Source organism: Hydra vulgaris, chromosome 05 (assembly GCF_038396675.1).
Source record: "Hydra vulgaris chromosome 05, alternate assembly HydraT2T_AEP".
Classification (NCBI taxonomy): domain Eukaryota; kingdom Metazoa; phylum Cnidaria; class Hydrozoa; order Anthoathecata; family Hydridae; genus Hydra; species Hydra vulgaris.
Window position 1 is genome coordinate 8,804,619 of NC_088924.1, and position 144,179 is coordinate 8,948,797.

The 144,179-nt window shown below is 28.4% G+C and overlaps 4 protein-coding genes and 1 long non-coding RNA gene across 8 annotated transcripts in view; 2 read left to right on the plus strand and 3 right to left on the minus strand.

Moving 5' to 3' along the window:
- Nucleotides 1-3,634: 3,634 nt before the first annotated feature.
- Nucleotides 3,635-49,683, minus strand: LOC136071834 (nucleolar complex protein 3 homolog). The gene is made up of 19 exons (XM_065797294.1): nt 49,634-49,683; nt 48,477-48,791; nt 47,851-48,029; nt 36,381-36,541; nt 31,731-31,840; nt 31,324-31,366; nt 30,845-30,938; nt 30,576-30,763; nt 30,424-30,495; nt 25,723-25,776; nt 25,399-25,530; nt 19,758-19,838; nt 19,500-19,673; nt 15,409-15,472; nt 14,966-15,037; nt 11,773-11,843; nt 11,005-11,115; nt 5,358-5,584; nt 3,635-3,840 (listed from the first exon to the last, which is right to left on the minus strand). Exons 2-19 carry the CDS (start codon nt 48,773-48,775, stop codon nt 3,666-3,668), a joined length of 2,307 nt encoding a protein of 768 aa, XP_065653366.1. The 5' UTR covers nt 48,776-48,791; nt 49,634-49,683; the 3' UTR covers nt 3,635-3,665.
- Nucleotides 49,684-49,963: 280 nt separating this feature from the next.
- LOC136080519 (transcription initiation factor TFIID subunit 11-like) lies at nt 49,964-68,210 on the minus strand. Its single transcript, XM_065797295.1, has 4 exons — nt 68,013-68,210; nt 56,009-56,096; nt 52,147-52,246; nt 49,964-50,296 (listed from the first exon to the last, which is right to left on the minus strand). The coding sequence occupies exons 1-4, from the start codon at nt 68,165-68,167 to the stop codon at nt 50,169-50,171; spliced, it is 471 nt and encodes a 156-aa protein (XP_065653367.1). The 5' UTR covers nt 68,168-68,210; the 3' UTR covers nt 49,964-50,168.
- Nucleotides 68,211-89,561: 21,351 nt separating this feature from the next.
- Nucleotides 89,562-104,780, plus strand: LOC136080520 (uncharacterized). The gene is made up of 3 exons (XR_010638502.1): nt 89,562-89,882; nt 90,294-90,459; nt 100,580-104,780. It is a non-coding gene; the product is annotated as an uncharacterized LOC136080520 (long non-coding RNA).
- An 8,232-nt stretch (nt 104,781-113,012) lies between these two features.
- On the plus strand, nt 113,013-126,713 carry LOC136080521 (uncharacterized). The gene is made up of 3 exons (XM_065797296.1): nt 113,013-113,420; nt 124,835-125,686; nt 125,847-126,713. The coding sequence occupies exons 1-3, from the start codon at nt 113,231-113,233 to the stop codon at nt 126,134-126,136; spliced, it is 1,332 nt and encodes a 443-aa protein (XP_065653368.1). The 5' UTR covers nt 113,013-113,230; the 3' UTR covers nt 126,137-126,713.
- Nucleotides 126,714-143,842: 17,129 nt separating this feature from the next.
- The window catches only part of LOC136080522 (uncharacterized), a 7,527-nt gene continuing 7,190 nt past the window's right edge, over nt 143,843-144,179 (minus strand). For all 4 annotated transcript variants that reach the window (XM_065797297.1, XM_065797298.1, XM_065797299.1 and 1 more), the window contains one exon: nt 143,843-144,179. This exon is cut by the window's right edge and continues 186 nt beyond it. In XM_065797297.1, coding sequence (XP_065653369.1) covers nt 144,076-144,179 — 104 coding nt within the window. In that variant the 3' untranslated portion in view covers nt 143,843-144,075.

Genomic DNA, 144,179 nt, shown 5'->3' on the forward strand with positions numbered 1-144,179 from the left:
GAACCCGTTTTCTTTTGAATATAATTATTGGTGGAACATAATGTGTTCCACCAGCATTTACGCAACAGACAACTGTTGTGTTAACACTCCTTTCTGCACTGGCTATGCTACCTATCTGTTTTTTGCCTTTTAGGCCAAGCACGCGCTGGCATTTCTTATGCACGGTTGAAATACCAGATTCATCAATATTGTAAATGTTATTGGCCTTGAGGCAATGATCTTTTATTAAATTTTCTAGTAAATTAAAAAACCTGTCAACATCCCCCAGGTTGAAGCCGCTGGCTCGCGACATGGAAGTAGCTTCTGGTTGGCGGAGACAGAGGTCAGGGAACCTGGTTAAAAATTTGTAATACCACTTTTTCCCAGCTTGACCTTTATCCTTATTGAATGGGTGATTTAAACCCTTGTGTTCTGCAACTTCAAATGCCAGAGTCATTAAATCTTTCCTCGACATTCCGAAAAACATGGCCTCCAATTTTAAAACTAGGTTGTGTATTTCTAGCTCAACATCCGCAGGAAGGATAGTACTTCTGCCTAGCTTTTTAAAGCCGTTAGCAAACTTGTTAGCATTATCAAAATGCCTCTTTAGAGTTGCTTTGGGGATGCCGTATGTGGCTGCACATTTGTTCAAGCCAATATCACCATTTCTGTACGCCTCAATAGCACGTTGAAGATCATCATTAGTCCAGCAGCCCCTGATTAAAAAAAAAGATTGAAATAAATTGTAGGACAGGGCAAAATTTTAAAAATAAAAATTTGTCTAAATTTACCCACTACAATCTACCACAACAAATATAATACTTAATAAATATTTATCATTATTTATTATTATTAATAGGCTATTATTATTATTATTATTAATTTAATTTTAATCATTAGGCCTATAGCCTATAACTATAATAATACTATAATATTAATAATGATTCTTAATTATTTTTAGACCCTTAGCCTTATAATTGTATCTTAACTTTTATTATTATATAATTATCTAATTTAAACTTAAAAGGTCAATTATAGTAATAGTAAATACTTAGTAGATCTATAATTACTATAATTAAATAATTATAATCTATTATAGATTCTATAGTCTGGCTATAGTCTAGTCAAATTTCAAATACTAATAATAATCAAAGATTAAAATAAAACATAAGATTAAGATAATTTAATTTATTAATAGCCTATGATAAAATAATAACATCCAAGAGAATAAGAACTTATGTTCCCCAATATGGACTACAGTTTCCCATCTTGAACCACTGGTCCATTTTAGGGACAGCAGTTGGTCCATATTGGGAGAACCACATGGGCATCTAATTTTACTAATAAAAACCAAAACGATGTCATTTGGAGCAACACGCTTGTATTTAGTAAGAAATGAAATGAAAAAGCTTTCCATTTAGCATAGAAGCATTGTCCTGGTTCATTTATTTGTAAAATGACACACAAAAAAAAGCGAGTGTACTTTTAGAAAAAAATAACCAAATGAAATACTAACTTACGTTTTTGAAGTAATCTTGCTGACCGCCATCATTGAAATGCGATTTAACTGAACGGAAGTCACTCTTTAATGCTACGTTTCCAAAATTTAAAAATAAAATCGCATTTATTTGTTTCATCGGTGGTCCATAAAAGGGGACGGTCCATAATGGGCGACTCTCCCCTATAATTGCGTTTGAAAACTTGTCGTTTTTAAAATTTTGTTATTTTGTATACTTGTTATCTGTATATCTTAAGCAAGGATTGTGTTATTATAAATATATATGTATATATATATATATATATATATATATATATATATATATATATATATATATATATATATATATATATATATATATATATATATTTATTTATTGAAACAATTGTAAATTATCATGACATTTTTATTTTATTAAAGTAATTGTAATTTTTTATGAAATTTATGTGTGTGTACTGTCTATAAAATTAAATGTGTGCGTACTGTGTATAAAATTAAATCTTAATTTAAATTAGTTTTAATGCTAAAACTATCTCGTAAAAATCAACTTGAAATAGTTTTTTTTTTTTTTTTTTAAATTAAATAAAACAAGAAATTAAAATTCGAACATCTTTAGGAGACAGCAGCAAGTCAGATAGCGAGGCAGATACTAGATTATGTACTACAATTCCGCAGTTTATAATTTCAGTTTCCGCAATTATAAGTTTCTATATAGTTTCTGTTGGGAAGAGCAACGTGAAGTGGGAGCCGCTGATAGAACCTCATAAAGTGCTTATGCCACCGCGGTGGCATAAGCACATTATATGCCACAGTGGTGCACATTATATGCCACAGTTGTTCAGGGCTTTCTAAATAATCACAAAGCCGAATACTATGTGAAGTTGGTGCAGACTTTCATAAAGAATTACGCCAAAATGGGATGCAGTATGTTTCTGAAAGTCCATATCCGTGATTTGCTTTTTGACAGATTCAAGGTAAACATTGATGCATACTCCGAGGAGCAAAGCGAGCGCTTTCATCAAGATATATTGGAATTTGAACGTCGTTTATAAAGACAGTATAACGAAAACATGGCGGAGAACTAAATTTGGGGGCTATTTCGAGAGAGTGACTCAACAAGGTTTAGATTTATGATTGTACAATCTTAAATCTAAACTTTGTTGAATGGTTTCCGACTGTGTTTGTCTATTCCTTGTGTAGTTTTTGTTTTTACCTGATCATAATGACGAAAATGAAAAAAAATCGTTCTATTTGACAAAAACGAGTTTTCTTCGTGCTGATGTCGTGTAAGCAAAAGTTGTGCTTAATAAAATCATTTTTTCACATACTTGAGATATAAACAATTGAAATATAACACTTAGAAACCAGGAACAATAAATTGTGTTACATAGTGTATTAGTAAAAATAAATAATAACTTATAATTTTATATAATTTGTTAACTTTTATCATATTATTACTTTTTTTATTGCAGCTATAAAAATGATTATTATAATTATTACTAATATTACCATTTCGCACTCCATCTTACGCTTTTAGTTAATATAATGGTTTATTTAGTCACACTTAGGTCGTTTTTGTAATTAGTCGGTTGATTAGTTACGATTCAATCCAAATACATATTTCTAATTAAATATACCTGAACACGCTTTGTCAATATATACAATAATAAATTAATTCATTAACTAATTTATATAATAATTTTATTATATTTTCATTTTTTTAATATATTATTTTTATTTAAATAAAACTTAACATACAATAGATAAACTTAAGATACAGGAGATTTTTTTATTTCTTGTATGTCAAGTTACGCTTTGACAAAAGTTAACTTTCATCTCAACCTAACCTCAGAAGCGCGATTACCCCAAATTACTAAAATTTAAGCTTAAGAATAATTTTTTAGACCTGTTTCTCAAAACCTAATATTGCGTACGTCATTTGATCTTTTTTCGAGTAAATTTCTTATTCTGTAAATGAACATTTATATCCTGTACCCAACCGAATATGTATAAATATCCAATACATCTTTAATACAACTTAACCTATTGCTATTCTTAACCTTAACTTAACCTTAAGCTATTCTTTTTGAAAAGATTAGATTTTTTTTTTTTAAATTCAGAATTATATTTAATTACAACCATTTATTACGCATAATCTGCAAGGATTTATATATTTTTTGTATATCTTTTATTGGTGAGTTTGTATAAAAGAGATAGTTTGCTTTTCAGCTGTCGATAAAACTTGATCAAATGAAGAGTTTATGAACACAAAACGGTCTTTTAGATTATTCAAAGTAGAAAGTTTCTTTTGAACTAAGTATTCGGGAAAGTATTGATGTTCTTTACCAGGTTGGCTGTTAAATCTAAAAATAAAAACATTTTTCAGTATTAGTAACAGAAATGTAGTATCCAGTTTTTGAACAAATATAAAGTTAAATAAAAAAAATATAATTTTGATTTGATTTCTTAAGCACTTTTGAAATACTAAAAAAAATTTGAAACACGATTAATAGAGATTATAAGATTATAGGATTATAGATTTTAAAACATGGATTTTTGAAATTTCGATAGAATTCAGAAATTTTAATTCTGTAAAATAGCTAAAGAAGTTTTTCTTATATATATGGTATATAAAAAAAAACTTTATTGGAAGCATAGAAATTATTAATAAAAATGAAAAATTAATAATAATAATAAATGTTTAATATATTAAACATCCGCAGATATTGATAACATTTTAGGATAATGATGTTACCCCTACTAAAGTATAACTTTTACAAAAATAAAGCCACAACAAATGATAATACAAATCAATTATCTAAAAAATTTTTTTTTTATGTCAATAACTTCGATCGGTCTAAGTTATTATTCAATTGATTTACGTATTTTTGAAGGAAGAACAAAAATGATAACAAAAGAAATAATTAAAAACATGTGATTAACATTTATGCACAAAGTATTACTATATGCGGAAACCTGCAGATGTCAAAATGCTACACTAAGAACGCAAGTCTTAGAAAAGGTAAAAAACGTAAAAAAGTTTCAAAGAATTTAATGGATGACAAAACAAACGTAAAAGCTGACTTTCAATCTTATTTACAAGTTATGTCATGTTCAATGAACACTTCCATTGCTATTTTGCAAATATGAAAGGATTGGCGCCAGATAATTGTAATCGCCCAAATAATAGTAAGCGCCAAATAATTGTAAACGCCCAGCCAATCTTGCTAAAATATAAATGGTACTGCGGGTCATCTGTATTTGTGGCCAACGCACAAACTTTTGTGTTAGTTTTACCTGTAAATCATTTTGTTGAAAAAACAAAAACAACAAAATAATTGTGGAAACAATGACCAATAAGTTTAAGTAGAAAGCAATTATTTTAGATTTGCAAAATAATTTAAAAAAAATTGCTTTTGGTAAATGGAAAGTAAAAAAATTAGATAAAAAATATTTAAGAAAAAAGAAAAAAAATTCATCATAACAACTTCAAGTGAAGTACGAGAAAATACAGGTACAAATGAAGCACGAAAAAATACAGGTACAAATGAAGCACGAAAAAATACAGGTACAAATGAAGCACGAAAAAATACAGGTACAAATGAAGCACGAAAAAATACAGGTACAAATGAAGAACAAGTGAAGCGCAAAAAATAGAGATGAAGCAGAAGTGAAGTACAAGTGAAAGATCTAGTACACGTATAGTACACCGTACAAGTGAAAGATCTAGTACACGTATAGTACACCTATTTTAGTAAAAACTTTAAGAAATGTTAAAAGGAAACTTATATAAGAATTGCTCAACCTATAAAACTAAAAAATGTTTTTCTTATTTATATAAAGATAAAACAAATCATAAAAATAAAACATAAAGTAATACCTCTGTAAAACTTTACTTGGTAAAGAGCAAGGCCCTTGGGATGGAGCTCCATTCATTATATGGTTAGCAATAAGACGAACATCTTGATGAAAATGATGACACGCCAAAGTTAACTCCCATAAGCACGAACTTTCTGCATTACTGTGTTCTGGATCAGAAATATCTGGTTGAAACGAACCGCTGCCAAAAGATTCATTATCCAAAAGAAAATCGCACTTTGTGTGTAACTATGGTAAGTTAGTAAGATAAAATGTTAGTTGACAAAGATATTTATTATATAAACATTATACACAGATGTTATATTTATTGTATTTAAAAGATAAGAACAATACAAACAACAATGTTTTATTAAACTTGTCAAGATAACTAGCCTAAAATGAGAATGTATGTAAATATGTATGTATGCATGATATACATGTATATATATATATATATATGTATATATATATATACATATATATATATATATATATATATATATATAAATATGTATATATATATATATATATATATATATAAATATGTATATGTATATATATATATATATATATATATATATATATATATATATATATATATATATATATATATATATATATATATATATATATATATATATATATATATATATATATATATATACAGTGGGCAAAATAATTGTCCGTACATTAATGAAAAGTATCTATATTTGATCAAAACAACATTTAAAAGTATTTAGATAGTTGTAATTAAGAGTTTTTAAAGAAATATTATAATATTAAAGTAATTTTAAGTGTGTTAGTTAAAAATATATTAATATATGAAAAGTTATATAAGTTTATTTGAAAAGAATTAAAAGTTTAAACAAAAAAATTGTCCGAACACTATGTTAATTTTTAAATTAAAATTAGTTAAAATTAAATTAATAACTTGTTGGACCACCACCACCTTCAATAACTGCTCTACAACGATTTTTCATTGATGAGACGAGTTTAGACATAATTTCTTGAATAATTGATGACCAAATATCTAAAACCAATTCTTTGAGCTCGTTTTTATTCTTTGGAGCTCGATCTTTCATTCTTTTTTCCACCACCGACCATAAATGTTCTATAGGGTTCAAATCAGGCGATTGTGCAACCCAATCCAACACATTAATGCCATTTGCAGCAAGATATCTGGTTACAGATCCAGCTTTGTGCTTTGGATCGTTGTCATGTTGGAATATAAATTCCATTCCAAGTCCTAATTTTCCTGCCGAAGCCACCAAATTCCGTTCTAATATGGATCTATATAAGTGTTGATCCATTTTCTCATCAATAAATTCAATTTTGCCAACACCGGACGCACTCATGCAGCCCCAGACCATAACATTTCCACCACAAAACTTAAATGTTGCCTTCAAACACTTCACATTATATTCTTCTCCGACTCTTCTATAAACTTTTGCACCACCATTATTTGTCTGACCAAATAATCATATTCCAGAATGTACCATCCTTCAGAACATGTTCCTTTGCCCACTGCAACCATTTTCTCTTGTTCACTATGCTGATGAATGGTTTTCTCCGAGGCGTCCGTGCAAAAATATTGGCTTCATGCAGTCTGTTCCTAATTGTTTGTGGCGATAATTTAATATTTAATTCATTTTCCAGCTCTTTTGATACTTCTACGACATTTTTTCTTCTATTCTGCTCAATTTTCCCAACTATGCACCTGTCAACTCTTGGCGTTGTTGATCTTTTTCTGCCTCGTACACCATTATTTGCCACTGATTTTGTTTTTAAATACTTTTCCCATATATATTGAACAGAGCTTGGTGGTATTTTCAACATTTTTGCAACTTTTCTAATTGATAATCCATTTTCCAGTATCAAAAATTACTCATTTACGTAAGTCAATACTATATTCTTTTCTTTTCTTTTTTAAAAGTACAAGATATTAATATAAAAATCATTTATAAACAAAACTTTACCTTTTAAATCAAATGTACGGACAATTTTTTGGTTTTAAAATTTTTAAAACTTTTAAATAATTTAATTATAATTTAAATTTTTGGGAGAAAATTAAAGATGGTGTATCGTTTTTATTTGTTTTCTTGTGCGCTTTCTATTGGTTTAATTTATTTTTTTCTATCATTTAAAGTTTTAGAGCTTTTTTCAAAAAGCCTTATTTTTCATTAATGTACGGACAATTATTTTGCCCACTGTATATATATATATATATATATATATATATATATATATATATATATATATATATATATATATATATATATATATATACACATACTATAAATCATAGTATATATATATATATATATATATATATATATATATATATATATATATATATATATATATATATATATATATATATATATATATATATATATATAAGTATTTTCCACATTTAACTTACGTTACACATGCAACTGCTTTATCAAATATTATCCTATTTAAACTGTTTAATTGATTTTTAGCAATAATGTCTAGTAGCTGTCTGAAGAATAAAATAAAAAGTTTTGTGTCTGACTAAAGGATAACAAACTTAGGACCAAAAATACCCTTCAACTTAAATAGTAAAAAAATGTTTCAAATTTTAGGTCAGATTTCTGCAAACCGGTATTATAAACCACATAACCCTTTAACATGATGTTGTAAATTCAATACTCATCACAAAAAATCAAAAAGTTCCATTAGAAGTAACCTTCTTAGGAAAAAAAAACGTGTCATTTTGACACTATTTAACTTATGTTACATCACTTTTATTACCATGCAATTATTAAATTTCCACCGAAATCAGCTTAATTTTCTGCAACAAATAATATCAGTGAGTTGATAATTCACAAAAAATCAGTTAATTACTTGTGGCAGATAAAAAAGTAGCAAAACTTATATAAGGTCATTACTCAATTAAACCATGTGAAGCTATCCCATATTATATACCAGCTGAAGGGTTAGCATATTGTTTGCCTTTATATTAAATGCCATGTGCTTTTCTTATTTATGGCGTAAAAGGTAATTTTAAGGTAATTTTAGCCAATTTCCAAGGCCAAATTTTTTTAAAGAAAGTAAAACAGTTTTTTATTACTTGCTAAACTTTAAGTAAAACTTTTAATGAAAAATATTTTCCTTTTTTTTCCCAATGCACAACTAACGTTTAGAATAGAAAAAGCTGGCTTAAGATGGTATCATTTTGCTTTTGATCAAGACTTAAAAATAAAAAAAAGAGGCCTAAATCAAATCCTAGCTAGAAGGTTGTGTCAAAGCATTTATAAAAATGTTAATTACTTTTTAAAATTTGGTTCTCAAAGAGTGCCAGTAAAAAGTGCCAGTATGCAATTTTTTCTAAAAGTAACTAAGGTGAGATATAATAGATTAAGAAATGATTATTTAAGAAATTAGATGCAGAAATGTTTCTTTGCAAAATATTGCAAAGAAACATTTTAAAGGTAAAGAATAGCGGAGATAGAAAAAAAAATAAGAATAGAGGAGATAGAAAAAAACAAGAATAGCGGAGATAGAAAAAATCATTTGAGTTGTACTAATTGTATAACTAAAATAAAGTAATTTTTTTGACATTTATTTATTTATTTTTTTATAGTTTAAACATACTCAATAACACCAAATAATCTAAGACATAAAAGCATCCTTAGAAATATGTTCAAGTTTTAAATGTAAAATTGTGTTAATTCAAAATATGTTTTGTCCATTTGGTTCATGCAAAACGTGTTTTGCTCATTTTGGAATAAAAAAAAGAAAAGAAAAAAAAATACAGGCCCAGTATATTTTGATGAGCATCATGATTTTATTCACTAAAACTAGTTTTATCTTTTAACTATATAATTCATTAACATTCTTTTAAATTTGTTAAAATCATGAATATTTATTTTTCTTAATTCCATATTAATGTGACATCATGTCTTCAATATTTGTTCATAAATTGTAATGCAGATGCTAGGTCAAATATTATGGCATTAGCTATATAGGTCTAACTGTTTTATTTGCTAATTTACTGATATCAGCAGAAGCACAAATAAATAGAGAAAGAAACAGATTGTTTCTAATCTCTTAAAATGAAATTTTTAAATGCTGTGAAATTTTTTTATTTTTTTTTCTAAATAGAAAAATATAACAAATCAATAACTAAAAATATTATTCAAATTTTTTCAACAAATTTGAAACAAAGCTGAACAATTTTTTTTATTTGTGATTCCTATACCTTAGCAAAACAAAAAACATTATTGAAAGTGAAGTAGAGAAGAAACATTGAAAGTGAAAGAGATAAAGAAAAAAAGGGTGGCAGATGGCATTTGAAATACTAATAATTTAAAGGAAGTAAAAAGTTCAAGTCACAGATTATTATTTTTATTTGGTTAGCATCTAAATTTTGAATACAAAGAAAAAAAAAAAAAAAAAACTAATTATCTAAATTTGCCATCCATCAAGACTAGAACATAAAAATAAAATAATGAAGGAATGATATCAGAGATGTTAGGATAAAATAAAATAATGAAGGAATGATATCAGAGATGTTAGGATAAAATAAAATAATGAAGGAATGATATCAGAGATGTTAGGATAAAATAAAATAATGAAGGAATGGTATCAGAGATGTTAGGATAAAATAAAATAATGAAGGAATGGTATCAGAGATGTTAGGATAAAATAAAATAATGAAGGAATGATATCAGAGATGCTAGGATAAAATAAAATAATGAAGGAATGATATCAGAGATGTTAGGATAAGAACACAATAGCTATTTTTTTGATAGCGTTTCACAAAAAATTGCTTTAGTCCTTTTCTCCATAGAAAATCAAACAAAATTTATTTACCATGAATATTTAATCCTATATTATTTATTGATTTTTTAATGTCAACAAGTTCTTATTGACATTATGTTTGTGCAGAATTGAAGAAAAAAAAAACACTTTAATTTACAGACTTATATTAAATTTAGATTCTGTAAGTTTTCTTAGCTAAAAAGTATTTTATGTATAATCTGCATTTTATGATATTGAAGTGATATTTGACGCAAACCAACTTTTTATTAAAGTTAATTTGGAGAAGATTTTTCATCATCAAATTATAATAGTTATGTTAATTATGTTAAAACTCTCACATAACAAGACTCATATAAGAAGACTTTTTGTTGTTGTTGTGATATTATGCAAAAAGCTATTTTTATTGTATAACATTTGTTATACATTAAATTCTTTTTAAAGTACCTTATCTCCATACTATCTATGTTTAATATCATGAATATATACATCACATCACAAATGAAATTTATACACATGTGTATATATATACTTTTTTGTTGTTGTTGTTGTTATTCACTTCCTCAAGACTGAGGAGGCCACTACAGATGAGGAGGCTACTTAATTGTGGTTATAACCCTCTCTCAACTCTATAACTCCGAAACACGAACCTTGATGAACAAGGCCACTGCGCGGAAAAACAAGTTGAGCAAGGTACTACCAGGGACGTGGTGGGGATTGAACTCGGAACCTCTCGCTTATGACGCGAGCGCTTTACCACTACACCACTACCGCATATATCATAAATATATATGTATACTGCACAAACCAACAAATAAAAATTATATAAACAAATAAGACTTTCTTAAGCACAAGACTAGCAAACAATTAGTTTTACATGTTACCTGTAATATATTTCGAACAAGAGCTAAGTACTCAAACATTTGTTCTACATTTAAATGAAGCAGCATGGTTGACAAACGCTTGAAAAAACCAAGAACTTGTGGCAATGAAACCTGTAAAATGTAAAAATTTATCTATAAAAAGAGTAAATAAAACAAATAAATTATATTTCATATTTGTTATAGTAATTCATTATATATTTATTATAGTAATTTATTATATATTTACTATAGTAATTTATTATATATTTATTTTTTTTATAACTTTAATTTTAATATTATTGTTGCTCAAGTGACATTATAAATCAAGTGACAAATACTATCAATTTTTTTCAACTTTACAATTCATAAAAAAAAGAGTATTTTTGTGTATTAAAATGTGTCCTTAGAATGTGTAACATAAAATGTGTCTAGAGAATAAAAAAATAAAAAGTCATTGTAATAAAATCTTACAATTTATAAAGTTTAAAATTAAAAAATAGGAAAAAAAAAACTAAAATAACAATTACACATTTTTATTCTTTTATTATTAAAATTTTAAAGTCTATAGTTTTTATAAAAGTTTTTTTTTTGTGCATGTGCAGTTATTTTATATGTGCTTGATGACACAAGTATGACACAAAAGACAACTGCATATCTCGGCCATATGATTGTGAAACATAAAAAAAAGTAACTATGTATTATCAAAAACTTAAGTATAATTATTTTAATCAATATTATCAAATAGTAAAAAAAAAACAAAAAACTTTTATGTTAGGTATTATAGTATACCTGCTTCCTTCTTTTGAGTAGCATCATATCTAGACATTCTAGTGCTAAGTGAACATTCTTTTCATCCATATCTAAATAAAAAATAAATTAATAACAATAATATAAAAAAATTAAACAAATGAATTAAAAAATAAATATAAAACCATAGTGTAACATAAGTGCGTCACTGATGTGTAAAAATAGCAATAAACATTAGTATTAGAAAAAAGAGAAACTAACAATAAAAACAGATAAAAGTAAAAAATAAATAAAACTATTAAATGAGAATAAGCAAAATAATACTATATTACATACAAATATTAATATTACGTACAAATGTATATTACATACAAGGAAGTTTATATAATAAATTATGATCAAAAGTTTCAACCTAAAAATAAAAATAATTTTAAAAACAAATGCAAAAGGTTGTTACTAGCAACAAAAAAAAAGATGTAAAAAACACATCAAATGTTGATGATTGAAAACAAGTTGATGAAAAATCAAATGTAACTTGAACTTTTTTATTTTCATATAACTTAAATCTAAAAATTGAATAAAAATATAGTCTAAAATGTCAGAAATATCAATATACAACAGTATACACCATTCAAATGTTAACCCAAGGCAAAATTTATAAAATTTACCAGTTCCTGCTTAATGAAACAGAAATCAGATTTGTCTATTATTAGCTCTTTAATAACTTTATGTAAAATCAGGAAATTTTATTGAGTTGTATGTGACTGAATGATATTCATTAACGATTATTATGAATGAATAATTTTGAAGTTATATATGTATACTCTATAAATATTTACCAAACTGTTAAGATTAACTTAGAAATTAGTGATGCCAAGTTATTTTATGATCACAGATTGATCATTTGCAAGTTATTTTATGATCACAGATTGCCAACTGTCAGGTTATTTTACAATCACAGATCAGCCACTGTTAAGTTAGTTTATGATCACAGATCGACCACTATCAAGTTATTTCATGATAACAAGCCTTCCCAAGATACACGTGTGGTTTTTCATCTTGTATGTCCACACATGAGTATTTTTTTTTAGACGACTTGGTCACAGTCATTTGCAAGTTTTTTTTATATTAGGGATTGCAGAAAAAATAAGTTTCAAAAACAAAAAAAGCAAGACTAACAAATTTAGGAAATTAAAATAACTTTAAATAGAAAAAAAAAATTAATAATTAAAATAATTTGTGTACTGTTTCTATGATTTATTATCCTCTTTTTTTTGTATATATAAAATCTTTTTGTTGTATACTTGAATGATACACATCTTTCCACATTCAGTTTTCTTATACTATTCAAGCCTTTCAGTATATTTTCTAAGGCGCACACACATTTATACATAGTTAAGTATGCGACATGAAATTTTAAAACTAATCAAATACTAGATTGTTATATATATCATTAGAAAGAGCGTCATTGCAGAACTTTAAAGGTGAAAAATTTATTAAATCAGACAATTCTACAAAAAGTTATAGCATTTTAAGTGTCAAGTTTTTAATATATGAATTTGTTGAAGAAACGGTTTTTCTAAATTTAAATGTCATAACTTTGTGAATTCTTGTTAAAATTTATAAAACTTGTTATCAAAAGAAAGCTCTTAAAAATAAGAATAAGGATTATTAGGAGAAAAAGGCGTTTGCGGGGTGTCAGAAGAGCACCTATAACACCCTTTAAAATATTCAAAATCTAAGTTGTAGAAAATTTGAATTTATTATTGAAAATTTGAATTTTTTAAAGTATTTTTTATATTTTTTATCTTTTATATATACTTTTCAAAATTATCATATATCATAATAAACATTTAAACATTATTAATGTTTAAATGTTTATTATAATATGCCCTCCCCCAAGTACAATCTGGAAAGATTGTAGGGTGTCTGGGCGAGCTTTTTTATTCATGAAATTGTGCAAGCAAGGTAGCAAGCAAAAAGGTTTTTGCAGAATTCTGAACATATTAGAAAAAAGACTCAGCATTCCTTCAATACATTCCTGATGCACAAACAAAAAGGAAGTTTTAAACAACAGTAAAATCATTATAAACAAAATTTTACAAAATAGATTTCCACACAGAATTAAAATATTTTACTACTCAAAAGAAACCTATGTAGATACAAATTTCTAAAAAAATAACACAACAAAACATGTTTATACCATATCACTCTTAAAAATGCTGAAAAAAGTGTGGCACAAAATTTGGGCGAAGAAAACGGTTCTATTAAGGTGGGATTTATGCATATCTACATTGTTTTTAAGCTTTAATTTGGCCATGCCGTCTACACATTTTTCACATAGCCTTAATTGTTTCAAATTACATTTCTATTTCTGTAGATTTTTTATCTCGAACCTTTTAGCACTTTGTAATTTTGAATACCTGTTGCTTTTTAACGTTTGACTCTGTGCGTTTAGTTCTACCCGTCCCCTCTCTTTTGGTCTAATATGTTATTGGTGAACAATTATTAAAAATAATTATCATTAATTGTTATGCAATTATTAATAATAATTGTTAATAACTTTTTATGTATATTTCACCAACAACATAGCAAACCAAAAGGGAGGGGGTGGGTAGAAAAACAAAAAAAATTTGGGAAAATTTAGTGCATAAAATATCTAAACATTTATAAATATAAATATATCTATATATATAAATATATATAAAAATATATATAAATATATTATAATAAATAAATTAACTAAATGTGAGTATACAGAGTAACAAATATATATATATATATATATATATATATATATATATATATATATATATATATATATAATATATATATATATATATATACGAAATATAACTAGAAAATACCAAAAATCTTTGAAATATAACTAGAGAGTATAACATACTGAATATCTTTGAAATATAACTAGAGAGTATAACATACTGAATATCTTTGAAATATGTGAATTTTCTATTGTAAAACTATTTATCAATCAAAATTGTAAAAAATAGAAATTTAGTCATAATAGTTTGACACATTATTTAGTCATAGTAGACACGATTTTTAACTTATTGTAGTAACGTGTGTACCCATTTAACATTGAAAGAGAAACAAGTATATTTCAAAATTTTATTTTCATTTTTCAGTCATTATATTTTAGTTTCAATTTAACACAAGTGTCAATTGCTGACAGATAAAATAATAAGTACAAAAAAAGAAAAAGATAATATCATACCTGCCCCAATAAATGGCAAAAGATTATACAGTTCTGTATAAAAATTTCGTGGATCAATCACAAGAACATCTCCTAAACAAATATAAATAGACATTAAATAAATACAGTGTAAAGTTTACAATCATCTACATATAGCAGTAGTGATACAGAAGTACTTTTGATAAAAAATACAAAAGTGGTGTGGCGATGCAGAAGTGATAGGTTTGTTAAAAAAAGATAAAAAGTTTGCACAAACGCAAAATGTGTCCTATATAAAATCACTTGAGTTTAGAAGACACAGTTGAGTTAGGTTTTATGTATAAAATGAAGTATATAAAGATTATTTACACACTGATTGAAAGATCACTTGATTTGACTGACTGAAGGATCAAGATCACATTTCAAATTCAAAATTTTCTAGCATATATTATTAAAAACAAAAAATTAAAAAGAAGTTTACAAACCTTGGCCAGACAGTATTTTAAAAGCAGTTGAAATACAATGCAAACGCCCACTTATTCCTAAATTCTAAAGAAAAGAATAGAGTAAATAATATTTTAGAAACAAATAACTATATAATCATTTATTTATTAACATTCAATCTATTCTCACTGAAACTGTCCTAACCGTAACCCATCACATTCAGGCAGGGATCCTAATTTACCAATTAGCATCTCTGTCTGAGTGTAAGAGCATACATAATAGTAGTTATGTATGCTCTTACACTCGGGATTTTATTATTAAAAAAGCTTACATATGCAAAATTTTACCATGTATGTTTGATGTAAAGGTCTATACATGTCCGGCACTTGTCCGGTAATAAACGACATCTATCTGTCATTTTGTCCTACCTAAATTTTATGTGCATTTATTTTATAATTATTTTAGTTGTTTCAAAATTATTAATAAATTTTAGTACTGTATATAAACTTCATTTTATGAATTTTTTATTTTTTATACAAAACGAAATAAAGTTACGTTAATGAAATACATCATTTTTTTGAGCTAATTCATTTTTTAAAAGACGCCTAAGCATTAAATTTTTTTGAATTAAACAGCCCGGTTTTTATCATTTATATAAAAACGTTGCAATTAATTATTAGTTTAAACTTATATTTCAGTATTTGTTTTATTTTTTGTCTGAGGGTTTTTACAAATTTCAAAAAATCAGGTTAATTAAAATGGGGGTTAAAGCGTGGTTTAAAATGGGGTTTGATATTATAATTATCATAAACAATTTTAAAATGTATTCTACAAAATAGGGTGCTCAATGTTCTTAAAAGAATAGAGCAATTATATAGTAGTAGAAAATCACTTGACAAAATTTTTTTTTATTCAACACTGTGTTTCATCAATAAAGACTCCTCAGAAATGAATCAGAGATTTTGAACACAATAGCTGTCTAAAAATTTAACTGCAACCTGTTTTTCTTGTTCAATATTATCTGCAATGTCAATCAGTTTAAGTCTGGATTTAAACTTTTTGACTGATATAGACTCCACTACCGATTCCGGTAAATTATTCCATCCAAAGACCCTGTTTGTATAGAAGTGTTGTCTACTTTTTTTTTTTGTTTTTTTGTTATTCACCTCCTTGAGGCCGATAAAGCCACTACAAATGAGGAGGCTACTTAATAGTGGTTATAACCCTCTCTCAACTCTATAACCCCGAAACACGAACCTTGACGAACAAGACCGATGCGCGGAGAAACAAGTTGAGCGCAGTACTACCAGGGACGTGGTGGGGATCGAACTCGGAACCTCTCGCTTATGAAGCGAGCGCTTTACCACTATACCACTACCGCATGACTTAACTTTACCACTAAGTGGTAAAGCGAGCGCTTTACGACTACACCACTACCGCATAACTTACTTAAGCAATTTTTAACAAACTCTGATTTAACACAATTTTTATAACCTCTAATATCGGATGCTGGACCTGGTGTATTAATTGAATGCATTTGTATCTGGACTATCTTCATATCAATAGATTCAAAACCTTTATGTAATTTACATTGTTGTATAAGGTCACCTCTCAGTCTTCGAACTTCTAAAGTTGTTAAACTAATATTTTTAGTCTTTGATAATATCATAGATGTCTTAATTCTGGTTTCAATTTAGTTGCTCTTTTTTGAACTTTTTCTTTGATATCTTTTATATAATAGGGAGTCCAAGCTTGAAGCGCAAACTCTAAATGAGGTCTTACATACATGCAATAAATTTATTTTCATGAGATATTTATCTTTTTACCTAAAGGTATTATTAAATATTGCAAGCATAATGTTTGCTTTACTGGCAGCATTTCTTACATTTCTTTCCCATTTCAAATCCTTAGTTATATATATCCTTTTCGAGAGTAGATTTTTCAACTTCTTTTAGTTCACCATCATTTTTCATGTAAAAAGAATAACTTTTATTACTTGCACCAAAATGCATTATTTTACACTTCTCAAAATTCAAACCTAGTTTCCATTCAACAGACCATTCATCAAGTATTTTTATGTCATTTTGAAATAATTTTCAATCAACCTCTGTATAAATAGAAGCGATTATTTTATTGTCATCGGCATACAAACAACATTTATTAAGAAGTCTGCTTGGTAAATTGTTTGTGAATATCAAGAAAAGTACAGAACCCTATGGTACTCCACTTAATACATCAACCCAATTTGCCTTGCATTTTCTCATCACTACTCATTGTTTTCTATTCTATAAGAATGATTCAATCCATTTAAAAGGCATACTAACAATACCGGAAGCATAAACCTTAGCACATAATTTTATGCGTGATACTCTGTCAAATGCTTTTTGACAGTATAGTCAGTATACAAAACGTCAATTGGAATACCATTTAATAATGCGCTTGTATATATATATACATGCCTAAAATATCACCAAAAATCTGACTATATTCAAATATGTCATTTATACACACCAATAAGTTAAAGTTTATAATACAAACCAATAAGTTGAGATTTGTAATACTTCAAAACTAAAAAATGGTAACACTGCGCTGTAGAGTTTTTGTTTTGATTTCCTTAAAATAAATCTTTGCCGTCAAGTTATTTTAACCAAATACAACTTTTATTGTTTGAAGAGGAACACAAAATTAAAAATCAAAGATTTTAGTTTTATTATGTACTGTTACTTTTTTAATATAAATATTTTTTTTATATAAATTGCATTAAACTGCATGTTAAATTTTAATTTAATATATAATTTAATACAATTTATAATCAAAATTTGAAAAAAAAAAAAATTTTCTTCAAAAATGAGAAAGTGTTTTTATAGATAGTTGACGCTTTTGTTTAATTCTGCATTTTAACTAGCATTTTTGCAAAGCATAAACACGCCACAACACTCATACCTTGAATATAAAATGTTTTTATATTGTAGTTTTATTTAGCAGTTACTTAATTGAAAAGTATTTCAAATTTTTCTGAAAATGCTTTTTAAAGAATGTCAAAAAAAGTAAAAAGTGCTAAAAGGCTCATATTTAAATAAAAAAGTGAAAAGCCCATGCGGGAATCATGCATGGCCTCTGGGACCACCGCACCCCTGCAATTCATCAAACCGTCAAAAGTATCTTAAATATTTTCTGCAACCTATTTGAAATTTGTTTAACTGAAATCATTGAACACTTGCCCAGTATTTTTCTGCATGCTTTGATTGCTGCGGTTTTTTTAAAAACCTTTACAAACAAAGCTGAATACAAGTAAAAAAAGTTAAACACCAGAGAGGTGGTGTGGATAAAACTTGGCACTTCTAAACAGCGCTTATAAATTAAAAAATATATTAGTTTTATGCTTTTATTTTCTCTGGTTTAACCTTTATCTATTTTACTATTTGTTAAGTTAATTTCTCTTTTCAGTTTATGGTATATTTATTTTTCATTTTCTCTTTAAGTTAGTTTGGTTTTTTCAGCGCATATGCTAATTATCAATATATGCAAAAACCATGACCAAGTTGTCAAAAAAAAAAATGCATGCGTAGTCATATAAGACGCGGGACTGCACACGCCTCCTGAAAAGGCTTGATATATGCGCATATATATATATATATATATATATATATATATATATATATATATATATATATATATACACACGCATATATATATATATATATATACTTTTGTTGATGTTGGCTCTCAACCCTTAAATAAAATAATACTGGATATAAAAAACTTTTTGAATACAAAGTATTTTTAGTGGTCGCTCAAGACACTAAAACATCAGACAGACCCCAGTTTGATGTTCTTTTTTAATTGATCCATCTGATGTTGTTGGGTCCCAAATACTTTTGAAGAACTTTTTAGTTAATATTAGTGACATATTTTTCATACATAAATATATATATATATATATATATATATATATATATATATATATATATATATATATATATAAAATATATTACATATGCATTTCATTTGGAAAAAGTTCCTTCACAATACTGTCCTCATGGTCAACCCATAGACATAACTTTAATAAACAAGTCAAGTTTAAAACTTTCTAAATAAATAAAACTAGTCAATTTACATATAAACAACTTACCTCTTTTAATAGTAAACTCTGTAAGCAATTCATGAGATCATCAAAAAACTCAATATTAATAAGATGGGCAAATTTTGACAAGCCTCGCAGCACAACGTTCAGAAGATTCAAGTTATTCCCATGTTTTAATATGCGAAAGTATGTAACAAAAACAAACTTGATAAGTTCTGTTTGCTGAAAATAGAGAGATCAATTATCATTATATTTATAAACAATTTCTAATGTGTAGTGGACTACACAATAAAATTTAAAACATACAGCTTTTTGTACTTTGTCTTCACTCTCTACTGCTTCAGCTTCTTGTAATTCTTTATTTAACTTATCTTCCACTTTTTTCCTCTAATATATATATATATACATATATATATATATATATATATATATATATATATATATATATATATATATATATATATATATATATATATATATATATATATACACACACACATATATATACACACATATATAATATAATACATAATATATATATATATATATATATATATATATATATATATATATATATATATATATATATATATATATATATATATATACACACACACATATATATACACACATATATAATATAATACATAATATATATATATATATATATATATATATATATATATATATATATATATATTACAAATAAATAAATAAATACATATATATATATATTACAAATATATATACATATACATATATATCGTACACCCAAATCAAGGGTGCCACAAGTCAAAAAGTGTCAAACTGAGAAAACCAGGGTTGAAGTTTTTAGTTTTTAATACTTTTTCCAACTAAGAGTGCCATTTTTATGTGTCATTTTGTAAATATTTGTTTTAGACTTGAGGTATTTTGTCACCATGTACAACAATAAACATACTATCAAATGACATTCATAACTCAATATTCATAATTTTTAACTTGTGGCACCCTTGATCTGGGTGTACAATATATATATATATATATATATATATATATATATATATATATATATATATATATATATATATATATATATATATATAGATATATATATATATACACTGCAGGCCAAAAGTTTCCAGACACTTGGATTTTGTTTAATTTTTTAATTAAAACTCCCATAACTATTTCAAAAAAATTCAAACGCACTACAATTTGGCGTGTTGTAAAGCAGGTTATCCCCCTGTCTCCTAAAAAAAGGTCTGGACATCCTAGAGTCACTTCACAGCGTACTGACCTCAGGATGGTTACAATGGTCAAGATGAATCCTTCAATAACCTCTGGTGACCTACAGAACAGCATACCAACACTTTCTAATGTCTCAAAGCGCACAATCTGTCACAGACTTTCTGCGGAATTAAACTTACCTGCACAAAGGCCATTTAAGAAGCCATTAGTAACTGAAAAGATGAGAAAAAAGTGCATTGAGTTCTGCAAGAAACATCAAGATTGAACAGAAGAGCAGTGGACACAGGTGATGTTCAGTGATGAGTCCATGTTTCGTCAGTTCTCTGATGTTAAGCTTTTTGTTTGTCGACCTACTAGTTCTAATCCTACCAATCCTAAATACACATGCAAAACTGTGAAGCATTCACTTTCTGTAATGGTGTGGGGTTGTTTTTCTGCTCATGGCCTCGGAGATTTATACTTTTTGCCCAAAGGAGAAACTATGAATGCAAAAAAGTACCTCAATGTTTTGGATTAATCTCTAATCAATTTCATGATTATTCATCAGTGCAAAATTTTTCAACATGATTCAGCACCATGCCACACTGGGAAGTCTGTGAAGCAGTGGCTTGGATCAAAAAACATACAGTTGCTTGATTGGCCTGGAAATTATCCAGAACTCAACCCAATTGAAAATCTTTGGATGTTAATCAAGAAGCGTGTATCTGCTAAGAACTGCAGTTCATTAGATGGTTTAAAAAATGCTATTCGCCATGTATGGTGTACAGAAATTACATCAGGACTATGTAAAAATCTTGCCAAATCCATGCCCAAATGAATTAGTGCTGTGTTAAAAAACAAAGGATATCCTACCAAGTATTATTAGTACATCTGTTTAAAATGATTATACAATGTAATAAAAATAATTGAACTTGTTTTTGGTGAAAATATAATATATTTGGAAGTATTATTGTTTTTGGAAGTAATTATGAAAAGTAATTATGATGTTGCAAGACTTTTTGCATTTGTGAACACATTGCAAACATTGATTTGTTTAAAATTATGCCTTGTTGCAAGACTTTTTGCCAGCACTGTACATACATTGAATGAGGATTTTAGTTTGGGCTAGATATAAACAACTTATCTAATTAAAAAAGTATTTTGGAAAAAAAGCTGTTATTTCTTATTTTTATAGATTTAAAAAAAGTTATTTCTTTTTGTTGTTCTTTTGATGTTATTTTTATTTTTGTGTTATATATCTCTTAGTAACATATACACTCTTAAGTTTAAAAATACTTACCTGGATTTAGGTAAGTATTTCTAAACTTAAGAGTGCAAATAACATTAGAACAGGGCTGATTTTATTTCATTTCTCAGCATTATTAAACTTTTATTTGACTTGCTCATAAAAACTTGTTAATTCTACAACATGTATATTTTGAGCTAAATGTCAAAATTAAAATTTATAAGTTTTTTTTGCAAGCGCTGTTTTTGGCAACAAAAATTTATAGTTTCCAAGTTACCACATATAATAATTACATTTTAAATTTGTTCAACTTTTAATGGTGATGCATCAGTTCAAAATATATTAGCTGCGCAAGCACAAAGTTTTTTCAAGCAAGAAAATTGAACTCTAGTAAACTATAAAATTACAATGAAAAGAAATTTAAAAAGAAAATCTTTTTTTTAACTGAAAATTGAGGGGATCATTAAAGCCAAAGAGGTAAATTTTTTAATTTTTAAATTGCTGTTACAACCCTTGCTCAATCCTCTGGAACAAGAACCTTGACAAACAAGGTCGCTATGCAAAGAAACTAACTGAGCATAGAACGTCCGAAATGTAACTTAGTTATAATTATACCTTTTACATTACAATGAATAAGATATAATTATATTAAAAGTTGTAAATAGAACCTAAATTTGTTTTAAAAATTCCATAAATTTATTTAAGCTTTTATACTTGGTTAGTTATAAGCGTTTTTATAATGAAATAAATTTTCTTAATATACATTAATAAACAAACAATTGTTGAGCATAAAATGAATATAAAATGAACATGAACATTAACATTAAATTAAATAAAACAAAATTAAATTTGAAACAAATTTAACAAAAAGCACAATTTTTTATTCCTCAACTCAGTTTGAGAAATTTTTAAGTAAAAGAAAAGTTATTTTTAATGATAATATATAATAGACTTTTCAAATATATAATAGTAGACTTTTAATATATATAGAATATAATAATAGACTTTTCAAACAAAAACAATTGTAATTTTTATAATGATGGGTTTTGAAGTGCTAGCTGTTTTGTACAATGAGAGACCATTAAGTATTCAAAACTTTGGTAGACAATGGAGATTAAAAAATGCAAAGATAAGCTGACTTTAAGAAATGGTAAAAAAATCAAGTGAAATAAGTCAACAGAATGCAAAATATACAAAGAAGATATGACTATATGATGGTAACTTGAGCCATGGATCTTATTAAATAAATTTTGTCTTAATGTTTTAAATTCATTTTCTCCTTAGATTTTGTATTAGATGAAGAGAAAATTAGCTCAACTTATAAAGTTATAAAACTTAACAACTATAATAAAGCACAAACTTATAACTAACTTATAACTAACTTAAAACTAACTTATAACTAACTTATAACTAACTTATAACTAACTTATTAGGCACAAAATATTAACAAATAGCTTAACTAACTTTTAAAGCCTAAAATAAATTAACAAATAATAATAACAAATATGAAATTAATATCTGAAAACTTCAAAAGGTCAATTCATAGGTAGAGCAAGGTAGGCGAGGTAGAGCAAGGTAGAGCTAGGTAGGTAGAGAGTTATTTGCATTCTGCAAAAAAATGAATAATTATAGATAGTAAACTTGGTAACAAAAATGAACATGACATTATTATCAGGATAAATAAAGGAAAAAATGAAAAAATAATTTTCTCTGGACTAGGGATGGCAAAAATCCCTGACATTTTCAATCCCAAGATTTCGAGATTGAGAAATTTGTCTGCGGGAAATCCTAGGAATCAAAAGAAAAAAACACAAATATAGGAAGTGAAGCTTGATCAGAACAAACTTTTAAGTACTGATCAAACACTTAAAAATGATTAATTTAATGATAATATAACTAAAATATTTCATTCATTGATCAACCTAAGTAATTTAAACTATAAAACAATACCTTAAAATGATAAAACATTTATCTTTATCTTAATTTATCAGATTTTTCAAAATTTTTTGAAAAACCTGATAAATATGGGAAAGAAACAAAACTTTTTACTATTATCAAAGTCTACAAGAATATATGAGAGAAATAAAACTTTTTACTACTATCAAAGTCTACAAGAATATATGAAAGAAATAAAACTTTTTACTACTATCAAAGTCTACAAGAATATATGAAAGAAATAAAACTTTTTACTACTATCAAAGTCTACAAGAATATATGAAAGAAATAAAACTTTTTACTACTATCAAAGTCTACAAGAATATATGAAAGAAACAAAACTTTTTACTATTATCAAAGTCTACAAGAATATATGAAAGAAACAAAACTTTTTACTATTATCAAAGCCTACAAGAATATATGAAAGAAATAAAACTTTTTACTACTATCAAAGTCTACAAGAATATATGAAAGAAATAAAACTTTTTACTACTATCAAAGTCTACAAGAATATATGAAAGAAATAAAACTTTTTACTACTATCAAAGTCTACAAGAATATGGAAAAGAAAAAAAACTTTAGTTTTGTCGATTTTTAGCTATTTTATTTGCAAAATAGTGAATAAAATAGCTAAAGAAAAAATAGTGAAAGATAAAAAGTTTGTTCATTCTAAATTAAATTAGTGCAAATACTACATTGTATTAAGATTAAAATTTTTTACTTTTGTTCATTTATTATTAAAAATAGTTATTTAAACTAATTGCCAACAAACAAAAGTTAAGTTTACTCTGAATGGATATTTAAAACTTTCAGCATTTATGTAGTCCCAATGAAATGGATGTTAAAATTGTTTTTAGAGAAGACAACACCAGGGAGGCCAGGGAAAATGCTCTGAAATGAGCTCTGAAAAGATATCCACTTGTGTAATGACAATGCATGTTAAAATTGATTCCAGGGACAATACTAATAATAGGGAGGTGAAACCTGCCCTCCACCTCCCCTAACTGAAAAAACAGCCTTTTTTTTCTTGGAAAGAGATTTTTGCTTTTTTTATTTTTTGATATTTAATTATTAATTATGATATTACATAATTATAAACTATGATATTTGATGTTTAATGATAAATTATGAACCATTTTAAAATTTGCTATGAAGATTATTTACAATTTTCTACGTTAGAAGTTGCCACTAGTTATAGTAAAAAATGCAATAAGTTTGAACTGCATTTAGCAGTTGAACGTACATAATATAACAATTTAGCAGTTGAACATTTAGCAGTTGAACATTTAGCAGTTGAAACGTACATAATATAACAAAAAATGCAGGATATGAACAAAATACTATTTGTAACAATAACACAAGTTTTAAAACACCCAGAAATTAGGTTACTTAATTTTTTAAACATTTGCTTTTAAAAAAATAATTTTCCAGTTGTATTGAAATAATCATGTATTGAAATAATCAAAATATATTGTATGTATTGAAATAATCAAAATATATAAAAATGCATGAAATTTTATCTGGTATATTTAATAAACAACTTTTCAGTAAATTTACCTTTTTTTCCTTACGAGACATCTTCTTCATAGCCTCATGCTTTTGTTTTAGTCTTTCAATCTTGTTACCTTTCACAGCTGCCATTTTAAGAGCATCTGCATTAATACGTAAATATAAAAAAGATTCTAAAACCTAATAGAACAAAAAAAAATTTTTTTAGCATTTTTTACAAAAATTTTTGTTTCATTAATTTTTAAATTTTTACAAAAAAAATTAAATAGTTAAACAAATAAAATAAAATTGAACGAAAAAGAAATCTATTCAAATTCATTAGGATTTGAAAAATCAACTACAAAAATAAAATAAATATACAAAAGTTGAAACCTGTGATTTCACATTTGGCTTAGATTTGACAAGTTTATTAATAAACTTTACAACCTAATTTTTAAAAAGAAAAAATACTTTTGTGTTAAACTAATTTCTATAATTAATATTTACATATATATATATATATATATATACATATATATATATATATATATATATATATATATATATATATATATATATATATATATATATATATATATATATATATATATATATATCGGGTGATAACTAAATAATGAGAATAATTCTAACCCTCTGAAATCAAACTGCAAAAGTCAAAAAAAGAAAATTACTCCTATGTGAAACTATACGCTCTCTGTTTAAAAACCTATCATATGTTTTGTTTTGCATCAGCTAATTCAGTTGCATTTAAAATGCCATCAAAACAAGATATACTACGCAAGCGCATTAAAAAGTTCTATCAAATCCACAAAAATCTAGGAAAAAAGTTTACTGTGAATCATTTTAAAACCGAAAATGTTCCGGTTTCAACTATTTACCGTATTTTGGCATCCTTAACAACCGATCGTAAAAGTGGTAGTGGAAGACCAGCTAAAATAATGAACAAGAATGGATTTTGTTTGTTTCACGGTGCTTTCAACAACAATGATTCAATAATTCAATGAGATGCTGCAGAAAAGTTCAAGTGTACACAGCCTTATATCTGCAAATCGTTGAAAAAATAAGGAATAAGGTGCCAAAATAAAACAAGAGCACTGGAATACACTGAGCAACAAATTTCAACCGTGAAATCTCAATGCCGCTAGATGACCCAAAATTACTCTGGAAAATATTTTGTTTTGGATGCAAAAGATTACTTCCCCCTCTCCTAAACGCAAGTTCCAGGATATGATCAATATTATGCAGACAAAAGTTCTACAACACCTACAAAAGTAAAATATAAACATAAACACAAGTTTGAGCTGGAAGTAATGCTGTACATTGCCATGTCTGAGAGGGAAATTTCCAAGCCATTGTTTAAGCCAAGTGGTTTGGCTATTAATCAAGAAGTATACTAAAATCAATGTTTGAAGAAAATATTGATTCCATTTCTTCACAAATATAATTCAGATGGCAATTACTTGATTTGCCCGGATAAAGCACGATTGCATTATGCTAAAAAAACACAAGTCTTCTTGGAAAGGCAAAACATCCCATATGTACCAAAAAACCGCAATCCAACAAACTTGCCTCAGTGTTGCCCAATTGAAAATTTCTTTGGATATTTGAGTTCGTTAGTATACAAAAACAACTGGAGAGCTAAGAATTGCAAACAATTGATTACCTGAATCAAAAGATGCATTCGTCAAATGCTGTACAATGCTCCTGTTCCAACATCATGATAAAACTACGTCAAACTGATGATGATAGACCATATTCGAATGTTCATTAATTTTATACTAAAGATAAGTGATGTACCTTCAATTAAAGTAAATATAATTTTCATTTTCTAAACATTTGTTTTTATTATAGCCCTATATGAAAACTCTCATTTTTTAGTTATCACAGTACCACATAAACTTTTCAATGAATCAATTTTACTAATGGCTGCATAAAATATTGTTCCTTTTACAATAAAAATCATTTTTTGTTATGAAAGTGTTTATGTAGCTCATCTCTAAGTTCTGCCGAATTTTATTTTTAGTCTGAATTAATTAAATAAAACTAAAACAAAACTTCCATTGCATCTGTTCTGTTTTTAAATTTGTTTGGTTTAATACTTACTAATAATTGCATATTTCTATTGTTCTTCGTGTAAACAAACAAACAAATGACATGCATGTCACAATACAAGATTTTTTTTTTAATAAGCATAGGATACTTTTAATACAATTTATGTTTTATGTAAATACCACCAGCTTAGATTGAAAACAATATTTTACAACTCTACTTAAAAGGTTATACTAAGATAATAATAAAAATAATTCAAACTTTACCATAAAGAAGTTTGTTTTGCAATGACCTCCCAATGCAGCGTGTTTTTTTCAAAAAACATGTTTAAAATGCTGAGTAAAAGACTAAATATTATGCTTATTTTTTAACAAATTGTTTTTAACAAAATCTACTTTCACCAATCTAATTGTAGGGAAGGGTTGAATAGCTAGGGGGAGTAGATTCAATGATAAAAATTAATTGATTGAGTTGTTGTAGTTATAGGGATAGGTGAAGATACATTGGAGCTAGCTTAGATTGGGGGAATGGTTATTAGATTGGGGGTGGGGCGGTAATTTTTTTTTTAAGATTTAATTCTTATATAATCATTATTTTTAAACACATTTTTATATCCTGTTTTTATATCCTAGAAAACTGGAATACAAATTTACTGCATAGTGTTTACTGTATTTTGTTTTTTACTGTACTGTACTTTTTAATTTTATTCCTACTGTTTTTTCATCAAACAATAGACATATTAAATGCTTAAAACCAGTACTCCAAGTAAGACAGGATGGGGTGACCTTTGAAAGTGTGTATATATATATATATATATATATATATATATATATATATATATAACAATGATAAGAATGGACATACTGGGTTGGAACTCAGAACTTCTTGTGTACAAGGCAAGCCCTAACTATATACTACTGCACTGGTAGTGGTTTATATTAGTCATATATATTGTTAACATAAATTCAAACTATTTTTACAATGGCATCTCTTATGTAACAGTGAAAGTATGAATGAATAAAAAAACAATTTTAAAAATGAAATTTACTTGTTCAAATAATCCAAGGATAATATTTTTCATATTCATTTTCCAAATAAGAAATATTATGTTAGAGCCAGACTGACTAAGAATAAGACATTGTTTGCAGCTCTCAAAAGTTGAAACTAGATGAATAGGCAGGATAGAGTTCAAACTAGTTATAAATAGGCGGAATAAATAATTTGTAAAAATTCATTTTCACTTTTTGCATTCCAACTGTTCATAGATTTTGAATCTCAGAGATTCAAAATCTATGAACAGTTGCAATGCAAATTTATAAAAACTGCTCTCTGGCTATCAAGGCTCCATCATATTTTTTAATTATTCTTTGAGTCATTTTGGAAAACTTTATTTTGAAAACAGACAGCAACTGATGTTATTATACATTTTACAATTATCAAAATCAAAATGCTTTATCAGGGAAACATTCCTTATGTAATTTGCATTAGGTCCCTTGATATTGAAAAAATTTTTTTTAAATAACTGCAAATAAAAATTGCATATAATTTAAAAAAGAACAATTTAAAGTAGCTTGCATATAAACTTATAAGATGTTGCAGAATTATCAATTTTTCTAGTGGCAGTGATGTGTTTCTATAATTTAGAAGAATATGGAAAAATGTTTCAAAATTCATTCGTAGGAATGGGACGAAAATCTAGTTTATTTAAAATGAAGCTGTTTTCGAACCTTTAAAGTAACTATCAATACATAAAAATTAGTTAAGAAGATAGTTCAAATATATACATAAAAATAAACATACAGAACAAATTCAAAAAAATTTTTTTATCTTCAGGGCGAGCTAAACAAAACAAAGTTTTTAAACCAGTCAAAGATCCATAATCAAAAAAGAGCGGCAATTATTTGCTGATTTAACACAATACAAACAATTTATAACCCTCTTTTATGAGTATCAAGACAGCTATTTTACTGAAAAAAATATTGTTTATAGCAAATATTTACTATTATATAAAAGTCCTAATCATTTTAGACTTTCCTACAAAAATCCTAATTTTGACATATTTTAGGCTAAAAACAAAAATAATCATATCAATGTTTTTTTCGATTCTTTTTTTAATAGTATTATCATGTGCAAAGGATAATATTTTTTTGTAGATGTAAACTTTCAAAATTGTTTTTTGGCCTGCCCTAATTTTTTCAAAACTTTTTTTGCTTTTTGGCCTGCTCAGTTAAAACTTGTTGATATTCTTAATAAAAAGCAACTTTTTTCGTATATGGCTCAATCCAAAAGCCAATTTTTAAAAGTAAAATATACTTTTGATGATTAAAAAGCATCTTAAACGTTTAGAGTTGATGCAAAATATTTACCATCCCCCTCTTACTTCCTTATGTTCGATTTTTTTAGGGCAACACTTAAGCATAAAAACACAAATCTTTATATAAATTTGGCAGAACAGAATCATCCTATTACGTTTTTTTTTTCAATTAATACTTTTATTATGTTGAGGAACAAGATTTCATGTAGCCAATTTTTTGATTTTGGCTAACCCTAATATATATATATATATATATATATATATATATATATATATATATATATATATATATATATATATATATATATATATATATATATATATATATATACATATATATATAGTTATGAGTTATAAATACCTTCACATTATTTTATTCAAAATATTTACAAAATGATTATAAAAATATTTAAACTTATTATATTTAATTTATATATATAATTTAAAAACAATTTTCAAATTGTATACACAAATATATGACTGTGTAAAACTTTTAAAAAGATAAGTGCTTTGATTTAAACTACTTTTTATTTATTTAATAATAAAATTATTTAATCTGATTTGATTAAATTTTTGTAAATAACTTAAAAATACTTAAACAACCTTTAATTTACATTGTACTACTTACAACTTATGTTGAATTTATGTTAAATATTATATTTTTAATATTTATATTTTAAACTATGATATAAAACATCAGAAAGACTTACTTCTAATGAAATATCACCAACTGAATCATTGCAAAAAATATTCTTTATTGTACTGAAACAATTTATTCCAGCCTTTAAATTGGAAACAGGATAAAAAAAAAATTAACATATAAGAAAAAAAAAGTACAAAGAATGCAACATGGGAAACAAACCTCTAAAAGATCACCGGATAACTCCATTTTAGGTACAATTATAGCTATGATGTTAGTTCGAAAATTAAAATGTGATGCACTTTCAAGGAGCTCACAGAAGCATTTCGTACACAAAGCAGCAAGCTTAGAAAGCTTTTTTTTGATAGATAAAGATATTTTACTATTTTTTTTCAATATTTTTAAACAGTCTAAAGTAACCAAAACAAATAATTAAAAGAAATGGAAAAAAATTATTTTAATCATTTTACCTTAGAATAAAATAAAATAACCTTTTAAAGTGTCCTCTAAACTTTGCAAATATGACTGATAACTTGTAATTAAACATTCCTCAAATTCACGAACTTTTTTAACATCCCAACTAATCTGAAAATAAAAAAAAATAAGTTTAAATAGGAGTAGATTATGATATTATCTACTTCTATCTTTTTTAAAAATATACATCATTTTATTACCTACTCTCACTTTTTCAAATAAACATAGATACTATTATCTACTTTAATGACATGCTTTTTTCAAAATAAAATTTTAAGTATTATTATTTTTATATATTTTTCGATTAGTGTTCTTTTAAAAAAAAAAATTTCCTGTTATTAAATGACCATCATAAATAAAGTCTAAATAAAGTTACAAAAAGTTATTAAAAAGATGCAAAATGCAAAAATGTATTCATTTTTTATGCAAAAACTTGCATAAAACTACAAATTTATGGTGTTATTAAATAATAATTAGAAAATACAAAGTTCATTACTTTTGCAGTTTTTTCTTCTTCACTTAGTTCTCTAATTCTATAGCTATACAATAAAAAATAAACTTTAAAATTTTTACAAATTTATTACAACAATAAAATTGAAACAAAATCAAGCAACTTTAAAATAAATTATCTGCAACATTAGAAAACATTTTTTCTGATATTTATAAATATGTATAACTAGTGCATGAAATTTGCTTGTTTTAAACCACAACTCATGAAACAAATTTCTTTATTTTGAAAAAATCACAAATGGTTAACAAATGTTGCAGTATATTTAAAATATTTTAGTTTTTTAAATTGTTCAGGAACCATATAAACCATATTAATTACAAATTAAATTTACTATTTTAGTTTAAAATATATTTTAACATAATATATTTTAAGTATTAAATAAAAGAAAAAACCTGGGAATAATATCTTTAAATACTTCAAGCAATGATAAAAATGATAGTTTTCGTATCACAGAAGGATTTTCTTTTTTACAATAAGTAATAAGCACTTTTAACTTGGCAATCTAAAATTACAAACATGCTTTATTCATCTTTTTAATATATATATATATATATATATATATATATATATATATATATATATATATATATATATATATATATATATATATATATATATATATATATATATATATATACACTGAGGCATATTCGTTTAGACGCATCAATTTTTTTCTCTTTATCTTAACTTTTTTCTATGTATTGTCAACTGATATGCATGCAAGTTATTATCAAAATAATTGTTGTGTTGTGGGCTAATAAAAATCACAAAAAATTTTTTTCTATGTGTCTTTATTAACATGAAAGTATATTTGATATACAAAAGTACATTTTTTAATTGGAATATATCTATAGACGCAGTCATATTTTTGACATTAAAAGATGGAAATTAGTAATGCGTATGTCCTCCATTACACTGGATCACCTCAAAAATTCTGCCTTTCATTGATTCCATTAGTCGTTGAAGTGTAGCTTGATCCAACTCGGACCATGCTTCAAGGATTTTACACTTTAACTCAGTAACAGTTTTAAATTGGTGTCCGGCTGCTTTAGCGTCATAAACTTTTCTTGATAGCATTCCCCACACGATATAAATTAATTTGTATTTTTCAGCATCTGTCAAATACTTTCCTTTAGGCATTTTGTAAAATAAAAATGATACTGGCAGAGCAAAAGATCAAATTACACTAAAATTTATCAATTTATTTGTGTAAAAGTGATTAAAAATCAATAATTACCGTTATTAACCTGATCGCGTCTATAAATATATTTCAATTAAAAAATGTGCTTTTGTATATCAAACATACTCTCATGTTAATAAAGACACATAGAAAAATTTTTGTTGTGGTTTTTATAAGCCCACAACACAACAATTATTTTGATAATTACTTGCATGCATATCAGTTGACAATACATAGAAAAAAATTAAGATAAAGAGAAAAAAATTGATGCCTCTAAACGAATATGCCTCAGTGTGTGTGTGTATATATATATATATATATATATATATAAATATATATATATATATATATATATATATATATATATATATATATATATATATATATATATATATATATATATATATATATATATACACACACAACTACAAATGCTTGTTTAGATGTGTGATTAGACACTTTGACATCAGACTAAAATTAGCCTGTTGATGGGGCTTAACTACATACATCAATGTTTACATGAGTGTTTGGGATGGGGCAGCAATCTTTTCTTTCATTTTTTTCTTTTTTTTCTGAAAAAGTGGTATACGATAAAGATAACCCGAACTAGTAATTTGTACAAGTTGCAGTAAATTTTAATAACATTTTATTAAATTTTTCTTAGCGACTTTGTTATACATTTTATAGTATATATTTTATTTCTTAGTAATTAAAGTAGTATATAATTAATAAAAAGCAAATCATACATGGCAGCATTTCATACTTGCAGTAATACTGATAACTTAACATCTGGGCAAGGTTCTAAATTTCCAACAGCAATCATACTAACAAAAAGAGATGTTGTAAAACATTGCTTTTATGTATGCAGAAATAAAAATTCCAAAGGCAAAAGGTCTGAAATTGAAAGCTTTTGACAATATATTTGATATATGTTTGTGCAATTGATATGATGCAGGAGTAGAAAGAGAGAAATGCAGATGTACTACAAATGAAAGTACGGAATGGATTGTTAGACAATAGCAACACAAAAATCAACTTGGACAACTTGATCATACTTACACATCTACTTTAAAAAATTAAGAAAAAAAATTTGTAACAAGGCAACAGCAGTTAAATACACACAAAAATGTAGAGAAAGAGAAATGTAAATAATTGCATTACTGATGATAATTTGTATGAATCTGAGGAAAGCGACAAACTAAATAAATCTAATGATGAAAATGACAAACTTTATGAATCTGATAATTTCTTAAACAAATGTAATCAAAATAGGATTTTTTATGATGAAGTGACTATTGTGGCAGAACGTTATTATGTCAGTTGCAGAGCAACTGGTGCTATTGTTAATGCTGCTCTAAAAGACGTGGGAATACTAAATGAATCAAATATGCTTGATAGGAAAAAAGAAGAACAAGAAAGACTGTGTTCGACAAAAAAATGTAATGGGAGAAAATGTGAAAATTTGAAACTACAATATATTGATTTTGATGGAAGAAAAGACAATACAATAACAACTACAAGAACAATTAAAGAAGAACATAATACAATAGTTAGACAACCAAGCAGCAGCTATTTAGATCATCTAACACCTGATGATGGAACTTTTCGCTGCATTGCTGATGAAAATCTCCATTTTTTTTTTTTTTTTTAGATTATTCACCTCCCCAAGGCCCGAGGGGGTCACTACAGTCGAGGAGGCTACTCATTTTTTTTTTTAGTTGTTATTCGTGGTGCAACCCTCTCTCAACTCTTTAACTCTGAAACACGAACGTTGCCGATCAAGGCCGCTGCACGGAGAAACTAAGTTTTTTTTTAATATTTGAAACTGGTATTAGTGGTTCTTTAAATGCTATATTATGTGATGTAACTGTAGCAAATACTGGTTAGTTTGGAGGAGTGATAAAAAATAATAAACGGAACTTGATAGACCAATCCAATGGCTCACTTGTCAACTCCATTTAAATGAACTTCCGTGTAAACATGTGTCCGAGTTAATTGATGGAAAAACTTCTGGCCCAGCATCTTTTAAAGGAAATATCGGTAATAAAATAACAGAGGATTAACTAATTTAACAGTAGTTCCTTTTGAAAAAATAAAAGGTGCTCTTCAAATACTTTTTTTTTTTATAGGTTATTTAGGTGCTCCCAGAAGTCCTTACAGTCTTGTCACGGAACACCGCAGGAGAGCATTTAACTAGAAGTTCATGCCTCCTTCCTTACCAATGTCGCCTATTAAGTTAGAGCCGGCGTCGAACCTTGGACCTCTAAGTTCTGAGCCAGAACTCTAACCACTGTGCCATGGCTGCAAGTAGCAAATACAGCAAGTAGCTGCTCTTGGCTTACTGATAAAACTCTTAGTACAAAAAGTTCAGATCAAAAATTTCTTTAAAGTATCTGTTTATCTATTCAATCAGAAGAGGTTTCAAATAAAATGTTTAAAAGTTCTCCTGGAGCATTCATCATGCTCGGTCGCTCACAAAAGCAAATCGTGTTCTATGTTTATATATTTCTACAGTAATGTCGACAAAAGAACTTGTTGACTTGGTTACAATTATTATGCACCAGGATGGTTCCATTTTAATTTGCATTGTTTAGCAATAGGTCCCACTCAAAATTTATGGTATCTGGCTCAATTAATAAGAAATGCAAATATTGATGTAAAGTAAAAGGAGGTGCAAGTTTTAAAACAAAACTCATATTTTGCCAACACTGAGAATATATTACTGGTAAATGATATAAGAAAAGAACTGCAACCATACAAAGGATAGTCAAGTAATATTTAAAATATATAAAATTATATTCCTTTTTTAAAACAGTATATTATTAGATGATTTATATTGCATAACTAGATGACAAAAATTAAATTATAAAAAACACAATTAAGATGAAAATAACTAACTTTTTTAAAACAGTATATTATTAGAGGATTTATATTGTATAAATTGATGACAAAAATTAAATAATAAAAAACAAAATTAAGATGAAAATTGCTAACTTTAACCTTATTTTTCTATAAAATGCTATAAAATCTGATTTTGTGTGCAACCCCCGACAGAAGCTAACACAGACCTTAAAATTTCTATAAAACCTTTATATATATGTAAGAACCCTACACAGTATGCTGCTTTTTGAAAAAAAAATCAATTTTTTTAAAGAACCGTTAATATATATATATATATATATATATATATATATATATATATATATATATATATATATATATATACACATATATATATATGCGGTAGTGGTGTAGTGGTAAAGCGCTCGCTTCATAAGCGAGAGGTTCCGAGTTCGATCCCTACCACGTCCCTGGTAGTACCGCTCTCAACTTGTTTCTCCGCACAGCGGCCTTGTTCGTCGAGGTTCGTGTTTCGGAGTAATAGAGTTGAGAGAGGGTTATAACCACTATTAAGTAGCCTCCTCATCTGTAGTGGCCTTCTTGGCCTTGAGGAGGTGAATAACAAAACAAAACAAAAAAACATATATATATATATATATATATATATATATATATATATATATATCAACCCTCGGAATTAGATAAATTGAGGTCGGCAATAATTTGCCAACCTCAATTTCCCTAGATTTTTTAGAGGTTGGCAAAAAAATTTGATACAAAGGTCTTACCATAAAACATCGAAATGAGGTCGGCAATTTTTTGCCAACCTCTAACACTTTTAGGTCGGCAGTTAGGTCAGCATTGCCGAATGCCGACCCTAATTCCAAGGGTTGATATATGTATATATAGCGCTTCTTGAAAATAAATAATTTTGAAATCCACCCTAATATATATATATACACACAAACACATACACACAGATGTGTCTAAGTATGCATTTACTGATATTGTAAGCACTAACATTCTCCTCTGGATTTTCGATAACACTTTGTGAAATATGAGCTATCTCTATTTTTTTGTTATTAATATCAGCATTGTACTTTGCCATCAGTTCAATTGCACTAAGTTCTTGAACCACAGAACTTTTCTCAGGTGTTGTAAAATGAGGTGAAACTTCTTCCTCTAAAATTATGACACAAAATATAAATGAAAATTTAACATATAATTTTAAAAAAGTATAACATAAAACTAAGAAAAAAAAGCATAACACAAAATTATTTTGAAACAAATACAATGACAAGCAATAACTACTCAATTGAGATACTATTGAAATCTAGCAGATGCTTGAGATAAAAAACATTATATAATGTTTGAGACAGCACATTTCTTATATTTAATAGTATTATTATTATTATTATCATTATTATTATTGTTATTATTATTATTATTATTATTATTATTATTATTATTATTATTATTATTATTATTATTATTATTATTATTAGTAGTAGTAGCAGTAGTAGTAGTAGTAGTAATAGTAGTAATTCCAGTAGGCGCTCACGTACAAATTACATACTCTAGCACTATGTTTTTTGCCCTTATGTTACATTTTTGTCCTCAAGTAACGCTGAATGCCCTTATGTTACAAATTTGCCAACATGTTATGGAAGTTTGTAGCATGAGGGCAAAAGTAGTCCTTATGCAACACTAAATAGTAACATAAGGGCACTTATGCTATACTTGACATATTTTTAAAATAAATGTTTAATCGAGTAAATTAAAAAATGGTAGTTTTTGAATCGTGGTGCGGTAGTTAATAAAGATTCCATATTGTAGTAACTATTTGTTATTGATAGTTATACTTATATTAAGTATATTTGCATTTTAAATGAATATATATATATATATATATATATATATATATATATACATACATACATATATATATATTTATATATATATATTTATATGTATATATATATATATATATATATATATATATATATACATGGTGCGGCAGCGATACCCAAACTTTTAAGAATATTTTTTAAAATGAATTTTTAAAGCACTAAAAAATTATATTCATGGAATATTAATAGAAGAAAAGTTGAAGATAAATACTTTTTCCATAACAAGCACCTACCAATACATTTCAAGTATTGGTAGGTGCTTGTTATATAATGCTTGGAACTCAATATCCCTTGATATTGAGTTCCAAGCATGGGTAATTGATAACTTCAGTGACTTGACACTTAAGTGGGCCTTTTTGCAACCCTTACTCTCAACTACACTCCGCACACTATAGTCAAGGGGATTCAGGTCAGGGCCGGATGGTGGCCAAGTGTTTGGGCCTGAAATTAGCCATTTTGTCCTGAAGATATTGTTTAGTTTTTCTCGATCCATGACAAGGTGCATAGTTCTGTTGAAAAATGTAATTGTTTTCTGGAAATGTCTTTTTCAGCCATGGCACCACATAGTGTTTTAGTAAGCTAATATACACATCAGAGGTAACTTTTCCTTTCTCTTTGTAGATTGGTGGACATTTCTCTCCATTAGAAGCATCGTGATGGACTGAGGGTGCTTTGTGTGACACACAGGTGGTGTTTTGTCACCCTTCTGCGCAATGAATCTGTCATTTTGCCTATTTATCACACAATCAACACTAAAAAGTTTTTCATCTGAGAAAACTTTAACTGTTAACAAAGCATGGCTTTTTAGGTGATTTAAAAGCTTCTTTGATCGTTCCAATCGTAAAGTTTTTAGTCTTTCTGTTAAAGGTTGACATGAAGGTCGGGCCACAGTGACTTTTTTAAGTGTTTTTAGAGTTCCTCTGACTGTCCTTTCATCAAAATTGAACAATTTTGCTGTCTTTCTGATAGATAGAGTAGGATTCTTTTCAACATGCTTTTTAATCTTTTCTGTAAACTTTTTATCAACTTTTTTATTCACTGGAACAGGCATTTTGGCTCTTTCAGCACTGCCACATTTAACCACTTTGTAAAATGTAGTTATAGATACTCCACAAATCACTTCACGTGCAGACAAACCTGTGTGAATCAAATTTTAAACTTTGGTTCTTTTGGCTTCGATAGTAAAACTTTTGACTAAAATGTGTTTTATTTACTATTTTGTTAAAATCTAAGACGGTCAATGAACATTAATCAACAAAAACAAAATGCGGAAGTATTTTATTTACATCACAAAACCTAGCTGAAAATTAGTTCGCGAATCGCTGCCGCACCCTGTATGTATATGTGTGTATATATATATATATATATATATATATATATATATATATATATATATATATATATATATATATATAATTATAAAGCTGAAAATGTTTATTGGAATGTGTTTGCATTATTTATAAAATTATCACTAATAAGATTGTACTGCTAATGTCAGATTTAGTTTAAATGATTCCTTTGATAATATGGAAATTATATTCAATATATTAAGTAAGTTTATAATATTCATAAAGATGGTTTGTGTATTGAAAACTGATTTTCTAGATGTAATGGTAATATTATATGCTATCTTTAAGATGTAAAGTTAATGTATTTTTTAAATTAAATAATATTTTATGATGCTATACAGTGGGTGCTCATATTATTAGAAACACGACCAAATTTTAAAAACTTTGTGAATAAAGTTCAAAATTAACAAAACATTTTAACAAAATAATTTTTTTTATTTTACAAATAGTATGTATGTACCTTTTACTTTAATCTGGGAGTTTGGCAACATTGCATTTCATCTCATTATGAAGTTATAGGGTTTTTCCCGAATTTTGACAATTTTGGCAGTTAAACCTGTGTTGTTGTCGCGTGAAGTGCTGTTTGTGTATTGCTCTCTTTTTAAAGTTTTCAAAGATTTTTTTATTGTTTTGTTATTGAGTTCTATTTATGTGTCTATTTTTTACAGTTAAACATGATTAAATCAATATTTTTACATATAATTTGACTTCTATAACGGTTTACTAGAATCACGTGTTTTGTTCAATATGGGAAAGGCAAAAGATGTTTCACCCTCAAAAAAAGAGAGAAGTTGGAGCATTATTTAAGAATACTTCTTATTCTCAAAGGTGTATAGCATCAATGACAAAGGTTTCAGTGGCAACAGTCAACCGAATAAAAAAAAATCTGGACAAAAATGCTGATTATACTCCTCAACGAACAGGACATTTTGGTAGAAAACGGCTAACAACGCCAAGAGACGATAGAAAAATACGAGATATTTGCCTAGAAAATAGGAATAAGCCTAGGCGAATACTAACCACTTTAATACAAGATGCTGGAATACCAGTATCTCCAATGACAGTTCGTCGCCGACTCAAAGACAAGGATTTAGATGCTGTCGACCTGCTAAAAAGCCTAAGCTCACTCTAGCAATGCAACAAAAACGCCTTGCTTGGGCTAAAAGTCATTGGCATTTGACAGTCGATGACTGGAAAAATGTAAGTACTTCATTTATAATTGTACACATTCCATTTAGAGATTTGCCTACATTAAAACTTTGACTTATAAGTTTTTTTGATGTTGTTTAGGTATGTTTCTGGGATGAATCGACAATCCAGATAATGATGAACAAATCACAGTTTGTGCGTAGACGAGCTGGAGAAAAATTCCACAAAGACTGCATCTTAGAACGTGTAAAGCATCCTCTAAGTATAATGGAATGGTCTGTCATTAGTGGACATGGAACAGGGCGCTTATATATCGTTGAGGGAACTATGCGCCAGGACCAATACATAAAAGTTCTTGCCACAAGATTGGTACCACAGTTGAAGGAATGGTTCCCAAAGAACCAAAAATTTACATTTATGCATGATTCTGCCCCATGCCATAAAGCAAAGAAGGTTACAGAGTACCTTAAAGCAAAGAAAATTCCAGTGCTACCATGGCCTGGAAACTCACCAGATTTAAACCCTATTGAAAATCTGTGGGAGATCATGAAAAGGGAAATTGCTTCTGAAATGATCACCAACAAAATATTAATTGAAAAGATGATCAAAGTCTGGCACAATAACATAGATATTCAAAATAATGCAATAAAATGCATAGAAAGTATGCCAAGGTGTGTAGAAGCAGTAATAAGTGCCAAGGGAGGGATAACAAAATACTAAAATAAATCACCAATATGTAATCTTTTGCTTGTACAATAGTGGAATTATTTGAAAAAATATATAAATAAGTATGTTTTTTGTAATAAATATAGACCGCAACACTCAAAAGTTACGAAAAAATAGTCTGCAACCTTTTTATTTCTATAATAAATAACCTTTAACACATAATTTTCAAAAAAAAGACAGTGTTTCTAATAATATGAGCACCCACTGTAAGTAACAGGTGATTACTAAAAATCTGGACAAAACTAAAAATTAAATAACTTTTAATCTAGAAGACCTATTTTATTGTTTTAAAAAGAATAAAATAGCAAACTTATTTTAATTTTGATAAAAACGTTTATCTTAATTCAACAAGACCTTGTCTTCTTATTGTGTCGAGTCTTCTACTAGTAGACTCTGCCAAGCGTTGTACCAGCTCTTTGTCGAACTTCTTAAAACAGTAAATTATTCTCGAGCGTAATTGATCCAAATTCTCTGCCTGCCAACCATTTTTGTAAACATCTCCTTTGATACAAGACCAAAAATCTTCAATACAACGACATTCAGGCGTATTTGGAGGGTTTTCACTTTTTGTTACAAACTTTATACCATTTTCATTCAAAAACTTAACAGCTTTGTTTGAGTATTGGGCACTTGCTAGATCAGGCCAGAATATGTATTTGGTATTTTTTGGAAGCTGTTTGATGTGTGGTAATAGTTTTTTAGTCAAAGATCCATCAACATAAATATGCTGGTTAATAGCTGTTCCAGACTGTACAATGTATGGAGTTGATAGGCCAAAAGGCGAAATGACCACGTAAATCAATAATTTTTCTTCAAATTTCTTTTTTTCTTTGAATTTAACATTGTTTGGTGTTAATTCAATGTTACTTGAATAGAAATTATCATTACCATTAATTTGGCTGTTCGAGAGAGTAAAATAAGACTCGTCATCAAGAACCCAAATAAAATCTTTTTAATTTTTATAAAGTTGACCACACAAATGTCGGTTTTTTGCTCTCTGGCTCTCAGTTCGACTTGGAATCTTCATTTTTTTTCTTTTTTTTATTGATGTTTTGGTTTTCAATGTCTTAGAAATAAGTGACTGAGAACATTTGAACTTTTCTGAAGCTATACGCTGAGAAATGCCACATTTATGGTCAAAAAGCTTGGTAAGTTAACTGATGGCGCGCTTAGTCATTATTTTCGGCTTTCTACCACTACCAGTTTGCCTTTCAAATGGTTTATCTTCTTCTACACATTTAATAATTCCATATATAGTCGATCTTGATAAGTTTTCTGCTTCAAGATGAGAAACAGTGAATGATTTAGGTTTATCTGAATTTTCTTGATAAAACTGGTTCACACGTTTTCTCTGGAGTTCCTCGTTTGACGTCATTTTTAATACTAAATTTAAAATACTTATATAAAAGGTAATATATATTTCAAAAGAAGAATAAATTTGCAACATTTAAAAAATTGTTTAAAAAAATAAGTATTAGTTGCATATAGAAATATGATGTAAGCAATTTTGTCCGGATTTATAGTAATCACCCATTATCATAAAACATTTGATATTATAAGTAAAAGTATCACTAAAAAACTCAATGAAGTAATATTTAAAATATTTAAAAAAGAAATATTTAAACTTAAATATTTTGAAATACTTTTCTTCTAGTGATTTTATATTTTTTGAGTAAAAAGTGCTTTATTAATTAAAGTAATTTAGTTTTTTATTTAAAAAGTTACAAAATAAGTCCAAATTTATGAAAGAAAATTTTTTAGCACCATGCTTGCTATCCATAAATATCAATAGATACCCAAGATAAGACAGATAGATTATCGGAAAATGATATGTACAAAATTTGCAAGACTTGTGCAAGTATGAAATTTATTGTTTATGAAAAGGAGAAAATTAAATTTTTTTTTTACAGCTTTATCATTACAGGCATAACATGTATAATGCTAGAGGAAAGTTAAAAAGTTAGCTTTGATTAAATTGGTGACAAGAATCATTTTAATTTTTTTTAATTTTGAATTAGTTTTAATTTGTATTATTTATTTGGACTTATATACATTAAAGAAAACCTCATGGCTCAAGATTTATGTCTCTACACACTAAAAAAAAAAGGTAGAAATTTCTACCTTAGGGTAGGATATGTGATATACCCTTAGTAAGGTATAATTTTCTACCTTTTAAGGTAGAAAATTATATTAAAAACAATTATTTTTCATACAATTTTCTAACTTAAAGGTATAATTTTCTACCTTATAAGGTAGAAAATTATACCTTACTAGAGGTATATCACATATCCTACCTTAACTAAAAATTTCTACCTTTAATTTTTAGTGTCTAGCGCTAAATGTTAAAAAAGATGATTTTATTCATGCTATAGGTGAATCCTTTAAAAATCTTAAGGTAATTTAGAAATGATAAAAAACTTAATAATTTATAGTAATCTGGGATGCTGAGTTCCAAAAAGGACAATACATTTGAGTGTCACAAAGGACCAGATTTCTGAGGTTTCAGAAGTCACAAACTTGCTATTTGTTTCTGGTATATATATATATATATATATATATATATATATATATATATATATATATATATATATATACACACATATGTATATATATATGTATATGTATACATATACATACATATATGCATATATATATATGTATATATATACATGTATATATATATATGCATTTATATATACATGCATATACATATATGCATATATATATATATATATATATATATATATATATATATATATATATATATATATATATATATATATATATATATATATGCATATGCATATGCATATATATAATAATAATAACAATAAAGTTTAGGCTGCACTAAAAAGTGGTTCTAGTAAACCAGTTTGCTTGGTTTACTAGAACCAATTTTTTCTTTGAGCACAGTTCTTTGTTACTTGCTTAGAAATACGATGAGGGTAACCCTTTACTCCACTCACTGGTTTTTCTAAACCGATAGAGCTTGCAATTATGTTTGGGTAATATTGTTTGATAATGTTGAAATTATCTATCATTTTGAAATATTGAATTGCATCATCTCTACTACGCCTTTCTTCAAATGTTGTTAAATCAACTTTTGTAAGTCTCTTTTGGTATGTCATGTTCTTTAGTTCAGGAACCAACTTCGTAGCTCGTCTTTGAACCTTTTCAATTAGTCTGATGTCTAATTGGTGGTTTTCAAGGATTCCAAACTAAGGACACATTTTCCATTTTTTTTACCAATCAACAATTTCATTAAAATCTCTTTGTAGTGTCATTCGATTGTTCAAACTTTTGATAATTTCTATTAGCTTAGAGTAGTTTAAAAGAGTTTGACATTGACACTGTGTCATCGCATCAGGAAGGTCATTAATAAATTTAACAAAAAGCAGTGAGCCCAATACATATCCTTGAGGGACAACGCTTTTTACCTCTTTCCATTCTGACAAGTTTGAACCTATGACTACTCTGTCTTGCTTTAACCCCTATTTGCATAACTTTTTTTTATCGAACTAAACTAATGATTCTAGAAGCATACTATGACCTAACATCCAAAAAAAAAAAAAAAAAATCTTAAGGTCAATTAATTGCCAAATAATTAATTGTATCATATATGATACATCGTGCAGTAGTGGAACTTTATGAAAAAATTATAAACTAATGTTTGTCGCTATTCAGAGAGTTTATCTTGGAACTTGGACATTGGTAGTTAAATACACTCAATAAAGATATCAATATAAATAAAAAACCTATTGAAGGAAAGCTTTAAAACAGTTGCGGTCCTTATTAAGACACAGCGCAGTGTCATACTTTTCACAAAATGAATATGTTAAGGCAGAGCAACTGTCATATTTGCAATGAGCCCGCTTTTCATTGAAAATAGGCCAATGGCCAACTCGATCAGACCAAATTGCTTCATGGGGAATGGCAATTTTTGGACCAACACGTTGTGTAATGTCAGCAAGAGATGGGCGACCTGCTTTTCGTTTACGCAACACCTGGTAATTTGACAGCAAATCTGCTACCGCCAATTTAAATTTGACAAGTGGAGTTGATGGATTACGCTTTTGCCAAAGAATCCAGGCATTGATTATGGACATATCAATCAAGTGGAGAAAGATCCGGTGATACCACTTTTTTGACCGAATCTTGTTCCAGTAATAGCCAAGCAGAGAATCAAGTAAGTCGACTCCCCCCATGTGCTTGTTGTAGATAGTGACTACTCCCGGACAGGAAATGTTGATATATCACGTATCTTTTCTTGAAAATCTTCTAACCTCAATTGAAGCTTCACTTCCAATAAAATTGGACAGCAAAATTACAACTTTGCTGTCAAACCAAGAAACTACCGATACATCAACTCCGTCAACCTTGGCAACATGTTCGGTAAATGCTCCGCGACCCTTGTGCTTCATTTCCTTATCTGACAAGACTGGGCAATTTCCAACACGGTTCCTACGTGCAGTTCCAACCATTTGAATTCCCCTCTTGAACATATAAACATTTAAACCAATGCTATTGAACCAATTGTCGACATACAAGTTATGATTAACGTCATCGGGCTAGACGCATGACAACTTTACTACTTGCCCCAAGGTCTGGTTCATTCTCAAGGCAAATGTTGTCACTTCCTCCACACTAAACTTCAAAATTATAGCTGAAACTAGAGACACCACTCAGAACAAAAACTTTAAACCCCCATTTGTGCGGTTTTTTAGGGTTGTATTGTTTAATTCAATGTCTCCCTTTGAACGGAATAATCTGCTCATCAACCACCAAATTTTCTTCAAATGGAATACTGTTCAGCTGTTCATTTATTTTGTTTATGAGAGGGCATATCTTGAAAAGCTTATCGTCTTTGTCAGCAGAGTTGTTGTCAGCAAAATGAATAATGCTTTTTAATTTTTCAAAGCGATTGACAAGCATAATATTAGCTACATGAGCAATTCCAATGGAAGACGACCAATAATCTCTTGTGCTTGGGAGTTTGACAATGGACATATATAAAACACATGCAACAAAACTAACTATATCTTCCTCTTTTACAGCAAATGGATTTTTAGGATTGGTTTGCATGAAGTACAATGTTGTCTGATAGGCAATTTCTTGAAAAAGCTTTTTAGGAAAAATCTGATAAAAGTACGACAGTTCTGAACCAAGACAATCCAATAACTCGTCCATTTTTTGTTGGTAGTTACCTTTAAATTTGTGGTCTTCTTGTTTATTGGGAAGATTTTTAACTTTCCACAATAGCTGAGATTCTTTTCCATTTGCATTTGGTTTGTTGGTAGCTTGCACCACTGCTGCACCGTGTTTTTTTGCTCTTCCTAATATTGAAAGTGACTGATTGCCATTGCTGTCAGCATTTTCATCACTGCTATTAACTTCCTCACTGGACAAAGAAGATAGTGGCAAAAATAGTTTGTGATCAGTTATATCTTCTTCATCGCTGGAATCTCCACCTGAGGAGCAGTGATCTGTGTCGCCATCAACAAACTTGATCAAGACAGGTGCCTGTATCCTGTGGATACCAGAAGGCTTTCTGCCATAGAAAGAAGTTGGCTTGATTGCTAAAGATTAGAAGAATAAAAACGTTTTATAACAAAAGATATAACAACAAATCAAAAATATAAAATTAATTTTTTTTTCTTTAGATGCATGATGTATCATTTATGATACACTTACAAAAAGAGTTGTTGAGGAATGAAAGTTTAAGAAAATAGGTAAATAAATACACAAGAGGACTACCAATAAGTATAAAAAACTTTGAAAGGAATCTTTCCCAACAAAATGATGTACTTACAATAATTAGTTGATTTGCTGCCGGTTGCCATTTTGATAATATGAGAAATAAAATTGAAAGTAAAATTCCCAAAAACATTTCAAGTACGGTGGCCACACTCACTTAAATATTGCATGCTTTAAATAAACTTAATTCCCATTTAAAATCGCTATGCATTCAACCAGAGATATGCAATTTATAAACTGTATCATATATGATACAGTATGCAGAAAGGGGTTAATTATGCGTTCCATAATCTTGCAAGGTACAGATGTGAGGGAGATTGGTTGATATCTGAAGCTATTTGTTTTTCTCCTTTTTTAAAAATTGGAGTGATGTTGGCTGATTTCCAAGAGATGGGAAGAGTACCATTTTGAAAGGTACGAACAAAGCTCAGAAGAAGAACTTCAGAGCATATGCATATATATATATTCATATATATACATATATATATATATATATATATACATATATATATATATATATATATATATATATATATATATATATATATATATATATATATATATATATATATATATATATATATATATATATACACACACACACACACATAATTTAATATATTGTAGATTAATGATTATGCATTTTAAGTATTAATTTCTGAAGCAATATTATAACTTTTTGCAAAGTTAGAAGGAATCTCAAGAAATAAAGTTTTTAGAATTTTAAATTATTTTTGTGTTTAATTGATTGTATGTTTATATATAGGCACTCTCACATATATATATATATATATATATATATATATATATATATATATATATATATATATATATATATATGTATATATATATATATATATATATATATAATTTGTTATACTTTTACTATATCTATTACTTTAGGCTGATGTATTAATTAGTTCATACTCTCTAGAAATGTATAATTTTAATCACTACAAGTATGTTTAAATATTGTCTTTTTTTCAAACTGAAATAATTGTATTATTTTTATGTTAATGTTCATATAAGGATTAAAATTTATAAATTCATCACATGTATTTTATTTCAAAACTCCTATGAATTTATAAATAGTATTTATAAACTAGTGGAATTATACTATAACATTGAACTTAGCTAGAAAGTATACATGTTTATAATTTTCAGTCATTAATGGAAAAACCATCATCCATCTTTAAGTTGGTAATAAAATAATAGTTTCAAATTTTTTTTATAATAGGCTGGCCTTGGATTAACCATTTTAAGATACCAGCTTTTATAACTGATTTTATAAAATTGGGCTTTCTTTCAAGGGGTCGTATTATTTTGGAGTTCTCTCTTTTTTTTAATCAAACTTTTTATCAGTAGACAAGACTTAAATGTGAACAACTTAAAAACAATTAATTTTATAAACCAAAGTCTTTTTAATTTTTATTTACATATTTTGACTTTTCTATAATGCCACTACAAAATACAGTTCAGTAATTTGATTAGAAACAATACTTAATAAATACTTAAAAAATATTGCTTTTATGAATCAATGTTTACCTATGATCTGCAAAAGTAAATAGTTGTCATATTTAGAATAAAAAACTGCAAAACTTACCTGGCTTAATTCTATCGGCTTGTCGTAAAATAATTCCCTTATCTCCTTTATACGGCAACAAATCAATTTTTCTGTTTTTATTCTCTTCAGATATGGTTATATTTGATACTCTTGGAGCTTTTTCAAACTCAGGTACAATACCATCATCTTTTCTTTTCCTCCTTCCATTTTGTTTATCACTAAATTATATTATTAAAATTTAGACTTTTGTAACCTTTAAGATTTTAAAAACAAATAAAATAAAACACTTTAATTGAAAACTCAATTTAATTAATTCAAAAAAAAATGATCAAAAAATACGCACGAAGCAAATGAGCTAATTAAACACTTTAAACAATTCTAAAAAAGTTGAAGTATCAAGTCAAGTGGTAAATCATATTTTTTATCAACTAATATTAATTTTTTAACTTATCATAAATTTTCGTTGTTAAATAAAAATCCATTAAATCATTTTCTTAACATTTATGCATATGATAGTATGAATGTTCCGCTTTATGAATGAGGTGTAGGAAATGTATTATGCAATGGCTAATGAAATTTTATGTTTTTTGTGAATGAGTGTTCTTTGAAATAAAAACTTAAAAACACAAATACAGAAGACTAATAATGAATAAACATCATATTACCTTAACAGATTTGAAGACAAAAAAGACAATTGATTTGAGTTTTCATTAACAAATTCTGCCATTTCCTCATCAGAAAACTGCAGGTCTTCATCAGATGGATCAAAATCATTTTTTTCCAAATGAACAATTTTTGCTTTTTTAGCAACATTTTTGGGTATGTTAATTGTTTTTTTTGATCCAGTCTTTTTATTAACTTTATATAGTCTATTAGCTTTCGACTGTTTGTTAACAAACTTATTTTTAAGTTTTAGCTTAGATGTTGATTTGTTGTTTCCTTTTTTTGTTTTTACTTTAGTCATATTCAAAAATTATTGTCTAAAAACAAATTAAAAATTAAAAACATAGAGTTACGTAGAATTAAGATTATTTATAAAACATAATATATAAATACTTTATATAAAATAAATAAATAATATACATACATACATACATGCATTCATACATACATACATACATACATACACACATACATACATACATACATACATACATACATACATACATACATACATACATACATACATACATACATACATACATACATACATACATACATACATGCATGCATGCATGCATACATACATACATACATACATTTAGAAAATTAGCAAAAGTTGTAAAAAAAAAAAAAGGCTTTTAATTTCCATAGAAATTTAATTCTGGCTGTAAATAGAAATCGATCTACAACCACAACTAACTTTTTATGGAAACCGATAAAATTCAAGAGAAAAAACATTTTTATAACTTTTGCCAATTTTATAAAAACAAAAATTCTATAATTAAAAATAACTTTAATAATATAAAATTAAAAATAAATATACTTTTACTGACATAAAATTTTTAAAATTAAAATAAAATAATAAAAAAGATTTTTTTACATATTAATTATGTAAACAATTAAAATTATTAATGAAAATTATTACATAGAAATTTAAAGAAATCTTAATTAAGGATAAAAAAAAAAAAAAAATTAAATTAAATTAAAAATTATAAAAGCTTATTAGAATAATTTAATCAGCAAATCACTAAACAAAATTTCATTATAAAATTTAAACAGCTGTTATCACCTGTTTGAATGAAAAAAAATTATGTTGAAGAAATAATATGCAGAATCAATTATATATCAAATAAATTTAAATGTTTTTTTGTCTCCTTACCTGGATGCTATCACCTGGATAGAAATATATAACATTAAAGTGTTTATAGAAACCTAGATAGAAATATATAACATTAAAGTTTCATAGTTGTTCATAGCAAGTTCATAGAAACATGCATAGAGATATATAACATTAAAGTTTTTATACAAATCTTGATAGAGATATATAACATTAAAGTGTTTATCTCCTTAATGTCTTAATATAAATTTATATAAACACATTATAACAATTTCTATAAATAGATTTATAATATTATAAAAAAATTGAAAAAATAAAGATAGAAATTTTAAAAATGACGATTGAAAAAAAGAAAAAAAAGCAAACAAAAAGTGCAATAAATTTTTACGTAAGTAATATTAATAACAATTAAATTACAACATTGTAAAAAAAGATTATGCACAATAATTTATACTTTAAAAATAATTTATACTTTTGCAGCTACAAAGGTTTCTTTTTTCAAAATATAAATAATAACAATAGGTACTAAAGCAAATTTACTCTCTCTCTCTCTCTGATAAAAACAAGAGCTAAATAATCAAAACATAGATCCTCGATAGCGATTACTTGGTGCTGCATTTTTTTTCTTAAGAATACGAGACGCTTCGCGTAAATGCTTGGGTTTAATTGGTCCCGATTCACCCCATTTTTCCATCACATCTAAAGCTGTTTAAAAAAATATAATAACTTTGTTTTAATTAGGGGTCATTGCATAATAAAACAAAACCAAATAACTACAACTTATATAAATGACAGTTTTTATTATATTAATTTAAACTTGTAACATTAACATAAAAGTAAAAACTTTTAAAAATTATGGATATTGAAAACCGTTTAAAATAAATACAATTACTTTATACATAATCAGTTCTCCAACTGTCAACAGTTTTAAAGCAAGCCTCAATAAGCTCTAATGTTACTACAGCTCGCAGCTTTCCTTAGTGAAACTTGAAATATGAGCTTCACAAAAACTAACTGTAATTTGACAATCTATGATTTGTATCTTGTCAATTATTTTTACTTTTGTTGTAACAAATATATACTACTAGTTTGTGTATGGATCATTTCATGATTTCATAACACAAATTTTAAAAGAATGGCAATTTTTACAGAAATTTTTTTACTTTTAATTTGCAACATTGAAAGCATTGAGATTAAATTATTAATATGGTTTTAATATTTGAAATAAACACTAAATCAGTCACCAAATCCAAACACTATACAATGATCTGGCTTGAGCCTCAACACTTTAATACGTAACGCAATTATCAACCCTTTAATGTATAACCAACAAGGTCTCAGTTTTGATTAAATCGAAATTGAATCTTTAAAAGTGAGATGCAAAAATCATGAGATCATTATCATAATGATTTTCAAACAACACCATTATCATCGATATATCTTATTAACCCTATTTGGATTATATCATCTTTTTATGCGCTTGTTCTACATTTTCTATAAACCTCTCTTCTTATACCCTCGAGCAATTGTCTTGAGAATATACCTTATTACCATCTTGTCTTTCAATGCGTATTGCCAACCTTTGTAGTCTATGTTTCACAGCCAAAACACATCATAACATGCATTTCATATCATAATAACTGTACATACACAAGATATGTACAGTTTATCATTAGTCTTTAAAGATGAAAATTGATGTTAGAGGTTTTACTGATCTTGATTCAGGCACATCATGCTCTGATCCAATCATGTCTTAAATATCAAAAACCTAACTTATGCATTGAATCTTGAAATCCTATTATAATCTCCATTTCATTACTTACAGCTAAATTCAATTTTAGCTACCTAATTCATATATTCCCAATTGCGAGTACTATATATAATTTATGTATTTTAATTGATTTACACAGAGGAAAAAAAGTTATATAAAACATTAAAAAAAAATTTTTTCATTTAGATTGCATTTTACAGTTTGTAATAAAATAGTCATAATGCTGAAAACTTGATTTTTTATATTCAAAAAAAAAAAAAAAAAAAGTTGTTCAAACAATTTTGAATCACACGATTTTAATGAACATATTTTAAGATTTAAAGTTTTCCATACTGTATATAATAAATCTTATTTGTAAGTAAAAAAATTTTTTTCTGAATTTACAAACATTAAAATACTGATAAAACCTAACAAAAAAAAAATTTTAACTTTGGTTAGTAATCCCTGTTGATTTGACTATTTAACCAGGGTCAAATTTTTACAGATCAAATTTAACCAAGACTCTTTTCAGTCACTGCTTTTAGGCAAATTATAGCGTAAAATTTTTTAATTTTAATTTTTTTTTGCATAAATATGCCTTTAGGCATATTTATGCAACTTGTTTAACATTTCACTTAGTTAATTGTTCTGTTTAAAGTTATGTTTGTTTACTTCTTTTTATTTTAAAATTGCCTTAATGGCCTTGCTTAGTCAAATAAAGACCATGTAAGGCCAGCAAAATTCTGTCTGGTATTTTTATAGTACCACCTAAAAACTATAATATGATAACACAATAAAAACTAACCTTCCTCAACTATTTCACCAACAAACACTTTAGCTATGCCTGCCATTGCAATAACAACATTTGGTGGAACAGAAGTTCCCCCAGTTACATTTTGCATAAACTTTACATAAAAAAAAATTAATGAAAACTAGTAGAAACAATGCAAATAAAAAATATTAAAGAAATTATAAACAAAACAATAGAGATTTATTAAAATCTAAATGACATAATGAAGTTCACAAAATCTGAAAAATTAAATAATCAAGTAAAAAGGTAATTAATTTATTTACAAAGTTTTTTCAAAAATTTATTTTATTTCAAATAACTACATAATTAAATATATTTTACAGTCAAATTTTTAAATAATAACTATAAGTCATAATTAAATAACTAAATAATTAAATAGTTTATATTACAAAGTCTAACTTTTATGAAAACAATGTTGATTTATAATCTTAGAAATTCTTGCTGGATTATAGTTACCAGAATTTTCAGCAGTAAATTATAAAAATTATTATAAGAATCAATAAATCATATTAAATGATAGTTTAGAAACTAATTTTTTTTTTTTTTAATTAGTAAAGTTTTTTAATAGCATAACTTAGATTAAATACATATCAAATTGAGATGATATTTTTGATCTTTTCATATCAGATATGATATTATATATCATATCTGATATGAAATAATCATAATAGAAACTTTAAAAGTGAAACTTTAGAAGTTGTAAAAATTGTCTCTCATGTAACTTTACACTTACTAATTGTCTGGTATGCTGGCCAAACAGCTCAAAACTTTTGGGCTGGATTACTTTCCTATACATTTAGTATGAAGTAATGGAGTGCGACAAAGTGTACTATCTCCCCTGTTATTTAATTTATATACTGTTTAGTGTTTAACTTTACAACTTCCATAAGCTGCTGTATGGGTCCTTCTCTCATTAACTGTCTTTTTTGTGCTGATGATATTGTCTTGTTTGGACCCTCAGCCAAAGGTCTCCAGAACCAGGGGTTCAAAACGACGAAACATGATAGAGAAAAACTTAAGTAAAGAAAAAACTCATCATTAACACTCTTTAGAAAACATTATGTCCAGTATGTTGTGAGGCAGCTTAGAGGATGCAGAGAAAAGATAATCCATGTGCAAAAAAAAGTGTATAGCTGTTGTTTTAAAAAAGTAAACAGCTAAGATGTTTTTGCACAGGTCAGATGTAAGTGTGCCAGGTCTGATAGTGTGTTAGACTAGGTTAAGGAAGTATGAACAAATAGAGTGTAGAGACTTGCAACATGTAAGACATTTTGGGAACCATCTAATAACCATTCTATAAATATTATTATTTGGTATTTTAGAATTTAAATCTTCAGATATAATTTAGTTAAAAAACCATTAACACCTAAATATATTCATTCAAAAAGAAATGTATATCTATATTGTAAATTTCTATTCAAGATATTTAATACATGGCTTGCAGATACTTTGAATATATCAGATCTTGATATAATGTCTTGCTGCACACAACAAAATATATTGTAAGTCATAAAATTAACTCAATTTTGTTTTTTATTTTAATTAGTTTAATACACAATGTTATTAAAAATATAATAAATATAATATGTATAAATAAACAATAAATATTATTGATTCTTTCTCTTCCACAATTTTTTTTATTCCGATTCACTCCCAACAAGCTTTTATCATTATTATTTGAAACTTTCTTATCTTGAATAAAATAATAATTAAAAATCTAAATGAAAATTACAAAATAACTAAACTTATTTAATGTATAATTTTTTGTAATCTTCATATATATTAATTGGAATTGCTTAACTTTGATCATTAAATTCATCATTTTGATTATTTAAAAAGCTTGTATGAAAGAAAAACTTTAATAAAAGTAAAAAAAGTATGAGTTCTTACTTAAAAAAATATAACTTAATCCATGAGGCAAATTTAAGGAATGTAACCCATCACTTAAACTTTCTTCATATTTTGGAACAAAGAACAAAGTCAAACAGAGGATTTCTTAATTATTTTTTTCTCCTCACTTTCCTATATACCTTGGATATATCAATTCAGTAAAGACCAGTACCAATTTAATAAGCAAGCTGGTAAGATTAAATGTTAAATACAAATCCTATTGCTCAGTGACTATTTTGTTTGTTGCACTCTGTTTAATAAACTGATTAAAAATTCTTATGCCAGGTTAAATACATTAAGCAATAGTGCAAAACTATTTGCTAAAAGTCTTTCAAATATCCTATTAATGTATTCACATAGTAAACATTATTAAACATGTCATCAGTACCTTACATTATTTTCTTTTGCTGAAAGAAACCTTTTCTTTTTATGAAAAATTGCTTGTTCTAGAGAGATAATATCTCACAGGATTATAATAATGAAGATATCATATTTTCATTATTGTAATCCTGTGATTCTGATCAATCATCTATTTCACTTCTTTTAGACATTTTATAAAGACATTTTAAAACTACGTATTGTTACTAAATCATTAATTTTTTTTTTGTTATTCACCTCCTCAAGGCCGAGTAGGCCACTACAAATGAGGAGGCTACTTAATAGTGGTTATAACCCTCTCTCAATTCTATAACTCCGAAACACGAACGTTGACGAACGAGGCCACTGCCTAGAGAAAATTAAATAGAGAAAGAGCTACTTTGGTTAACAAACCGTTTTTTCAGGTCCATTACATTTTTCCAGGTAAATTATAAAAAGTAGAATCCTCAGTTTGACTTAATTTAAATGTTTTTAATTTAAAGTACTTAAATAAAATGTACTTGTGCAAATTTTCAGTCTAACCACATATAAGGTTGCACATTAATTGATGAAAAAAACATAAAAACCAAGATGACTGCTAAACAAAAAACACCTTATAATAGCTGATTTTGTCGTCGATCTTCAAAATCCATTTAATCACAGTGCTGAAATTCCACAAAAAACCTATATGATGTTGGTGACCATTTAAAGTTTAAAAAAACCTGAGATGGTTGGTTACTGGCATGTCCCATCTTCTCATAATATACTCCAATCGCTAAGACTTTTATTAGAATTACATTATCTTAAATAATTTCTTATTACTTTCAAACTAAAACTAGGCTATAAATTAACATAAATTAACATTCAAATAAAAAACATATGTTAATTTACATCTGCAACCCTCAGAATTAGGAAAAATGAAGTCGGCAATAATTTGCTGACCTCAATCTTTTTGAGGTCGGCATCAGGCCAGCGAAAATTACTTGATACAAAGTCCAATCATAAAACATAGTAACGAGGTCAGCAATTTTTTGCCGACCTCAAACACTTTCAGGTTGGCAGTTAGGTTGGCATTGCCGAATACCGACCCTAAATCCGAGGGTTGCATCTGTCTAGATTTAAAACGTTTTAATTGAGATTACAAAAATTCACAACATGCTAATTTTTTTTTTAAACAATACTTGAGAAATAAATTGATACAATAATAATATATAGTACAATAAAAAAAAAGCTTTACGTTTACTTATATATTCAAAGTAAACTTAAAAGTTATATGAAAAGAGCATACTTTTATATTACAATTAGATGCATACTTTTTTGTTGAAACAAAAGATTTTTCATCTGATTTGAATATAAAAGTGTTAAAATTGAATTTAAATGTAAAAAAATGCTCTTTTCAAGAATGTTAAAATTTAAAAAAGTGTAGAAGACAATAAAATGTAATCATAAAAAAGAAATCATATAGAAATAAAATACAAACATAAAAAAGTTTATATAGAAATAAAACACAAATATAATTAATTTTTAATAAAATTTCTAAATACGCAATATGTAAGCAAATTTAAATAATAACTTCTAAATACACAACTTTAAACTATTTTTAAAATACCCTTTTAATTGCTGCCTTGGGAAAAGAAGCTCTTCTGTACATCTCGTATCGATTAAGCTGTTCTTCACTGAACGCAGATACTAACATGCTGAAATATATCAGATTTGTTTCATATTAATAACATAATTATAAAAAATACTTTTCTTTTAAACAAAATATAAATAGTTATAAATAGTATACAGGTTTTTTTTCTAAAATTTGTTTTTAAATTCTTCTTATTGCTTTTAAATATAGTATTAACATAATATATTAGTAAATACATATATATTAATAATAATATATTTTCTAAAATTTGTAAATGTGTAAAAGTTGATTGCAATAAACCTTAGTGAGCTCAACAAGATATTCAAACATATTTGTGTGTTTAGTGGAGCAACAATGCTAATACAATCCTCTGAATCTTAATCAGAATTTTGGATTGTAAACAATAAAGCCATATTCAGTTTTCAATATTCAGAAACTTCTACTTTATTTCTTGTAGATGCATGCAACCATTATTTAAATTGGACAACTAGAATAGTAAAGAAGACTGTTGAAGAGCAAGATGGTTAACAAAAGTTAAGTAACAATAACTAAGATAAATAGTATGAAAACGGCAAGAACAATAAAAAGAGACTTTAGTAAATATTAGAACAGATTGTATTGCTGGTTTTTAAGTAAATTTAGTAGTACAAGATAATCCAAGAAGAAATAAAGTAGGACTCATAAAAAGTTTTTTCATTTTTTAATATAAGAATAACAACATTGCTATAATTGTAAGCAGCAAACAACCAGAGTCAGAGGACCAGCGTGAAGACTTTAATGAAGTAGCTTTGATATGTCAGGCATAATAGTCCTTGCCTCACTGCTTCCATTTAAAACATGAGAGAATGTTTTTATCATTTTCTGTTATAATAGTTAACAAGTCAGCAGTAGAACACAATGATTAAAATCTGTATTGATTTAAGTGTAGTACGACTAGGGACTTGAATGAGTATTAGACTCAAGATCATATATTAGAAGTTTATTAATTAGAGATTCAAAGAGTTTGCTAATAATAAGAAGACTGATGGGACAAGTGGAGGAGTCAGAGCTTAGTTGAGAATAAGACTTAGTTGAGCACTTGTTAAATAGTTTAAAGAGTTTTGAAAAAGTTCTAGAGAACACTTTTGTAAGACTGAAAAGAATGTTGTACTTCAAGCTGTAGAAGAAATTAAAATGAAAAATAACTTAAGTAATAGATACCAGAAACTAGATGTGATTTAGATGTCTAAAAATGAAATAACTTGTTTCTCAGAGATGACAAGACAACTGCATGTTCACTAGAATCAAGAGTTAAATTAGACAAAAAGTCAACTTTATCAGAAATAACTTTAAAATGAGTGCAGTCTTGAGAAGACGAACAACAATAAAGAAAAAAAAAAAGATTGACTGAAGAGGTGCTACACAAAAACACATTAAAAAAAAATAGACAGTGAATAGAATTTTAATTTTGCAACAAATAGGTGAATTGATACATAAGTATATGTCAAAACCAAACATATAATTATTGGAAATTTTGCAAGTCAAATTATAATATCAAGCTGAATTTAAAAATTGCTTCATAAAGAGCAAAGTAACTCAGGTGAGTTTTGAAGGAAGTAAAATTAAAATTAAACAGATGAAAGGTTACTTTAAAGACCACAAGTATTTGTTAAAAATGGATTAAAACAATTTATTGATAACTATTGTTTTCGTTATGTTTTAAATTTACATATTATGCTTTAAATTATTATAAAACTTGAATCAATTGTAGATAATGCATGGCAGCCTATGCAATAAGTTATACAGTTGCATCAGATTTGCTAATCAACTCAAAGTTGTAACCAAGAGCGTAACAATAACACCTGTGCACAACATGGCACTGTTAATACTCTGAAATTTTACGGCTATCGATGGAACCAATCTCTCTATGTGGGTTGAAGCGATTTGGGTTGAGGTTAGGAGTTAGCGCTGGCCTAAATCCACAAAGTACCTTATGTATATATTAAAGGTGTCCACTATACAAATTAATTTCAAAACGGTAAATGCCATTTTTTTCCATTCTGTTATGGTTAAAACATATTTTCAAATTAAAAGTATGGTTAAAACATACTTTTAATAAATTTTGATAATTTTCAAAATGGATGGACTACATGGATCTCATGGATCCTACATGGATCCCAAACATTTGCATTCTAACTGATGTTAACATCATTTATAATTTGTGTACAGTTTTAAAAATAACCAATTATAGATTTAATTGATTCTATTTGTTTGATTTATTAAAGCAATGTTAACTAGAAGTGAAAAAGTTGTAGAGGTTGTGGCGTTTGCCACATTTTCTGCCTGCAAATGTTGCACCATAGCCATTGCCCTCAACAAGACCAAAGACTTTTAACTATAACTGATTATTGGGTAATTAGACACCCATCTGAAATAAAAACAGGAGTTAAACTTTCTGACTGTCATGAACTGTTTAACAACTCATAAAATTCATTCTGTTTCTATGACACAATAAAGCAATTTATGTTTCTATGACACAATATGCAGTTTTTTGATTTGTGTAACAAATCAAAAAAATGCATATGAAATTACTGACACAGTTGTAACCTTTTGAAACATGACTTGCATAAAGACAATGTGGATTGAATGAAACAATTTACTAGCCCACCTATAGCGCTGAAAAATGATAAACAGATACCACATAAAATCTGATTGGCTTGCTAAAAGAGTCAATTAATAGCCAGAAGAGCAAAGATTTGTTGAATGCAAAATATTTGTTTTTACTGTTTAAGTTAGTTTTTAGTGAAAAGTAGTTGACAAAACTGCAAAAATGGTGTGAAAATAATTTCTAATTATGACACATTCATCACCAATCAAAAGCCATGGTTGTTACAAGGTGTTTAAAAATACAGAAAAAACATCTTGTTTTTTTTTTACTAACAAAAACTAGGGTTTTGGTTAACAAAGACCATTTAGGACCAGATATATTGAAGGTTTGGCTAGGTTTGAAAGCCAAGTGTTTATATTTTTAACTAAAAAATTATTAATTTTTAAGAGTACTAATATTTAGTGTTGTGTTAGTATAACTATTGAAATATTTTTAAACTAGAAAAATTCATTAAAATCTAGTTTAGGATTTTAATGAATTTTTCTAGTTTAAAATTAATTTTAGGACGTATTTGGAACAACTGGGCCCCAAGACAATCTATAATCAAAGCTGCAAGACGTGTAGGAGTAACTTCCACATCATTAAGCGTCAATGACATGCAACAGGACAAGTTTGCACAAGCTGCTTTGTGTATTGATTTTTCAAGAAGTTTTACATCCAGTACAACAACTCCTAGAAGTAATACTATTAAATCTCCTGATAAAAGAAAAAATTCAGCTCAGTATTGGAAAGAAAAGTTTGAGCGTTCTCAAGAGCTTATTCAAGAGCTGAGCGAAAAAAGCATTCAACTTGAAGAAATTCCTGGCTTACTGACAGTACAGAAAGTTAAGCCGAAAGTTTCCAAACTTACTACAAGGGTTACGCAGGTTCACGGATCAATGAAAGGAAAAAATGTGTTGGACTTAGTGAAGGAAATTCAAGATAATAAAAATCAAGAAATAAAAGATAAGGAAGAAAAAAGATGGAACAAAGAAAAACAAAAAGAAGCATTTTTACGGTGTAAAAATGAATGCAGCTGTGGAGAAGGTGTGTGCCATGCCATAAAGCTACAGCAATGCTCTTCTTGCCATAATGTACAAAAATCTGTCTGTGGAAAGTTATCTTGTAAAGTGGATGGAAAAAAACCAATAATGTTTTTAGCTGCTGCAGTAACCAACAACTCACTCAAACGTAAGGTTATTGAGCATGAAAGTGATGAAGATACTAGAAATTAGAAGGATACACCAAGAAAGTGACCTTACAGTGATAAGGAGATAATTCCATTATTCTTAGTCAATTAGTTGATCAACTTATTAAAGAGTAAATAGTTTCAAAGATGTATAAAAACACTTTTAAATTGTCTTAAAGACTAAAGAGCAACATTTCAATTTTTTTTATACAAATAACTAGTAAAAAAGTAATTTTACTTGATTGTTAATAGAAAAATAAATGTTAATAGAAAAAAGCAAAACTCCATTTTAATATTGAGTTTTTGATCCATGTATATATATTTTTTAGTAAGGGACCCCAAAGACCACACAGAAACTCTACTTTGGTTAAGATAAAATATTTTAACAACTGTCTTTTTCATTTATTTTCTTGTTTTTTTTTTGTAGAAGTATGACATAAATCTTTACAAAAAACACTACTTTGAAAACTTAAATGAAAATTTCAAGTATTTATGGACTATAATGTCAAAATGTTATAAAATTGAAAAAAAATTTTTTTATTGTTTTTAGTATAATTTTCAAAAATTTATGCTAATTTGGTTATTTTTAACAGTTTCTTTTAAAAAAACTATCTTGTCAAATAAAAAAATCTATTTTGTTGCTTAATAAGGCTTTATCTATGAGTTACAGGTACTAATGTGAGCGTGTGGCTTTTGGGGTCCATGAGCTTTTGGGGCCCGTCTACCTGTAGATAAAAAAAAATTTTAATTTCAGAATTAAAAAATTAATTTAAAAAAAAATAATCTTAACTGTCTCAATATATATATACACAGCCTTTGACAGAAGTAACCGGCTGTCACACTCTATTCCTGACCACGCCTGTAATATTTAGTCGTGACAGCCTGACCACGGGTTTTTAGATGTTTTGAAAACATTTTAAAAATGCGCAAAAGAAGTTTAACTGGACAATGGAAAGACAATAACAAAAAAAAAATTAATAAAAAATGATAAAAAAATCTTAACATAAATCAACTAAAAATCTACTAAAAAAAAAAGCTCAAAATATTATTAACCATACAAAAAAATTATAATAAATTATGTTAAATGATTATGTTTGGAATCAACAACTTCTTAAGATTGGTCTTTTATAATGTTTTTATAAAATTAAACAACTCTTAAATAAAATAACAACTTATATTTAATGATCACTTAATAAGAAAACAAAGGTTGTTCTATTTGTCAACAAGAGTTACATAATTTTTTCAACATGTTTCTAATAATACAAACACTAATTGAACTATTTAATAATTGAAAAAGTCAATCTTTTTTAAAACCATTTCAAGCTTACAAAATTAACTCAGTCTTTAAAAATATTTTTTTAATAATTTTTTGTGACATGATAAACAAAAGGCAAAAACAATTAAATCATTCAGTTGCAATGTAAATACTAAAATGTTCTTTACTTTTAGCAATGCCTTTTAAATGCTAGTGATAATTCAACAATAGCCAGACCCCTGAATCAGCTGTTTGTAATGATCAGCTGTTTGCAATAAATTTATATTATGCTTAAGTCGATATTATATAATATATAATATAGATTAACAGGCTTCCGTAGGAGTAAATGCGTAAATGGGCAGAATAAAGCCTCTCGATACAAGTAGTCATATTTAATATATGGCTGCATATGTCGCAGGCTGATTTAAGGAGGAAATTTTCCTTGACAAAAATTTTGAATACTTTGAATTCTTTTAAACAATTAGTTAATAAAAATTCTGATTTATCCAAAGGTTCCTTAAAGTAATGATAAAGTTCTTCGATTTGTTTTATTTTGTCCTCCAAGCCCCACTGCTTCGGATTAAACTACCTCATTCTCGGATTAAACTACCTGTTTTTAAATATCAATGTACTTGTATCAACAAAACATTTCCCCAGCACCGATTTGAGTTTGTCTAAAACTATTTTCTTTTCATTGATAGCTTTTTAATGAAATCATCATTGACATCAGTTATTTGAAATTTGACTATAACTAGTCTATGATCTTTTTTCAATTTATGGCAATCGTGTCCATCGAAGCATTATGAAACTACTTCATTTTTTGATTTAATTGTGAATAAAGCGAGGTGGCTTGTAATTGAATCTTCTTGAATAGGGCATTGAATTACTACCTGCAAGTTAAATTTTGTTTCCAAAATAATTGATTCCAATTTGTATGACATTAGCCCTTTGTCTTCAAATATTTTTGATATTGGAGTTATTGATTCCAATATATCAAGGTAGCAACTTACCATACACATAAAATAATAAGAGTTTAACTTTTTTAGTAACTTTTTTAATAACTTTTTTAATAACTTTTTTAGTAACTTTTTTAGTAATCTTTAACTTGCATGCACTTTGGATCTGCAAAAACATTTTTAAAAATAGTTTTAAATGGTTTCCACAATGCCAGAATGCCATCATTCATACACTGCTCGACAACAACACACAAACCTATTACCTAAAATATATAAATATATTACCTATAATATATAAGTTAATAATAATTTGAGCATTTTAATTAGATTCCATGAACTCTATCTTTCCCCCAACTCATATATGTTGCTAGAGTAACTCTTTTACCTGAAGACGCCATTATCATCTTTGTAACTTTTACCTAAAGATGCCATTATTATCTTTGTAACTTGATAGCTTTAATTATTGGATAACTTAAAAACTGATGACTTAAAAACTGAACACACAATTTATACATTAGAAATCAATTAGCCGTCTTTTAATTTTTAATCAGATACTAAATTTATTATTAAAGAGTTATGTAATTGCATATTAAGTAAACAGCAGTGTTTTTCAATTATATCTTATGTTTCTTAATTACGACTTTCATGGCCTGAATTACATTTCTAAATTGAATTAGTTAGAGTTATCTTACATTTCTTAATTATAATTTTTGTGTTCTTAATTACATTTTAAAAACGTGTGGACCTTTTCAAAATTTAGCTTGACTTATCTTTGTGTTGTTACTATAAGAAAATTTTGGAGTGGCATAAATTAAGAGAGAATTTTGTAACAAAAACAGGTCAATCTACAAAATTGCTCACAATTCCGTTCAATGACTCCAGGCTTAAAAACAATAACTTCCAAGTCATTGAATCTTATGAATTTTTTTCTTTTTATTGTATTTATTTCTGTTTATTAATACCCCTTCCTCCCCCTCCCTTCCTCCCCTACCCCCCCTTTCCTTTCCTATCTTCCCTCATATATTATATGTTGACAAAAACTTGATTTGTCTATTGATTGCAAAGAGTTTAACAAGTTTATTAGGCTTAATTTTGTTTGAAATGACCAGTATGTTTTATAATCATTTCTCTTCCTTTATTTACAACTTTCTTCACAACTCTAAATCCAATTGAAAAAGATACAGAGAAAATAGAAACAACACCTAAATTACAAACAATATTTACCACTATTGCACTATGTTGCCTAACTGGAAGTCCCTCGCCTATTGCTGTGAAAACTATTTTCTTTAAAATATTTTTAGGTAAAAAAAAATAAACAAAGGTAGATTATTATTTATATCTGTTATGATATTCTAAGGATTATTACATTCTGACTATGAATTAGCTTTTAGGATCAATTTTATAAACTATTAAACGTTAAATTGAATAAAATAATAAATGCTCCATCACATAAAATATATTGTAGAATGTATAATGTAGAAAATGATAAAAAATGAAATGCAGAAAGTGATGGTAAACAACTTTATTAAATATTAATGTTTTTTGTCAATAATTGTCTCAACCAAATGTTGGTCACTGGTCAATAAAAAAGCAACTCTTAATTATTCATTACAATTAATTTAGTAAAACATGTATAGTTTAGTAATAAGAACTTAATACAATAGTTAGAAACATTAAATTAAAAAAATCAGAATATGATTTTAATTTTTCTCGTTAAATTTATCTACTAATAATATACATTTGACAATGATTTTTATTTCTGTTTTAGTAAAAAAAATTTTTTTTTGGTAAAATTTTAACAAAACAAAAAAAGCAAGTCAGCAAAAACTAAAGGAACAATTAGTTGTTGCTGACTTGCTTTTTTTTTTTCATACATCCTTTTATTCCTTTATTAGTAATAATTAAAGGAATAAAAGGATGGAAATTTTTATCTAAATGTAATAAATGAGAAGGAAGGAGGGGGGGGGGGGAGAAGATTACAAAAAGAGGGGGAGGGGGTAGTCTTAACAAAAAGGTGAGTGGGAGTTTATATTTTCTAATTTTTAAGATCTAAATGGGTATCAAAAATTAGAAAATAATTACCGAAATTTTTTATTTAGATTTGAGATACAGTTTCTTTGTTCAGTACAAATAAAATTTAACATATAGGGGAAAGGGGTCTTAATAAGCTCAGTGTAGGTGGGAAAAATTTTTTAAAATTATTAAACATCAACTGCTGTGTATATTAAACACTTAAGAGTACCACCTTTTTTTTTCTTTGATTTTTCATAATTAATGTTTTTTAAGTAACAAATTTAATTAAATTTACCCATGTTTTTTTTTTCCTGTTTAAAAAAAGACCACCCTCCATCTCTTAGTAATAACTCTAACTAAACTATGTCTTAAGATCATTATTGATAAAAAAAACTTGCTGCAGGAATGTTTTTTCAAAAGAAGTTTTTGAAATAAGGATTCTTAAGTACCAAAACTCATCAAATTTTTTTTTAAAATTTCCATATAGATTAAAAGAAAATTAAAGATTAAAGAAACCTAATGAAACAGGAAAATTTTTTTCAGGGCAACATCTAAAAAAAATAAAATAAACTACATTGGCATTTTTGTAATTAAACTCGCTCCAGTAAAATTACGACAAAGGTCAAAATTACAGGTATTATGCTTATTTTTAAATTTTTTCAAATTGTTTTACTGGATTCCTTGTCTCAAAATATGTAAGTGTACATATTTTCAGGTTTCCATTGCACAAACACAAAGAACAGAAACAATGACCAAAACTATTTTTTTAAATGGGGGATTTTTGTTGGTTCAAAGCAAAGTTTGAATAGTCACATCTTTAAAACTGTTTGGAACTAGATGATAAAATTTTGGGAATGTTATAATATATAATATAACTTATGTAAATATTTAGGTGGTGTAAAAATCAGCAAAATCTGAGACTTAGGGTTGCACGCCCTGCATGTTTTCACATTTCATATGGAATCGCCCTAATGCGATTGATCCAGTTTGCCAAAAAGTTACTGATATTCCAAAAAAAACAACTGACCGTCAATTCCATGTGTTAGCTGGTCGAACTGACCACTCACCTTTGATTTCTTATTTTCTATGCTGATTTAAATAAAAACTGACATTGTTAAACTTTTATATAACCAGGTTGACAGGCATTATATGCTTATTCAATTATTTTGTAAACCTTTAAATTTAAAAAAAAGAAAAGAAAATATGTATAAATTTTTAAAAAAATTTCCTGTTTCATTAGGTTTCTTTAATCTTTAATTTTCTTTTAATCTATATGGAAATTTTAAAAAAAAATTTGATGAGTTTTGGTACTTAAGAATCCTTATTTCAAAAACTTCTTTTGAAAAAACATTCCTGCAGCAAGTTTTTTTTATCAATAATGATCTTAAGACATGAATAACTTAGTAATTTCTATATATGGTTGAAAAGATGTTGAGTCAAACTAATTAATGCAAAAAATATGGAATGAAGATAATCTTTGATGATAGCTAACTTGCTGAAAGATCTTTCACCCTTAGATGTTGAAGCAATTGATGTTGAAGCAATTTTAGAAAAGTTTTAAGACACACTTTTGGAAATAATGAATGCTACCCCTTAGCATAAACTATAAACTTTATTTAGAAGTTTGACAAGCTTTTTGCTGACTAGAATATTTTGTCTTAAGGAGAAAAAAATGCTCAACTTTATCAGAAAATTCTTTATTACATACGTTTTCTGGGTAAAGTTTAGCCAGATTCTCAGCTTTTAAACCTAGTTCATCACCTGCTTGAGACTTCTGTGAAGACCAAAGGAAAGAAATCTTTTCACATTCCTCTTCTATTACTTTAAATCTTGATCTCATTTAACTAGTCAGATTAAAGACTTTATCATCATCAGGGAAGACCTTATTTTTTTGTGTTCTCTTCCCAGCAAACATAATTTCATTAAATTTTAAGTTTTATGCAACTTTTGTTGCCTCTATCAAAATCAGGTCCCAATACAAATAGATTCAATCCAGATCCGTCAAAACGCCATTTAGAATCTTTACTTCAACATCTAGAGTGAGTTGAGTGGATTGAAGCAGAAGTTAACTGCCATCAAACATTTAAACTGCTCACATTGTTAACTGCCATCAAACATTTTAACTAAAAAGCAGTGAAAACAAAAAAATTCAAGAGGATTCATCTATTTAATTAGATAATGCACTTCATTACAACTTTCCCCTAAAGGTCTCACTCTTATGTGTAGTACACGCTATTGATGATTAGCTTGTACTGCACATAAGTTCATTTTGTGAGCAGAGCAAAGAATGAAAATTGCTGGTGGATTATTTTGCCTAATCAAAGTTTGAACTTCATTATAAATACCTGCTAAATTAACGCCATTGTCATAGCCTTGATCACAACAATTTTTTTATGAAGAGCTATTTCTCTTCCAACAATATTAACTTTGTTATATCAGATCTCTTCTTCTTTTTAAGTTATTCTAGCTTAAGGAACCTTTGTTTGACCTCCCACAGCTGATTATTACTGAAATGCAAAAAACAAAAAACGAAAGTAATGTTGCTCCAATTTGTTTTTCTAATTGATGCTCAATGGACTTTAGACTTTTCAAGTGAACCGTAGTAAATAGTTTTGGAGAATATTGTTTAGTTGATGACTTTCAATGCGGTCTGAAAGTTTTCTTCAATTTCCATGTATACCTGCAACCTAAGACAAAAAACTGGATTGAACACTGGATCTGGTTAAATTAGGCAATCCAAAAAGTAGCAAGGGAAACATAAGAGTGATGCCACAGCCTTACTCCAAGAGAGACAATCTTTTCTAACATTTTCTCTGTTTCTTTGTTCCTCTATAAAGATGTAAGTAGGGAGTTTGCGTTATATTATAGTCGTTTGATCGGTGTCTGATATTGATTTTCATAAGTGCAGGAGGTTGGTGATCTGATCTCTATATCATATAACTATAAAGAAATATTGGTAAATAGAATTATTTTAACTATTCTTTCATAACTATTCTTTCATGTCAAAAGATTTTAAAATAATTCAACTACCTGCTTGCATTTGTCTTCATTTTTTGTCAAACGAACGCAATCTAAAAGCCTTCATTTGTTGTTGCTTTTTTTTCTTTCTGAATCATCACTCTTTTTTTCCTAGCAGCTCCAGACAACTGGTTCAATTGTGGAGGTCTTAGATTATTCATGTTAAAACTTATGATGCTGCAAAAAAATGTTAACATTTTAAGTTTTAAAAATAAAAAAAATTTATAATTACTTTAGTGTTATTAATCGCAGAGCAAAAGTCAGTGTTTAGTAAATATCCACTGAAGATAAATTTCTTATCAAAATATAGTTGAAATGTATTTTATTTCTTTGTTTATTTCATTGTCAAAATATAGTTGGAATAAAATGCAGGTGAGTTAAAAACATACACATGCACTAAAGTATCCACAGGGATGCAAAAATAAGTTTAATAACTAGAAGTTAGACTTTCATAAACCGTTAGATTAAAAAAAAAAAATTTAATGTTCTTTACTTTGATATGCAAACTACAGGCCAAGGAAAACGCGTGCATTCAAATAGAAAATAAAAACCTTTTAAAGTAATAATTATCCTATTTTAAATATAAACAAAGTTTAAAAGGAGAAAAAAATTAATACACAAAATTGATTGAGCTTTAAATATGTTATCAGCTAAATTTTTTATCATTACAATAATTTTTTTTTAAGGCATATGCGATGCCCCATAGACTGTGATGCCCAGGGCAAACTACTTCAATTGCCTCTCCCTCTTGGTAACCCTGGCTACCCTATCTAAACCCTTAGTCAATGTAACAACATTCCTTTGCCTTTTCTACTTTTTTTTTCAGTCGATGTATGTACTGAAGCCCCTGGTAGCAGGCTATTTCAGTATGACTTCAGATCGCTAACATAAACACACATAGTATGCTTTTATAGAATGTATACCTTAGTTTTTTCCTTTCAACCTCTTGCTCTTCTGTAATAGTTTCTTCTTCCATTGATTTTTTTTGATTTGAAGATGGTTTTACGGGGTCGGTGTTACGTGAAGATGTTGGAACAACATCAAAAGGTTTTTTAAATATTTCTTCATCATTGGACATTATATAAAACCTTTAATATTAGTAGAAGTAAAAAAAATTTCGGAAACTTAACATACTTTAATATAACATGTAATTTATAATTATATAATTTATATAAAAAAATGTAATTTAATATAAATTGATAAGACTAATTAAAACTAATACAAATAAATTTTTTAAAAATGAAAGAATAAACAAACTTTTACTAAATACTATTATCAACTTATCATTATAAAGTGTGTAGAATAATTAGAACTAAGTACACAATATAAAAGCAATATTTCAAAATAAAACTATTATTTATTTTAACTGTCTTTAAACAATTTGTGCAAGATGTGAATATTTATGAGACAAATCGCACAAGTAAAATGCGGACTTCAAAGTAAAATTACTTGTTTCGTTGTAGTCGGGAAAACAAAATACAAAAAATGTGAAATTAATATTTAAATTAAATGAATAAAAATTGGAGGGAAAAATTTCATACATGTTATGTTTCAAACATGTTTTAATGAATTTTAGTTACTCTTACACACATAGACCAAGCATTTGATCAGCGCTTTTAATAAAAAGTTGAGCGTATTATATAAAAAGATAATCGGTATCGAATCTCAGTTTATCGTCTCACATTGGTGTGACACCTTTCAGTATCGATATTGAGATTACGATATTCTGATATTGAAAGTATTGAAAGTATTTGAACTTATATTTATCTTTATAAACAATTATTAATTTGAAATAGTAAACTTATATAATGACTGAAATTTTTCGGGAGAGTGGAGAAAAGTGAGACATTAAAAAATGTTTCTAAAATAACTTAAATATCTTTTTTATATAATGTATGTACTGCACCAAACAAGTTTTAACCAATAAAGCATCATTTTTGGAGCTGATTTCATCAACTAATATTGACATCAGGTTATAATAAAGTGTATGAATTTTTGATTTTATAGGAACCTTTCCATTTGGGTAAAATGGGACAGACATGGGGTAAAGTAGAAAAAGCGAGTTTTTAACAACATGTTACCAATTTTTAATTAAAAACTGTTAAACTCGTAAATTAAGTATTCTTCATCAAAATATTTAAGTAGTTTTCTCATTTTAAATTTACACAAAAATGATATGGGAGATATAAGAGATCAATTATTTTTTTTGTCCTACTTCACCCCTCAAAAAATTGTTTTTTAAGAGTACTTTTCAAAAATGTGGTTCTTACCACACGCAGGGAGACAAAGTAATGATTGCTAAACAGAGGGGCAAAAATCTCACTGTTTTCATTATATAATATTTATTAGAGCCCTCTCCTAAATGGATTTTTGAGATCTACTTTTCCCGTATTCCACTTCTCCCCACTTTTACCTTTTTAATTGACTCATTTAGTATAATAGAAATCTCAAAGGTTGTGAAGTTATCGTAGGACTATTTATCATTTAATTTATCATTTATTAAACAGTATTGCAATTTTAATTTAATTAGTTATGGTATCGCTTCCGTTGAATATGCATTCAACACTCAACAACTAAACAATCAATAATCAATAAAATCAATAAACTAAAGTAAACTAACTAGTTATCAATTATTATGCCTCTTATTTTGCCATTAAATAAACATTATTAACTAAACCTCTAAAAAGCAATCTTACTTGTGTTTTGTTAATAATAAATTAAAAAGGTCATTTTTCTTTCCTTTTTTTTTCTTATTTTGACTATGCGACCAATCGATATCATACGATTTTTTTTATTATCGCTATTGTGTGGTTACGAATCGATACGATACGAGACCATACTTCTCGGTATCATGTCTAGTTGTAATAAGAGACATGCAGGGCAGGAGTTTGGGAAGAAAAGGGGGTCAAGATATTGTAACAAATATGCATGATGCCAAAAATACTGTATTAAATTAAACTTTATCTATATCTTTTACCCTGTAACTAAGTTCTATGTGTGTTTTTTTTTTAGTTATTTAGGAGCTTCAAAAATTCTTTATGGTCTCATCACAGAGTAACGCAATAAAGTATTTAACCAGAAACTTCTTGCCTTCTTTATTATCAATAATTTATATATTGTTAGAGCCGGCTTCTAACTCCAACAGCTATGCCACAGGTGCTAAAATAGGGAGAACATAGTTTCTCCTTTGCTCTGGGGCAGATGGGATCTATGGCATAAAAATACAAAAAAAATTAATTTGTTACTATTTTATCAGTTATACTACTTGTTATAATGCACTTTTTTCAGCAAGAAAAAAAAGTGAGCATGAAAATTTTGTATGATATATAAATAAATATATATTATATATCATACAAATTTCAATGCAGTGTAGCCCATACCGTAGACTCTAACATAACCATACGGTAGTCTTTGTCGTATGGCTAAATGTGTTGTTTTTTTTTAATTGAAAAATACTTACCAAAGGTACTGATAAAAAGCAATAACAATGCGGTTTGTTCGGAAAAGATATAATTTGAAAAAAATGTACATACAAATTTTGCTGTTTTCTTGCTTCAAATGGTGTTTTTTTTTTTTAACTGTTTGGTAACATTTTAAAATTCAATTCTGTTTTAATTACATTTACATACAACATTTAGTTACCTCAAATGTCAAAAAAATGTTATGAAAGTGGCGCCAACAAAAAAAGCAAAACAGATCCGGAAAACAGCAGAGTTAAATAGCCTTACTTGATCATTAGATAAACTTTTTAAACAAGGCAAAAGTTCATCAATTTCAAATTTATTTTTATATGAAATATGTAACTTAAACGGTATATCCCAACTTGAAAACAATAGTGTTGAAGAAAACATAAAAAAAATCACAACATTGATAACCAGAACGAGAGTGTAGAGGATTAATCAGGATCCAATAGCATAAATACTAAGGAGTTTATATCTGAAAATATTTCAGAAATAAAAATTAATCCACAAACATAAAACAGTACTTTATCAAAATTTAATTGCGTTATATCAAACCCTGAAACTTGGCCCGTTGAAATCGATAATGAACAACGAATATTTTTGGTAGAGCAGTTGCAAAAAAGTATTAAAGATATCCATTACAATCCCGAAACTCCGGGATTAAGCATTTAATCCCAGGATTTTTTTTTAAATTGTTTTTGGTTGAACATTTTCAAATTCAAATTTCTTTAGTTGAGATTTGACTATTTTCCTATTGAAAATTCCCGAATTATTTTTTTTTTCATTCAATTGCAATGAAATTCAAACAATCGAAATTTTTAGAGTTACGTTTATGAATAATTTTATGATTACGTTTATGAATAATTGAATTACATTTATTATAATAATTAAAATTGGATTGCAATAATTTTTTTAAAATTTGTTGGTGCTTAGTTGCATTTATTCAAGTTTCTTACAACTTTTATGTCGATTAGACGTTATTTGTTTGGTGACTATTTTATACTACTAGTTTTAATAAATTTAAAATTGCTGGTTATTTGAACAGTAAATTTTCTTAAATTTTAATGGCTTCTTACATGAAATATAACAAAAAAAGTAATTTTACGGTTAGGAAACATTTTTTGCGAGAAGGAAAAGGGCAGACAGCGATGTGTTTTGTGACTGTACACAGTCTTTTGTGACTGTACACAGTCTTTTGTGACAACACAGTGCCAAAATTGGTTGTAAATTACAGAAAAAAATTAGGAATTATTTAATTACTAAAATATTTGGCAAAAAAAGCACCTGATGTTGGTGTAGGAGAAAAATTTTCTTTATCTTTTGATGAATGGACATCACTACGTAACCGTTGCTACATATTAATTTTAATGCACGAAGTTGTCTGTTCTGGAGCTTAGACTTTATTTGTATAACAGGATCAATGTTTGTAGATAAGTGTATAGAGCTATTAGAACAAAACCTTGCGCAACATGAACTTGATTTGCAAAAAGATATTGTTAGTATTATAATAGACGGAGCAAGTATGATGAAAAACGTTGGGAGAATATTACCTGTAAATCAGCAGTTATGTTTTGCCCGTGGTGTTCAACTGGGCGTTATTGAATTATTATATCAAAAGCAGGATGTATAGAGAGAAAAAAAATCAGCAATTCAATGAAAACGAACAATCAGTTATAGAAGACAATTTTTTAGTGAGTAACTCTTACGAGAATGATAATTTTTCTGACAAAAATGAATTGGTCAATCTCGATGCTAGTCATAATAGACATTGAGGAAATCAATGTGATAATGAAGTAAGTTGTGGTCCAGTGATCAAAATGGTACAAAAATTATTAGTCAACCAGTTTAATTTTTTACAAAGTTCGGCGAGGTACTTTTGGTAATAATTTGTAGAGTTTTTGACTGTGAGCTTTAGGTCAATTGATTAGATAAATCTAATGAAATCAAATAAAACTTGAATACGATCTTACTGCCATGTTGTGCACAACAAACACTCCATTTAATCTAATGTTAATGTATTTATTAGATTAAAGTATATATATATATATATATATATATATATATATATATATATATATATATATATATATATATATATATATATATATATATATAGGGGAAAGGCGCCTATGATGGCATACTTCACTTTGAAGCTTCATTATTCAGTATCCTGAAGACCAATAATAAAAGTTTTGATAATGATATATTCCTTGTTACATCTAGAACAATCATTACCCTGGGAGTTTTCATCAGTTTTATTTTTTTTATAAGTTATTCTTATTGTAAAAAAAAGCACAAGTATGCCATCATAGGCAACCACTGCTCCTATGATGGCATAGGGGAGGATGGGGCTAATTAGGATCAAGGGTAACTTAATGATTTCATTTAACCGTAGAGTCTTCCCTCAGAAAAGTCAGAAATTACTCAAAACCATCTTAATTTACCATTTCATGCTACATACCAGCATTGTAAAATTTTGCGCATGCGCATAGGATATATTGCGTTTTAAGTGTTTTTTGGACCAAAAAAAAGTTTTGGAGCATCGCTTTCTTTTAACTTTACTTAAAAATAAGTTTTTCTTATAAAAAAAAAGGTTTTCCCAACTTGTCAATATTTCAACACCCCAACTCGTCAGTATGCCATCATGGGTAAAAGTTATCATTTTCATTAAAACAAGCTGTGTCTGCTTTGTTCAAAAGATAAAATTAAAGTAACTATTCCACTAAATGCACAAAACTTGAATATAAAATGCATGAAAATTTCATTTCTGCACAGTTAATAGTAAAATCACAATCTTAAATATATGAAGGAAATAAAACTACAACAGCACATCCCAAAATCGATTTTTGTTGATTATAAAAATAATATTTGTGCACAAGGGACGTTTTTTCACTAAAACTAATGTAAAGTCAGTATAGTCATGTAGGTCTGATCATTTTTTTACCAAAACTAATCTTAATGGAAATATGACCGGTATGCCATCATAGGCGCTATGCCATCATAGGCGCCTTTCCCCTATATATATATCGTCGTTGGCCAGGAAATATCTCACTTGTGTAAAAAGCAAAATTTTACAGGAGACTGAAAAAACTATATATTTCAATGAAATGAGGTTTTAAAAGTAAGAGTAAAAAACAAATAACTAACAAATTATAATATAATTTGTTAGTTATTTGTTTTTTACTCTTACTTTCAAAACCTCGTTTCATTGAAATATATAGTTTTTTCAGTCTCCTGTAAACTTTTGCTTTTTACGCAAGTGAGATATTACCTGGCCAACGACGATATATAGGGTAAAGTAGGGAAATTTCGGCAGGGAGATAATTTCGGCACCCCTTCAGAAAACACCTAATAATTTTTATTCATTGGAATATTAAAATTATAGTTAGGTATTGTAGCATGATAGACAATTTTCCTAAAAATATTGGTTAAACTTTTATTTTTACATTACAGGTACGTTAATTTATGATTATTAACTTTTTCTTAACATTTTTACCTTTTTGAAAATGTAGGCTAAATGATTTTTTCTCGGAAATTATATATATGTATATATATATATATATATATATATATATATATATATATATATATATATATATATATATATATATATATATATATAAATTAGTAAAACACACTTACCTAACTTTTATCTTTGACTTGAAGTTTCACCATTGCTGGATCATCAGGAAGAGTCGAAGATAAAAGTTAGATAAGTGTTTTTTACTAATTTATTATTGCTCTGTTCTTTAAGAACATTGAGCACTCTATTTGTAAAATACACTAACATAATTTACATATATATATATATATATATATATATATATATATATATATATATATATATATATATATATATATATATATATATATATATATATATATATATGTATATACATATATATATATATATATATACATATATATATATATATATATATATATATATATATATATATATATATATATATATATATATATATATAACGAGCCTCTGTTGATAATTGTGTTAAAAAGTTCAGTGCAGGTCACCCAACAACACTCTCAGCTTTTCAAGAAAAAGAGCTTGTAGAAGTTCCTCTGACCATGTCATAGAGATTATTTTCTCTGTCTCCAAAAGATCTGAAAAAAATGTTATTCCTGTTTTGTGAAGAAAATGGGATTATTCACTAGTTTAACTGTGCAACTAAGTCTGCAAGAAAATAATGGTTTACGGGTTTTTGAAACGTCATAATAAACTCTCCGTAAGAGTTGCTAAATCAATGTCATGCATCCAGTCATTGATATTAATAGAACAAAAGTTATTTGTTTTTATGATGAACTAGAAAAAATAATGTTTAATGCTAATGGAATGCAGATTAATCCACCATCAAACTTATTCAACGTAGACTAATCTGGATTGTCTATATGCCATAAACCAGGAAAAGTTGTTGCCCTGAAGGGAAAACATTGTGTTGGTGGTTTAACAAGGTCCGAAAGAGGAAAAACAATTACAATAGTTTGTTGCCAATTAGCAAGCGGATTTTTGTTCCTCCAATGTTGATTTATCCTAGGTTGTCCTTTAACTGAATTAGATGTTAGTGAATTATTTGGAATAGCTTTTGAGAAAGCTGCAACTGTTCAAAATTATCAGCCAGGGTTGTCAAATGTGGAATATATCCATTTGATAGAAATGTGTTTACTAAAGAAGACTTTGCTGCAGTTAAGGCTACTGATCACCCGTATGTTGTATCAAAAATTTCAAAACCAAATATTACCTTTGAAATGCACCCTACTCTCGACAATGGGTTAGACTGCTAAAGATTTAGATCATATTGATTTTGTCACAGAATGTGTTATTGCTTCTCAAAAAGGTAAATTATTTTAAAAGATGTATTATTTTTACCATCTTCCACCATTTATTTAAAACACAAATGTAATTTTTTTTAAATCAAGCAAAATAATAACTTATCTGCTGTTTTATTAACCTAAAAAAAAGTTTCTTAAAAAAATAAAAATTTTTTTAAACATTATAACTATTTTTTTATAATTTACATGTTGAATTTTATTCACCTTTTTTAATTAAATATTTTTATTTAGAATCTGCTTCACCAAACTCATCATTTTCATTTCAGAAGCCATTAGAATTAGCCACCTCTGATAAAACCTCACAACCTCATGGTGTTACATTTGGATCGCTAACTGGACTTGACATTAAAAATACAAAACGAACAGGTATAAAAAAGAGGATAAACCATGCTGAAAAAATTCCTGGTTACCATATAAATTTCAGCTAGAGGAATCTTTAACTTTGAAATATAAGAAGAGACTGCCACGTAAAAAGTGCATTAAAAAAAATATATCTTCGCATCAAAAAACGTGTTTAAATAACCTTGATGCTAAAGGTGCAATTAATAAACAACTTTGTGCAATGTGTCAATACAGTTGTGGTGATTCTGTCGATCCTTTTTTTTTTTTTTTTTTTTTTATAATTGATAAACTGTTTTTAAACTTTTTTAAATAAATCTTTTTATCGAGTTTTCTTTGAATTTTGTATTTTATTTTTTTATGTTTAACTATTGAAGTTATGTAAAATATTATTTTATGAACTACTTTTGAGCTTATAAACATGAATTCTTATTTAAACAAAATTTAGACATAATCATCGAAATTAGTAATCATTTCATTTACAATTTTACTTTGGAAGCACATTTTTCTAATAAGGTTTCTGTTTTGAGTGATCATACTTTAATAAAATAGATGGTTCAAAAATTATTAATCTTCGCAATTGCAACGCCCTTAATTAAATGTCAATTAGGTGTAACAAATTCCATTCAAGAGACAATTACTTTATACAATGCAGATTTATATCTGTTTATAATATTTTAATTATATTAATGCGTTTTCAACGAACGTCTTAATTTTCTTAAGTATGTCAAATTTACCGTATCATTGTGCCGAAAATACCATACTAGGTCACTAATTTCGTCTTTTTTGAGTATTTTGTAAAACAAATTTTATATAAAACTTTGTAAGTTTGAAACAATTTTTTAACTATTATTTAATAGATATATCTGCAGGGCATCGATAGGCATGATTTTTTAACGTTATTAAAGCAACAATTGTCTATAAACAACAAAACAGCTTAATACGCCGAAATTACCCTACTTTATCCTATATATATATATATATATATATATATATATATATATATATATATATATATATATATATATAAATGTGGGCATGATCTAGCTCCACCAAGTGGGCATGATTTGTCCACCAAGCGGACAAATCATGCCCACTTGGTGGAGCTAGAAAGTCTAAAATGGCAGGAGACTATAGAGTACTTAAACCGGTCAAAGGTATAAACCTGGTAATAAAAGATGAAGTTATATTAAAGGTACACTAGTTTAAATCTAGCTGTATTATTTAGCGTTATTTACTATTTATTCAGAACACACAAACCAATTAATAATTCACCACAACTTTTTAATTAGTTATGTTTTTCGCCAATAAAAAGGACGGACAATCTTACGGAAAGATTTATTTTAATTCAGCCATCAAAAGTTTGATTTGTGAGTAGATGATTGTTACAACAAATGGTTAAAAAGTGCTGTATTACTAGATGTAGAGGAAACTATAACGCTAAAAATAAAGTACAAGTTTTTGGCTTCCCTCCTGAGGGAAGAAATCGTTGGATAAATTCAATTCCAAGAAGTAATTTTCCAAATAAACTAGATACTGTTGTCTGTGAAAGATATTTTCCAGAAAATTTTAAAAACTATTGTCAATGGGAAAGTTAGAATAATTAAACCTCCTTCAATTTATCAATATTCGAATAACAATTTATCAAAGTTCGACTCCCACCACGTCCCTGGAAGTACCGCGCTCAACTTAGTTTCTCCGCGCAGCGGCCTTGCTCGGAAAGGTTCGTGTTTCGGAGTTAAAGAGTTGAGAGAGGGTTGTACCACGAATAACAACTAAAAAAAAAAAAAGTAGCCTCCTCGACTGTAGTGGCCCCCCTCGGGCCTTGGGGAGGTGAATAATCTGAAAAAAAAAAAAATAATAATATCAATCTAGTGTGATACTAAATCAACCTATAAAACCAAAGTCCACTACTATAGTGTTGTCTTCTATCAGAATTAAAAAGTGTGATGATTTGTTGCAACATTTGAAAAACTATTTGTTTACGTTCTTTTTTTTATGTGAAGATATTGAAGATATTAATATTATAAATTTGTTTGTCCTGTAACAACTTTGTTATAAACGATATTTTGCACATCTAATCGAACTCCTTTAATGCTAACTTTATACCTATGCTTGGTGTTCATATCTCAAGTAATTTTAAATTTGAAAGTTTTTATGCAGGTGTTCGTTGTTTTATTTCTTCACTAATAAAAAATCATATTGCATATCGTGATCGCTGGTCAAGAGTTGAAGAAACAATTCGCTTTCTGAATAACAATGAAATTGATCATCAAAAGTTGATATTACAAGATCTTATTACATCTATGAATGCATCAGAAGTAGGTAAAAAAACTTATAATATTGAAACTTTCATCAGATTGTATTGTTATCTTTCAACATTTCGAAGCTTATGTAATTAGTTACGAAAAGATTTTAAACTACCAAGTGTAAAAACATTGACAAAAATTACATTTATGACAAAGAAAGTTTCAGATACTGACTTAATCAGAACCATATTTTAAAATTTAGAGGAGAATCATAGAAATTGTATATTTTTGGTGGATGAAGTTTATGTAAAGTCTCTTCTTCTTTATCATGGTGGTTATCTTTTTGGAAAAGCGGAAAATAATCCAGAGTTGTTAGCAAATAGTGTTTTGGGTATTATAGTTAAATGTTTAAGAGCTTGACCATCTTTTTTATGCAAAATGATACCTGTCTGTCATTTGGATGCTTCTTTTTTGTTTGAGCAAGTATACTATTTTATTAACTCAATTAAGTCTGTAATGGAAAAGTTATATCAGTTATTTGTGATAGCAATCGAATAAATCAAGCTTTTTTTAGAATATTTGAGAGAGTTGAAAAAAAGCCATGGTTAACAAATGTAGAATTTTTCTACTTTTTGATTATGTTCATCTAATTAAATGATACTGCATTTTCATTTCACGGTCCATAGTTTTTGTATAGTCTTCATATAGAGGACTATACCAAAATTATGGAACGTGGTGGATTGAATATACCTCTCGATTGTTGTGTGCAATGGGTATTTTTTTGTTTCATTATTTTTGAAATTGAGAAAAATAAAATGTTCAGGAAGTCATTGTGTAACAATTTTATGATAATATCTGATATATATATATATATATATATATATATATATATATATATATATATATATATATATATATATATATATATATATATATATATATATATATATATATATATATATATATATATAACTTTAATAAGTTAAAGAAACAGGATACTATATCAAACATATTTTTTTTAAATTATTATTTGTTTTTTTCCCTTAGTCTAATAAGGAACCTGCATTGAAGGTTTTAAAGTTATCTGTATAATCTTGAAAAAGTATTATATACATTTTTTATAACACTGTTGATGTATATTTTGATGTTTTATATCTTTTTTTCCTTTGCATTATTTTAAAGTTTGTTTATTCTTTTGTAATTTATATTTTAAAGTGATCAAAGATCACTTTATATTTTAATTTTATATTTATATTTTTATTAATCTTTATATTTTAAAGTGATATATTTTAAAGTGATTTTAAAGTGGCTTCCAATTTAAACGGTCGCTCCCATTTTTGGTAAAAGTAAAATTTGAAATTAGTTGACAACAGGTCATCTAACTGTATCGTTCAGTTTCGTAGTGCAGTCGTGAGTCCTAACCGTTTTACAAATTATTAAGCGTTTTTTGGTATAATAAATTAATGGTTAAAATTTATCAGCTTGCAAATGCGCAGTTTTAAAGATATAACTGTTATAAATTTAAAATTTTTAATCTTATTGTGTGTTTCGAATCCTTTACGCCATTTTAATTTCAAGTTGATATAATGTTTGTGTAATTTACAGAAGACAATAAATAAAGACAAAAACTCTGAAATTTCATAAAAATTATATTTCATAAAATACACATCAACAATGTTTTTGAATTCCATAAGCAAAATGTCCGCAAAGTGCTAAACTTTGTACACTCTGATTAATTTAAGGGGGGTGTCTACAATGCGGCGCGGCTTGACTCACTAATGTTAACGTACTATAAGCCAACCGCCGGCGCCTTGTTACAGTTATGTATAATTAACACAATGACGTCACTAAGTAGTAATAGTCATTATTTAATTTGTTTTTGTTACATAGTATACAAAAAAATGCGTAATAAAAAAATCTAATTAACAGTTATATTAATTAAATTTTATTATTAATTCATAGTAGCCTATACTACTATGAATTGCTTTTGTATATTTTCTAGATGTTTCTTCAACATTTTGTCCATTTCCAGAAGGTGGTATCATTCCAGGCTGCTTCGGGAATCTGTGGATAGCATGACTTATGAAACCACAATTTACATTGCTCCCATTCAATCATTGGATTTTTTGAAGGTCTTCTGCATGTAGAAAAAAGTTCAACTTGCTGCAGTGGAACATCTTTGCCTGGATGACTTGCTCGGGATGCTGACGGGAATGCAGTAAGTGCTTCATTATCACAACATTCCTTCGCGTGTTTTCTCATTTCAGAGTGTAAAGATGTAGTTTCACAAGGACTGATGCCAAGAACCAATGGCGTAACATTTGCCAATACAAACAGCCCACAATCATACCCTCCTATTTGCAGTGGAGTGTTTCTCCACATAAACTTGACATTTTTGTGTGGAGCACGTAAAATACCACATACTCCATCAACCTCTCTACCAAGTATTGGTTTTGCTCCTATGTTATTATATACATTTACAACTAAAGTATCCAAATTAAATTTCACTCGTCCGATAGTGGAAATCACTATCAATTGATTCTGATATACATTAAAGATTTGTAAAGTTTCCTCACCATCGATTTCGATCCACGCAGGATTGCAGCTATGAATGACATCTTGTAAGCCAGGTGTGTGTGGAAATAAATTTTTGTACGACAGCGGAAATCGTTGAACATTTTTTCATCCAACCAGGTTGTCTCCTTTGTGGTCGCTTTATTATTGTCGGTTGATGACGTTTTCGAAATTTTGTCTAGCTGATCTAGCTTGTGAACTTTAAAATATTTTTAAAATATTTTTCAGAATCTTCATGTTTTTCATCATCAATATCGACGTAAGACTGGATTATCATCATCACAACCCTTCTTGGCATCTGGCGCTCTGTTGACTTCGGAATCTCCATAACGTAACTTCTTAAGGCCTGCCTTCGGTCATTGCTGATGTTTACTTTTACGTAACTTAGTGAGATTGATGACTCGTTTTCAGTTCTTGCTCTTAAGACCTATGGACACCTGAACTGATGGTATATGATAACATGTTCCATGAGGGCAATATGAGTACGCCGGTTTGTTGCCTAGTTTCACCATATGAACAGTATCACCGGAGCCACGAACAAGAAAACATTTCATCTGGGCATCGAATTTGATATTTCCGTTGGATAGAGTTTCTTCAGCCCTTGCATCTGTAGTAGCTAGGATGTCTTCACTGCAATCAATATCATCTGACAAGGCATGACGAAACGATTCAATGCGCTTCTTGACTACATCAATGATGTCATCCGGCAGTATCGTCTTTCGAATCGAACAACGTCTTCCGATAAAGTCATGTAGCTACATTCATCTGAAATATATAAAGAGTACACGGGAAAAAACGGAGGAGTCACATTTAAAAAGTTTTGAGAAAGTATATATTAATCATTTATACAGTGGTTTTCATAAATTTAGACGCAATCATTTTTTTTACATATATGTAAGAAGAAAAAAAATTATAAAAGTGCTACCGCTATGTTTGATATATAATTTAATAGAGAAAGTGAAACTATATTGTAGAGTACCTGAATTTTTTTACAGGATGTTTATTACTCATTCTATACCAATTAACAAAAAAAGTTAATTGATAAGCTTGTTTTTATTTTACTCATAAATTCAGACGCACAATCAAAAAAGTCTTATATCTTGTTAATTAATAGTTAATTAGTAGTTTTTTTTCCATATTTCTCACTAGTTAATCATTATTTAAAAAATAAACAAAAGTTAAGTTAGTTTTGCACTAAAAATACGCGGAAAATGGGGAGAAGACGTCTCACTCAAGATCAAAGGTGGAAAATTATTGCTCACATCAAAGAAAGAATCAAAAGTAATAGAGAAATCGCCAGGTTAATTGGAGTTTCTGAGAAATGCGTTCGAACAGCGAAGCAAAACTTTCTTCACACTGGTAGTGCCAGCGAGAAAACGAGGCCAGGTAGACCCTTGTCAAACACCAGAAAGGACGATAGTGCCCTTTTTAGAGCTGTCAGAGCTAATCCAAGAATTAGTTACAAAGAATAAAACATACACCGGAAGAATCAACTCCAGAATATATGTAGAAGTACTAGAAAACAACCTAATTCCATCAATTGACATGCTTATGCTTAATGATAAACCATGGAAACTTCAACAAGATGGCGCTACTGCATAATATACAAAGGAATGATTCAACGATAATAATATCAAGACAATACCGTGGCCTCCATACTCACCTGATTTGAACCCGATTGAAAATATTTGGGCTTGGATTGACCGTGAATTAGCAAATTTTCAAATTTCCACACTCGGCCAGCTGAAGGACGTCCTTAAGAAGTCCTAGTATAGGGTCCTAGAAGCGATATGCAAAAATCTTGTTAAGTCTATGTCTAGAAGAGTTCTTAGTTGTATTAAAGCAAAAGGCGGATACATAAAATATTGATTGGTTCATAAATTATGCCTCCTAATGTATTGTGCGTCTAAATTTATGAATAATTTTTTTTGTCTTATTTTTTTAATACCATGTAGTTGAACCCAATTATCACTTAGTATTTTTTTTTCGTAAATTTTCTTTAAATTTTGTATTCTGTATGTATTTATCTAACAAACAGAGAAAAAACCGAAATCTTTTTTCGTTATTGTTTTATCGTTAAAAAACTAAAAATTTCTATTCTCAAATATGAGCGTGTCTAAATTTATGAAAACCACTGTAAAAGTCTTTGTATAAAATTAGGAAAAATTTTTTTTTAATAAAAGTTACAAATATCTTATTAAAAATGTAAGCTTCAGATAATCTAATCAAGAAATAATTTTTTCTAATTTACTTCTATGCTTTATATGAAAACTTTTATAAATGATTAATATATACTTTCTCAAAACTTTTCAAATGTGACCCTGTCGTTTTTCCCGTGTACTCTTCATATGTTAAAGTTACATCAAAATTATTAAAATTTGTACCGCTTAACATCGTTTTTAATTATAAAATGTAGATATAATATAAAGATATATTTTAAAATCTATGATTACCAAGCAGCGTATATGATCCAGTGTTGCACAATCCCCGCTTCTACTCGTTCAAATAATATCCCTGTAGACAATAGAAAGACAAGACACACATATCCAAAGCTGCTTCTTTCCAATTTTGCAGTCTATGAAGGACAGTGTTGAATCCCTCGGACATACTTTGAGTAACTCCAGAATGTGAATTGTAAACTCTCTACTTTTCTAGCACCCATCTTACCATCATCGCATTACCATGTGGATGAATTTCTGTCATAAAATATTCAAAGAAAGCACCGCTCCATTTCTTTTATTTCTCACTCAATAGGACTTTATCATCTTCTTCTGATCTGCATTGTAATGAATCTCTAACATACTGAATATACACAGCAACATCCCCACTGGTACCGGCATGACTTCTTATTCAATGTTTGATGTCAGTAAATATGTGATTCCGACAATGAAGATGTGTAATCGTGACAAAGGTTGACTTAAATACCTCAAACGATTTCTCTCAGTCTGTAACCAGCGTAACATTACAGCGAGACAGTGACGGTACCTTGTCAGCAAGTATAAAAACTAATTTTTGATGTGTTGTCTGAATTTTACGTATATATATTAGAAATATGGCTGGGATAACCGGTGAGTGTTGGAAATATATGCCACGAAATAGGAGTACTGATACATAAAAATCTCCAAAGTGGAATGTAATGTCATAAGACAACAGTTGAGTATTTACTGATGTGGAAATCTGAAGAAGTCGATCCACCTCATCTAACATTTTTTTCCTACTGCACACCACTACAAGGTCTGGATATGTTTCTATACTCCAAATAAAATTCGGTAGATCGTTTGCCAAGTCGTGAAGATTACCGAGTGTGTCGTTGGATAATTTACGACTTGCGCTCACTATATATTTGACATTCTGGACTTGCTTGTTATTACGTGGTAGTTTGTCAGAGGTGTTCCTTAGTATAAATAAATGTACTTAAAGATAAAATTGTAAAAGTAGAAGGTTAGTGACAAATTTTTATTTGATGAATGGATAGAAATAAATTCTAAGATATTTTGTGCATTACATCAAGTAAATCCGATAGGCCATTAATGAGATATTTTAATTTTCAGAACTTAAAATTGAAAATTTATTACTAATCTTCTACTTTAATATTATTTTATAACTACAGAAGTATATTGATTACAATGCAATGTGAATATTAAATATTTTAAAATAACAAATAAAAAAATAAAAATCATTGCTTATCGGTAGCCACCTCCTCTTGATAAATCTCAATTGGATTTCTCCTTATTGCTGCCTTTTCTGAAAAGCGTGTTAAAACAGATGGAGCAGTATGTTGAAACGGCTGAGATTATTGAGTATCGCGAATCTTCTTCCATTTGGATCATCAACTACACAACAATGATCACCAATATATTGAACAACAATGTGTTGAGGATCATCCAGCCTCACAAACGAGACCCGTTTGAAACAGACATTTTCTCCATCAGCGGTCCATGTTTTAATTTTTCTTTTATACACAAGTGGTTCTTTTTTAGGAAGTTTATCGGTACCATTATTGATCCAGCGGTATCTATTTGCAACTCAGTCATCCTTATGATCTTCATCCAAGTAATTGTACACTACTACTTATTTTTGACTTATTAATTTTTCTAAAATCTGAAGTGCGACTTGTACTCTTATTTCTGGTTCTAATATGGTATAAACTATAGCCATGATTATGATATTACTAATCCAAACTATATTGTGTCTAACTATATTGTTAAACTGAAATAAATTGTAAAACATACTAATACACCTAGGTTTTTTAATTATACATAATAACAATAATCTAGATTAACATGTATAATTAGTTTTCTTTGAACTCAAAATACGTTATTAATTGGCAGTTTAAGTTGAACGAAAAAGCAGTCAAGCTTGACCACTCACGCATGCAGTTGTTATACTATTATGGTAATCAAAATATCACTGCTTCCTTACTATTACAGAATTGCTAATAATGAATGTGGATAAGATATATGTATGTATATATATATATATATATATATATATATATATATATATATATATATATATATATATATATATATATATATATATATATATATATATATATATACATATATTTATATATATATATATATATATATATATATATATATATATATATATATATATATAATATATATGTATATGTATATGTATATGTATATATATATATATATATATATATATATATATATATATATATGTATATATATATATATATATATATATATATATATATATATATATATACATATATATATATATATATATATATATATATATATATATATATATATATATATATATATATATATATATATATATATATATATATATATATATATATATATATATATATGTATATATATATATATGAGCAATTTCACGACCGTCACAGCGTGACACCCGTCATTTTTTTTGTCTTAAGCCTTTAATATTTTAATATTAAACTTATGAAACTTTGCAGCATCTTTGCATGTTGTACACATATTATTATAACAAATAGATATAAGAAGAATTTTTTTTGCTTTTTAGTTAGCTCATAACAGGTGCTACAAAAAACGAGAAGAAAAATTTGGGTGGATATATTGGCCTCTCATTCATGCAAGAAAATATAAAACGTCACAGCGTGACCAATATTTTCTCATTGTTTTTTAGTTTTTAGATTAACACCGTGATTCAGCTAATATAGATGAACTGAATTATTAACTTGGCATTAAACAAAAAGTTTAGACATTACTCTTACAAGTTTTATAGCTAAATTACATTTTTTAAATTAAATTTTAAACAGGCGCACCGTTAATTAACTAGTGGTAAACGTCACAGCGTGACCAGACACATTTGGGTAGTTATAAACCAGATAAATGGACTGTTTTTAATAAATTTAAAACTTAGTAGAGAAGTATTAGACAGATATATAATTACATCTTCATAAAAATAGTTCTTATATAATATTCTTCAGAACACGCCCATACTATATCAGTGTCTAACCGCGTCCATATTATATTGCTGTCATATAAACAACGTTTTTTAGTGATTTTATCTGTAGACATAAGTTGTTTGACTAAATACTTGGCACTTGAATAGGATGGCATTTATATTTTCCCATTATTGTTGTTAATTAGGTTCGCTGCAAATATTCCTGGTTTTGCTGGTGTTTATGTAAATAACTCATCAATTTTAAATTTTTAAATTGTATTTGTAATATCTTCCATAGAAACAAAATAGACATTGAAATTAGTCTCATTTTTAACAGCTTCATGAAAAGTTATGGCATCAGTTATTATATGTTTTCTCTGGATTATTTTTTGCGTTGCTATTCTTTAACGGTCCCACCATTAGCATGTACCGATCCTTTCCCATGTGAAGCAGCAAAAAAATTCCAGAATAATTTTAAATCATGCTGCTCTTCCAACCAGGGTATTGCTGATGCAATAAAACGTTATATAAATTGATTACTTGGCTCGTCTGTTTAAATCTGTAGTATTTTAACACTTGATTCAATATGGTTAGATAATAAATTATGAACAAATACAAGAATAAATTTTTTTGAATGGGTTAAATCATCTAAAGCTATGACAGATGACGAGATTAAATTTTGGTACTAAAATACAGCAGTAAACACAGTAACTTGCTTCTTGTACCAATGTGCTGACTGCACTTCATCTTGCCACAAAGTTGAAAAATTTTCAGCAAAATTCACTTGAAGGACGGCTGTGTCTGGTTTACTTTGAGGTTGGATCTTATGATCACGATGTCTTTGATTGTTTCTGTTTAATAAAATAATGCCAAAGAAATGAAGCTAAAGATTTTGAAAAGGTGCTGTAAAGATCATCAACTATTCCCTTTTTTTAAATCTTTTTGATATATTCTTTTCCATTACCATCTGCAACTTTATCCCATTGGTACCATGTAATGCATTTATTCTTGTCAATTTCATTCAAAACATATAGATTATGAAACTTTGCAGCATCTTTGCATGTTGTATACATATTATTATAACAAATGTCTTTTTCACTATCACATACAATGCTAAGAGGAAATTCATGTGAATACAATAGAAAATTTGAATCAAACTTGTGCAGGGCTTCAAGGATAAGAATTATATTTTGATGTCGTTGACAACAACAAACATTTCTTGACATTGAACTAGACAAAAGCACATGTGATGGGCGTAAACTTGCAAACTTTGATTTTCCAACTGATTCTTCAGGATAATCACATTTAAAAACAGCATAAGCTTCAATAACATTCACATACAAATGATGTTTTTGCAGTTTTTTCTTGTTCTTTAATCTCACCACAATGGTGTCTCTTTTACCGGGTGTTTGACGGGATATATCATCACGCTGGTAAAAATCAAGAACCAATTTTACAGTTAAAGCATCTAATGCATTTTCACTAAGTATTTTTTCTGGACTAGGGGTTTCATTCATTTTTATTAAAAGATTTTGTACAACTTTTGCCGTCTTTCTGGGTGATTTTGGTAGTGCTGATTCGGCTCTCTTAACTGCTTTTCCAAGAGTGCTTGAAGATTTGTAAGAGGGTGATGTAACAGCTACAGATTTTGATTCTGCTATTTTTTGTCTGCTCTTTCTCTTTCAATATCTTTCTTTTTCTCGTTGAGGCTCCAATTTAGCAAGTCGTCTTTCTTTTCTCTTTTTTGAATCTTTTTCTTTAAATACTTTTTCGTCAAATTTTTCTAACTGCCTTTCACGATATTTCCTTTGACGTTAAGCATGAGTAAGAGACATATTAAACCCTTGAAAAATTAAAAAAAAAGCAACACAATAGCTATGGAGATGGACGTATTACATCCAAGGCTCAATAGAGTTACAACTATCCTTTACAGAGAGGCTCTATGTATCCCAAAACAGAGCCTCAAGGATAACTGAGCAAATGTTGCCTATCCAAAACATACCTATATTTCGTAGTTTTTGTAGAAAACCCAAAGAAAGTTAACTGCACAATAATCTGCCCGATTAAAGTTGATAAAAACAAAACTGTGGTTTCAGTTAAGCAGTTTTGAATATTGTTTTAAATTTTGTTAAAATATTGTCACACCGTGACGTCACGGCGTGACATAAAAAGATTCTAAAAATAACTTGAGCAAATTATTTTTTTAAACATGGTAGTATTTATTTAGATGTACTAGATAGAGCTCTCATTGCGCTGGAATTTTGAAATCGTAAATTTTATTGGTTGTCTTAGAAATAAAACTATTGGTACCCTAATTGTCACAGCGTGACAATAGTTGTAATAACATTTGATTAAAATAAATGGTTTTCTAAATTCGTCTGGCAATAAGTATGTTTTTATCATAATTAGCAATGATTAGTGCAGATAAAAACCTGATTGCAATGAGCAAGACATTTTTTGAACTTTTTATAGGTTCAATTGAACTTCGGCGATTAAAAACGATTTAAATTATCGCAAAAACGCCTATTTTTACCTTCTGTTTCAGCCCATATAATTTTTTATGATAGGGGCATACTATAACAAACTATATATTTTATGAAAGAGGAAAAGTAGAGCTTTTAACTGATTTATAGTATTATGTATATTGGCTTCGTTTAATTTTTTCATTTTTTGTGAGACGGTCGTGGAATTGCTCATATATATATATATGTATGTATACAGTGGCGGCATTAGGGTAGGGCCTGGTTGGGCGATGGCCCAGGGCGCCAAATATAAAGGGGCGAAACTAATTGGTTATTTTACCCTTTGCCTTTTTTTTAAATGGGGTTAAATTGAGCTAGGGGCGCCGTAGAAATCTCGCCCAGGGCGCTGGTAGTGCTAAAACCGGCACTGTATGTATATATATATATATATATATATATATATATATATATATATATATATATATATATATATATATATATATATATATATATATATACATACATGTGTGTGTGTGTGTGTGTGTGTGTGTGTGTATGTGTGTGTGTGTGTGTGTGTGTGTGTGTGTGTGTGTGTGTGTGTGTGTGTGTGTGTGTGTGTGTGTGTGTGTGTGTGTGTGTGTATAATGTATCAGCATGTTAAATTTTATTACAACGCAAAAATTCTAAATTTTATTACAAATCAAAAATTCGAAAAAAAACGAATGTCATAATGAATATTGATAGAGTAATTCGATACTAATCTAACTATTTAATCTTTAAAGATTTTATATGCATAAGTTAATGTTTATAAGTTAAAATGTTCTTTAGTTAAAATGTGATCTTTGTGACCTCCGTATTTTGCGCCATTTTCACTTCCGCAATACAACAACGACAAATTTTAAATTAACTCATGAATTTGGTAGGTTAGACAAATATTTCTATTAAAATTTGGGTAGCGCCAGAATTGAAGCCAGTTATTAGTAGGCCAGCTTTAGTTAAGCCGCGCCGCCTATTAGTAGCCGGCGAGGTCGCACCGCGTCGCCTATCAGCCCTTACCTAATTTAAGTGGGATCACTGGCGTATTGAATTAGTTTAAATAATAAAAGAACGAATGCAAATCCGTGCATAAAAACATTAAAGTTGAAAGTAGAATGGAAAGTGGTTAGCGATCTTTAGCATGCTCAAAAAGGAGGTGCCATAGATTTTCAATTTTGCAGACTAAAAATTTATTGATATCAAGTATGACGCAAAGGTCGTCTTAACACCATCCGAAAAATTTTCACTATGCAATTGAAATCAAAAATTTCGTACGAAGCTTGTTCTTTGGATATTTACCAATATTTGTTTATTGATATTTATATTGTATTTATTAAAAAAATTTAAAAGTTCATTAAAATGAATGAGAATAATTTGGGAGATTGTTTCTTCATTAGATCCCGGAGATTTTGTTGGTAAGATTTTATATTTAATATAAATGTATTAAAACAAATATATTAATAATATTAATATAATATGGCATCAATTTATTTATATCAATAATATACATTAATCAATATCATTAAGTGTATTTAAGCCTAATTTGCACTGAAATAAAGTTAAACTAAAAAAAAAAAAACAATTAGTTAAATTGTTTTAAACTTGAAACTTTGGTTGAAGTTACTTTCTTTTTGCATTTGATTTATGACATGAACGAATGAATTTTTTATTTATATTTTACATATGGCAAATATTAAGTAAAAAATTGAGTAATTATGAAGTTAATTTTTTGGTATAATAAACAAGTTTTAATTTTTTCTATTTTGAAATATAGTTATTATTCAAAAAATTTTATTTCATCATTTTCATTTATTCACTATGTGCAGAACCAGGATCAACAACAGTACCTTTAGATTCCCTTGAAGAAACTCTTGAAGAACGACATTCTCAATGGGTATAGAAATGTTTGTTTAAGACTAAAAAAACATCAAATAATGCACACAGTGCATTATGTTTCTGCATTCTGAGAAGGAATGGAAAAGGAATTGAAAGGTTTGCAAATTTAAAACATTTTTACAATCTAACAAAGTAGATAGAAGTATATGTATACTTTTGCGTAAAATAATAGATCTATGTGTAGATGTAATGTTAGTTATTTGTGTTTTCATTTCAAATGCATTGATTTTATTTAAAATTATATTTTTTTAAAGGAATACAAATTCGTTAATTTTCGAGCATTATTTGTTATTTTTGTGTATATAAAATTAAGATAAAAATTAAACAAAGAAAAAAATAAAAATTTTGACTGTCCAAAAAAAAACAATTAACCGTCGATTGTGTTAGCTGTTTAAATTGACTGCTCGCCTTCAATTTCTTATTTTCCATGATGCTGTTGAATACTCCAGAAGTCACAAGAACCTAATTTTTGAGATTTCATGGCCTGAGAATAGCGGGCTTCTGCGTCAGACAAAACTTTTTTACAATGGTTTCTAGCAGTAATAAACAGATGTCTATTTTCTGGAGAAATGTTTTGCTGATAGATATGGAAGTAATGTAAAGTAAAAAGGTAGAAAAGTAAACCGTAAATATCAATATTAATCTTTTCTATAACTTTTATATTTTATATTATATTTCTAAAGTCTATTTTGTTAAGTTAAACAATTTTAATGTAAATTGATGATTGGTTGCCTTTACATTACTAATTTTATACTCACTGTTCCAAAACTTTAAAGGATCGCTATTACTGATATTCTCTGCACACCTGTCAGCTTTAATTTGCTCAGTATGATTTTCAAGGTGCCTAAAAGCAAGTTTAAATACTCCCTGAGTTTTTTTTATTCTTTCAAAGATAATTCCATGTTTAGGTTTTCCATCAATTACCCATTGCTTGAATGCATCCCTGGCTAACTCTTGTTTATCTGCAACATAGTCATTCCATCCAGGAACATTAAATTCCAAATTTACTTTTAAACACTTATGAGGTATCATGTCAGCCGCAGCAGATATATACATACATTTTATAATGTTATTGTAAAAAAGATCACTTTCAGAAGCGATTCATGCATGAAATACAGATATAATGCAAAAGTTGATTATCTTTTTGTGTAGCTAGTTTAATTGATTACTTTTTAAATCAGATTACAAGTCAGAAAAAATGCTATTTTAATAATGAATAAAAAATTAGGGCAAATTAGTTAATATATAGCAAATTAGTTTCTATAAAGAAAACAAAAATAATTAATTATACTCAATAATTAATAATAAACAATAATCTCCTCTCCTTTCTAGCACCTCTTTAATAAGCTTTTCAGATCTATCATCTAATGTAGGTATTGATTTTTATTATATAAAGTTTGTTATGTTTACAAAAAATAAAACTATAAATACAAATTCTTACATTCTATTTACTGTCAGAAAGTGTGTTGTTGCGAAACAAGAAAAAAATCTGTTGCAGTTACCTATACATTCAAGTCATGAATGTGACTTGTGCACCATAGTAGATGTGGTAGTAGAGTAGTAATAGAATACTTGGTTTGAGATTCAAAATGTACCAAATCTTCAAAGCCACCCTACGCCTCCAAAAGTACCACACTCAACTTGTTTATCTGCACATCTATTTTGTTAAACAATTTTTATGAGTCAGAATTTAGGGCTGAGATAAAAAGGTTTATAGGTTTTTGTGTGCTGACATACATTGAATACATAAGCTTTAGGTGTTTCCAAATAACTTTCAAGGTCCGCAGTTTAAACAATTTTTACAACGTACTTTTGGTGCATGCTAAAAATCGATAACCATGGAGAGTGTTGCGGAAAATTCTCTTAATATTGTTCAACATCAACATCAAAGTTTCATTATCATCAACATCTAATACACAGTTACACTTGCAAGAAGCACTCATTATCCATCTAAAATGTAATCAAAAATTTAGTGAAAAAGAATGAATTAATCTGACGCCAAAAATAAAAGAGATTTGGTTCTTAAACAACACTTAACACCAGACCTAGAAAGTTCTGTTAAGAAGCGAAAGTTAAAATTCCTCTTGTAACAGTAATAATTATAAAAAGAAACCACACATGTTATCAGAAATATGTTTAATTTGTAAAATAGCAGAGAAATACTTGAACAAAATTTAATAAAGTAATTGAAGTAAATATATATATATATATATATATATATATATATATATATATATATATATATATATATATATATATATATATATATATATATATATATATATATATATATATAGATATATATATTTATACTTTAAGTACTTTATCACTAGTCTGGTGCAACTGCATATAAACTTGGTATTAAGCATGCTTTATAGAACATGGACATTACATTTGGTGTGTAACACATTTAGAAATCTTGTTAAATTGTACATATGCAACTTCAAGTTAAATATTTCAAGAGTTTATACATACAAAATACATTTTATAATAACAAAAATATTCATAGCATGACAACTGATTTTGTTCTTTTTTTATTTTTGATAATTTTATTGTATTTTTTTATTACTCTTTTTTCATTAAAACGTTTGAACATTAAAACGTTTCACTTAGTTTGGTTTTTTTAAATCTTTTTTTTTTTTCAAGTATTACAGTACAAAAAATGCCACAATCATTTGCCATAATCCACTTTCATTTGGTTAACTTGTTTGACTTCAATATTTTTTCTTGCTTTTAATGCCAGTGTTTATATGTAACTGTACAAAAAATTACTGTTCCGTAAACAAACATAAATTTCATTCTTTTGTTAAATTTTCAAATAATATTTTATATATAAGTTAATGTAGCCTGCCAAAATTTTTCTAAATTTTTAAAAAGTGTTTAATAGTTTAAGACGATGTTTTATTAGAGTTATGTAATAAAAAAATATATTAGTCTCCTCAAGACTATGGTTGAAAGAAAACATGAAAACAAAATCTCCTCAGAGCTCATATATTGACATGGAACATGTAAGCTAGTTTTGCAATTAGTACAAATTTTCTTTATTTAAAAACTCTAATGTTCAACTCTTTATAATTAACATATAAATCAACTTATAAATAGAAATCTTCACCAGTAGTCTGGAAAAACTGCATATAATCTTTATATGCAAAAGTACTTCACAAGTAGTCTCATACAACTATATAAACTTTGTATTTGAGTATGCTTCAAGGCCAAGAACGTATTTTACGAGAAATACATTTATAGAACTTTTTGAATTTAGTTCAATGCATAATTTTTTTTCCATTTCTTTAAATTAACAACAGATAAAACCTGCATCACCAAGATAAGCTTTATTGAAATATTAAGATTTTTATTAGTGAAAATTCTCTTGTATAAATAGATTTTGATACCTTTTAAATATTCTGAAGAGTACTAGAATAAAATTAATTCCTGTCTTGATAGTAACACAAAACTTGTATTGATTAACTTAATTAAATGTTACAACAGCAATTAAATTGGAAGATGGAGAGATAGTTTTGAATCAAGATTTATGTGCAACAGGACTCAGGTCTTGGCTTTTTGTTAATATCTTATAAGCTCTTTCCAAAGTGTTCAGAGTTGGTTTACCATGGGAGGCATTTTACCCAGACTCTTTGTGCTTGATTGCATAGTCAGAAGTATAAACTATTCTAATAGTTCAGCATTAGAAAGATGAATTAGAAGCAAAAGGGCTAAGGCTAAACACAAATAAGGCAAAAGTTATGCCTTGTAAGAGTGAGCAATCAGAAATTACCAGAAAGTGGTCATTTGGAATTTGTAGGAAAGAAGTTGGGAGCAAACTATTGTTTGTACAGTTTGTAAGCAATGTTTCAAAAGGATGTAGTGGTATACAAGTTTACCTGAAGGTATACAAGGTACAAGGAATACAAGGTTTACCTGAAATTATTTGTTTTGATTATAGAAAATGTTTTTAGAAGTTAAATTTTGTTACAATCAGCTGATCATAAGAAGCATAGAGAGTATGATGTACATAGGGCAAGTTCAGATTATTATCTACACTTCTAGCAGCAAGAGGTTCGTCAATAAAGATTGAAGCAAAACTCTATATTTCATATGTTCATAGCAATCAAGATTAATGATGTCCACTGTTTGGAAATAGCTGTAAATATGATGGTCAGATGAATCTGTGATGTGTATTTAAATAACAAGAAACGTCTTAAACTAAAAATTGAAATATACATTTTTCATACCCTTTATGTCAGTTGCATATTACAAAAGGCAATATATATATATATATATATACACACACACACATATCAATTTATAGTTGGAAGAGACTTCAATGGTAAAAAAAGTCTTTTTCAACACTTTTTTTTAACATTTAAGCTACATTTGTTTAAAATTTAAAACAATTACAATAATGCAGAAGTACATTAAGTTTTATCGTTTTTTAAAAAACTGCAATAATAATGACTGGAAAGTTTTTTTTAATTAATATAGTTTTTTTTTAAGGTGGCTCACCTCTATTAAAAACCAAAAAAAAAATTTTTTTTTTTTTTTTTATGAATTATGCTATTTTAAACAATAAAGTACAAAATCCATAATCAATTTTTACTATTATTTGCTTAAAAGTAACAAAAAATACAATTATTGTGATCAACGCACTTTCCTACTCCTTAGCAACGCCTTGGCAACAGTGTAAACAACTATTTTATTAACTACTTCTTGAAGATTTCCACTAGAAATTTTGAAGTATTTCTCAGTGTTAGATCTATTATGCTTATGTTAAATCTATTATGCTTTTCTACTGTTCTACAAAATATATCATTTAAAAAAAATGTGCTCTGTTTTATTATTCTAATGTATTTTAACTGATAACTTCATGTCTGAATTTAACTGAAAACTATCTATCTGAATATGGCAAACAAAAGAAATAAAGTTGGAATTTTAAAGAGAAAATATCAAGGAAATAGATATTCAAGGAAAGCAAAGGAAGTAATTGAATGTAGCAGGAAATCAGAAACAACAAGTGCATCAAAGAAAAAGCTTAAGAAAAAAGATAACTTTAGTGCTGAAACAAATTTTGATTCTGAAGTCGACAATTTTTTCTTTATATGTAATTTTAGAATTATTAAAAATATATTTGAACAGTATTCTACTTGCAGTGAGTGTAATACCAAGCTAACTGTTTTGCATAATAAATCTGTATGTATGGGATTTTCTATTAAAATTTCTATACAATGTTCAAACTGTGACTTTGAAAGTACATTTTATTCATCTCCATATATAAATCAAAGTTCAAAACCTGGTTCAAACCCATATGAAATAAATTTACGTGCTGTTATGGCATTTCGTGAAATTGGACATGGTAACGAAGCTATGTCTACTTTTACTGCTATAATTAATATGCCTCCACCTCTTTCGAATCACAGTTATGACCTTACAAACAATAAATTACATAAAGTTTATAAGGAAATTAGTTCTCAGAGTATGAAAGCTGCTGTATCAGAACTAAGAGAAATGATAAATGCAAATGCGTCTGATGATGAAATTATTGACTGTGGCATATCAATAGACGGAACATGGCAACATCGTGGATAGTCTTCCCTAAATGATGTTGTTGCTGGTCTTTCACATGAAAATAAAAAGGTGATTGATGTTTTTTCTTTATCTAAGTTTTGCATGCAGTGTGAAGTACATAAAAGAATAAACAATCCTTTTGATTTTGAATGTTGGAACGCTACACACAATTGCCAGGTTAATCATTTTGACTCAGCAGGGTCAATGGAAGCTGCTGGAGCTCAAGAAATATTTCATTCATCAATACAAAAATATAATTTAAGGTATACTAAGTACCTTGGAGATGGTGACTCAAGTTTATTTTCTAATGTTGTTAAAAGTAAACCATATGGTGATTGTATTATCGAAAAGCTGGAATGTATTGGCCATTATCAGAAAAGAGTAGGCTCTTGTTTGCGTCAAAAAATTAAAGATTTTAAAGGCAGATTGTTAAGTGGCGGCTTAAAAATATCTGGAAAAGGAAGATTAACCAATAAATCTATTAACACAATGCAGAACTTTGTTGGAATGGCTATAAGACAAAATAAAAATAACCTACTGTGTATGAGAAATTCTGCAATAGCTGTACTTTACCATTGTACAAATTTTCCTTATGAAGTTACTCGTCATCATTTTTGTTTAAAAAGGAAAAACAGCTGGTGCAAATGGCAATCAGATAAAGTTACAGGTAAAACAAGCTATAAACAAAAAATTAACTTACCAGTTGCAATTATGGAGGAAATTAAACCTTTTTTTCAAAGAATTGTCAAACCCTGAAATGCTAAGAAAGTGTTTACATGGAATGACACCAAACTGCAATGAGACATTTAATGGTTTCGTATGGCAGCGGTGCCCTAAAGCTACTTTTACTGCAAGAAAAATTCTTGAAATAGTTGTTTATTCTTCTATTTTAAATTATAATGATGGATTTACTTCCTTAAGGTATGTTTTTAAAAAGCTTGGTTTTCCATGAGGTATTTATTTCAAAAAAGAAGCTTTCAAAAAAGATAAAAAGCGACTATCAAGTATGTCAAGAAAATCAACTGATATTAATAAAAAACGAAGAAAACATTTAAGATTGATAAAAAAAGGCTATTTAGACATTGAGAAGGAGAATGATGATGGAAACTTTATACTAGTAGCAGTTTTTAGTAACTTTTCACAAAAAAACTTTTCGTTTTTACGTTGTTTTATTTTTAAATGTGATTTTGAGGACTTTCTTATTTTAATATGTTTTTCTCACGAAAACGTTAATATTTTTAATTTGGTTAAAGCTTTTATCTTCAAATTTTCACAGTATGTGTATTAACTTATTTATGAGGACTGGAACTAGAATTGTAACATTTTAAGTATAAATGAGTTAGTTTCAATGTAGTTTGTCAGACTGACACAGGCAATTAATCAATTTCTGCACATTTATTGCTGCCATTTTAGTTTTTTTTAACATTTGAAAAAAAATTTAGTTCCAGCCCTAAAGCAACTATTTAGCTACAATTTTGCAAAATATTGTGTAATAAGTGCAAATTTTACTCAAGATATCATTGTTTTAGATAAGGTAAGATTTTAGACAAATTATGCTGAGTCAGCATCAAAAAATGCAAATTTTATTTTTATTTTGAAAAGTTAAAGTTTTAATGTAATTTCCTTATATAAAAAATTAAAAGTAAGTTTAGAAATTTTATAAATAAAAAGTTAGACTTAATGAGGTGAGCCACCTTAATTGTTTTTTAATATTTTTAAAACATGCGAGAGGAGTGTTGCTACATTAACTGATTAATAAGTAAAACATGCAAGGAATGTTTCTTTTTTCAACTATTTTATAGCATGCTGCTACAAAGAAGTGCCCTTACATTGGCTGAGGTTTTGGTAAGGGTCAGCATCTAGGTTAGGTTTAGGGTTTGGGCAAGGTTTAAATATAGTTGTATTACTGTAATTAATCGTTTTTGTAAATAGATGAAAAAAAATTTGAAATATAATATATAATAATTTAATTAAAATAACAAAAAACATTATAAAAAATATATATTTGTAACAAAATATTAAATTTTAAATGTAATAATAAAAATAGGCAAAAAATAAAATTAAAAAAAAAGTAAAAGTAAAAAAATAGTAAAAAAAGTAAAAGTAAGATATATATAGATATACACACGCATATATATACATGCATATATACATATATATGTGTATATATATGCACACACATATATATATATACACACGCGTATATATACACTCATATATATACATATATTTGTGTATATATTATATGCACACATCTATACACACATATATACACATATATGTATACACATATATATACACATATATGTGTATATATACACACACATAAATATATACACATATATTTATACATGATATATGTAAACATAAACATCTATGTATATACATACAGAGATTATATATATATATATTATATATATATATATATATATATATATATATATATATATATATATATATATATATATATATATATATATATATATATATATATATATATATATACAGTATCGGACAAAACGAGTGCAACCAAATAATGCTAATTTAGTTTCTTTATATAAAAGTGCTGCATTTTTTCAATTTAGAGAAATAACTATGTAACTGTTTAGTGACAAAGTTCTTCAAGTTTTATTCACCACAAAGTTCATTATTTGTACACGAAAATTAACAAATTAATCAAAAGTATTAAAAAAAGTTGATTTCCTTAATTAATTCTGCGGTTGACGATCTCCCACAAGTTCTCGATAGGGTTGAGATCCGGAGATTGAGGCGACCAATCCATCACCGATAGGTGGTTGTCTTGAAACCACTGCTTGACTACTTTTGCAGTGTGTTTCGGATCGTTGTTTTGCTGAAAAATCCATTTTATTGGCATATTCCATTCAGCATGAAGTAACATAACATCTTTCAGGATATTTTTATACATAAATGGTCCATTATTTATACATGAAACGGTCCATTCAGCATGAGGTAACATAACATCTTTCAGGATATTTTTATACATGAAACGGTCCATTATTCCATCGTTTCGATGTATTGGACCTAGACCGTTAGCAGAAAAACACCCCCAGACCATTACATTGCCTCCACCATGCTTCACGGTCTTATGGCAGTAACGTAAATCGAGGCGTTTTCCGGCCGGTCGACGTACGCGGCAAATGCCATCGCTCCCAATGATGTTGAACTTCGATTCATCACTGAACAGGACAGTTCGCCATTTCTGCACATTTCAGTCAATATGAGATGTAGCAAACAGGAGTCTTTTCTTCTGGTTTTTTAGTAAAATCAGCGGTTTCTTTGCAGGGTGTCGAGAAAACAATCCGGCTTCAACAGCACATCGTCTGATTGTTCGATACAGGCAGCTCTAATTGCTTTTGTATCTCGACTGATGATATCCAGGGATCCTTCTTGACGGATCTGACGATCATAGAATCCTCTCTAAAAGTGGTGGAACGCGGTCTTCCACCGTTGTTATCTGCTGCCAATTTCCCCGTAGAACGATATTTGGAACATAGTCTTGATACGGTCCATTTTTTCACGCGATATTTATCACAAATACTTTTTTGTGACATTCCACTTACGTAATCGCCAATAATTTTCTTTCTTAGTTCCAATCCAAGACTGTCGGGAGCCATTTTTGCACATGAAGTCATAAAAATAATAAAAATAAATAATCACACTTCTCAAGGCTTACCGTGTTACATTTAGCTTGTGATAATACAATAATGCTCTGTGGAACACAACGTCTTGGTTGGACGTGGGCTGTATTGATGTAATGAAACACTTGTTGTATTTCACTTCTTGAATTGATGTTCTTCGATATTACACTTTGATAAAACTTACTTCGATAAACTGTGGTGATAATACTGACTGATTGACTTCCATATACTGACTGAATTACATGTCGATTTACATGTCTCTTATATAGTAAAATGAACCTGTGTGAACCTGTTCTGGAAGATCCTAGATGATTCTTTTCGATGCTTCTGGAAGCTTCTGGATGCGTCTGGATGCTTCTGAATGTTTATGGATACTTCTGGATGCTACTGGATGCTTCCAGATGCTTCTTCTGGAAGCTTCTGCATGCTTCTGGAAACTTCTGGATACTTCCTTTAATTATTAAAAAACTTCCGTGACGTTGACACGGACCAGACTTAAGAAAATGAAACAAACCAAAAAAGTTGCACTTGTTTTGTCCGCTGCAAAATGGTACTTGTCAACGAAATTCTGCCTGTGTGCTGTCACCTGTTAGCTGATTGCTCATGTCATGGCATGCTATGACTCCAGACTCCTGAACTGTTTGCTGTGGTAGTATAGTTCGTTTCGTTTTTAAGACATGTAAAATTAGGAACACTTTTTAGCATTGTTCGATGTTGGTTGCAAATGTTTTGTCCAATACTGTATATTATATATTATATAGTATATATTATATATATATATATATATATATATATATAGAGAGAGAGAGTTAGAGAGAGAGAGAGAGAGAGAGAGAGTGAGAGAGAGAGAGAGAGAGAGAGAGAGAGAGAGAGAGAGAGAGAGAGAGAGAGAGAGAGAGAGAGAGAGAGAGAGAGAGAGAGAGAAAGAGAGTTAGTGAGTGAGAGAAAACTTTTTGATTTCTGGTTATTGAGTAATTTTTGTTTTCTTTTATTAGTAGAGCTGACGAAAATTCAGGGTGAAAAACGAAAAATATGACGCTTGTGAAGTTATTTGTCGATTAGATGTTGTCTTATAGTATGACTATGTTGACTATTCTTCATTCTCCTTACGAAATTCTTTTTTGATGAATAAATATTTGTAACTATAAAACCTTTTTTTTTTTAAACAACTTCGCTTCCAACAAGGCTGCAAGCAACTACTAATTAAAGTTGGAAGTTACTGGAAGAGAAAAAATGAAGATTGTAGAGCAAGATAACGAATGACAGGCGCCTTAAAGGATTGCAAACTATATGAATCAGGAAAGCAAGATAAAGGAAGCGAATTCCAAAGAACTGATGTTCGAGGAAAAAACTAGACGAATAAGAGTTTTTGGAGCACTTAGGAACAGTCACAGAAAAAAGATCAGACTTAATTGAATGACGAGTAACACGAGTGTGAATTTTAGTAGATGGCACAAGAGACGCTAGCTCTTTAGAGCAGTGCCCATTATAGTATTTGTAGAAAAGAGAAAGTGAAGCAACATTACGACGATGCGATAATGGTTGGAGGTTGGCTTCAAGAGCAGGTCTAACTATGTTTACAATGCGTTTTTGCACCTTGTCTTAAAGAGAAAGGGCATCATTAGAGAATCATATCCTCCCCAGATATGGCAACAGTATTCCATACAAGGCCGGATTTGAGATTTATAAAGAATAGAATCAGAAGTGTCGAGCTTGATAAAGAGTTTGAACTTTAGCAGATGCTAATTTTGCAACAGATTTGATATATGGTTTCCAAGAAAGATCGGAAGTACGAGTTAATCCTAGAAGATGAAGAGTGGATAACTAATCGAGTACACCACCGTTCACAAATAAAGGAAGATCTAAATTATTGTCATAACAATTGGCTGAAAAAAATTGAGTTTTATCTGTATTGAAGTTCACCAGCCACTGTGAGCCCCATGCTGTAGCAGAAGTGAGATCCTTTTCAAGCTCAAATCAAGCAATCAGAGAGTGTTGGCTTATTTTCACAACAAGAATAAATATGGTAATATCATCAGCAAACAATGCCACCTTAGATGTGAGAATATCTGGAAGATCGTTAAGGTAAATTAAAAAGAGTATAGGGTCAAGGATAGAACCTTGAGGAACCCCTGAAGTTACAGAATAAGAAGAAGAGTGCTGTTCATCGAGGACAACTTTTATACTACGATTGGAAAGGAAGGATACAGAACTAAATAATTTAACTTTGTTGTTTTTGGCAATAGAATGTAACAAAAATATAGAAATAAAATAGTTATGAGAAGGCATTTGATTTTATCTTACTGATTTTTTATTTGGTCAATGAACAGCTATAATGAATAGCTGTGCTATTCATTCAGTGTTATAACTTAGCTATTTATTGTGCGATTCAAAACCTCGTAGCCGAAGGCTTTTTTTTTTGTTTGTTTGTTTTATTTTTAAAGTGTAACAGCGTAAAAATGTCTTTAAAAAGGTTAAAAATTTCGGGGCTTCTACCAGGGCGGGGCCCGAAGCTATATTATATAATTTAACACTGTTCATTGAGCAGAAGATAATTTTATCTTTATGATTTTTAATAATGCAATAAGTATAAGTACCTTGAAAAATAAATTAGGCGAAGGAGAAAAATTTATTCAAATAGAAGTTTTAGCAAATATAGGTCATACTAGAGAAAACGTTAACATAAGTGAACCTCTTTTAATTGCATCACTTGTATCAGATTTGAATTTAATGGTGTAAAAAATACAGTTGAACTTTTAAAAATCGCGTTAGAGTTGTTTGCATTTGCTAATGTTAAATCAAAAGTGTTGAGGGAACGACTCGATGTTTAAAGGAAGATATTTCTGCATTACTTACAAATGAAAAAGAAGCTGAAAGATTTTTAAATAATTACTGTGAAAGAAATCAAGGTTGCGACATCAAGGTATTGAGGTTTTTAAATAATACAAAAATTTGTAATTAGCGATCTGTTGGAAATAATATCAATAACTAACTATATTGACCTATATAACTACAGTGAAAAGTTATCACAAATCTTTTATGCGAATCTTTCATATGCAATAATTTATTGATTATTCTCATAGGCATCTTGGAATTAAAAGCTCATTTAGTTTTTATAAAAGATATCGCTGTTATCATAAGACCAAATATAATTTGACATCAAATGCTTCCTCTGTTTTGAAAGATAATCCTTCAAGAAGAATCAAAAACACAGTCCAAGACGACCTGATTTTAATAGGTTATATAACTCTTACTATAGAGAAAAATATGGATCTAAAAACGGGAAAGAAATGTTCAAACATTTGGAATAAAAAATAGCATTTTATGTTGATAAATTTCTTGATAAAGCTGTGCATTTCCAACGATACGAAGTAAATTATTTGACGTTAATCTTATCTATAGTAGCGCCCTTAATGAAAAGAGTTCATACTATGGAGAATACTTTCTTATTTATTAAACACTCTTGTTATTTTTTAAGTTCTTTAATTATGATTATATACTTTGAAAGTTAATTGTAGGAAAGTCATTCTTCAGAAATAGTCTTTGTTGACTCTTCTTCAAACATGGATGCAAACAATCTTATTTATTAAACACTGTTGTTATTAAGTTTTCTAATCATAATTATATACTTTGAACGTTAAATGTAGATGCAAACAATCTCAGGGTTTTTCTCCTTTGTACTCATAGTGTTGCTGGTGCTCTTCCTTTGGGTTTAATAATTTAAAGCAACGAAGAAGACTGACACCTTGAAGAAGGTCTTTGAAGCGTACAAAATTTTATTACATGAAAATGCTTTTTTTAATAAAGGAAATCAAACTGGTCATGATATTATGCTCACAGACAACATTTCAGAGTTAAAAAATGCATTATTATACGTTTGGCGTTCCTCACTATTATTACTATGTACTTTTCATCTTTTGTAACAAGTTTGGCAATGGCTGTTCGATATCAAACACCAAATTGAAAAAGTGGATCAACCGATAATTAAGTCAAATTTTAAAACACTTTTTACTCTGAAACAATAGAGAAGTTTAAGGTTGCAATTGCAATGCGACAGTATCTTTAAAAAATACCCTAACCTAATATTTTATTTAAAAAACATTTACGATATGAATAAATGTTGGGCATTAGCATTTCGCTCGACTTTACGAACACGTGGTAACAACACTAACAATTACAACGAAGCTCAATTGTTAGTTACGAATACAATGTTACGTAATACATAAAATATCGGTTGCCACGCATTTGTTGTTCCTAACACGTATGGAAAAAAAAACTATACGGTAGATATGAATATTGGAATATGCAAATGTCTAGTTGGTAAAAATGGCGCTCCGTGTAAACATCAATTTGTGCTTTGGTCTAATGGCATTTCAAACAGTTTGAATTTTATGTCGGTATTCAAAATTGACCAAAAAAATATCTTGCTGAAGTTGCGCTGGGGAAAAGTTTATCATGAGAGTTTTATGAAGGACTCCACACCAATAACAATATATGCGAAAACGATTTTGAACTAAATTTAAGTATAGAGTTGAACAAAAGCAGCAGTATTGTTACTAACAGTGGTGAAGCTTCTACCATTTGGAAAAAAAATGATACATTTGGGAAAAAAATGATGCGAGGAGGCTCTCCAAGCACTATCAAGTTCATTTGAAACTCTTCGTTCAAAAATAACTGTCGGAGACAAATCACTTTTACTTGGCATTAAAACAATCAAAGAAAGACTAGAGAAAATGAGTTCAAGTTTACTTGCAACAAATTTACATACATTTGATGTGCAGCAATTCAGTCGGATGAAAAACTCTGTATTCACGTCCCTGAAAAATTCCGAAAAAATTAAATTTGTGTCCAGCCTGAGGCAGTGAAGCGTCGCAAAACAAACAGCGGGGGAAAAAGGGGAAAAAGAAAAGGAAATTGTTCATTTTTTATGCCCTGAAAGACCTCATCAAAAAAAAAGAAACCATAAGTTCTCTGAGAACGTTAAGAACAACGAACCAGTTGCTAATAAAGCAGGACGCAGTTTAATGAATTGATTTAAAGAAATGTATAAAAGTTGGCTATCGAAGTTAATATAAAAAAACTTTTTGTTGCTTAATTTAAAGAGAACAACAATTTCACTGTTAACTGTTTTAATAACTTTGTTTTTCTGTGATAAAAATTTTTATGAATAGAGTAAAATGGGTTAATTTTGCCACTTTAGAAATTTCGCCACCAACTGATGTATATCTTTTATATAACTTTTGATGTATAACTTTTATAACTATAACTTTACTCAAGAATAAGATTTTTTTATAATTCAAATTTTTATTAGAAGAAAAACAAATTTCTTATCAAATTATGTAAAAAAAATCTTCTTTTTGTAAAAACTTGATAAGAAAATCAATTGATAAAAAATAATTTATAAAAAAACAGTTTAAATTTAAAGTTCTCATAAAAATTATATTATTTCTTTCTATTCAAAATGTAAAAGACCAAAGTATTGGAAAATTTTCAAAGAATCTTTGTATTGTTTTTTTCTTTCTAATTTTGATCGGTTCCAAAGTTATTACGGAAATACTAAATGGGGGAATTTTGCTAATTACGGAAATACTAAATGGGGGAATTTCGCCACCTATTTAGATTAAATAAAAATGCGCTTTGATTGGATAAATAATATTATATCGCTTCCTCTTGTTTTAGTAATTAATTTCTTAGGTCATGTTGATCTTATAATCGATTCAAATTAATTAAATCGATCAACGATCAGCAACAATGCCGCAAAACTACAAGAGAAAATCCGTCACCTATGATAGCGAAGAGCTTATGGAAAAAGCCATTGCAAAAGTTAAAGCTAGCGAACCGAGTTGCAAGCGAGCTCTAGAATTATACTGTATACCTCGAAGGACACTAGGAGGAATAATTCAATATCCTGAAAGGGTAGCTGGGGCTGGTACATTAACAAACCTTCTAAAATATCCTACATTTCTAAAAAAAAAGAAAAAAAAAAGGTGGAGGGGGGGGGGAGACATGCCACGATACCTCTCGGTATTGATAGCCATGCCCCAACTTATTGAATATTGTTAGATTTCTTTTGTTTAACTGATTTTAAATGTGTTTTTAAGGTTTATAATTTAAAATAAAAAATTTATGTTGTAAATATCGTAGTTGGCAATTTCCCCCAAATTAGATTTGATAGGGGTAATTTTGCCACCCCATTTTTTCTGTTCTAATGATTTAAAAAAAAAAAAAGTAAAGTATGTAAAGCTTATAAAAATATTATTAACAATAAAAAATAATTCGATTTTCATTTTTAGTTCTCAAGTTATTTAAATTGAAAGAATTAGTGGCGAAAATACCCGATCTTACTCTATATTTTTGACATTTACTTACAAGTGACTAGTAAAAAATCATTATTAAAACTATATATATATATTAAAATATAATATATATATATATATATATATATATATATATATATATATATATATATATATATATATATATATATATATATATATATATATATATATATATTATAATATAATAAGTAATTTAATAGCAGTGCTAATTCGAGCCCGGTAATACCGAAACCGACATTATTGATTGTAGAATAAGTTTGGATGGTTCATGGCAAAAACGTGGCCATTGTTCGCAAATGGCAAAGGACTTAGCGGGAAGGGAAGATTAACTGATAATATTGTTAACAAAATGCAGAACTATTTAGGCATGGCTATTCGCCAAAACTCTCTTTCATGTTGGAATGGTAACAAAAGTACTGCTTTGTATATGATGAAAAAAGGAGTACTGGCAGTATTGTGGCACTGTACAGGCATTAAAGATCCTGAAGTTTGTCACCAGTTTTGTCCCCGCACTAATGATAGTTGGTGTAATTACACTAATAATAGTTGGTGTAATTGGTGGAAAAATTTCAAGCGGTACAAACCATCAGTTAATTTACCAATTGCAGTGAAAACTGCAATCTATCCAATTTTTAAAGATTTACGTAGTGATGATCTTTTAAGTCGCTGTTTAGATGGATCCACTCAAAACCCAAATGAGGCTATGAATCAAATTGTGTGGAAAAGATGTCCAAAAGATACTTTTGTTTCAAAAACCACTTTAGAAACTGGAGTTGCACTGCAATAATAAGTTTTAATGATGGTATATCTGGACTTGTACGACTTTTTGATAAAATTAAATTGTTTTTTGGAACAAAAACAATTATAGGTTCAATCAAAAAAGACACTTCGGATTCAAAATATAAATAAAAAATCAACCAAAAAGAGTATGGAAAGAAGAAATTGATTAGAGCAAATAAAAAAAAGGATATTTGGACAAATGAAAAAGAACTAAAAGGAGAGGAATCATACCAACTTGGAAATTTTTGAGATTTTTTTTTATGTATTGTTTTCTTGGTTTTTTAAAATCTTGTTGTAGGTTAACGAAAACATAGATTTTGGAAGGTCTATTTGAGGTTTCATCTTGAAATTTTCAACACTTGTTTAAATTATAGAGCACTAGTGCCTAAAGCAGAATAAACCTATATACTCAAGTACTTAATGAGAAACCAGTCACTGAGCATGGAACTATTTATTTTAAAAAATTCAAAATTAAAAGAATCTTCGCCATTTTGAAACGGTTGATCAATTTTTAAAAATTTTACTGTAGGCTCTAGATAATTATATATTCTTTTACTGTAGCAAATTTCATACTGATACTAGTTATAGATCTCTTAATACCCATGTTTTGCTTTTTAACTTATTTTTTAAAATTTTGCTGACTCATCAAAAAATAATTAATTTTTTGAAGACTTTTTTTTTTTTGTAGCATTTATTTTTATGATGACGGTTGTGTGTGTTAATTTCAGTTTCAAACAATAAATATTAAACATTCTAGTTTTTTTACCAGCTTACCACCTTAAACATTCTAAACCGAGTGCGCAACAATGACAGAATTTAGGTAACCTTAAAATAGTATTATACTCCGTATAATATTGGAAGACTCAAATCGGACACTTTTAACTGATAAATGCACGAGGCATTTTAGGTAAGTTTTTTGTATTTCCAACTTAACTTTTAAAAAACATCAACAACAGGTAAATTGATATATTTTGTTATATATTTTTTTAAATATGAGAAATAAGAAAGGTCCTAGTATTTCTTCTTGCGGGAAGCTGTAGGAAATTGAAGCTAAATCCGTTTTTACGTCATTAAATGAGACGTCCTGTTTCCTGTTTGTTAAATGCGGTTGAGGTGTAGTGGTAGAGCGCTCGCTTCATAAACGAGAGGTTACGAGTTCGATTCCCACCACGTCCCTGGTGTACCGCGCTTAACTTGTTTCTTCGCGCAGTGGCCTTGTTCGTCACGGTTCGTGTTTCGGAGTTATAGAGTTGAGAGAGGGTTATAACCACAAGTAGCCTCCTCATCTGTAGTGGCCTTCTCGACCTTGGGGAGGTGAATTACAAAAAAAAAAAAAAAAAAAAAAGCTTTTAAACCTAACAAAGTTAGAAATTTTAATACCATAGTTTTTAAGTTTATATAGAAGAATATTATGATCTACCGTATTAAAAGCTTTACTTAGAACAACAAAAACACCCATATAGTAAATTTTTTTTTTCATCAAAGGCTATAAATATTTTATGTACTAGATGAATGATTGTAATCGGTTAAATGAACAGATTTAAACCCAAACTGTTCATTGTAAAGAACAGTATTGGTATTTAAAAAAGAATAATATTATACATAATACGCTCCAAAATCTTGGAGAAGTAAGTGGAAACTGAGATTGGTCTGTAATTTGAAACATCAAACGGATCATCTGTTTTAAAAAATTGGCGTAATCTTTGCAATTTTTATATTTTCAGGAAAAACTCCACGTTCATCGATAAACTTAAAATATGTAAAGTTGGCACTGTACAATAACAAAAAAGTTATTAAGTGCTTTTGTAACTAATGATTTATTTACAATATTATTATTATTAATTTTAAAATTTCTCTTTTATTCTCATTTAGTTAATTTATAACTACTTTTTATTTTATACTTTATTATTTCACTTATTAGCTTATTAGGAATAGTTTAAAAAGTGAAGCTGTAATGGATCAGTTTGCAAGAGTGAAGTTAAAAAATATGGAGTTGTAAATAGTAACATGGCTCTCAAGTTTTAAATGTTTTGTTTACTTAATGTAAACCTTTCTGAATATAAAACCTTTTTTTTTAATTTTATTTATGTGCCCTAAAAAGTCCTTACGGTCGTATCACAGAGTACCACGGATGAACATTTAATATAAATCTTGCCTCCTTCCTAACCAATGTTCCAAAACTTGCCCAGAGATCGGGTTTGAACCAGGGATCCTTTGTTTCTGAGGTAAGTACGTGGCAACTTGAGATAATTGTTAATTATTTATCTAACCAGCTAAATTAAATATTAGATATTTCGTGTCACCAAAAACAGCTGTATTTCCAATACAAAAATTTTTTGTTATATTTTTGCTTACTGTTACTTATTGTCGACCCATATATTCATTAACTTTAGAAAACTTGATGAACCAGTTCTATCTGAAAAATAACTTTCAATAGCTGCAGAAGTAGTAGGATTGAATTTTGCAAAAGTGTCATATTTTGTTTGTTATCTACTGGATGAAGTGATTTGTAAGTTAATTTGAAACCTTTTTACAAATTTGACAAAAGTAACTAGTCTTTATTATATACATCATGAAGTAACTTCCGCAACATGAATGCTCTAATAAATATGGTTATTAAGCCGTTTATCTTCAACATTAACTTCTGATACAGCTTTTATAACAAAATAAAAATCCTTTTTTTAAAGAAAAAACCATGAAGGTCAGTAGACTTTTATATAAGATTTACAGAAAGAAACGCAATACCACCTTATTATTTTGATCCTTTTTTTCTAAATATATTTCTTAAATCATTTGACAAACTCTTTTCTTCTAAATAATTTCTCTTCTCTTTTCTTCAAATAGCCTAATGTTTACTGGGCTTCCACGACTTTTGATTGACAAATACTTCTCTGTAGCGTAGCAAAGGTGTATGCTACCCGGGACTAAATCTGGTTTGCGCCACCCCCATAAAAAAAACAACAATTGGATTTATCAAAAAATTTGTTAAGATAATGGTTTATATATGAATTAATTTTATAATCACGAAAAAATGTTTTTGTTGCAACATTTTAAAGGTTTATTTTTTCTTCCTTTTCCGTTAGCAAAATCGTCAATGAGGCATTCAAAGTCAATTACAAAAACTAAAACTGATCAATAATTACCTTAGTTCAATCAGTACCTTGCCTTTAAGAACCTTTCCCATGCTATCTATCGAACAGAAACTGAGTAATGAAATTGTATTACTCTGTTCAATGGATATTATGGCAATGTTTCCTAAAGGAAGAGTATTCATTGAACTATGGTAAATTTTGATCAGTTTTAGTTTTGAAAAATTATTCTTACAAAAAACAACACTTGGAGCAATTGTAAGAATAACTTACAATTGCTCTAAGAGTAGGAATGACATAGATTTAAAAATATTACTATATTAAGGTATTACCATATTAAGAATATTTAGATAAACTATTTTAGAAGATTTTTGAAAACATCTTAAGGGGGAACACTCCTTAAAAATTTATTTTCTAAAATATAGCATTACAAAAGTTGTTATATGTTTCAAATAGGAGGACATAAAATGTTAGGAAGATTTATCACAAATAATGGCACCCCGTTGCCATGGCAACCTGGTAACTAGGGAAAAAAGTGAAATTAGTTCCCTCGCCCTGGCAAAGATTGGAGTTGATTAGAATAATATTTTTAGCTGATTTTTTCAAAACTTATAGAATATTGACAGATCTATGCAATAAGCAGACAGTTTTTTCTAACAACCTTTCTACCAGGTGTTATCCATGTTTGATTGTAGAAATAATTTTTAGCACAAAAATCACATACGTTTTTCAATATTTCTTCTGTTTAAAAAATGTTTTGAAAAAGTTGTCTGTTCATTGTATACATCTTTATTAAAGGAAGCCTTCCTGAAAATTTCATACAAATCGGTCAAGCGGTTTTCAAGATATCTTTGCCGGGAGATTAAAAACCAGCGTTCTGAGAAAAATGCAAATAAAGATAAAATTGGAAAAAAAAATGTTATAAAAACAATAGTAACTCAAAAAATACCATATATAAAAGTATGTTAACTATAGTTTTTAATCATGAAAACCAGCCTCATACATATTTCCTTCTTTCTGATCAAATTTATCAGATTTTTTATGTTTGCGTCCTCCCAAAATTTTCCTACGCTTCTTGATGGTATCTTTGTTTTTATACTCCGACATCCTGATTCTTCTCCGGTTCAAGTAATTGCAACTAGAAATGGTATGCTGTCCTGGTATCATAAGTAGTTTTTCAAATATTAAAATACTAGACTTTAATCCTATATTAAAGGCTCCAATAGCATCATAGAGTCCAAACTTTAGCTGTGTAAGCGAAACATACTTTGACTTAGGTATTCTGGACCATATCATTGCATTAAAGCTTTCGTTCTGATTCTGCGTTTTCCCATGAAGTAAACGGTTTAAATAAGAATCTGATGTTAATTCAACATAAATGGGCTTCAATTTAAGAATAATATCAATAGGAAGACCTATTCCTGGTTTATACTCATTTGTACCATTAGCTTTATCTCGATTGTATTTACACCAACTATCTTTACCGACCGGACAATGCGGATAATGATAAATATTTTTCGATGAAGATGCAACATGAAATAAACTTGCTAAGGCTGAGGATCTCATACCTTCAAGGTTGCCACAATTTTGTCTAATAGAAATACCAAAATAATTTTGTAATCTATCAATTGTAGCATTTGTTAAACGGCCTTTACCATTTAAGCTCTTGACTTGTTTTTTTAATTGCCACCAGCGAGATCCAATACGCTTTTGAAAATGTCCAACGCAATCTAATTTAATTACTTCAACATCCTTGTATGTACTTTTAACAGTAGTGTAGCTCTTGCTATCCCCATCACCCAAATATTCTGTGTACCGTAATTTAAATTTCTCAAGAGAGCGATTAAATATATTTACAGCACCAACAGTTTCCATTCCACTAGCAGATCCATCATAGTTTTTGTTACAAACATGTGTTTTTAATTCTGCTTGGTTTTGCTGCTTTGAATTGAGGATATTTCGATTTTCATCGCATATTTTACATTTCCTAGATAAGGCTTCGACATCTAAAACCTTCCCATTTTTTATGGACAATGCTGCCGTAACCCCATTGTGGGAACTATATCCCCTTTTTTGCCATGTTCCATCGACAGAAACTCCAATATCAACTACCTCATCAGGAGATTTGCCTTCCCTGAGTTCTTGTACAGCTTCATGCATAGTTTCATTAGATACTGTTTGTGCTGCGGTTACTAATTTATGTACAATAACATTGTAGCTTTTATTACATATTTCTCTTGGCATATTCATAAGAGTGGCAAACCGATGTAGACCAGTTTGGCCCTGACCCAGTGTTCTCATAGCATATACCACTCTTTTATTAACATCATATCCTTCTACATTTCTTGATGTGTAACAGTCTAATTTAAATCCACAAATACAACCTATAGATAATTTTGATGCAAATCCTTTGCAAGACTTTTTATTCTCGATTAAAGACAACAGAGGTTGCAAACATTCTGGACATCCAAGTTTATCAAATACGGAGGCAAGAATTTCCATATCAACAAATCTGTAGCCACTGACACATTTCGAGTGTTTACTCGGTACTATTATTGGTTTTACTTTTCTTTTTGATACACTTGCAAATACACTTTCATTATCAAGATTATCAACAGAGTCTGTCATATTTACACCATTACTATTAACACTATTTACATCAATATTTACACATTTTTCTTGTTTTCTTAAACCATAAAATGTACATTTACGTTTCTTAAGACGTTTCGTTGAAAATTTAACTCTACCACAACTATATTTCGACTTAAAGCTGTCCATTTTTCTTCACTCGTGTGTAAATTAGCAGCTTAAAAGACGACTTATAATGAACAACACATAAAACACTTTTCTAAATATGTGGTTTTGAATCATGGCTTTAGAGATAGTAGAAAGTATTTATGATGAAACTGCAAAAAAAAACGGCATAAAGAGGGGACTATATGCATTTTATTGATAATTTTCTTGTAACTAGGGGCGTTGCTAGGTGAGAATTGCAAACAGGTAGTCATACAAAAATGTCATTTATTTTACAAATAAAAGTTAATTTTGAATAATTTTTTCACCATTTAATTTTATAATAAATTTACTTTTAGAATAGCTAAAAAAAAATAAATAAAAAAAAACGTTTTTTTTGAGGAGTGTTCCCCCTTAAATCCAAATGTTACCCTACTCAATTCTAGCCTAGTCTAGTCTCACAAACAAAAAAACAAAATTACGTAATTACCAGATTGAGAATTTATAATCATCTAAGTCAACGTGTAGGCCGCGAAGGCATCTAAGTCAACGTGTAGGCCGCGAAGGCATCTAAGTCAACGCGTAGGTGAGGCGAATAAAAATAGTGAATCGGAAATAAAAAAAATAAAAAATAAAAAAAAAATTATAAATAAACACATCGCAAGGCCAAATTTACTAATGTATAAACATACTCTATAACGCTCAGATGAAGGAGGAAAATCCGGTAGATTGTCAAGTGACTAAGTCAAATTTCCAAATTGAAGATGGAGAATTAGAATTACTCTTACCATCTAAAAGTAAAAAAGGTTTATCATGGCAGTTGGCAATTTTATTTATTGTAGGAGAAATTGTTGGTGGAGGTGTTGTTGCCATGGGTGATGCAACTGTAAATGCAGGTTATTATCGCTCAATTACTTTCTAGAAAATTTGATTTAGTTTTTTTTATTAAATGATTATGTGCAGTTTAATTTTTAAAACGAAATTTAAACAACTTTTTGGATTTTTTTCAAATGTTGTTTGCATTTAAAAAATAATGTACAATATTTACACCAAGCCTTTTGAAAACCAATCAGTCATTTAACTAATTTTGCTTTGACGTTAAAACTGTTTTTTGTCCTGATTAATAAATGTGTAAATAAGTTTTTATGTTAATAAACTAAATAAGCCTTTCTATTAATTAGGTAGTTTTTATGATGTAAGCAAAGATATTTGTTTAAAATCTAAAAAAAGTTGAGTTGTCAGAAAATAAATCCACTTTAGATGTAAGATTGTAAGGAAGATTATTGTTATTTTGAAGATTAGCACTTTTATTAATTGAAGATAAAAAAAACAATACAGGAGCAAGGGTAGAACCTTGTCGTACTCCTAAAATTACTGAAAATGAAGAATAGCGTAAGCCTATAAGAATGACTTTAATAATGCAATTAAAAATATCTTAATTAGTAGGATAGTTTTAGAGGTCAGAGTGTTTTCTAGAGTTTTAAAATATTGAAACCACTTATTTAGCACTTAACAGTTTAGAGAGGATTGAAGAGAGTTCGGAGAGATTGGAGAACACTTTCGTAAGACTGATGGAAATGTCTGAACCACAAGTAAGAAATTAAAATTGAGAATCATCTTTAGCATCGGAAACTGGAGTTGCATGTTTAACAATAGGTGAATCTGTTTAACAGGAATGGCAGATAGCATATGGCAATTAAATTCAAATTTCAAATTAGAGGAAAGTTTCTTTGTAAATAACTTTGCTTTATTGTGGAGAAAATTAATAAGATTAGATCCATGAATTAGAGATGTAATGTCAGACTTTTAAGAATTTTTAATTTTTAGTTAATGACACTTTTAAAATTTTTTTCCAAATATCTCTAGAACCTAACATCTGAGATAAGATACACAATATAGTAAACTGAGAATTATGAACCTTAGCATATGACAGGACTCTTCTTCATCAACTTCTACCAATAATAAAGAGACATTTGTTCTCAATACAGATGTTCTTGTAAAAATCTGCCGAGCTCGAGCCTCTCTCTCATTGTCGTAAAGTTGCATCTCTTTTTTCTACAAACACTATTAAGGTCGCTGCTTAAAGGAGTTATCATCTCTTGTTCCATCAACTAAAACTCATTCTCGCTTGACTCGCCATTCAAAAAAGTCTCATTTTACTGTATTTGTCCCTGCATGCTCTAAAAATCTTTATTTGTCTAGATTTTTTCCTCTCTCCCATCTTCATGTTTTCCTGACTCAAACAACCTACAACTTTTCTATTCTTCTGTAAACCATTTCCTTGCTCTATAACTTTTTTCATTTTTATCTTTCTAGTAACTCCTAACTTAAGAGTGGTTGCTTGTATCCTTGTTGGTAGTAAACCAGAATTTAAAAAAAAAAAAAGACAAAATAAAAATTATTACGGTTTATATAGCAACTGCACAAAATGGTGAAAAATGTGTAGTAGAATGAGGCTTGATTTAAAACCAAAGAAAAAAACTTACATGCCTGCTTGGATCCAGGAAGTTAGATAAGAGCCGCTTTTATACATACATAATATATATAGAAACATTTATATTTGCTATTTATTTATATGCTGGCATGCAATATCTTTACATACTTGTGTAAACTTTAGTATTTATACGGTGTAGTATTTGCCAAAAGAGATGATGATCAGATGGATGTGTGGTATGACTCTTATAAGACTAGAAAAAGAATTAATAATAAAATGTTATATTGAACAACGTTTGTCAGAAAAGATTAAATTGGTTTGGGTATCAGCATCTAGAGATGTAGCAACTTCAGGAGAAAACGATAGAGGTAGAAGCAGAACAGATAGAGGTACGATAGAGGTAGAATGCTAATATAGTTGATATAATAAAGTTAGTGCTAATATAGTTAATATAATAAAGTTAATGCTAATATAATAACGATAGAGATAGAATGCTAATATAGTTGTTGTCGGTGACTTTAATGCTTACCACTCTGAATGGCTTGATTCTAGTGTCAGTGATTCTGCAGGCATTAAAGCCCACAACTTTTGCTATTCTCAATCCCTAAACTCAAATAGTAAACTTTCCAACTCGCTTTCCAGACAACCCGAATCATTTACCTTCTCTACTCAATTTATGTCTTATTTCTAACCATGAGCGAGATCTCGTCTCGTTCTCGTTTCTCGTGAGAAATGGGACTTTATCATGAGAAACGAGAAATAAAAAATTCTCGCGAGAAGTAGAACGAAACTTAAATATTATATTATTTTTCAATTTAAAAATTATTATAGTTTACAAAATGCCTAATAATTTGTTTTTTTAATTCATTAATATTTTAACTCCGTGATTTTAATAAATCTAATTAAAATTTGATTTGTTTTTGACAAAAACAAGTTAAATTTTTAATTAGATTTTTAATTAGATTTTTTTATTAGATTTTTTTTTAAAATCTAATTAAAATTTTTTACAAATACAGTAAAATGAGACTTTTTTGAATGGCGAGTCAAGCGAGAATGAGTTTTAGTTGATGGAACAAGAGATGATAACTCCTTTAAGCAGCGACCTTAATAGTGTTTGTAGAAAAAAGAGATGCAACTTTACGACAATGAGAGAGAGGCTCGAGCTCGGCAGATTTTTACAAGAACATCTGTATTGAGAACAAATGTCTCTTTATTATTGGTAGAAGTTGATGAAGAAGAGTCCTGTCATATGCTAAGGTTCATAATTCTCAGTTTACTATATTGTGTATCTTATCTCAGATGTTAGGTTCTAGAGATATTTGGAAAAAATTTTTAAAAGTGTCATTAACTAAAAATTAAAAATTCTTAAAAGTCTGACATTACATCTCTAATTCATGGATCTAATCTTATTAATTTTCTCCACAATAAAGCAAAGTTATTTACAAAGAAACTTTCCTCTAATTTGAAATTTGAATTTAATTGCCATATGCTTCCTGCCATTCCTGTTAAACAGATTCACCCATTGTTAGACATGTCACCAAGAAAAAACAAAATCTGGAGATATTTTCAAAAAACAAGTGACAGTGCTGATTGCAAGGCGTGCAAAAAGTCTTTTAATACAAAAGATGGAAACACAAGCGGACTTCATCGCCACCTCGAAAAAAAACACAGCCAAGATTACGTTGAGTATTCTGAAAAAACTGACAACTCTCTTCTTCCTCCTCCTAAAAAGAAACAACGAACCATGGTCAAAATGCTTGAAACAAAGTCCAAATATGACAAAGACAATTCCATTCAAAAACAGTTTGACTCTGCAATGCTGGATTACTTTTGCATTGATCTAGCATCCTTTTCAGCAGTCGAAGGAAGAGGTTTTAAGAAATTGTTTGACATTGCAAACCCTAAACTGAGCCTTCATCACAGGACAACATATTCAAGAAAGCTTTCAATTCGGTCAAGAGAAGTTCAAGCTGGAATGAAGAGCATAATAACGGAGATTACGCCAAATCTAAAAAGTGCTGCATTTACTTCTGACCTTTGGACTTCTAGAGCTCAGGACAGCTACATCTCTTGGACTTTTCATGCTATTGACGAAAATTGGAGACTACATCACTGGACACCCCATGTCCAACAGTTCCCAGGCAGACACACAGGTATCTTAATTGAAGAAAAGCTGGAATCTTTTTTAGAAGAACTAAATTTGCCTGCTAATTTGCCAATGTACTGCATGAACGACCAGGCAAGAAACATGAAACTTGCAGTCAAATTGTCAAAGCGCCTTGACCAATACTTGTGCAACAATCATATTTTGCAATGTGCAGTTCGAGACTCATTGAGAATCAATTTTAGACAGTTACGCCAATCTGTTGATACAAGATGGAATAGTAAACTGGATTGCATGGCTTCTATCCTATATCTAAAGAGTGCAATTATCAGCTTATGTGCAAATGAAGATATTTTTTCTTCAAAGATCATCAGTGCATCACAGTGGGAATCAATCGAGGGAGCAGTAGAAATTTTGGCAGCACTTAAAGAAGCTACAGAAACGTGGTCGGCTGAGTCTATTCCAACAATTAACACTGTCGCTGATTCTCTTTATTTAATCCATGACAAAATTGATCAATTTATTGAGACGGATGGAAAAAATGGCTACGGTGTCTTGTATGCAAAAAACTTGAAAAGCTGCATTGAGAAAAGATTTACTCTTTGTCACACTGGAAACTTATTGAGTACTGCAGCAAACTACATAAATCCTGCTTTAAAGGGACTTAACTTGAAGCTCTTCAAAAAATTTCAAACAACAAAAGAATGGTTAGCCTCACAGGTTAAGGATAATGTTGAGTGCCAACCTGTTGCCAGAGTCCTTTCAGCAGATTTGTCCCCTAATTCAAAACTGAAGCGCAAGTTAAACGTTAGACTTGAAACACAAAAGCCAACATCTGAACTGAATCCTATTTTGAGTGAAATATGCCAATATGAATATCACCCTGATGCCAAAAAAGACTTTCCAATTCTTGATTGGTGGAAATTGCATTCAAATACATTGCCAGAACTCTCTTCATTAGCTAGACAAATTTTAGCTATTCCAGCAAATTCAACTAAATCAGAGAGAGTTTTTAGCTCAGGTGGAAATGTCGTCCGATCATCCAGACACAACTTACACCAAGAAAAAGTAGAACAAATCATCTTAATCAGAGAAAACATTGTCTTGTTGGAAAAGTTTTGCAAAAAAATTCTGAATTAATATTTTAAAAAGTTGTTTACATTTGACTAATGTCATTTGTGTCTATTTGTCAAAACCGTGTTTACATTTTTTTTTTCACTTGGATTTTAATAAATTTTTTTTCAAAAATTATTAAATTTCTCGTCTCGTTCTCGGTCTCACGAGAAGTACTAACTTCTCGTCTCGGTCTCGTCTCGGTTTGAAAAAACCTAGTCTCGCTCACGGTTACTTATTTCTGATCCTAGACAGTGCTCAGTTTCTCCACATTCACCCTTAGGTGCTTATGATCACAGTTTGATCTCTCTAAAACTAATATCTAATTCTACTTCATCACCTAAATCCCCCTATTATCGTACCTCTTACAACTACCTTAAAGCTGACTGGGACTCTTCCGTGATTTTCTTTGTGATGACCCTTGGGTAAAAAGGTTTTGTCTAACGCCAAAGCCCGCTATTCTCAAGTCATAAAATCTCGTATCTCATCTCAAAAATTAGACTCTCGTGACTTCTGGAGAATCTTTAATAGTATTAATAATAAGGGCAAATCTTTAATTCCACCTCTCTTGTATGGTTTGGACTTTGTCACCTCACCTAAAGACGAAACTGAATTATTTGCTATGAGCTTTTCATCAATATCATCTCTTGATTCCACTAGTTGCGTTCTACCTGATTTAGCCATTAAACAGGTTGATCCATTGCTTGACATTCGATCACTCCAGCTTCTGTATCTAAAATGATTTACTGCCTAGACTCTTTAACAGCTTGTGACCCGGACAATATACCTGTTATTGTCTTGCAGAAGTGTTCTCTGGAGCTGTCGTCTATACTCTCAAAACTATTCAACAAGTGCTTATCAGAGTCTTGTTTTCCAGCCTGCTGGAAAGCAGCATCTGTTATCCCCATCTTCAAAAATTCTGGAGAGCAATCTGATTCGTCTAACTACTGTCCCATTAATCTTCTTCCTATCATAAGCAAGGTTTTTGAATCTTTAATTAACAAATACTTAATCTCTCATCTTGAATCTAATAACTTACTTTCTGACCATCAATATGGATTTCGATATTCTCGTTCTACAGTTGATTTGCTAACAGTTATAACTGATAGGTTTTATTGTGCATTAGATAAAGGTGGAGAGGTTAAGGCCATTGCTCTTGACATTTCAAAAGCTTTTGATAAAGTTTGGCATGCTGGTCTTCTCCATAAGCTTTCTTCTTATGGTGTATCCGGCAACATCTTTAAGATTATTGAATTCTTTCTTTCCAATCATAGTATAAAAGTTGTACTCAATGGACAGCACTCTTCTTCTTATTCTGTAACTTCAGGGGTTCCTCAAGGTTCTATCCTTGTCCCTATACTCTTTTTAATTTACATTAACAATCTTCCAGATATTTTCATATCTAAGGTGGCATTGTTTGCTGATGATACTACCAGTTATTCTTGTCGTGATCAGAAACCAACAGTCTCTGATTGCTTGGAGGGGGCATTTGGCTTGAAAAGGATCTCACTTCTGCTACAGCATGGGGCTCACTGACTGGTAAACTTCAATACAGATAAAACTCAATTTTTTTTCAGCCAATTGTTATCGCATTAATTTAGATCTTTCTATATTTATGAATGGTGATGTACTTGATAAGTTACCTACTCTTCATCTTCTAGGATTAACTCTTACTTCCAATCTTTTTTGGAAACCATATATAAAATCAGTTGCAAAATTAGCATCTGCTAATGTTGCATCTCTTTATCGAGCTTGATACTTTCTTACTTCGGATTCGATTCTCTATCTCTATAAATCTCAAATCCGGCCTTGTATGGAATACTGTTGCCATATCTGGGGCGGATCTTCTAATGATGCCTTTTCTCTTTTAGACAAGTAAACATAGTTTTACCTGCTCTTGCTGCCAACCTCCAACCATTATCGCATTCTTGTAATGTTGCTTCTCTTTCTCTTCTCTACAAATACTATAATAGGCGCTGCTCTAAAGAGCTAGCGTCTCTTGTGCCATTTACTAAAGTTCATTTTTGTGTTACTCGTCAATCAATTAAGTCTCATCCTTTATCTGTGACTGTTTCTAAGTGCTCCAAAAACTCTTATTTGTCTAGTTTTTTTCCTCTAACATCAGCTCTTTAGAATTCGCTTCCTTCATCTTGCTTTCCTGATTCATATAATATGCAATCCTTTAAGTCGTCCGTCAATCTTTATCTTGCTCTACAATCTTCATCTTTTCTCTTCCTGTTACTTCCAACTTTAATTAGTGGTTGCTTGCAGCCTTCACCAGTGATAATGATGTTCACATCATTGTCACTGGTGGTGATGATCATCACCAGTGAATAATGATGTGAACATCAACATAATCATTTTCACTGATGATGATGATGTTGATGATGATGATGATGATGTTGATGATGATGATAATGATGATGATGATGATGATGATGATGATGATGATGATGATGATGATGATGATGATGATGATGATGATGATGATGATGATGATGATGATGATGATGATGATGATGATGATGATGATGATGGTGGTGGTGGTGGTGATGATGATGATGATGAAGACGACGATGATGATGATGATGATGATGATGATGATGATGATGATGATGATGATGATGATGATGATGATGATGATGATGATGATGATGATGATGATGATGATGATGATGATGATGATGATGATGAAAATGATTATGTTATTCAATTTGTTATAGTGTATTGCTATTTGAATTATTCAATAAATAAAATAGTTATCTCTTTTTAAAACCTCATATTTTGATATTTGTCACTTAAATTTTCAAATTGCTGATTACAGATCTGAGTTAATCAACTTTTTTTTTTTGGTAATTCTTAAAAGTAATGTTTTTGTCTAAGTTTTTTTATAAGTGCTCATAAAATACGTCACACTAAATTTATCTTTTGAATGGAAGCATGATCATTCTGCTCTGATCTGATCTGCTTGATCTGCTCTTTTGTGCAGAGATTTTCATTCAATGTAAAGCTCTTTTGAATTTAAATTACTTTAAATCTCTGCGTGGAAGCCAATAATATTTTAAAAGGTTGTTAAAACGAAAAGTTTAAAAAGGAAAAGACTTTAAAGTGAATTTTTTTCTTCTTTTTTTTTAACAAAAACAGGCTGGTTTTTATCTTTGTTGCACCAAATTAACTTATTAATAATAATTTAAATTATTATTTGATCAACAATTTTATATTATTAGTTTTACTACTTTAAGTATATTGAAATATATATTAAATTTGTTTTTATTAAAAAAAATTTCTAATAGTTTATTTATGCTAATAGAAACCAGTAACTTTTTTGCTTCAATATTTTTTGCAATAACAACCCTGAACCTTATATTAACTTTGATTTACTGAATAGATAAAGTACATCACAGTAAATATACTTATAAACTAAATCAAAACAGCCAGTTAAGGTTACTACAGTAAGTTACAGTTATTCAAATAATAACTTATCAACAATATTAATTTACTTAATATACACAAAGGCTCGCAAAAATTAGCCATATAAATGTTTCGATTTATATCTTATATGTTGTTAACATATAATATAAGCTTCTCACTAAAAATTATTTTAACAAGAAATTTAGAATATGGTAAATGCGATACCATTTTTTAAATTTAATTTAAAGCGATACCAAGATTAAACATTTTCTATAAATACGCAAGTTGTTTTTAGGAGTTTTTTAAAAAAGAAATCTATTTGAAAAAAAGAATTCTTCTAAAAAAAGTCTTTTAAAATTCTCTCATTCAAGTATTTTTGCATTTAAAAGTTGATTTTAAAAAAAGGGCAAAATTTAAATGTTCATTAATTATAAATTTAATTGCAGCGGCGTCCGTAATATCCAGTGGCATAGCAAGGGTTATTCCTTAAAGTTAAATGTATATCTAGCTACAGTAACAATATCAGAGTTAGAACATAGTGCAAATGAGGAAGAAAATTTTATTTAACTTGTAAACATTTTAAATAGAAATTTTTTTTTTGTTACTTTAAAATAGTTTTTAAAGTAGAAAACATTCTCCCGGAAAAATTAAACCAGCGATTATTGCAAACGTTAAACCAAAAATTGATTATTAGTTTAAATTAAAAAAAAGTTTAAATTAAAAAAAAAATTTAAATTAAAAAAAAAAAAAGTTTAAATTAAAAAAAAGTTTAAATTAAAAAAAAAAATTATTTTAATTCTGTTCAAGAAAATTTTTTTCGAAAAAAATAATTTAAGCATATTCTTAAACTTAGCAAAAAAATAAATAAATAGAAAATGAATCGATTTATTAAACCAAATTTTTTTCTCGCTTTTTATTACGAAACAATTTGAACAAAAAAATTGAATAAAAACATCAACTTAAAAACCATTTGAATGAAAAAATTATTCATACTTAAATTTTTAATAATACTTAGATTTTTAATTGTAATATCAATAAATTATAAAAAGTGTGGTATCTAATATTTTTTTGCTTTGACCTTACTCGTTTGGTCTATGCATACTTATGCATTTTTTTATTAATTAAATATTTCTATTTATTTAATTCATTATTATTATTATTTTTAAACATATTTGCTTTCAACAAGGCTGCAAGCAGCGACTAATTAAAGTTGGAAGTTACTGAAAGAAAAAAGATGAAGATTGTAGAGCAAGATAAGACTTAAAGGATTGCAAATTATATGAATCAGGAAAGCAAGATGAAGGAAGCAAATTCTAAAGAGCTGATGTTCGAGGAAAAAACTAGACGAATAAGTGTTTTTGGAGCACTTAGGAACAGTTACAGAAAAAGGATGAGACTTAATTGTCATTCAATTAAGTCTCATCCTTTTTCTGTAACACAAAAATGAATTTTAGTAGATGGCACAAGAGACGCTAGCTCTTTAAAGCTAGCATCTCTTGTGCCATCTACTAAAATTCTTTTTCTTTCATCTTATGCAGTGCCCGTAATAGTATTTGTAGAAAATATCTGAGAGAAATATGAGAATATCTGGAAGATCGTTAATGTAAATTAAAAAGAGTATAGGGACAAGGATAGAACCTTGAGGAACCCCTGAAGAATAAGAATAAGAGTGCTGTCCGTTATGGACAACTTTTATACTACGATTGGAAAGAAAGGATTCAATAATCTTAAAGATGTTGCCGGATACACCATAAGAAGAAAGCTTATGGAGAAGACCAGCATGCCAAACTTTATCAAAAGCTTTTGAAATGTCAAGAGCAATGGCCTTAACCTCTCCACCTTTATCTAATACTTGAAAAACCTATCAGCTATAACTGTTAGCAAATCAGCTGTAGAGCGAGAAGATCGAAATCCATATTGATGGTCAGAAAGTAAGTTATTAGATTCAAGATGAGAGATTAAGTATTTGTTAATAAAAGATTCGAAAACTTTGCTTATGATAGGAAGAAGATTAATGGGACGGTAGTTAGACGAATCAGATCTCTCTCCAGAGTTATTGAAGATGAGGATAACAGATGCCGCTTTCCAGCAGGCTGGAAAACAAGACTGATAAGCACTAGGGTGGCTCTTAAAACAACATTTTTGAAAAAAATCTGTTCCCACCCCTTTACTTTGTTCTAATAATACTAAAACACTAGGTTTAAAATTTTTTTGAACAAAAAATTATTTTAGGGGTAGCTCAAGACCCTTAAAAATTTGACTGGTCCCTAAAATTTTGAAAATAAAAGTTCTTCTAAAGTATGTCAACCTGGTACTCAAAAGAAGCGAAATTATATAAAAACTTCAAAAACAGTAATCACTTTACAAAAAAAGCATGTTTCAAAAAACTATTTTTTTAAAACTTGAAAATAATGACTTTTTTTATTTTCAGCTTAAAAACAATAGTTTTTATGCATTTATTTAAAAAAAAAGTTATTTTTTTGTAAATTGATTATTATTTTTAAAGTTTATTTTTATTTTGAAATTTTATAATCATATTTTTCAGGCATCTTAAAATATATATTTTTTGTACGGGGCATCAAAAAACTTACAAAAAGTACTACATTGTTTTAAAGTTAAATTTTCATGTAGAAGCTTAAATTTTTTAGCATTTTAGTCAACGTTTTTGAGTTCCTCTCCCTAAAATATTGTTGTGTGTGTTACATTCTATTTCAAAATGGTAAAAGTGTTACACCATTTTGAAATTGAATTTTCATAGAGATGTTTTAAATTTTTAGTGTTTTAGGTTTCATTTTTGAGTTCCTCTCCCTAAAAAATAGTTAGTTACAATTTTTCAACACTATTGAGCAAGTATTTCATAAATTAAAGGTAATTGTGTTATGTAATTAACTTAAAAAATAAATAGCGCTGAAAAAAATAATCAGAAAAGAGACTTAGGACTGAGTATCAATATCTCTAAAACCGTAAGGAGTCAGACATTAAAATTTGGAGTAAAGTTTTCTTTTATTAATATAAGCTTGTATTTCGAAAACCTGAGATGTCAAAATCTGAGATGGCATGGTGTCGAAAATTTATTTTTGGATTGATTTGACATGGAATAACCCTCTTTTCATTTCATGTCTTTCTCAGCACTTTTTCAAAAAGTGCTGAGAAAGGCATGAAACAAAAATTAAGTGAACAGGTTTTCTAAATTGTTTGCATTAGACAATGAAAAATTTATTATAATACTTTTATATTTGTTTCTTTAGGTTGGTGGAGCATCGGTCTTATGATGTTCAGCTTGTTCAGTAATTTATTTATGACAAAGATTTTAGTTGAAATAGTTGCATTGATTGGAGATGAAGCTTATAAAACACGTGATCCATATACTCGAGCAATAGAATGCGCTTTCGGAAAAAAAGTTAAATTTTTTTCTTCGATCATTCTGCATTCCTTAAACATATCTGTGACTACAGTCTATTTAATACTTTCTACAGAATTGTTAATTATGTTTTTTGATGAATTTGCTCCAATATTGACAACCACATTAGGTTTTCGTCTATGGTTGTGCATACTTGTAGCTATTTTGATCCCAATTACTTGGTTAGGAACACCTAGTGATTACTGGATTGTTGCTTTGTTTGCTTCATTCACAACTATATGCTCTGCAATACTTATTTCAACCAGCTTATTGCTGAATCGTCCTTCTGATATTAGCAAGGTCCCTGTTCGTAATGTAACACCTGTGTCTTTTTTCTTTGGAATGGGGTCTATCTTATTTGCATTTTGTGGAGTTCCATTTCTGCCAAATATTCAAAGTGATATGAAAGATGGGAAAATGTTGTTTAAATCTTCTATTTTTTCCTATGTTATTGTAGCATCAGTTTATGTTCCGATTGGAATACTTGGAATTGTTTTGCTAGGTAATAATATCAATCCCAATGTTGTTATGAATGTTATAGACCAATCTAAAAGTTTACAAAATGTTTATTTGAAAGGCATTTTAAAAAAATTGGCATATACTGCATTAGTTCTTCTTGCTGGACATTTTTTATTTGCTTACAATCTTGTTTTCAACAGTCTTGCTCAAGAATTAGAAGAAATACTTAAAATAAAACGAGGTGAGTATTTTTGAAGGTATTTTTAATTTTAAAGTTTCTAATTATTGAGATTTATACCTTGTTACAAGTTTAATTCTACAAGTCTATTTACTGAATATACATAAAACAACTCTATTTATTGAGATTTATACTTAAGTTGCGCAATGTGATTTTATTTTAGTATTTTGTTGGCAAAGATGTCTTCTACGAACAGTTTTTGTTTTATTAACTTTAATTCTTGCTCAAACCATTCCCAAATTTGAAATTATCTTATCATTGGCTGGTGGTGTATTGATGACCTCACTCTCCTATATTATTCCTTCTTTAATGTACATTAAGCTTATTGATAATGTGAGTATTTCTTATAAATGCATAATGGCTGTTATATGTACAGGTGCTGCAATAGCGTGTTTTGGTTCTATTTATTCAAGTGCCATAAAAATTTTTAATTTTTATAAAAATCCAGTCTAGTTACTTATTAGTTATGTTTTTTGTATAATACTAAATAGTTATTTAATACTTTTTATGTATTAATTTTGATTTTTCTTTTTATGAAATCTTTCGCTTTCTTTTTTTATATTAGAATTTTTAACAGACTTTTCTTTACTTAGTTATTTAGTTCATTTGTGTAGTCTATTTGCTAATAGATTTTTTTAACAACCATTTCTTTAATATTTGATATGAATTTTTACCTTATTCAAATGTTAATATATTGGATGCAAATGTTAATATATCTCAATATATTGGAATATAAAACGTTTACACGTTTCTATTATATTTCTTAATACTTGTGATGAATTTTAATGTACATACCTTAAGATGAATGTAATTAATTTTATGTGCGTTTTATGTAATTGACGATAAATGATTTTATTTTGTGTACGTTTTTGTGTAGTGGTGAATTTATTTGGTGTATATTTGTGAGAGTGATGATGAATGATTTGCTTGTGTGTGTTTTTGTGTAATGATGATTTTAATTTTTTTAAGTAACGGTATTTATACTTTGTAATTTGTTTGTTTTTTAATTGAATATTTTGTATACAAGTTATACTTTGCTTTATATTTTTATTCATACTTCTCATAAAGTGTTTATTTAATGCCCACGTTACATAAAGTGTTGTGACGTGGACATTAAATGTTTAAAAAAGACTTTTTTTTTATTCTAAAAAATAAGGGGCAAACGATCCAAAAATGTTTCCGTTTACAAGTCTTATTTCTTACTTCTAGTAGCAGTATAGTATAATAACTAATATTTTGAGCCTTAAGAGTTAAAAACCTGCTGAATCTGAAAATTGTGTTATTTTAACTTATTTGGTAGATCCAAGATATTTAAAATAATTTTGATGTATATATCGAAAGAAAAATAAAAAAAATAAAGTAAAAACATTTATATAAAATCTCTAAAAATTATCAGAAGAAAATGAATTATAATTCATTTGAATAATTTGAATAATAATCACTTTTTCTGAAAGAAAAAAAAAGAAGAAAGTTTTACAACAATATTAAAATGATTTTCAGTCAAATTGTCAGGAAATATGATTGGTTGTCAGGTCAGGTGTATGGTCATCATGACCACCCTGCTACTGGCAACAATGCAGCCACTGAATTACATATATGTAATTCAGTGCAAACTGTTTTATGTCTTGCTGCCATGTGGGACTCGCTTTCTAAGGGAAAGCTAGATGAAGATTACTTCTCATTAATACAATCTAATATTTATCATGCTGATAATAATTTTTTTTTGTCTTTTTTATAGATAGAGGTGTTTTAGTTATTGTGTTAGCTCACCTGTAATTTACTATATGTGTGTTCTTTACTATATGTGTGTTCTTTACTATATGTGTGTTCTTTCTAAACTCTGGCTGGTCAGGGTCTGGCTGGCTAAACTATGGCTGATTGAACACCTCTGGCGCGGTGTTCAATCAGCCATAAGTTACTATATTTATGTTTGTGCTCTGCTTAAACCTTTTATACAGCGTGAGCTTAGTTAACAACTAGTGACTTCAACTATAAAACTTTACCTTACCTTTATGTTCACCTTTATTTCTAGTATTCTGTTAGGTAATGGTAATATTTTCCTAATGCATTTCCGAAAAATCCCCATCAATGTTTTAAAGTACTGCTTACAGGAAGTAACTTTTTTTAACGTTCCGGGCCAGGTCAAGTTCAGGATCATCACAATTAATCTGCTATTAGTAACTTGTAACACAGTACTATTTGCCCCTTGCCCTGCTGCCTTTTAGGTTTTATTTTTTTATGCAAGGGCTACGAGAAACAAGCTCCGTCTTAAAATCCTTTTTGGGCTCCTAGTTGAGTAAAGGCCAGAGATGGTGTCTCAAAAACACTTATCTTGGGCAGATATTAACTGTATCTAGCTACTGGCTTGTACACGGCCTCCTAGGCAAAGTCTTTAGGGGTAAGCAGAATTATAAATGTACCTTAATGGCTCTATGGCCAGCTGGTAGTAAGGTTTCCCGAACTCTGTGGTAGCTCTAAGAGAAGCTAGTTTCATAAACAGCTGTAAAATATTAGAGTATTAACAGTGCCATGTTTTCCACGACTAATGTTAATTCTCTGTTAATTCTTTTGATGTACATTGTTAAGGCTGCATAAGGAGCTCTAAGCTATGACTTTGGGTTAATTAGCTGGACTAAGACCACAACATAGCCCATTGCTTAGGATGCTGTGCTATCTATGAATAAGTCAAGTTCTTTTTAAACTTAAACCATGTCTAAAGTAACCAAAAATATTAAGGACAAATCCGCATCACCTAACTGTTTCAATATATCTTTCACAAATATTCGTGGTCTTTAAAGTAACTTTCCAACAGTTGAATCTAACCTCTTTCAACATTCACCAGACTTGCTTGCTTTTTGTGAGATCAATTTAAATTCTGATGTTCCTTTTTCAGATCTTAGTATTGATGGGTACTATCTTTGATTCGCAAAGAGTTTAATAGATATATTCTTGGCTTATGGGTATACTTACGAAAAACTATTTTTAAATGGGGTTAGCTTCTTTTTTTTAAAAAGATTGAAATTCGTAACCTACGATAAAAATATTACTTAAAAAATTTATAATTAAAAAAACGATTCGTTTAATTTTTAATAGTGGTCTACCACTTTAATTGTAAAATTTGAATGCGAGATTAGTTCATTATTCTAATCAATAAGTTCAGGGAGAGACACAACATCAAATAGAGTGTAGCTTTTTTTCTGAATCTTACACTTGCACCGCCTAGCTCTGAATCTCTTTTAGCCTAGTATCGTCTACTGGCTACCTCTTATAGATGACAATTTGGGATGCAATTTAACTAATGACGTTATCGACATTTGTGAAGCATTTTTAAACAACTTTAGGATGGTCTAATTACTTCACAACAGCACGCATTTGTTACAACCTCTTAAACTTACAGTCGAAGGACCGATGAAATCTATTTAAATTATTTAGAAAACTAATTACTAAATGGAAAATTGGTGAAGAAAAGTATCATTCATTGATTAAAAAAATATTTTCTCAAGATTTCAACTTAATCTCGAGCCTACTGTTAGGTCCTAATATCTAGGCTAATATGAACCAAATAGAAGAGTTTGCTTTAAATGAGTTTAAGTATCTGTTTTCCTCCCACTAAACAGAAAAAAAAAATATTAACAAGATTTTAAGGACAAGCATTTTTAAATCTTCTTAGAACTTAGTATTCCCATTTAGTTCTTGAACGTCTAGCTGAACTTCGAGAAGCTTAAATGTCTGGGTCAGTATCGCGTGAAAAAAAAGGTCAAAGTTCCATTAAGAAAAAGTGTTGCTGGAAGATATTGCAAAAGATTCTGCAACAAAATAAAAACTATTTTACCTAATGACTTTGTAATAAAAAAAAAAGAACTTCTACATAAAACTTTATTAGTTTTAAAGAAGTAATTGATTATAATATGCTTTCAAGCTCCAATATGTATATAGAGCTACAGGAAACTTCTGCTAAAAAATTTGAGAGTATACAGAAAGACTAAAGTGAAACGTTAAAAATAAAGGATTTATTTACTGAAAAAAAGAATTTGTATACTAATGTTTATGACCTTGATGATCCTGTTTTCTATCAAAAACAAGCACACAACAAACAAAAAAATAATTAAAGACTACTTAAGCAGCTATGAATTAGATTCTAATTGCTCTTAACGAATGATTCTACAATAGTTGCGACCTCTGAGTATCCATTAGAGTTTAACATTTTACCGTTTGAAAGTATTACAATAACCATTTATATTTTACAATTTTTACATTAGAAACGACAGGACTTCTAAAAGATCATGTGGATCTTGTCATGAAGCCCTTTACAATATATGGTTAATTTTTGATAAAAATACAATGTCTTAAGTGAAATAATAATAATAATACAACTTTATGCAGAAAAATGTAAAAACCAAGATAAAATTTTAAAAAGCCAAGATTAAAAAATAAATAAAATATACAAAATAGAACAACAACGAACAAACAAACAAACAAAACAAAAAAACAATCAAAAATAAATCAAAATATTTTCAATTAAAAATATAATTCTTTTAAGTTTTTGTTTGAATGAAGCAAAAGTCAGTTGGGTAGAAAAATCAAAATTTGGTAAGATTATTTTGTTCCAGAGATAAGGACCTCGATAAGAAACAAAAAACTGGTCTTTGCTTTTATGGCAAAAAGGGGCAGTAAGATTGTTATTAATTCAAAGATTATATTTGTTTTTAGGTTTCATACAATAAAGATTTTGTAATACGTTTGGCAACAAATTTTCTCTACATTTAAACATGAAACATAAAATGTTAAAGACATTTTGTTGATATACATTTAAAATATTCATTTCTTTAAAAAGTTGTTTCGTATGAAAAAACCGATTTTTAAAATTTATTGCGCGAGCTGCGTGTTTCTGATGAAGGTAAAGAGATTTTAGTTTTGTTCTATGAGTGCTTCCCCATATAATATTCGCGTAGTTTATATGACAATGTATAAATGAATAATATAATTGTGTTAACTGGTGTTTACATAATATATTTCTTGCTTTATAGAGAATTCCGATGCATTTAGCGATTTTATTGGAGGTATTATCAATAGGATTTCTCCAATATAGATTCTCATCAATATATACTCCAAGAAACTTAGTAACTTTTTCTCTTGTTATTATTATATTATCGATTAAAAGGTCTGGCATGATATGAGGCAGTTTCTGTTTTTTTGAAGGTGGATAAAAAAGTGTCCATTTAGTTTTTTCTATATTTAGAGACAATCTATTTTGTTTAAACCAAACAGATACTTTTTTTAATTCATTTGTCATATTAGTAAAAAGCATATTATTATCTTTATGAGACAAAAACAAGTTAGTGTCATCTGCAAAATTTATTGTTGTTAAGTTTGATGATTTATGAAGATCATTTATGTATATTAAAAAAATAAGTGGACCAAGTATGGATCCTTGTGGAACACCACATGTTATATTCATTAATAGATGAGATATAGAATCTTTATTGTAAACAAACTGTTTACGGTTAGTAAGATAACTTTCAAACCATAATAGGGTTTTATCTTTAATACCATATGATATTAGTTTTTTTAACAGAATTTGATGATTGACAGTATCAAATGCCTTAGACAAGTAGAGTCTTTAAAAGAGTCAGTTATATTGCGCGTTAGTTGAAGAATGGTATGCTCGGTTGAATTATTTTTTTTGAAACCAAATTGGTTTTCGTATAGAATTTTATTTTTAACAAGATATGAGTAGATTCAGTTGTACATTATTCTTTCTAAAATTTTTTGAAAAAACTGGAAGAACTGAAATAGGGCGATAATTTGTTATATTTGTACGATCCCCTGTCTTAAAGATTGGAGTTACTTTTGCTATTTTTAGTTTATCTGGAAAAGACCCTTGTGCAATGGATGCTCTGAAGATTTTATAAAGAATATCTTTTATAACATCGTAGGAATCAATCACAATATTTGTGTTAATATCATCATACCCAGTAGCTTTATTACGTTTTAATGACTTAAAAGCAACCTCAAATTCATTAAAAGTTAACTCAGTAAAATTTAGATTAGAGCTTATTGATGTTTCGAACTCATCAACAGATTTATCTTTAATAAATGAAATACTATTACTTAATTTTGTACCGATAGTGGTGAAAAGCTTATTAAATTCAAATGCAATATCATTTGAGTCATTTATTAATTTGTTATCAATTTATATAAAATTTGGGAGTAAATTTTTATTTGGTTTAAGTTTTCCAGACACCTCCTTCATGATTTGCCAGACGCGTTTTGAGTTGTGCTTATATTTATTAAGCAAGTTTGAATAGTAGGCTTTTTTTGCATTTTTGCGAAGCTTTTCAAATAAGTTTGTATAAGTTTTATAATTTTGTTTATGTTTTTCAGATTTTGATTTTAGGTATTTTATGTAAAGCTTCTGCTTAATTTTTGACGATTTTCTGAGACCTTTAGTAATCCAAGGAGATGATATTTCTTTATCGCTTAAAACTATTTCAATTAAAGGAAAATTGGAATCATACACTTGGTGAAAAGTTTTGAAAAAATTGTCGTAAATTATGTTGATATTATCATTAAAGTTAATATAACCCCAATCTACAAGTTGTAATTGTTCTCTGAAAGAATTTAAATTATTATTATTGATAAGCCGTTTTTTTATAAAAACTTTTCCCTGCTTTTCTTTTTTTAAATTAACACATATAGAAAAAAAAAATCGGGAAGTGATCGGAAACATCGGTTTTTATAATTCCTTTTTTTAGCGACTTATTAAAAAAATCGGTTGTTAAAATGTTATCAATTAATGATGATGAATGACTTGTGATTCTAGTCGGGCGATTAATTAAAGGTATTGTTCCAGTTTCAAATAAACCATTAAAAAATTTTCTCGAACTTTGATTTTCATAATAATTAAAGGAGTTTGTGTTGAAATTCCCGATCAAGTAATTTTTTTTCTTTTCAAGATCAGTTTGCTTTATTATGTTTTTTAGTAAAAATTTGCCAAAGTTTTCAATTCTTCCAGCTGGTGGCCTGTAACAACAGCTTATTAGTATATTTTTTGAACGCTTATTGATAAGTTCTATTGTTAAAATCTCTTTGTTTTCGCCAGAAACACACATTTCGAGTTTTTTTCGTCAGTTTCAGTCGTTTCGTCAGTTTCAGTCGTTTCATTTTTTCTTCAAGATTTGAAGGAAAAAAAATACACCATATTATTTTGTAGGCTGAGTTGAAAATATGGATAAAGATAATTGGAATATTAAATAGTTGAGACGAGATCTTGATGCTTTGAATCCAAGAATCATCAAAAAACCAATAATATATAATAATGTGTGTATAAACGTATATATAATAAATATATATACGCTTATACGCACATATACATACATAAAATTATATGTATATATATATATATATATATATATATATATATATATATATATATATATATATATATATATATATATTTATATATATATATATATATATATATATATATATATGGGTATATCCACTATGGAAGAGATAAATTTCGTGATTAAAAATTTCTTGTTTCAAAAGGTTTTATTTCTTTAATTATAGTTTAAACACCTTAAAATTATTGTTAAAATAAATTTTGAGTAGAAAATGTTTGAACCGAGTAGATAAATTTGATGAATGTTAGCAATTGTGAATGAATCAATCGCCACGTTTCGTGATCTCTTACATGAAGTAAACTGGGAACTGTTAACTGATTCCAATGACGTTAATGATGGCTAAAATTTTTTTATTCGCATGTTTACAAGACAATACGAAAAGGCTTTTCCAAAAATAAAAAAAATTGTTAATTCTAAAAATTTTTTAAGTCCGTGGATGACGAGCGGACTCATTAAGTCGTCAAAAAGGAAACAGAAACTTTACCAAAAATTTTTAAAAAAAAAGAACTACAAAAATGAAATCAAATACAAAAAATATAAAAATTCTTTTGAAAAATTAAAAAAGCAATCCAAAAAAAATTACTACTCTTCGTTACTTAATAAAACATTTGGAAATGCAAGGAAAACATGGAATGTAATTAAAGAAATAACAGGAGTGGGAATTGTGAAAAGTGATAATCTTCCAAAAAGATTGCAAAGAGATGATAATAGAGGAGATGCTTTTGTTAATAAAGAAATTGCTGAAACATTTAATAGCTTTTTTATAAATATAGGAAAAGAGCTTGGCGGTGCAATTCCTGAGGGAAAAAAATCATTTAAATTTTTTTTGAAAAAATCTGATTCCTTCATGGAGGAGTCGGAGCTTTTAATTGATGAACTTCGACTAGCAATTAGTATGCTGAAAACAAATAAAAGTGCGGGTCTGGATGAAGTTAACCCTGATGTTGTAAAAGCGGTCTCAGATATTATAGAGAAACCTCTTTTTAAAATTTTTAATCTTTCCCTAAAAAATGGCATTTTTCCTGACCAACTAAAATTAGCAAAAATAATTCCGATATACAAAGGCGGCGATGACTCAATAAAATCTAACTACAGACCAATTTCCATACTTTCTTGTTTTTCCAAAATACTAGAGCGTATTATGCACAACAGACTGTACAATTATCTTGAAAAAAACAACATTCTTTATCATAAACAGTTTGGATTTCGCAAAAACCATTCCACGGAACATGCAGTAATTGATCTTGCCAACCAAATTTTAAATGGTTTTGATAACGACAGTTACACACTCGGAATTTTTCTAGATCTAACAAAAGCATTTGATACTGTCAACCACAAGATTCTAATTTATAAACTACACAATTATGGAGTAGTTCACTCCAATTTAAAGTGGCTGCAATGTTATTTACAAAATCGTAAACAAGGAGTACCATATGACTTAACATGTTCCCCATTTGAATCAATAAATTGCGGAGTTCCCCAAGGATCAATACTTGGACCCCTGCTGTTTTTAATTCATATTAATGATATTTATTTGTCTTCAAAAATACTTAATTATATTATTTTTGCTGATGACACAAATGTTTTCTTTTCTGACTCAAATTTAAAAAATATTTTTTATATTGTAAACACAGAATTAATATATCTTAATGAGTGGTTTGAAGCAAATAAACTTTCATTAAATATTGAAAAAACGAAATATATTTTGTTTGCTAAGTCATCTAAATCCGAGAACCTTCCACTCAAATTACCTGAACTAACAATTAACAATATTAAAATAAAAAGAGTTTTTTCAATGAAAATACTAGGAATAATTTTTGATGAGAATTTAAATTGGAAAAGCCAAATAAAGCTAGTCGAGAACAAAGTTTCAAAGACCCTGGGGATTATGTACAAGACAAAACATCTTTTAAATAATTTATGCTTAAAAAATTTATACTTTTCATTTATACATAGTCATATTAACTATTGTAATATTGCCTGGGCAAACAATCATTTATCTTTCCTAAAAATTATTTATACAAAACAAAAGCAAGCAAGTAGATTAGTTTTGGGCGCAAGTAGATACGAAAGTGCCGAGCCGTTACTCAAGGAAATAAATGCTCTAAATGTATACAAACTAAATATATACCATAACTTGTTATTTATGTTTAAACTTCAAAATGAAATGATTCCAAAATATTTTTTTAAAAGTTTCACTCGAATTAATCATAAATATGAAACAAGACATTCAATGAGTAATTACTACATCCCACTAACATCACTCAAAAAATCTGACTTCTCGACTATATGCCGGGGACCACGCTTGTGGAATTCGGTTCTTGACGAAAATATGAAAAAAATAAAATCTGTTGCTACATTTAAAAGAACTATAAAAAAACACTTACTAAATTTAAACATTACGTACATTCTCTCATTTTTTTGAAAAAAAAAATCGAAATAGTTTTGTATTTTTAATTTTTTATGTACTTTATTTAATTTTAATATTGTATTGAATATGTATATGCATATGAAGCGAATTAAATTTTTTTTTTTTTTTTTTTTATTGTATTTAATATGTATACGAATATGTACAGATTTGTAATTTTTTATTTGTTATTTCATATTTTAACTTTATCTTAAATTTCTTCTTTTTTTAACTTTAAGTTCTTTTTTTAACTTTAAGTTCTTCTCTAACCTTCTAAAATTTCTAACCAATTTTTTTTTTTTAAACTTAATAATTTCACTCTTTTATGTAATATTGGAAAATGTAAAATTTAATTGTATTTTTTTTTTTTGTGTATTTCACAAAGGAGCTTGATGATAAGTCATTTTGACTTCTACTTGCCCCAGTCAGCTTGTAATTATATATATTTGTTTAAATTTATAGATAACATTGTAAAATGTGTAAAATGACGAAATAAATAGAAAAAAAAAAAAAAAAAAAACTGTTTGTTCTTTTTATTATTCGAAAAAGTGAGTAAAATTTGAGGGCGAGTTATTGCAATATTTTAAACAAAACATATCCATATTTTTGTTTAGAAAGAATCTTTGAGATTACATATATGTCTTGAGTAAAAAAACTTTTACTCTTTAAAAATAATTCAAGTGTTTTTTTGTCACATACACATCTGCAAAAATTACGTTGCGTCACTGAACTAAAAGCTAAAAAAGTTTAATTATCGCAATGAAATTATGCTTTATGGCGAGGTTTTTTTAGAAATTATATATTTTAATGTAAACTTTTAATCATTACTAAAATAAAAATTGGTCGAAAAGCATTGTATTAACATATAGTTATAGTTTAAAAGCTGTTGCGTCACTGAACCCATCGACGGGATAATTAGCGTTTTATAAAATAGCGCGGTAAGCAAGTCAAAATATCATCCAAAAGTTCAGATTTCGTTGTGGGTTTTCAAATTTTTCAAATTCGAATAAATTTTTGCATTTTAGTATTGTGAAGGGCTATTAGTAAATATTAGTAAACTTTTGGATTTATGTTAACATTTTCTTATAAAGTTGTAAATTTTTAAGAAATGGAATCAAAATTAGAAGTAAAAAAAAACGTTATGCAGAATACCAAGCAATTATGTTTCTCGGAATGCTGATAAAAAGAAAGTAATGTCCAGAGTTAGATCTAAGAGATATCGAGAAAAATTGAAAGCCGATCCTAATAAAAAAGCAGCTTATGCTGCTAAAGCAAAATTAAGAGTTTTAAAAAGTCGCGCTTTAAAAAGAAAACTTTTAAATCAATATCAAAGACCAAGCTCATCTTTTAAAAACGTTCAACAAAGAGGAAAAGCATTGAAAAAAGTTTTAAAAGCACTACCAACTTCAAAGGAGAAACAATCTGAAGTTCTTTCTATTCTTTCAAATAGTTCTGCATGTAAAGATAATTTTGGTCTACCTCCAGCATGTTCAAAGCTGTATGGTCTTTCTGAAAGCGATGTTTTAGCAGTTGTAAACTTTTATAATGAAGATGAGGTTTCCCAAATATCACCAAACAAAAAAGATGTCACTCGAATTCAATTATCTGACGGAAAAGCAAACAATGTTCTGATACGTCATTTATATTATACGCTAAAAGAAGCTTTCGAGTTATTCAAGGAAAAGGATCTGCACATAAAAATTGGACTCAGCAAATTTTGCGACCTTCGTCCACGCAATGTAAAATCAGTTACAAAATTTCGCATAATGTTTGTGTTTGTAGTTTGCATAAAAATACGCATTTGCCTTAAATGCATTAACAAAATCAATTCAAGCGCCTTCAATCAAAGTTGGATCTGAAATGATAAATAACTTTGTTTGTGAACCGTACACATACGATTGCGCCTATGACAAATGCGTTGCATGCAAAGGTATGAAACAGTTCGATAAACACTTGCAAACTGTTAATACATTTGGTTTCGAAGTATCCTGGGACAATTGGAGAAAGCCTGAAACTAAAACATATGCAAACATTGAAAAAATTTCAAAAAAGTCTACTGTAACAGAACTCATTCAACACATATCAGCGATGAGTGATAAGTTCGTTAAACACGCATTTGTAAAGAAAAACCAATTAACAATTTTTAATAAACTGAAGGAGGTTTCGATGAGTGTTAATTCTGAAATTGCGGTAATCCAAGTTGACTGGGCTGAAAACGCTAGGTGTTTCTATCAAAATGAGCCACAAGCGGCTCATTTTGGTCAAAATCAAGTTTCTATCATGACCCTGGCAGTCTGGAACATTGAGTTAAAAACATTTGGCATAGTTTCAGATTCAACTGATCATACTAAGTCTTCCGTTATACCGTACATTGACAAAATCCTTCACTTTATTCCTGATCAAGCCAAAGAAGTACACATGTTCAGCGATAATGCCACTTCTCAGTTCAAAAACAAAAGCATTTTGGCTGCAATGGTTGTGTTTAAAAAACGTTTTCATAAAAAATTCTTGTGGCATTTCTTTGCAGCGATGCACGGGAAAGGAGTGGTTGACGGAATAGGAGCTACTGTTAAGCGAATTGCAGCCCTGAGAGTTAAAACTAGTCAATACGAAATCGGGTCAGCAGCAGATTTTGCGTTAGTATTACAAGATTTGCAAATATCTGTAATTCACATGTAGGGATGGCAATCCCGGGATCCCGGGATCCCGAAATCCCGGGATTACAGGTAAATTCATGATCCCGAAATCCCGGGATTAGTCTCTAAAAATTCCCGGGATTTCAGGATTGTAATAAACAATAAATAAAAACAAAAATTGATTAAACTTAATTTATTTATTTAAAATGTCTAAATTTTCGCTATAAAATTTGTTGAGCTGCTTATTCTTCATGCAATGTTTTCCTTTTATTTTTTAAATTCTTAACGTTGGCGTGATTGTCACAAGTTCTTTAACATTAAAAGTTATCAAATGCGGAAGGTATATTAAATAAACTTTATTTATTAATTCGAAGTATAATTGTTGTCACATAAGATCATTTTGAATTATGAATAAAGATAATTAGTCAATAAATAGCTTAAAATATAACTTTTTTTTTTCAATAAGATTATACTACGCTGAATTCAACAGCACAAATCTCATATGGAAACATTTTTTAAAAGGAGCAGATGAAACAGCCTTATGCAAAGTAATTACATGCAAAAAAATATTAAAAATTGCTGGTGGTTCAACGAAAGGTCTTCATACCCATTTACTTTCCATACATAAAATTAAATTAACATCGCAGGAATCAAGTTTATCCACGACACCTATAACTTCAAAAGAATTATTAGAACCGAAAAATAAAAAACCGAAAATCACAAGTTATTTTCCAACAACATCGAAAAAAGATGAATGCCTACCTGAAGTATTTGCCCGTATGGCAGCAAAAGATGGTATATCATTTAATACAATTTGCGACTCTTCTGATATACGAGCTGGGTTAGTTGCACGAGGCTTTAAAAATGTCCCAAAATCACGAAACACTATTTGAAAAATGGTGTTAGACTACTATGAACAGGTTAAAAAACTAGTTATAAAGGAAATAATTGATCAAATATCAAGAGGCTTCAAGTTTTCCTTAACGCTTGATGAGTGGACTTCTTTTGGAAACTGCAGATACATGAAGGTGAACGTACACGAGTTGAAAAGTTATTAGAATTTAGGTTTGATTCGCATTTTAGGATCTATGCCAGCAGAAAAGTGCGTTTCACTTCTAAACGAAAGACTCAACAATTTTAAAATAAAACTTGAGGACGATATCATTGGTATTACCACGGATGGTGCAAGCGTCATGAAGAAACTTGGAAAAATTATAGAAAGTGATCAACAACTATGCTTTGCCCACGCTCTACAGCTGGCAGTAATATCAGTTCTTTATAAAAATGACCCCAATTACTTGGAAATCGATGAAATTTTAGATAATGAGCACACTACCTTTGCAAGTTTAGAGAACCACAGTGATGAAGAAAAAGATAATGATTGTATTAATGACTATGCTTCTGAAGAGGAAGATTGTATTCAAGATTCAAATAATTCATTTTTGTTTAATGAAACCTCTGAGGTTACTATTAAACACCAAGTTTTTGGACCTGTTATAACAAAGGTCATGAAAATTGTAAAAATCTTTAAAAGGTCCCCAACCAAAAATGAAAATTATTTACAAAAGTACGTAAAAATTGAGTTTGGAAAGGTCATCCATTTGATTATGGATTGTAAAACCCGATGGAGCAGCTTTTGCTTATGCTTGAAAGATTTGACAAATTAAAATATTGTGTTAAAAAGGCATTTCTAGATTTAGAATTGGATTCCAAAATTGACGATTCAATTAAGATGGACGAAAATGAATATAAAATTGTATCTGATTTAGTAGCACTTTTGACTCCTGTTAAAGCCACTGTGGAAGCACTTAGTCGACGAGACGCAACTTTAATTACAGCTGACATTGCATTAGAGTTTATGTTGACCAAAATAAAAAAACAAAAATCTGAAATTGGGAACAAACTGTATGCTGCTTTGAGTCACCGAATTAAAGAGAGGAGAACACCATTAAGTAGCTTAGTTTATTATCTTCATAATGGCCAGGTTACATCAACGAAAATCACATATGTTTTTGTACCAAATACAAGTAATCAAAATAAAAAGATTATAGTAAGCATGATAAAGCGTTTTTATCCCGCAGATATAGCATCAGCAGCAGACAGCAGTTGTGATGTTCAGCTAAACCAGGTTTTAAGAAGCGACGAAGGTGATAAGAAAGTCAAAACAATTAGTGAACAATTAAACGAAGTTATGGAAAAAGGATTGATAGCTATACGAACAACACCTATAAGGGTAGAAAGTATAACTTCTAAGATTCAAAAAGAAATGTTTTTATTTGAAAGTGGTGGCACAAGAGGTGATCACCTTCAAAAAGTGTATAACTATATTCTATCTATACGACCAACAAGTGTAGAGTCTGAACGAGCATTCTCAGCCGCTGGGTTTTTATGCTCTAAAAATCGAACACGATTAAACGATGAAATGATGGACGCTTTGAGTTTTTTAAAGTGGAGCTTTCAAAACGAATTATAACTCTTATATATTAATGTATACTTATATTATTTTTAAACATTGTTATTTTGTGTTATCGTTTAAAGGTTTTATTTATAGTTCAAATTACTTTACTTCATCAGTTAAATTAATCATATAATAGTGTTTGATAATTAAAAGTTCTTCGCAGGCTTTATCTTCTATGATTGTAAGTTTTTCATTCAACCCCGGGATTTCCCGGGGACAAATTTGTAATCCCGAAATTCCGGGATTGAGAATTTCCGGGATTTTTGCCATCCCTATTCACATGTCAGAAAACGATACAAATTACTTTACTTCATCAGTTAAATTAATCATATAATAGTGTTTGATAATTAAAAGTTCTTCGCAGGCTTTATCTTCTATGATTGTAAGTTTTTCATTCAACCCCGGGATTTCCCGGGGACAAATTTGTAATCCCGAAATTCCGGGATTGAGAATTTCCGGGATTTTTGCCATCCCTATTCACATGTCAGAAAACGATACAAGACAACAAAAAAATGAACTTGGATTCAGTTCAATTTTAAGTTATTCAAGAAAAATCAAAGGTATATCAAAATCACATTATTTTTATGTTCAGAATGATAACGTTGTTCCGATGCTATTTTCACCTGAGTATAATTAAAATTTATTACAAAATAACAAAACTTTTTAAAATGATTTTAATTTCGTCTTTTTGTTTCGTCACTGAACGTAGCGTTACTAAACTGATAGTTTTTTTTCTGTAAAATAAAACGATATGAAAACTTTATTGTTTGTAACTTTTTTTATGACTACCTTATTGCCAAATGAATAAATTACAACAAAAAACTCTAATAAGTCAAGCAAGAATTTCAGCGAAAACTCCATTTAAAAGTATGCTGATAATAAAACACTTTTTTCCGCGTTGCGTCACTGAACTCATGTTTTAATTTTTGCTATGTAGCAGTTTGCTATGTAGCAGTTAATACAATTGTGTTTAGTTTATATTATAAAATTTTAATTCAAGATTGATTTAGAGTAATAAAAAATTATTTTTGAGTTATAGAAAAAATTCTATTAAAAAAAATCTCTCCCCATGATGCGTCACTGAACTATGGAATTGGCCATACATATATATATATATATATATATATATATATATATATATATATATATATATATATATATATATATATATATATATATATATATATATATATATATATATATATATATATATATATATATATATATATATATATATATATATATATATATATATATATGTATACACACACACACACACACACACACACACACACAAACACACACACACACACTAACGATATTGTATTAATAGCAATTATATTTCGTGTTACTCGATCAAGTCTGGATAGAACTCATTTCATTTACCTTATAAATCCACTTATACATTTTTATTTAAATAAAAAATATTTAAATAAATTTCGTAACTAAAGAAAATATTGAGTTAATAAATATTATATATGGACTTTCGAGGAAAAAGATTTTCCTTGTGATCATAGAACCTTTGGAAAAGTCATTGACAGAAAAGATAAGAGTTACAATTGCAATTCCCAATGATATGAGAGCTACCATTTCTGTTTTATTGACAAAGTTTAGAACCAAATACAAGTTACAACGACAAGACTAATCTTTCACAAAAAAAAAAAAAAAAAAAAAAGCTGGTTAAATACAACAGTCAATTTTTAGATTGATACAAAACGTACAACTTAATAAATCAATTGATCAACTTGACGGAAATTTTAAAACACCTCATAAGTCAAAAAGATGAAGAACTGAGGAGAGAGCCCAAGCGAACTATCGCTTTCTACGGAAATGAGACTTTGATCATCAAAAAACTCAGATGCTGAGTTTTTTGATTTTGAAGACATTTCATTGTTAAATTCATTCAAAGCAAAAAACACAAGGAAGACTTGCAACTGTCATCATTGCCAGCCTTTTATGATGTAAATGAAAGTAGCACCTCTATAAATTGACAAAATTTTTACCTGTATTTAAAAAAATCACACAAAAGCAGAATGCATAAATACATATTATCCAACGTATTTAGCTGTAATGTCAGCAAAAAAATGTTGCTACCCTCAAGACAACGTCCTAAATTTTACCTAATCAGAGCAGAGGTACTGTTACAAGTTATATTAACCCACACCGTTTAAAAAGTTTTACCGCTGAACCGTGACAATATTACATTTACGAGTAAATTGGGGCTTCAAAGAAACATCCAGACAAACATTTATAAAATGACGTTTACATATCCAAATATACCAGATGCAAGTTCATTTTTTACTTCACTATTTATCATTGCGACTTGTAAGTGTAAATTAGAAACAAAAGTAGAAAAGATTTTGTGGAGTCATACGAAGCTGCCTTCAACCTTCTTTTGCCAACCTCTGAAGTTGTGAATTTAAAAAGGAAAATTCTTTAAATGAGTAGCGCTTTTTGGCAAACAGATCAAACAACTCCAGCCATTAAAACAACCTTTTACACGAAAAATGTTTTAATTCAATACAATTCAAGTATGAAAATATTTAGATAGTCAAGCATGCAGTTCTATCACCAAAAGAACGATGTTTTGAATGTTGTATTTATTTAGGATACCAAAAAAAAAGGGAAGTGGCAAGCGCGTAAAGGACAAGATTAGCAGGAAAATCCAACAAGAAAAGCCAGCATTCAAAAAGTATTTAAACAGCAACTACGAATTTCATTTGACATAGGAAAATAAGAGTTGGGCAGCACAAACGAAAGAAATACTGCTCGAAGTTTTTTTAAAAACACTTAAATTTTATCCACCGTTTCTATGTGATTTTGCAGACAAATTTGAGCGGACATGAAACCAACGTTGAAAGGTTTTTAGCTTATGCCTTAGCAACTGTCAGACTCTGCATCAAAGATTACTCTGGCACAACATGCCAACATAAGTCCTAAATTGCTGATCCACGGGCCAGATATTTTTCGGCCATTATACCCATCGGTCAACGCTCAAAGGATGCTCAAGAATCGATGAGTTGGTAAAGCGCCGCTACTTTAGTGACTATGACCTTGTATTATTTTAATAAGTGCCTATGGTCTTGTATTTCTAATTTAGTTATTTCTGTAAAGTGATAAGAAGTAGATGGTAGTGAAAATCTTAGTTAAGCAGCCACCACCAGGAGCTTACAGACTACAAAATCTAAGTAAATATAGTTATTTTAAGAAACTCTGATGCCTGATAATGAAAGACAAAAAAAAAAAAAAAAATTATATATTTATTAAAAGTTAAAAAACTTATTAATTATTTTACAATTTAAAAACTTTTAATTTCACAGATAAAAAAAAAAATTTCGAAAAAGCAAAGGTTATAAAGAAAAAAAAAAATTTTAATCTTAAAAAAGCAGTATAAAAATAATATTAACATGATATAAAAATTTATTTTATAATATTAACATGATATAAAAATTTATTTTTTTAAATAACCTGAAAGCAATAAACAACTAGACTGGATTTTTATAAAAATTATAAATTTTTATGGCATTCGAATAAATTGAACCAAAACACACTATTGCTGCAAATGTACATATCGTTGCCATTATGCATG

Excerpts from the sequence above, each read along its gene's own strand:
- LOC136080519 (XM_065797295.1), bottom strand. The coding sequence starts at position 68,167 with ATGTCCAATGATGAAGAAATATTTAAAAAACCTTTTGATGTTGTTCCA. Across the intron at positions 56,097-68,012 it reads GTTGAAAGGAAAAAACTAAG|CATGTTAGTATCTGCGTTCA; the intron begins GTATACATTCTA and ends GATATATTTCAG. Across the intron at positions 50,297-52,146 it reads TGGTGAAATAGTTGAGGAAG|CTTTAGATGTGATGGAAAAA; the intron begins GTTAGTTTTTAT and ends TTTTTTAAACAG.
- LOC136080521 (XM_065797296.1), top strand. The coding sequence starts at position 113,231 with ATGAAGGAGGAAAATCCGGTAGATTGTCAAGTGACTAAGTCAAATTTC. Across the intron at positions 113,421-124,834 it reads TGATGCAACTGTAAATGCAG|GTTGGTGGAGCATCGGTCTT; the intron begins GTTATTATCGCT and ends TTGTTTCTTTAG. Across the intron at positions 125,687-125,846 it reads AATACTTAAAATAAAACGAG|TATTTTGTTGGCAAAGATGT; the intron begins GTGAGTATTTTT and ends ATTTTATTTTAG.
- LOC136071834 (XM_065797294.1), bottom strand. The coding sequence starts at position 48,775 with ATGACTAAAGTAAAAACAAAAAAAGGAAACAACAAATCAACATCTAAG. Across the intron at positions 30,939-31,323 it reads AAGAAGAAAAAACTGCAAAA|ATTAGTTGGGATGTTAAAAA; the intron begins GTAATGAACTTT and ends TTTTATTTTCAG. Across the intron at positions 11,116-11,772 it reads TACTCAAAAGAAGGAAGCAG|GTTTCATTGCCACAAGTTCT; the intron begins GTATACTATAAT and ends TACATTTTACAG.